Here is a 128259-nt window from a genome sequence, read left to right as displayed (position 1 = left end):
TCTGCAAAACCTAATGAAATTCTAACTATGTTTGGTTTAGACCATACTTACTTTGTCAATAAATCACAGCATTACTTTAACTGGTGGACCTGTTTATTGGGCCTAAGATTGGGTTTTTCCAACCCAAATCTCACTGGTTTGGCTGCATTAAATTGACCGTCCTCAATATATTGGCTTATAAAAGATATTCCAACAGCAGCCATTTCATGCCAGATTGTATATGATACACATCAAGGAGCTCATCAAATTAAGTAGTAGATAAATGGTTAGATCTCTGGACTGAGGTTTCCAATTGTTATGTCAATAGATGATCCCTTGAATCTTTGCAACCTAAATATTCCTGTTTTGAGAAATAGGGCAGGAAAATGCTAGCCGAAGTACCAATCCCAAAAAGTTTTGACAATCAGCTTCTTTTTTATTTTTAAATTTTTATGAGCAATACTTAAACATCATTTTGAAATGATGAGACCTTGACTGGCAAATTACATCAACATTCAAAGAACAGTTGGCCTGCCTGAGCTCCGGAGCCTGCGGCGCACCTTTATAAAGTTAGCAGGACAGGCCAGTCTCAGTGGACCTCCTCCACCATCAGATGCAGAATGTACAAAGAGAATGTTTATAGACTACTTGAATAGGGAAATTGGAGCTGCGTAGATGCAGATTTACTGCTTTTACCTTGTGATTTCCAATTTATGGCAATAATATTGTGACAAATTTTTTTGTTTTGTGGTGGTAGTCGCTCGGATTGTTGGATTGATCAGCTAGTGAAAAATACTGGGGAAGTATATTAAAGAATGTTTAAACTTTCTTACAATGTATTGAAATTTTATTGCTGATTGATTCTCTGTATTTTCTTATTCTTTTCTATTCAGCAAAGCTATGTTTATTTTTATTTATAATTAATGTATCATATGAAATTTTAAAATAACTATTTGTTTGGTGGGGATTATCACTGCATAAGGTATGAGACGTGTTAATTGTGGAAGAAAAATTTGTTGGCATTGAGAGCACAAGGATGGATGGTTAAATGCTGTATGCCCACAGGTTCTAGGATAAAAACTAGGTTTTCATTTGTTTGCCCAACCATGTCACTCTCTAGAAGTTCATTTAACCATGTGATCTTCATATCTTTAATTTCAAAATATGATTTCGGTTCATGGATGACTTAAGATATGGGTGCCTGTCACATAGATTCTCTCAACCGGAATCAAATTTATGATCAGAATGGCAATGCTTTGGTTCGCAGCAACAATCCATCCGGTGGTTGGAGAAGTTTGAGAACTCTGTTAAAGACCTCTAGTTGCATGACAACACGTTTTACAAAGTAAATAAATAAATACAAAACTAATGCCACCCTATGTTTGAATATTGGAACGTCTCCCCTCCGTTTGCATTTATGCGGAACACCCTTGTATGCGGCTACAGTAGATTAGTGGAGAAAAACCTGCGAGACTTTTCTCCAGCCTGGTGACACACGGATGAGTTACCACACCATAACTCTTGCCCTGGTGACCGAACAAAGTCATATCGGGCGGGCACTATAAAATATCATATGGGATGGCTTCCATAATATGCTATATTTCTCTTAATAGTGGATACAGTTACTTTAAGATCTATGCAAGCATCTTCCCCTTTGAATTGCCCTTCTCTTCTTCCTCTACCTCCTTGTTTCCAGCAACCAATGGAGAGCACACATGGTAGCACTAGTGAGCCTCTTGCGGCAGTACCAATTCACCTCTCCCTATCAACATTGGTGACTTGCTCTCTTCTCCCCAAAATCTAGGATTCCTTACCCTTCCAAATCCTAATTTCCTTCCAATTTCCTCTAATCTCTTGATCACTATCTTCGAATTTCGCCCTAATGATCTTTGGTGCAGTGCAGTTTTGACTTCTCTGGCAACTCTGATCCATTCTCACCCACCAAACCTCGATCTCTCGAGCTTGAATCATGGGAGTAGTCGGTGTCAATGGTGGTCAAAGGTGGAGGAAAAGCCCTCCCTTATCTCCTTATTTACATGAATTTAGGTTATTCACTCGGCTTTGACATTTATGTAGATAGATGAGCAATCTAGGCTTTGAGATCTATGCAAGTAGATGAATAATCTTGGTCATCCATTGATTGCTTGGAGATTTATGCAGACGGACGAATAATCCAGATCATCTATACGATTATTTTGAGATTTATGTAAGTGGATGAATGATATAGATCATGCATTATTTGATTTGATATCTATGTAGGTGAATGGATGATCATGGTCTAAATGCATGAACAAAGGAGCTTGGAGTACTTTGATATCTATGGATGGATGATCCAACGGTGGGTTCACATGAAGAAAGGTGAGCCTTGGCACCTTTATGTGATGGATGATCTTTTTATGATATAAAAGGCATTTTGGTCATAATATAATTTTATGTTGCTATGTGAGAGTTACATGACACCACTTTGTTAATTAAGATGAACAATATATAGGACCGATTTGGAATAGTTTGCAAACTTGAGGAATCCATTTGAGATTATTTAAACTTGATGAGGTGTCCTGTAATTTATCCAATTAATTTTTAGTTATATAATATAATTATGACATAGTAAATGTTAACTAATGAAAAGTTATAAAAATAGTTATTCTTTACATATTACTTGGTAAACATAATGTTATTTGATCCATTATATAAAAAATAATGAGATTCTAGAATAAGTAATTATAGTTTTAGAAAATAAAATTAAATGATTAATAATGAATATTATATAATATATTGTATAGTTCATAACCTACTGAAATAAATTGTATCACTATTATGTCATACATGGCCCAAGATACCGTATATCATCTTTTAATATCACATTATCCTATATAAACATCAATTCACACTTAGTAATATAATATGATATATATTTTAATTGAATTTGATAATGTAAAAAAAAAAATATTTCTTATGCAGTAAATTATAGACTATTGGCCCATTATGCAATCCATGTAATGCTTTTAATACAGTTTATAGCTATGTAGATATTATGATAATATGATAAGATATGTTATTATAATTCAACAATGCTTAATAATGTTAAAATAATTCATCACCTCAAAAAGTTCTCCCAACGCATTCACCAATGGAATAAACCTGGAATAATGAGCATTGGGAGGACAAACTTGTCCAGCGTCTAGAAAGATCACGGTATCCCCAGAAACCATCCAAATATCATTTTGTTATCCCCCGTCTGAAACCAAAGGATTAATACAATCTTTTTATGGGATAACTCCCTTTCTCCCCAAACAAGATCCACACCCACTAAACCCGGTGTATACCACACCACACCAGTGATAGCTTTCCCTGTCCTTGTTTTGCGGCCCAAGAGTTAGGCCCCTGCTTTGCCATTTGTATTATACTGTTAGCTGTTGTACTTCATTCCCTGAGTTTATTCCATGTTTATGTGCGTCAAGGGTGAGTTTACTGATTGTGATTTGAAGATAATGCTTTCATTTTACATTATATGCCTTTCTTCTGCTCTTAATGTTTCCAATGTAGTTTTCTCACTCAGTTTACACATATATTACCTCAGACCTTTCATGGAATGAGAAGTTCTTTCTGAGATGTGATGGAAGCCACAGTTCAAATACTTTAATGTGATCTGATTTTCTTCTCCCTTGGGTGGTGGGGAGGGTTGTCTGGCCTCTATAATTGCTGGCAAGAAGGCTGCAACACCCTACTTGGATGATCAATTATATGCTGATTCAATGTCCCATTCAGTAGACATACAGCTCAAAGAAATGTACTCCTGTACTTGTTTGACTGGGATGTTAATGTTGCACTGCAGTCTTCTTTGTCTGTGTCTGGAGTGGGACATCCATTCTAATATCAAACACACAATCCTGCCCACCTCTTCTTTTAAATGCTCAACCATTATCATCATGTTCACTATGGGCTCCACAAAACTAAAATTCTGGAGTGCCAGTCTTCGGCTTTGCACCAGATGTGTACGACTGCTACAGAAACTCTCTGTCCATTTTGTGACCCTAAGATCTAGTATGAATAATTTCAAAGTGCCTTGCAGCACCTATTATTATCCTTTGCAACCAATTCAACTTCCCATGATCTAAGCAGCAAATACCCATGCCTGACTTGTCATTTTTCTTCTTTTTTGGATGAAGGGGAGGCAAAGTCTTAATGCATGTATTTATAATAAGTACATACAAAAGCTTTGGCTGTAACAACTAAGGCTAAGTACTGAGCAGGTAAAATATCACCAACCAGTTAGCTGGTGCAATGTTGGGTTTTTGTTCATAATTCGATGCACCAGATGCGCATGATTCCATCGATGAACAGATCTTTTTTTGGTTAATTTTTTTGGATTGAAGACGCCTTGAAAATTATTGTGATGGTGTGTTGGTTTTTTGTTAATGTATATTTGGTTATGAGATTGTGCTTCGAGTTTTCTTAGTGCTATGCCAGGCTTAAATTGACCTTTTGTTGCACTTCCCTGAAGTGATGGTTGATGATGGGTTAGTATCTTGTTAATGTGCTCCAATATGTGTGCTTGTGCTGTATCCTTGGTGCTATGCCATGTGATAACCCGGCTTGATGGGCCAAAAGCCCACTAAACCCATTAAACAAAAAAAAAAATAAAACAAAAATAAAACAAAAAAAAAAGGGAGGAAGACTCCCGATTGGAGTCTTCCTCTTCTCCGGTTCCGATCAAGAATCGGAGTCCTAGGGCCATTAAAAGATCCTAGGACGAGCTCTATAAGAACCCCCCTCCTCTCCTCTAAGAGTAGACCCATCAGTCACCGACGATCGCCGGAGTTCTTCTCCGATTTTTCTGATTGAAGCCGCGGCCCCTCGACCTGTGCTCGCCACGATTTCATGCCGGTGGGGGTCATCGGAGGCTGTGGTAAGGCCTCCTTCCTCTTTCTCTCTTCTCTCTCTTCTTTTCCGTGCCTGTGGGCACGATTGCCGGTGACAGGTGTCGCCGGATTTTGTCGGAAAAGAAAACTCCTATCCGGTCTCTTCTTTTCTCTGATTTTCCGGCACCGACGGTCACCACCGACTGCCGGTTCTGGCCCCTCCGAACTCGGGGGAAGGTCATACCTTGCCCGGCGACTGTGGCAAGGTGCGGCCGTGAACGGCCGGTTTAAGGAACGGGGACCTCTAGGTCCCCTGTTTCAGCCAAAGAAGGCCGCGGGAAGAAAAGGAAAAAAGAAAAGAAAAGGAAAAAAAGAAAAGAAAAGGAAAAAGAAAAGAAAAGAAAAGAAAAGAAAAAAAAGAAAAAGAAAAGAAAAGAAAAATATATATTTATATAATAATAATAATAATAATAATAATAATAATAATAATAATAATAATAATAATAATAAGAAAAGAAAAGAAGTAAAAGAAAAGAAAATATATATATATATTTATATAATAATAATAATAAAAATAATAATACACATGAAAGGAAGTTTTTCTCATCCCTCTCTAGAATTGGATTCGTTCTCTCTCTACTTTCTCTCTCTACTTTCTATCTCTACTTTCTCTCTCTAAAAAAAATTCTCTCTCCAAGAAGTCCTATGAATCCCCTATTAGACTATCTTCTCCACTCCTAAGGACCTATGACCTTAAATCGGTTTAGAGCCGAAGGGAGAGATTTATTGGACTGATCATCAAATCGATCATTTCTTTATATTATGTAATTTTATTAAATATATAAAATAAAATTTATTGATGATTTAATATTTTAAATAGGACTGTCCGATTCTTTTAAGGAAGATTAAAAGGTCCAGGACGATCGAGGTAAGTGAATTTTATGCTCCTTATTTATTTTTTAAATGATCATGCTTTTATGTAAAGAATTGCTATTGATAAAATCATAATTTTTCATAAAATAAGGATCAACATATGTGATATGAAAAAGTATATTTTATTATGAGCATTGATTTCATGAATATGTTTTATGAAAATAGCATGATTATGAAGCATGAATTTCATGATTTTTCCATCTATGTATATGTATGCTTTAAGAAAAAGATAAAATATTTTCAAAGGCTCTCAGATGGCTATGAATGAATCCCTTCGAGAAGGTCGACATCCGGAGCTAGCATCCATACGAAACATGGCCCTGCCAGCGGATATAAAGTTGGCATATGAATTAAGAACTCTGTCGATTAAGAAACATGGCCCTGTCACAGGTATAATAGTGACCTTAGCACGAATGTCTGTGAGCAATATTTTGAAACATGACATGAATACATGATGAAAATTATTTACGATTCATAATTGTGAAATATACATGATTTATGCATGCATGATGAGCTTATAACTTGTTTTATTATATGCTCTATGAAATATTTATTTTTACAATAATTATTATTTGCTAAATGATGCATTATCATAAAAAACTTATGCTTGATCCGGTAAGGAAGCGAAAGTCTACTTACTGAGCTAGTGTAGCTCATATTCTTTTTATTTTCTTTTTCATGTATAGAGAAGGCTAGGATTGATGGAAAGAGAATCCAGGCTTGGGGATCAGCAAAGCAAGCTTGGAAATTTTGCACTATGAATTCAGTTTATGTTTATGAATTATAGTCATTATGAATTTTAAGACTTGGATTATTTCATCTTTGGATTTAGATGCTCTGAACCAGTTTTGGTTTAATTAAATATTTGAATTGAACTTTATTATTATATTTATTTGTGATACACTTGTTATTATATTTAAGAAGATGAATTTTGGCTTCGTGTTATCGTAGGTCCATCCCTTGGTAGCATGGCCGTGTTATGTCCCGGATTTGGGGCGTGATATTTTATGGTATCAGAGCGATAGGTTTAATCAATGGTAGAACTTAAAACCTAACAGTGGGTAGTTAGGTTACGCATAGTTAGACTCTGACTTAAATTATTAACTGTACTGTAACTCTGTTATAAAATAATGTAATAATGTTGGTATTTGAATAGGAAGCGATGAGCGATAGGGAGGGCGAGACTTTGGCAAATATGGCTGCTAGGATAAGAGGAGCAAGAGGAGCAAGATTGACGTCGCGGAGAGCTGCCAATCAACCAGTTGAGCGGGCTCCTGACGCACCAGCCACTCAGACGGACATTGCTGGTGTATGTCAAGTGGTGGCTCAGCTTATCCAGCAGCAGGCACAGACTGCTCCTCGACCGACATTATCTATGAAATCATACTACGAGAGATTCAGAAGACTCAACCTATCTCTATTTGAGGGTGGATGTGATCCTATGGCTGCAGAGACATGGATTCGAGAGATGGAAAAGATGTTTGATGCCCTGCAATACCCTGAGAATGTGAAGGTCCGATTAGCTGTTTCTATGTTAAAAGGGAATGCCGAGTTTTGGTGGACTGCAATAAAACCTGCCTATGGGAACAATGATGATCAGCTCACTTGGGAAGAATTCAAAGAGATATTTTATGATCAGTACTTTCCGGAGACAATGAGATTGGTAAAAAAAAATGAGTTTCTAGCCTTAAAGCAAAAGGATGATATGACGGTGTTAGAATATGCTAACAAATTTAATGAGCTAGGCCGCTTCTGCCTCCAGCTTATGGAATTCGAAAGGAGTAAAGCTAACAGATTCGAACAAGATCTAAGATCTGAAATTCGATCCCGTCTGTCTTCTCATATTTTCAATAACTACAAGGACGTACTGGAGTGAGCTTTGAAAGTGGAGTCTGAATTGAAAAGAGCAGATCTAGAAAGAGGAGATAAGAAGAGACCGAGATCCACAAGAAATCTAAAGGATCAGCAGAAAAATTTTAAAAATAATAACTCTGATAAGAAGAAAGAATCTTCATCCTGCTCCTACTGTGAAAAAATCATAATGGACCTTGTCTCAAGAGGATTGGAGCATGCTTCTTATGTGGTGAGAAAGGACATATGGCTCGTGATTGCCCAAATAAGAAAAGAGATGACTCTAGACCTAACAAACCAGTTGATCAAAAATAAAAAGAAAATGCACGAGTGTTTACTTTAAACCAGCAGGAGGCCAATACAAATGATCAAGTGGTGACATGTATTATCCCAGTCAATTCTATTCATGCTCGTGTGTTATTCGATTCTGGCTTTTCACACTCTTTTATATCTCTCAAGTTTGCTATTTCTTCGAATTGTGTGCCTGAAAAACTAAATGAACCATTATATGTTAGCACACCTTTTAAAAATATTGTTGTTGCTAACATTATTTTCAAGAATTACATAATCCAAATAGAAAAAAAGAATTAGCAGCAGATTTGATTCAGCTAAATATGTATGATTTTGACGTTATTCTTGGGATGAACTGGTTATCTTCATACCATACACATATTGATTGTTTTGGAAAAAGAGTGGTATTTCAAATTTCGGATGAACCGCAATTCTTCTTTCAAGACAAAGTTCATAATACGGAACCCAAACAATCTTTGGGTATTATCTCAATCATGAACACAAAAAAAGCTTTAAGGAAAGGATGCAGAGCATTTTTGGCCCATGTAATAGACGTTGAGAAGGAAAAGATAAAGTTGGATGATATCCCAATTGTCAAGAAATTTTTGATATTTTTTCAGATGAACTACCCGGACTGCCCCCAGAGCGTGAGATTGAATTTAAAATTGATATCACCTCAGAACCGGACCTATTTCAAAACCTCCTTATCGGATGGCTCCCATAGAATTACGAGAATTAAAGGATCAACTGCAAGAACTTTTGAATAAAAATTTGTCCGACCAAGTACATCACCTTGGGGAGCTCCTGTGTTATTTGTGAAAAAGAAAGATGGGAGCATGCATTTATGCATTGACTATCGAGAGTTGAACAAGGTAATCATAAAGAATAAATATCCTCTTCCTCGAATAGATGATTATTTGATCAACTTCAGGGTGCTCAAGTTTTCTCCAAAATTGACTTACGATCAGGCTATCATCAACTAAGAATTAAGATGAAGATGTACCTAAGACTGCATTTAGAACCAGATATGGCCATTATGAATTTTTAGTAATGCCTTTTGGACTAACCAATGCACCGGCTGCTTTTATGGATATGATGAACAGGATTTTAAGCCGTATCTGGATCAATTATTGTTGTTTTTATTGATGATATCCTAGTGTATTCTAAAAATATAGAGGAACATGAGAGACATTTGAGGATCGTGTTTCAGACTTGAAAAAAGAGAAGCTCTTCGCCAAGCTTAGCAAGTGTGAATTCTGGTTGGATAGTGTTGTCTTCCTCGGTCATGTAATATCTAAGGAAGGAATCTCAGTCGGTCCAAAGAAGATAGAAGCCTGGTGAATTGGCCTCGTCCGACTAATGTGACGGAAGTTAGAAGCTTCTTAGGTTGGCTGGTTATTATAGAAGATTCGTCGAGAATTTTCTCAAATTGCAATTGCTCTGACTCACTTAACTCAGAAACGAATAAAATTTGAATGGAGCAGTGAATGTGAGCAGAATTTTTAAGATCTGAAGCAACGATTGATATCTGCCCCAGTTCTTACCTTACCATCTAATAAGGAGGATTTGTCATTTATAGTGATGCTTCCAAGAAGGATTAGGTTGTATGTTGATGTAGAACGATAAGGTCATAGCTTATGCTTCTCGACAACTAAAAGCCTATGAGCAGAATTATCCGACACATGATTTGGAGTTGCAGCTATTATTTTTGCTTTGAAGATTTGGCGACACTATTTATATGGTGAATCATGTGAAATCTTTACTGATCATAAAAGCTTAAAATACTTATTTACTCAAAAAGAGCTGAACATGAGGCAAAGAAGGTGGCTTGAACTATTAAAAGATTATGATCTAAATATTAAATATCACCCTGGAAAAAGCCAATGCGGTGGCAGATGCACTTAGTAGGAAGTCTTCAGCAAATGTGATGACTCTGCTATCCTTTCAGCAACAAATTCTGAGGGATCTTGAAGATTTACAAATTGAAGTGACTTGTACTGATGTTAAGAATGTGTTAGCAAATTTAATGGTACAACCAGCATTGATCGAACAGATAAAAACGGCCCAACAAAGTGATATTCATTTATGTTAGTTTAAGAAGGACATGGAGAAAGGGCTACGAACTGAGTTTAGGCTACATACAGATGGAACTCTTTATTTTGGGAACAGATTATGTATACTAGGAGATCCTGAACTAAAAAAGAAAATTTTGGAAGAAGCTCATAAATTCCATTTCTCCTTTCATCCCGGTAGTACAAAGATGTATAGAGATTTAAAACAATTCTTCTGGTGGAATGGAATGAAGCAGGAGATAGCTCAGTTTGTATCTCAATGCTTGGTATGCCAGCAAGTGAAAGCCGAACATCAAAGACCTGCTGGTTTGCTAAGGCCATTAGAGATACCAGAATGGAAATGGGAGCATATCACGATGGATTTCGTTACTGGACTTCCAAGGACAACAAGAAAAAATGATGCAGTGTGGATGATTGTTGATCGGCTTACTAAATCAGCCCACTTTCTACCTTTTCGAGTTGGCACTCCACTTGATAAGTTAGCCCAGATGTATATTGATGGAATTGTACACTTGCACGGTGTTCCAATAAGTATTGTGTCTGATCGAGATCCACGATTCGTATCTAGATTTTGAAAAATTTTCAAGATGCTTTGGGGACAGAATTGAGGCTTTGTACTGCATTCCATCTCCAGATCGATGGCCAATCTGAAAGGACAATTCAAACTCTTGAGGATATGTTAAGAGCTTGTGCTTTTGACTTCGGAGGACATTGGGATAATCATGTGATATTGATTGAATTTGCATATAACAACAGTTTTCATTCTAGTATCCGGATGGCACCCTATGAAGTCCTATATGGAAGAAAGTGTAGATCCTCTCTGTATTGGGATGAAGTAGGTGAAAAGAAATTAATAGGTCCCGAGTTAGTTCAAGATGCTAGAGACAAAATTTATCTAATCAAGAAACGACTCAAGGCAGCACAGGATAGACAGAAGAGTTGGGCAGATAGAAAAAGAAGAGAATTAGAATTTCAGATCGGTGATCATGTTTTTCTAAAAGTATCACCTACTAAGGGTGTCACGAGGTTTGGGAGACATGGCAAGCTGAATCCGTGATATATTGGACCTTTTGAAATTTTAAATCGAGTAGGAGATGTTGTTTACAAACTAGTCTTACCATCAGATTTATCCAAAGTGCACAATGTCTTTCATGTTTTACTACTAAGAAAGTTTGTACCTGATCCAAACAGTGTGATAAAGTATGAGCCATTGCAAGTTCATGAAGATCTAACCTATGAAGAATTTCTCCTCCGAATTATTGATCGAAAAGAGCAAGTTCTAAGACGGCGTATCATTCCGTATGTAAAGATTCATTGGAGTAATAATGAAGAGAGAGAGGCCACTTGAGAGCTTGAAGATGATATGAAGACGAGATATCCAAACTTATTTGAAAATGAAGGTATGTTAAATTTCGAGGATGAAATTTTTTTTTAAGGGGGGTAGAATGTGATAACTCGGTCCGATGGGCCAAAAGCCCACTAAGCCCATTAAACAAAAAAAAAAACAGGGAGGAAGACTCCCGATCGGAGTCTTCCTCTTCTCCGGTTCCGATCAGGAATCGAAGTCCTAGGGCCATTAAAAGACCCTAGGACAAGCTCTATAAGAACCCCCCTCTTCTCCTCTAAGAGTAGACCCATCAATCACCGACGATCGCTGGAGTTCCTCTCCGATTTTCTCGATTGAAGCCGCGGCCCCTCGACTCATGCTCGCCGCGATTTCACGTCGGTGGGGGTCATCGGAGGTTGTGGTAAGGCCTCCTTCTTCTTCCTCTCTTCTCTCCCTTCTTTTTCGTGCCTGTGGGCACGATTGCCGGTGACAGGTGTCGTCAGATTTTGTCGGAAAAGAAAATCTCTGTTCGGCCTCTTCTTTTCCCTGATTTTTCGGCACCGACGGTCACCACCGACCGTCGGGCTTGGCCCCTCCAAATTCGAAAAGCTCTCCCCTCGCTGTCGGCCACCATCATGATCGGGGGTGGCTACGAACAGTCGGTCAAAGGGTACGGGGACCTCTAGGTCCCCTGTTTCGGCCAAAGAAGGCCATGAGAAGAAAAGGAAAAAAAAAAAGAAAAGGAAAAAGAAAAGGAAAGGAAAAAGAAAAGAAGAAAAGAAAAAGGGAAAAGAAAAAAGAAAAGAAAAGAAATATATATATATATTTATATAATAATAATAATAATAATAATAATAATAATAAAAAGAAAAGAAAAGAAAAATATATATTTATATAATAATAATAATAATAATAATAATAATAATAAAATATAATAATAATAATACACATGAAAGGAAGTTTCTCTCATCCCTCTCTAAAGTCTTTCTCTCTCTAAAATTGGACTCTTTCTCTCTCTAAGAAGCCCTATGAATCCCCTATTAAGCCACCTTCTCCACTTCTAGGGACCTATGACCTTAAATCGGTTTAGAGCCGAAGGGAGAGATTTATTGGATAGATCATCATATCGGTCATTTCTTTATATTATGAAATTTTATTAAATATATGAAATAAAATTTATTGATGAATTAATATTTTAAATAGGACTGTCCGATTCTTTTAAGGAAGATTAAAAGGTCCAGGATAATCGAGGTAAGTAGATCCTGTGCTCCTTATTTATTTTTTAAATGATCATGTTTTTATGCAAAGAATTGCTATTGATGAAATCATAATTTTTCATAAAATAAGAATCGGCATATGTGACATGAAAAAGCATGTTTTATTATGAGCATTGATTTCATGAATATGTCTTATGAAAATAGCATGATTATGAAGCATGAATTTCATTATTTTTTTATCTATGTATATGTATGCTTTAAAGATATAATGATTTCAAAGGCTCTTAGATAGCTATGAATGAATCCCTTCAGGAAGGTCGACATCCGGAGCTAGTATCCATACGAAACATGGCCCTGCCAGCGGGTATAAAGTTGGCACATGAATTAAGAACTCTGTCGATTAAGAAATATGGCCCTGTCACGGGTATAATAGTGACCTTAGCACGAATGTCTGTGAGCAATGTTTTGAAACATGACATGAATACATGATGAAAATGATTTACGATTCATAATTGTGAAATATACATGATTTATGCATGCATGATGAGCTTATAACTTGTTTTATTATATGGTCTATGAAATGTTTATTTTTACAATAATTGTTATTTGTTAAATGATGTATTATCATAGAAAACTTATGCTTGATCCGGTAAGGAAGCGGAAGTCTACTTACTGAGCTGGTGTAGCTCATATTCTTTTTATTTTTTTTTTCATGTACAGAGAAATAAGGCTAGGACTGATGGAAAGGGAATCTAGGCTTGGGGATCAGCAAAGCAAGTTTGGAAATTTTACACTAGGAATTCAGTTTATGTTTATGGATTGTAGTTATTATGAATTTTAAGACTTGGATTATTTCATCTTTGGATTTAGATGCTCTGAACCAGTTTTGGTTTAATTAAATATTTGAATTGAATTTTATTATTACATTTATTTGTGATACACCTGTTATTATATTTAAGAAGATGAATTTTGGTTTCATGTTATCGTGAGTCCATCCCTCGATAGCATGGTCATGTTATGTCTCGAGTTTGGGGCGTAATAAAATCTGATCAAGACACTTCCAAATCTGTTTCAGAAAAGACTACATTATCTACGCGGGATGGACAGACTGCAGAAAAAGGCAAAATGTCCTCTTGGAAGGAGCCAATGAGAAGGGGATCTACGGTTTAGAAAACTGTCTCAGTCAAAACAAATTCTGTAAAAATTACCAAAATCAAATCAAAAAAGAGTGCTGCAGTTAATAACAGCAATTGTGGCCAGCCTTCAAACTCCAAACCCAAAAAGAAGGGTAAAAAAGATGGCTAAAATGATGAAAAAAGCTAGCCAGTCTGGTCAAGAAGACAAGTGTGAAAAAGGCTGCTAAGTCTGCATCAAATGTTTCCACCAGGGGAAAAGGTACGTTTTATACAAAATAAACTTTTATTTGTTTTGCTTTCTTGAATAGAAGCAGATGTTATTATATTTTTTCCATTTGTGATAACATTTTGATCTTGAAAAAATAATTTGGCTGAACGTTATCAAAGTATATGGCTGCTAATTAACTAATTTAATTAGAGGAAATTGATTTTTTTTTCCTTTTTCTTTTCTTACTTTCTTATTTTCTTTTCTTTAAACATGATGTTATAGTAAAGAGCTGCCATTTGACTCTAAGTCTTCAATCTTGTATTCTGGTAACATGAGTCCATTCTTGTTATGATGCTTTTCATCGATTAAATGATAGATATTAAGTTATTGACTTGACTGCCTTGTAGACTATTAAGTTATTGACTTGACCACCTTGTAGACTATGTAACTGACTTGACTGCGTGTACACTATGCAAGTATCGAATAAAATTATAGCATCTTAGATTCAGATGCTTCTTGTCTTAGTTTATCTAATCTTATGCTTAAACTGTACGAAGCTGCATTGAATAAACTAATGTAGATCCATTTCTCTATTGGAGATGATTACTTTCAATAGAATGTTCAGAAACAAGATGATCCTGTAATGCACAGTCTCCATCTAAAAATAGGGTCTTCAATAAGTGGGTACGCAGTGCAGCACCTGGGTACACAGACTTGGACCCATTAAGTGGGCCAAACTCAGGACCCCATCAGCGCCATGGAGAGGGGCACGCATCGCTACTAGGGCTGATCATGGGCCTGGCTTAGGCATAGAAAATCTAGATAGATCTTGCCCAAAGCCCGACTAAAAATAAATATAGTTTGAAGCCGAGGCTTGACTCATGATCGGCTCTTCTTGCGACCCTCTTCCCATTTCCTTGTACATGAGGGATAGCGAGGGTGGCATGGCACCTGTCCGACCAACCTTGAAGAGGGGAAGGGCATGAAGGCTGTCCTTTGCTTATGCCTCCCCACTCCTTCGCGGTGGCTGTGGTTGGGCCACAACCTAGCAGCCGAGGGCCTCGACCCTCTATTCTTCTCCCTCTGGTCCTCCCTTCCTCCTCTAATTCCCCCCCCTTTCTTCTCTGTGGTTTAAGTGGACGGTCTAGGGCCCTCCCACATTGTCCATTGGTGGCCAAGGGGAGCCCATCGGCCTTCCCCTCTCCCTCATTCTCTCTTCCACTCTCTCTCACCTCTCTCCCTCTCCTTGCATGTGGTGAGCCCTGAGCTTCGCCTTGTCTCATAGATCATGGGATGTGAGATTAGGATTTGCACAGGATGCCCCCTTGTTGAGGAGAGAATCCTCAGCCCGAGGTAAGCATCAATCCTGGTAAAGTAACATAAAATAAATTTCTTGGTCAAGGGAGATAGGAAGGATCATTGGAGGATGGCTAGACACAGGGAGGTAGAACTAGTTCTGGACACCACCAGTCAGGGGAAGAACCACCAGGTCCAAATCTAGCTATGCCATCCTTATTCGGAAGGATCCTAGGTGATATAGCCCTAAGTTGGTTTTGCTGCCAAGTGAAGCCTTCCATTAATAATTGATTATTTTGTATTAGGTCGTGTGTAGCCCTAACGGGAAGAGTTTCTGGACCACACCAATCTTGATTTGTAAGTTATCTCTACACCCGTGTTTTATCATGCATTCCATATGAAGAGATTTAAAATATACATTACTTAATTTCGTACCTGCATAGGAAAATAATCTAAATATTTGAAATTAAAATTATGAAAATTATTTGTGTTTGTATTTAAATTAAATATTGTATATACTCTGCATTCAAATGAATTTTAAAATATTATATCAAGCATGAAAAAATTCATTTGGACATGAACTGAATTTTGATCCATCGAAATACATGTTGATTTAATTGGACAAGATTAAATCATAAGTTAACAAGTTATCAAACCTTGTCTATAAAATTAATATACTTTCACGTGAAGGAGGAAATTGGTTGAGATGGATATGATGTTTGCTCTCTTATTTGAGGATAATTATTCGGGTTCAGGATCTAGTATCTTTTTGGACCATCAATGAGCGATCATCGGCATATGTTGATTTATGGTATGTTATAGTCAGGAGCTAGCTTTCTTTTGAGCCTAACTAGTTGAGGCAATCATTGGAACATGTTGATAGGGGATATATTTTTTATGTGCTTTTAGAGCTAGTTATCTTTATTGGTCCAGTCTTCTTCTAGACTTTCAGTGGGCAATTATTGGTACATGTTGATTGTTGGCATGTTATAGCCAGAAACTAGTCTTCTTTTGGATCCAACTAATTCATGATGAAATGCTGGTAGATGTGGATTGATGGGATGCTATAGTGTTTAGAAGTAAATCGATTTTAGGCCTTGCCACGAGGCATTTATGGCTGTAGTTGCAAATATCGAAAGATGACATAAACTCATTATTACTTTTACTAAGAGTTTCTTAGAAGAGTAATCTTTGTGCACCACATGCAGTGCAGTAAAAATACACCAACCCATTTTATTGGGCCATGTAACTGCCACTTTTCAATGCATATTTAATGTATGTAATTTTGTTTTTTCGTTTGAAATTTGAATGATGAAAATTTTTTTTCTTTTGAAAAAATTATAACATCCTGCGACCATATTATGACATTCTGTACAACAGAAAGTCATAAAGAGAAGGATATTTTCTTTATTAAAAATTTATAAAATTTTTAAATGATGAAAATATCCTTCTTCATAATATTCTGTAGTTAAATTATGACTTACTATTGTGTACGAAATCATAATTTGACTATAGGATGTCATAATATGGTCATAGGATGTTATAATATTTTTAAAAGATGAGAGGTATTTTTGTCATTCAAAATTTTAAAGGAAAAAATAGAACTACAAGTATTAAATGCATATTGAAAATTGATGACTATGTGGCTTAATAAGGTTGGATGGTGCAAGACTTTCTCTTCTCAGAAATTATTTTCTCCATGAGATGTATGTAAAACTAGTCTTTATTCTAGCATTTTGAAAGGTGAAATTTCTAAATTGTTAAAAGCTTTGTTGGCTGGTTATGAATTGCCTTTCTGAATGATTACCATATTAGTTTCTGTCACAATCTATTATGATATTTGATACTTTCTGAACGTCATTTTGTTTATATATTGTTGGAGAATACCCACCAACCGACCGACCGATGGCCGGAGGGACCAACCGATCGATTGACGGTCGGACCGACCGACCGATTGACGATCGGACCGACCGACCGATTGACGGTCGGACCGACCGACTGACGCCATCACCGGCCAATCATCGGCTCACGACCGACTAAGGATATGTCGGGCGCACCTTTCCCGACCGACTGAACCGGGAGGTCTGATGGCCGACTCACGTAAAACTCGCCGACCAACGGTGGAGCCCGACGCCACTCAGCTGGCCACCGATCTAGGGCCGGTCGACTCCTCTGATCGCCGTACAGCCGCCAGACCTTGTCAGTTCTGACAGCAACATGCGGCACGGCCATCTGGAGGCATTGTCCCACTGAGGGCGTTGTCAACCCTGGTGATTTGACAGCCCCACGGCGACGTGATACTTTCACGGCGACTCTGACAATCTACAGTGAGTTGACAATTCCTCACTTGTCTGCGCCATTAATGACGGCGCCATACCATGCTCCACTATATAAATCGGGGAAGGCGACAGTGCAAGGGATCCGCTCCCCCCACTTCTCGACTCCAAAATCACAGGCTCGCTCCTCTCTCCCTCGATCGAGCTCTCTGTCTTCATTTCACTGTTGCCCAGTCACCTCTCTGACTTGACCGTCGGAGGGTCCCCGCCGGAGCCGCCTCCGGTCAGTGTGGACTTCTCGTTTTTGCGGATGCACGTTCCCCGGTGATCAGACGACGAGGTGATTGGCCGCAACATATATATATATATATATATATATATATATATATATATATATATATATATATATATATATATATATATATATATATATATATATGGCTAGTTATGGATTGGCTTTCTGAATGATTACTTTATTAGTTTCTGTCATAATCTATTATGATATTTGATACTTTCTGAATGTTATTTTGTTTATATATATATATATATATATATATATATATATATATTCAAAAAGTACCAAATATCATAATAAATTATGATAGAAATTAATCATAATTTATTATGATATTTGGTACTTTCTAAAAATTTATTTATATATATATATATATATATATATATATATATGTATGTATGTATATAAGTATGTACGTATATATGTATATATATGTATGTTGATATGTATATATATGTACGTACCTATATACGTACGTACGTACATATGTACATATAGGATTGATCAACTAGGGATGTAACGTATCTTACTGGGTTGTCAGCTCACTTTTCCCTGTGTTTGCTTCTTTTCAGATGCCAAGAGGTAGCGCAAACTGGGTGACGGGATGTGTGCAGGAGAGTTAGGATCAAGCATTTATTTTGGAAAAGCAATGGAATCTGAACCTTGAAATATCTCACAATAGTTTTGCCTTATAGGATTTAATGCTGGATATTTTTTCTCCCTAAAAAGTGGACAGGCTCCAATGATACAGCTGCCTGTTCATGATTTCTTGGTGAGTTTTTTTGTCTTGAATTTGTCTTGAATCTTTTCTGCTGCCACTACCTCTATGTTTTATCATGCCCGTAGAGTTTCCTACATAAGTGCATCATGTGTGGCTATCTCATATTTAGGCTGGATTGCATCATGCGTCTGGGCTTCAAGATTGCTGCTCCAAGGTCTTTCCATTCAACTTGGGCTAAATTTTTCTTGTTAGGGATATCTTGAACTAGGCCATCTAAAAAAGGAGCTAAGTGGGCTATGGGCTGGTCAAGCCCAATGTGCATCCTTAGCATGTGAGCTAGAGATGGCAATTTACTCCACCCTAACAAGCATCTGACTTGACCTGATCTTAATGGGGTGGGTTTTGCCTGACCTGCAGTAGATCCGGGGCGAGAATGGATAATGATAAAATTCACCTCGATATATATACACACACACACATACTCTTCAAAAATCTCTTTTTGAGGTAATATAAAAATAATTTTTGTCGCTTTATCTGATTAATTTGTTCAACCCCCCTACCCTATCTCATTTAAGGTAAATATGGGAGGATATAGATAAATGATCTATCTAATCCGTACCTGACCCGTTGCCATCCCTGGTGGGAGGCAAGGAATGAGCATTACAATTGTATAAAAGTTGCCCATAAGGACAAAGTAGATGGCAAGTGAAAGGGGGCATTCGTTGAGTTAATATGATATGAAACTAAGGGAAGGAAATCTACAATGATGATCTTCGAACCATACATAGCATGATTTTCAAGAATGAAGAATCCTCTTTTTTTAGTGGAAAAAAAAAACTTCTTTTTAGAGAAGAAAATTTGCAAATCACGATGTGATTGTGGCAAAAGTTTTTAGAGGTCAAAGCAGAGTGCTTTTCCTAATTAATGTACAAAAAATTATTTACATAAATAACTTAATTTTTAACATATTTATCAGATTCATATAAGAATGATAAAACATCATTTTGAATAGTATTTTATCATCGCTACGTCACCCTCCATTTTTCACGTAGACGATGCCAAAAAAAAAAAATAATAAAATCACCAAATAATATGGCATTTTTAAAAATACCATATTATTTGGCGATTTTAATTTTTTTCTCAAAAAAAAGAGAAAAAAGATAAAAAATAAAAAAAATAAAAATAAAAATTTTAAATTTTTTAAAAATAAAAATTATAATTTTGATAAAAATAAAAATTATCATTTAAAATTAGTATCTCTATTTCAAATTATCTTTTTAAAAAAATATTTGAAAAAAATTGATGTAAAAAAAAATAAAAATATCATAAAAAAAGAATTGAAAAGAAATAGAAATTATAATTTTAAATTTTAAGAAAATAAAAATTTTAATTTTAATTCAAATAAAAATCATCATTTCAAATTACAATCTCCTTTTCAAATTAATTTTTTTAAAAAAATATCATAAAAGAAGAAAAAAATGAGAAAAAAATAAAAATTATAATTTTGAATGAATTTTAAAGAATAATAATTCTAATTTTAATTCAAATAAAAAAGATAATTTTAAATTATTTTATCCATTTAAAATTAATTTTTTAAAAAAATATCTCAAAAAGAAATCTTAAAAAATTTAAAAAATAAAAAATATCATAAAAAAAGAAAAAAATAAAAAGAAATGAGAAAAAATAAAAATTATAATTTTAATTTTAAAAAAATAAAAATAAAAATTTTAATTCAAATAAAAACCATCATTTCAAATTACTTTACCCATTTCAAATTAAATTTTTAAAAAAAATATGTCAAAAAAATAAAAAAATTAATAAAAATGTACATAAAAAAGTAAAATATTTAAAAAAATAAGAAAAAAATTGTTGCTCCTTAGATTGATTTTGATGATTACAAAGCAGTTGAAGGGGTACCAATGATTTTCACTTGAAAAAGATTTATTGCTCTTCATGGGCAAAATTGTAATTTTACCAAAATTCTGATTTGATAGTATCAAATGATAGAACAAAAGATTTGTGATCCAATGGTGAAAATTTTATTGATTTTGGACTTGTATTTTGAAAGATATGCATGATTGAAAATCATGAGTCGACCCATGAGTCGACTCATGGCACATGAGATGACTGGCACGCTGAATTTTCTGGCCGGCACAGACTTGGCACACCCTGTGAGTCGACCCATGAGTCGACCCCCAAGGCATGAGTCGACTCATGAGTCGACCTCTGCGGGTCTTTTTGCCAGTTTTACAGAACCATGGATCCCGTTCACTTCTGTGACGATTTTCCACAGAGGTCGACCCATGAGTCGACCCCCAGGCATGAGTCGACTCATGAGTCGACCCCTGTGACGGGATTTTTTCGCAACGGCTAGTTTTTAACCCGTTTTAAATACTTTTAATGCTCATTTAATGCAGTCTAACGGCTCTTTTTCCAGTCTAGAATGATTTCCTCTATTTCTTAAAGCTATAAAAGGAACAAAAAGGTGAGAATCAAAGAGGATTCAAGAAGAGAGATTTTGAAAAAGAGATTTCAAGCCAACTTTTCAGTCCTAAGCAAGAGCTCATTCAAAGCTTTCAAGAAGCCTTTAATCCAAGCTCACCAACTCCTCAAGTACACATTCAAATCTCCATCCACCTTGAGGAAATCCAAAAAGGGTTTTCTTCTCTTGAGTAAAGTGTATTTAAATTTATATTCGCTCATTGAAGGAGCTTTCTTTGTACTTATTTGTGCTATAAATTGTTATACTCAGTTTGAGTGATTGGTTTTATTTTGGAGGGGTTCCAAAACAAGAGAAGGTTGATCCGAACCTAGAATCGGAGTGTATTGGGTTGGCTTGTATCCGAAAAATAAGTGGACTAGCTTGGAATAGCTAGAGTCGGAGTTTCCGACGTTTGTATTCGGGTTGAATACAAGATTAGTGGATTGAAATTCTCAAGTAGGAGCTTGGGGAGTGGATGTAGGTGCAAGGTTGGCACCGAACCACTATAAATCCTTTTGTTTGGTGTGTGTCTAATTGCTTTTCTTTATCTCTTCATTATTCTCTTGCATTCTTGCTTTTGCTATTAGCCTTGAATTAATTCTACTCATTCTATCTATTTAGCTTTGTCAAACATTTCTCATAAGTCATAAGTTAAGCTTAAAATTTTTAGAAACCCAATTCACCCCCCCTCTTGGGTTGCATAGCTGGACAACAAGTGGTATCAGAGCCCGGTGCTTTAGCCCTTCTTTGATCTAAACAATCAAAGAGCCAAAGATCTATGACAACTCATGTCGGCACTTCTCTAGCCGAGGGGCAATCCACCAACCGACCTCCACTTTTCAATGGGTCTAATTACACCTATTGGAAAGCTCAGATGAAAATATTCATTCAAACACTCGACTATGATATATGGAGTATCATAGTGAACGGTCCTCACACACCCACTAAAATTATAGATGGTGAGGAATCAACCAAAACCGAGAAAGAATGGGATGAGGTTGATAAGAAGATGGCCCAATTAAATGCTAAAGCAATGAATGTTCTTTATTGTGCTCTTGATGCTAATGAATTTAATCGCATTTCTACTTGCTCATCTGCTAAAAAAATATGGGATAGGTTAGAAGTAACCCATGAGGGAACCAATCAAGTAAAGGAGTCTAAAATCAACATGCTTGTGCATAAATATGAATTGTTTAAAATGGAGCATGATGAGTCCATAACTGGAATGTTTACTCGCTTTACTGATATTATTAATGGTTTAAAGAGTCTTGGCAAGTCCTATACTAACAGTGAGCTTGTAAGAAAGATTCTCAGGTCCTTATCAAGAACTTGGGAAGCCAAAGTGACTGCCATTCAAGAAGCTAAGGACTTGAACATTCTACCCTTGGAAGAGCTTCTTGGATCATTGATGACTCATGAGCTGAGCATGAAGCAACATCAAGAGGAAGAAGTCAAAAAGAAAAGAACAATTGCCCTTAAATCTACAGCTCCACCAGATGAAGAAACTGATGACATTGAAGACGAAGAACAGGATGAAGAGATGGCACTCATTACCCGAAGATTCAAAAAATTTTTGAGAAAAAGGAAACAGGGGATGAGGAAGAGGCCATTCACAAAAGGAGAACAGAGCAAAGAAAAAGAGAAAGACCAACCCCTTATCTGCTACGAATGCAAGAAGCCGGGACACTTCAAATCCGAATGCCCTCAGCTGAAGAAAGGTCCCAAGAAGTACAAGAAGAAGGCCATGATGGCCACTTGGAGTGCGTGTGATGACTCAAGCTCCGACGAGGAAAACTCAACCGAACAAGCCAACCTGTGCCTTATGGCACACGAAAAAGAGGTAATTTCTGAAACTCCTAGTGACTTTACATTTGAAGAATTACATGAAGCATTCTATGATTTAGTTGATGAATTAAAGAAACTAGGGATGAAGAACAAAGATCTAAAATTGAAAAATCAATCTTTATTGAAACAAACTGAAAACATTTCAATTGAAAAATCCACCCTGCTTCAAGAAAATCAAAGCTTAAAGAATGAAATTGCCAAGCTAAAACCAATAGTAGAAAAGTTCACCTTGAGTTCAAATAAACTCAATATGATTCTTGATAATCAAAAAGCCGTGTATGATAAGGCTGGACTTGGCTATAACCCCTTGAAGAAACAAAAATATCTGAAAAATATTTATGTAAACTCTTTAAGTAACAAGTCTTCTAATATTACTTGCTTCAAATGTGGTAGAGTATGACATAAGTCATACACTTGCTTCTCTAACAAGTCTGCAAACTCAACTATAAAGAAAAAATGGATTCCAAAAGGAACCATTATGACTAACCAAAAAGGACCCAAGAAAGCTTGGGTACCTAAAATAAAAACTTGACTTTTGCTTGCAGGTGTGTCTAGCATCCCAAGGAGGAAACAGAAAATGGTATCTTGACAGTGGATGCTCGAGACACATGACTGGTGATGAATCTCAATTCATCACTCTTGATGCTAAGGATGGAGGGATGGTCACCTTTGGAGACAATGGCAAAGGAAAGATCATCGGTATAGGTAACATTGGTATCACTCCCTCCGAATACATTGAAAATGTTTTGTTAGTAGATGGTTTAAAGCATAATTTACTAAGCATTAGTTAATTTTGTGATAAAGGATATAAAGTTGTTTTTGAATCGTCTGTTTGCATTGTAACTAGTCCTATTAATGATGGCATTAAATTTATTGGACATAGACATGGTAATATTTATATGGTAGATTTAAATGATTTAGCCAAAATAAACATGCAATGCCTAGTATCCTTGAATGCTAAAATTAATGAGACTAGTTGGCTTTGGTATCGTAGACTTGCACACATTAGCATGCATTCTCTTTCAAAATTAATTAAGAAAGAATTAGTTCTTGGTTTGCCAAAACTGAATTTTGAAAAGGATAGAATTTATGATGCATGCCAACTAGAGAAACAAACAAGAGTTTCATTTAAATCCAAAAATATTGTTTCAACCTCTAGACCTTTAGAGCTTTTGCATATGGACTTATTTGGACCTACTAGAACCACTAGTCTAGGAGGAAAACGATATGATTTTGTAATTATAGATGATTACTCTCGTTTTACTTCGGTTTTCTTTTTAGCACACAAAGATGAAACTTTTCATGTTTTCACTAAATTTTATCGAAAAGTCACTAATGAGAAAGGATTTTCAATTTAAAATATTCGAAGCGATCATGGAACTGAATTTGAAAATCAAGACTTTGAAAACTTTTATGATGAAAAGGGAATTGGCCATAACTTCTCTGTTCCTAGGACACCCCAACAAAATGGGGTAGTAGAAAGGAAAAACAGAACCTTAGAAGAAATGGCCCGTACCATGCTTTGTGAAAGCAACCTTCCAAGATATTTTTGGGCGGAAGCAATCAACACAGCATGTTACATTTTAAATTGTGCTTTGATTAGATAAATTTTAAAGAAAATCTCCTATGAGCTTTGGAAAGAAAGAAAACCTAATATTGCTTATTTTCATATTTTTGGTTGTCGATGTTTTGTGTTAAATAATGGTAAAGAAAGACTTGGAAAATTTGATACAAAATCAGATGAAGCAATCTTTCTTGGTTACTCCTCCACTAGTAAAGCTTTTAGAGTTTTTAACAAAAGAACTTTAGTAGTAGAGGAGTCCATACAAGTTGTCTTTGATGAATCTAACGATCTTCCTTCAAGGAAGAATGAAGGTGTTGATGATGCAGATTCTCTTATAGAAGGAATGAAGGAGATCACTCTGAAAGATTCAACAGTTCAAGATGACAAGGAACATGAAGACAAACAGGATGAGGGAGGTGAAGAACATCAAGAACAACCTCAAGGTACAAATAACCTACCCAAAGAATGGAGGTATGTTCACAATCACCCTAAGGAGCTAATTATTGGTGATCCTATGCATGGGGTAAAAACTCGTTCTTCACTTAGAGATATATTTAATCATTGTGCTTTTGTATCTCATCTTGAACCAAAAACTATTGAAGAAGCTGAAAATGATTATAATTGGATTAATGCAATGCAAGAGGAACTTAATCAATTTGAAAGAAATAATGTATGGACTTTAGTATCAAGACCTAAAAATTATTTAATAATTGGCACAAAATGGGTCTTTAGGAACAAATTAGATGAACATGAAAATGTAATAAGAAATAAAGCAAGATTGGTTGCTAAAGGTTATAATCAAGAAGAAAGAATTAATTTTGATGAGATCTTTGCACCTGTTGCTAAATTAGAGGCCATTAGACTTGTACTTGCATATGCTTGCTTTATGAAATTCAAATTATTTCAAATGGATGTCAAAAGTGCATTTTTGAATGGATATATTGCTGAAGAAGTTTATGTAGAACAACCCCCAGGATTTGAAAATCATGCTTTTCCTAATTATGTTTTTAAATTAAATAAAGCTCTATATGGATTAAAACAAGCACCTAGGGCTTGGTATGATAGGCTAAGCAAATTCTTACTAAATAATGGTTTTTCAAGAGGTAATGTAGACACAACCTTCTTTATTAAAAGAAATCAAAATGATATGTTAGTTATACAAATTTATGTTGATGACATAATTTTTGGGTCTACTAATGAATCTCTTTGTCAAGACTTTGCTAAGCTCATGCAGGGGGAGTTCGAGATGAGCATGATGGGAGAACTTACTTTCTTCCTCAGACTCCAAATCAAACAAACAAAAGAAGGAATCTCCATCACCCAAAGCAAGTACACTAAGGAATTACTCAAAAGATTTGGAATGAAGAACTCCAAAGCAATTGGCACACCCATGAGCCCCTCATGTAAGCTTGACAAGGATGAAGAAGGTAAATGCGTAGACTTAAAATACTATAGAGGTATGATTGGCTCTCTATTATATTTAACTGCAAATAGGCCTGATATCATGTTTAGTGTTTGTTTATGTGCTAGATTTCAATCTAATCCTAAAGAATCTCACTTGAATGCTGTTAAAAGAATCCTTAGATATTTAAATGGTACTCAAACTCTAGGATTATGGTACTCTAAGGACTCACTAATTGATTTATTAAGATATTCAGATGTTGATTTTGCTGGATGTAGATTAGACAGAAAGAGCACTAGTGGAACTTGCCAATTTCTTGGAGTTAACCTAATCTCCTGGTTTAGCAAGAAACAAAATTCGGTAGCACTGTCTACGACTGAGGCCGAATACATTGCAGTCGAAAGTTGTTGTGCTCAAATCTTGTGGATTAAGCAACAACTCGAAGACTTTGGTATCAAACTTAATGAAACACCCATAAGATGTGATAACACTAGTGCCATAAATCTAACTAAAAATCCAATTCAACATTCAAGGTCTAAACATATTGAAATAAGACATCATTTTATAAGAGAACATGTTCAAAACAAAAATATAATTCTTGAATATGTTTGCACTGAAAATCAATTAGCTGATATCTTTACAAAGGCCCTTAGTGAGGATAGATTCTGTGAAATTAGGAGAAATCTAGGAATTCTTGATCCTTTTGCCTAAATATTTCTCCAATTCCAAGAAATCGATGTCAAAATTTCTTTGAGCTCAATTTTCATCATCTCTCTTGGACCTAAAAGCTCAAGATTATCATTCTCACAACTTGTCATTGAGCAAAATTTCTTCTCCCAAAATTTTAAATTTTTTCGAAATATATTCATATTTTTTCTGAAATTTTGTGATTCATGAGTCGACCCTCTAGGGTCGACCCAATGGCATACTTGAAATTCTTTGCCAACTTCCCACGGGTTCTTTTCTTTTTAACTTAAAGCCCGTTCATGAGCCGACCCCTTCTTCTTCTTCATCTTCCTCCCTCCAAGACTCTTCGTCTTCATCTTCGTTCTCTCCAAAACCAAGGATTTAGCCCAAAGATCATTCTCCCTTCACATCTCCACCTCAAATCACCCCTTGGGAAAGGAGCTTCTCGCATCTTTCTCCCTTGATTGAAGCGGTTGGAGCGTGCCCTAGCTTCCACCGTTCTTCTCAAAATCATCATTTCTCTCCGCCAAAATCTCTTTCCATCCTCTAGTAACCTTCCTTCTCCTCACCCATTTGATCTTTCGAGTCTCCCTGTCTGCTCTTGTGGTGAGAATGGCCCCAAAGATGAAACTCCCTCAAAGAAGGAAATCAGTCCGTGCGCTGGAAGAAGGCGTCCGCAGAAAAAGGCAAGCTTCTCAGACCTCCTCTGCTCCCATTCCAGCTTCAGCGTCTGCACCAGATCCCTCTCAGTCTTCTCTTAGCCCTAGCAAAATCCCTCTCTCTGACAGAAAGGTAGAAACCGGCAAGAATGTGGACTTCAGGTTTTTTGAAAAACAGGGTTTCTCCTTTGGTTCAAAGATAAAAAATCAGGGTTGGAGATTTTACTGTTCTCTCAAGGAAGTTACATATGTAGACTTGGTTAGAGAGTTTTATCTAAATCTGCACTATGGCAATGGAACAGTAACTTCTACTGTTAAGGGAATTGATATCTGCTTAGATCCTATTATTTTGGGAGAGATTCTACATTTGCCCTGTGAAGGATATTCATACATGGAACTCCCAGTGAAGGAAGAGGGGATCAATGTAATTTTAGGAGGAACCTACTCGGAAAGTCTAAATAAATTAGAAGCCAAAATCTTGTCAATTGAAATGAGAATTCTACATCAATTAGTGACAAAGCTTTTCTTTCCGAGGAGTGGTAGGCATGACCTCCTTTCTGGTCGAGATATTTGTATAATGTTTCATGTGATCACTCAAACCCCCTTAAACCTCCCTGCTTTAATGATTGAGGCCATGAGAGAAACACTGAATAGATCCAAGGCACATCTGCCTTTTGGTATGGCCCTCACACTGGTTTTCAGGAGGTTTGGAGTCAGTTTTGAGGGGGAGGCATCTGCTAAGCTTTCTCACGCAGACACCATCAACCAACACACTCTGCACCGCATGAGATTCACTAGAATTGATGATGGTTGGATCAAGGGTACAGAATAAAGAGCTGAGGAGAGAGCTGAGGATAGAGTTGAGGACAGAGCTGAGGAAGAAGGTCCCTCATCACCTCTTCATGACTTCAGGGCAGCATCTTCAGATATCCAGTTTGTTTCAGATCCAGAGGCTGGCCCTTCAGAGTCTACTAGAAGGTACACACCAGTTCAGCAGCCAGACAGCAGAGCACCTCCTTCAGAGTTCAGATTGGCTGATGATCAGATTGAGCAGATTTCTCAGCGTGTGGCTTCCTTGCTTTCTCGTCAGTGGAGCACTTCTGTATTTGCACCGGGATCCACATCATTAGATACATCTGATCAGACCTTGATCCCCCATATCTCCATTGTATTTCAGTTGATCTCAGATCAGTCTGTTCGGATTCAGCAGCTCGAGGATTGCATTTTGAGACTGACTGGGAGAGTACTTGACTTGCAGGGGCAAGTCTTAGCTTTGGCCCATTCTCAGCCACAGGAGTGTACTATTGAGGTCACAGACCTTACTGCGGAGGCTGGCAGGCTCAGAGGTGTATTGGAGGGTGGTTATGAGTTCTTGAGGAGAGAGATCAGAGGCTCTAGTGAGCGTGCTTCTACACAGTTCACTGCACTACTTCAGTCTGTTTCAAGAGCTCTGAACGTTCTTGATTCCATCAGGCTCTCTCTTGCAGTCCAGTCTTTGACCTCTGAACGTTCTCAGCCTTCAGGATCATCTCGCCCACCTACTCGTGCCAGCACCTCCACTCGTGGCAGAAGCAGACGGGGTAGAGGACGAGCTCTTGGTCGTGATCCATCATCTCCCCACCCCATCTCTGATACATCTGATTCTGATCCATAGAGTCATGTGTTCTACTAGATCCTTGTTGTTCTTTCTAGGATCTATCTTTTGGGCCATGTAATGATGTTAACTAGTTGACTTTTATATTATGGAATATGTATTGAAACAACTATGGTATCAATCATCTTTTAATTATATATCTACTCTTTGTAATGGTATCAATCATCTTTTGATTATATATCTTCTCTTTGTTGCTAATTCATATCTATGGTACTCAATGGCATATTTTGTTTAATGATTGCTGTATTCAGGGGGAGCAAACATTAATGATTAGCACAAGAAGTTTGAAGAAATACTAAAGAGAAAATGTATTCAAAAAAAGAGGGAGAGTTAACAATGTTTGATGATGTCAAAAAGGGGGAGAAATTAATGAAAAATATCAAAAGCAAGATTATTAAATGACTTAAAAATACAATGAGTGAATTGCTAAGCAAAAGTATCAAAAAAGAGATAAATACAAAACTTAATAATAAAATGAGTGAATTGGGAGAAATTAACAAGATTGCTAACAAAATGAATGAATTGCTAAGAAAGTAAATGAGCAACCTTTAAAATTAGACATGCTCTGATACATCTTAAAAATTTGACATGCTCTGACATGCTTTAAAATTAATTCTTAGACATGCATTGATACACTTAATTGTTAAACATGCTCTGATACTAAAATTAAATAATCAAATGAGAATGAGCGAATTTTCAAGATGCTAAGAAATTTGAAAAACAAGCAAATGAGCAAATGAGATATTTTCAAACACGTAATTTTCAAATCCTAATATAAATTCTGCTTTGCTCTGATAACAAAAATAAATTTTCTACTCTGATACCAAAATCACATAATCAAATGAGCAAATTTTCAAATCATTAAGCAATAGGCAAATTATCTATGCAAATGGGTACATGTATTACATACCAAAAGAATCAATCTTTTTTTCAAGCAAATGCACTTATAAGTTGGTTGTAAATTTTCTATTTATCTTCAAACTACCTATAATGCATTTCATTCCTTTGAAATTCATGATCATTGATTCATATATGAATGCTTTTGTTCAAGTATTTTGTCATCATCAAAAAGGGAGAGATTGTTGCTCCTTAGATTGATTTTGATGATTACAAAGCAGTTGAAGGGGTACCAATGATTTTCACTTGAAAAAGACTTATTGCTCTTCAGGGGCAAAATTATAATTTTACCAAAATCCTGATTTGATAGTATCAAATGATAGAACAAAAGATTTGTGATCCAATGATGAAAATTTTATTGATTTTGGACTTATATTTTAAAAGATATGCATGATTGAAAATCATGAGTCGACCCATGAGTCGACTCATGGCACATGAGATGACTGGCACGTTGAATTTTCTGGCCGGCACAGACTTGGCACACCCTATGAGTTGACCCATGAGTCGACCCCCAAGGCATGAGTCAACTCATGAGTCGATCTCTGCGGGTCTTTTTGCCAGTTTTACAGAACTATGGATCCCGTTCACTTCTGTGACGATTTTCCACAGAGGTCGACCCATGAGTCGACCCCCAAGCATGAGTCGACTCATGAGTCGATCCCTATGACGAGATTTTTTTGCAACGGCTAGTTTTTAACCCGTTTTAAATGCTTTTAATGCTCATTTAATGCAGTCTAACGGCTCTTTTTCCAGTCTAGAATGATTTTCTCTATTTCTTAAAGCTATAAAAGGAACAAAAAGGTGGGAATCAAAGAGGATTCAAGAAGAGAGATTTTGAAAAAGGGATTTCAAGCCAATTTTTCAGCCCTAAGCAAGAGCTCATTCAAAGCTTTCAAGAAGCCTTTAATCCAAGCTCACCAACTCCTCAAGTGCATATTCAAGTCTCCATCCACCTTGAGGAAATCCAAAAAGGGTCTTCTTCTCTTGAGTAAAGTGTATTTAAAGTTATATTCGCTCATTGAAGGAGCTTTCTTTGTACTTATTTGTGCTATAAATTGTTATACTCAGTTTGAGTGATTGGTTTTATTTTGGAGGGGTTCCAAAATAAAGGAAGGTTGATCCGAACCTAGAATCGGAGTGATTGGGTTGGTTTGTACCCGAAAAACAAGTGGACTAGCTTGGAATAGCTGGAGTCGGAGTTTCCGACGTTTGTATTCGGGTTGAATACAAGATTAGTGGATTGAAATTTCCAAGTAGGAGCTTGGGGAGTGGATGTAGGTGCAAGGTTGGCATCGAACCACTATAAATCCTTTTGTTTGGTGTGTGTCTAATTGCTCTTCTTTATCTCTTCATTATTCTCTTGCATTCTTGCTCTTGCTATTAGCCTTGAATTAATTCTACTCACTCTATCTATTTAGCTTTGTCAAACATTTCTCATAAGTCATAAGTTAAGCTTAAAATTTTTAGAAACCCAATTCACCCCCCCTCTTGGGTTGCATAGCTGGGCAACAAAAATAAAAATTATAATTTTTAATATAAAAAAATAAAATTTTTAATTTTAATTAAAATAAAAAATACCATTTCAAATTACTTTTTTCATTTCAAATTATTTTTTAAAAAATATTCCAAACAAAGAAGTAAAAAATGAAAAAAAAGAGAAAAAATAAAAATTATAATTTTAAATTTTAAAAAATAAAAATTAAATATTAATTCAAATAAAAAATATAAATTTAAATTATTTTCTCCATTTAAAATTAATTTTTTTAAAAAAATATCCCAAAAAAATCATAAAAAATTAAAAAAATAAAAAATACAATAATTAGAATTAAAATTTCTAATTATAATTCAAAATTATAATTATAATATTTTAAATTCAAAATTATAATTTTATTTTTGAATTAGAATTAGAATTTCTATTTTTTTCAATTCAATTCTTTTCCCTTTTTTCTTTTTTTATGGTATTTTTTTATTTTTTTTACATCAATTTTTTTTCAGATATTTGTTTAAAAAAATAATTTGAAATGATATTTTTATTTGAATTAAATTTAAATTTTTAATTTTTTATAAATTTTAATTTACAAATTTTATTTTTTTTCACATTTTTTCCCTTTTTTTCATTTTTTTATGCCATTTTTTTTATTTTATTTTTCTTGAATTCAAATTCAAATTTTAATTTTTTTTAATTTAAAATTATAATTATAATTTTTTTTTATTTTTACCATTTTTTTCTGTTTTTATCAAATTTTTTTAGATATTTTTTTTATTTGTTTGAAATATTTTGTAAATAAATTAATTTGAAATGGGGAAAGTAATTTGAAATGATGTCTTTTATTTTAATTAAAATTAAAAATTTTATTATTTTTAAATTAAAAATTATAATTTTTATTTTTTTCTATTTTTTAAAATTTTTAACTTTTTTATGGCACTTTTTATTTTTTTAATTTTTTTTATTTTTTTGAACATCTTTTTTAAAAAAAATTAATTTGAAATGGGGAAAGTAATTTGAAATGATGTTTTTTATTTGAATTAAAATTAAAAATTTTATTTTTTTAAATTTAAAATTATAATTTTTTATTTTTTTTATTTTTTAATGGTATTTTTTATTTTTTAAATTTTTAAAGATTTTTTTAGATATTTTTAAAAAAATTAATTTTAAATGGAGAAAATAATTTAAAATTATCTTTTTTATTTGAATTAAAATTTGAATTTTTATTTTTTAAAATTTATTCAAAATTATAATTTTTATTTTTTTCTCATTTTTTTTCTTTTATGATATTTTTTTAAAAAAATAATTTGAAAAGGAGATTGTAATTTGAAATGATGATTTTTATTTGAATTAAAATTAAAATTTTTATTTTTTTAAAATTTAAAATTATAATTTCTATTTCTTTTCAATTCTTTTTTTATGATATTTTTTTTTTACAACAATTTTTTTCAGATATTTTTTTAAAAAGATAATTTGAAATGGGGATACTAATTTGAAATGATAATTTTTATTTTTATCAAAATTATAATTTTTATTTTTTTATAAATTTAAAATTATAATTTTTATAATTTTATTTTTTTTCATTTTTTTTGAAGAAAAATTAAAATCGTCAAATAATATGGCGTTTTTAAAAACCCCATTTGGAATGGCATTTTTAAAAATACCATTTTTAATGACGTTTTTAAAAATATCATTTCAAATGGCATTTTTTAATTTTTGTTGAGGTCGTCTACGTGAAAAATGGAGAAAAAGGTGGGTGATGTGGCGATGATAAAACGCCATTCAAAATGACGTTTCATCCTTTTTGCATCAATCCGGTAAATAAGTTAAATATTAGATTATTTTTATAAATAATTTTTTTTTTAAATTAATTAGGTAAAGCACTCGGTCAAAGCATCTAGACTTATACTACTCTCTATTCTCTCTTCGATCGCCATCTTTTAGACTGGTTTGAGATTGGTAGCATATTTGAGATTGGTAGCATATTTGCGCACATATCATGGCCCTGCCATCTGACTTATGCCTAACAGGTTCTCTGGTGTACCCATTTCCTTAGGCATTAGAGAGAGACTCTACTGTAGCAAATAACTGCCAATATTTTAAGAATATGAAAGTGGTTCATCAAAATACAGGGTCATCCATTGCTTGGTGAAAGAAGTTAAACAACAAAAAAGAATAAATGATAAAAAAGAGGAAAGGGAAGGAGGACCATGATGGAAAGTTCTGCAGTAACCTAACTTTTTCTGTGTCCTAATTTGGTAGAATTGGTGCCTATGAGGGTGTCGGAAAGCACATCCCTATCTGCATCTCGTCCTGTCCTAGTGCTGAATGTGGCGACCCTCACATTTTTGGGGAGAGCTTATGGACATCTTTGTTGTCAAGCATAGAAGAGTCAGTTAACATGGAGCAATGAATGGAAAAGAGTTGGGACAAGGCGGCAAGCAAGTCATCTTTTTTAAGTTGCTTCATATAACATCAAGTGAGTGTTAGGCATTGCAGAATCTTTATGCTTTGTGGTTATAATACTAGAATCGCATAAATGCAATGTTTGTGGATGTGCTTCAAGTCAGGTTGTAGTTTGTTGGTGTGATAGTGGAGTGGATGACTGGGCTCCCTTATAGAAACGGAGGAAATGGCAGTTGGGGAGGCTTGTTTGGATGAAAGCAATCTCACCATGCTGGTGTAGGTGCTAGCTGTTTCTAAATCGAGATAGAAACATGACTGATGCTTGGGAGTCATTTGGCCAAATCATGGATGCTTGTTATGTGAATAAGGTTACAATGTTGCATTTTGTGTCCATGCTGTCCAGAAAGTAATGCAAGATATGCCAATTTAACTGCTTTAAATTGCTTTTTTTATCGTTGGCTTGGCTATAAATCTTAACATCATTGCTCTTTTCTAATATCCGTCCTGATTACCTTTCGGAGCGTGGATTTTGTAGTTTTTAGTAATTTATGATTCAAAACATAGAGAAGCATTGTACTACTATAGGTACACTGTAGAATTAAGCTGAGAATATAGTAAGAATTATAGAGGTAAGAATACTATGTTTACACATTACTGGCACTATCATACATTTGCTTAGTGATATTGGAGGCTCATATATTCATAATATCACTCTGGTATTGTCTTTTGTACCCTGTGCACTCTATTATTGTGGACGGGAAATATTGTCTCGTTCAAGTATCGGAAAACCTACTACATAAGGTTGTTCTGGAGTGGTGATGGAAACGCTTTGCTTTTTTTTTTTTTCTGGGCATCTATTGGCCATAGAATGTCTATCACACAATTGATGGGAGTAAATGTATATCTGACTTTGATCATGATGCGTAGAAGAATGAACCATAGGCTGAGAAAAATATTGTTTGTGTAAAAATGATGCTGATATATGGTAATGGAGAGAGAACTTTCTCTTTTTCTGGTTTGATAGGTTTTTAGTCACTCATAGGCCTGCCCCACAAGTCTCCATGATCTCAACATAATTTTTAGTGGAAATTAAGATCCTGGATTTTGGATCTTGATTAATTCATATTCGGATTCAAGAAAAGTGATCTAAAAGCTTTTCATTATATTGGACCTATGATTCAGTGTAGAGCTATTATTCTGCGTTGTCAAAATGTCTAACTTGTGGATTAAGTCCTTTAAAAAGGAAAAAGAAAAAGAAAATTGACAGGAAGACTTTTAGACCCAACTAAATGCTATTTGGGATGGTTTGAGAATGGGGTTAAAAGGGAGATTATGGTATGAACTGTTTATATCACACCTTAAATCCGGCATATGATATGACTATGCTATCGTGGGATACCGCTCTCGATAATATAAAGTCAATATTTATAATCTGCTAAAATTCATCATAAATAAAATATAATAAAATATTTAATTCTATTGTTTATTAAATAAATAAAATAAGATTGATTCAGAGCATCTAAATCTATAATCAAATAATAAATTTCTATCTCAAAATTTATAAAAGTAATTGACTATGGTTCGTAACAATCCAATAAATTAGATTCAGCTATAAAATTCTCAAACTTGCTATGCAGACTCTAAGTTTGGATTCTCTATCATTCCTAATCTTATTTCTCTATAAAAAAAAAAAAAAAAAAAACTAAAGAGATATGAGCTACACTAACTTAATAAGTAAAATTTACGTTTTTTTATCGAATCAAGTATAAATTTTTTCACGATAATATAATATTTAAAAAATAATAGATAATATAAAATAAAATATTTTATAGAGTATATCATAAAATAAGTTATAAAAATAGTCATGAATACATAAATCATGAACATTTCGTAAACATGATTCATAAGTCATTTTAGTTAGGTATTCGTGTCATGTTTCAAAATATTATTCACAAATATTCATGCTATAGTCACTTTATATCCGTGGTAGAGCTATATTTCTTAATTGATAAAATTTTTATTTCGTATGCCAATTTCGTATCCATTGGTGGGGTCATATTTCTTGTAGATGCTAGCTCTGGATGTCGACTTTCTTAATTTTAGAGATTTGTTCATAGTTATCTGAAAGTCTTTAAAATTTTTATATTTTTTTCTTAAAACATACGTATAAGTAGGTAAGAAAACAATAAAATTCATATTTCATAAACATGCTATTTTCATAAAATATATTTATAAAATCAATGATCATAATAAAATATATTTTTTTATATCTCATATGTCGATCTTTTTTTTATAAAAAATATAATTTCATCAGCAATAAATTATTTACATAAAAAATATAATAATTTAAAAATAAATAAAGAGTGTAAGATTTACTTATCTTAGTTGCCCTAGATCTTTAAATTTCGTTAGAAAAATCATTTAATCCTATTTAAAATAATAAATTATAATCAATTTTTATTTGATAAATTCAATAAAATTAAATAATCATAAAAGAAGGCGATTGACTAGATAATTGATCCGATTGACCATCCAGATACCAAATCGATTTGGGGTCATCTTTTTGGAGTCAATGCGGATCCCTAAAAGAAAAAGAGATGGTCTGATACTAAAATTTCTAGATCTTCTTAGGGAGAGAAAGTGGAGAGAGAGAAAATGACTCTTTTTATTTCTTTCATTTAGGAAAGAGAAAGAGAAAGGGTAGAGAAAGGCATGGGAGAGAGGAGAGAGACACTAGAGAGATGTGATTGAGAGAGAGAGAAAATCCTAGAGAGACACAAGAGAGAGAGAGATAACTTCTCTCTCTCTTTTTCTTCTTTTTTTCTTTTCTTTCTTTCTTTTTCGTTTCCTTTCTTCTCCTTTTTTTAGCTGAATAGGACAGAAATGTGGCAGTAGGCGGCAACATAGGTGGCCAATGGTGGTGGAGCAAGAGATGGTTGGCGACAAATGATCGGCTAATAAAAAATGAGAAAAGAGGATGGAAAGCAGGGGGCGATCCCTTTCTTTCTTTCTTTTTTGCCGGTCATTCATCAATCATCGGTGGTCAAGTCCTCCAGGATAGGCAGCAGATAGGTGGGGTGTCATGACCTAGAGTGCCGCACCATGGGCGAGGGCGGCGATGGCCAGAAAAACGAAAAAAAAATTGGCTAAAAACAAAGGGAAAATAAGATATTATTTTTGGTGGATTTTTCAAGGAATCCAACAGCCGACGGTCATGCGCAAAAATATGGGAAGGAGGGGAACAAGGAGAGGAAGAAGGGTTGAAGCTTATCTTGTACTTCAGTGATGTCTCTAGCAACGATTTTAGGCGGGCATGAGGATGGTAGGCCATGGCTTCAATGGGAGAAATGAGGGAGAAAGAAGAAAGAGGAGGGCCGGGTTGTTCATGGATTACCTTGGAGGGGGGAGGGTAAGATTTATAAAGAATTTTTTAGGATTTTTTGCAGTCTTAGGAGATCGATTCTTAGCCAAACACGGTGGAGAAGAAGACCCCCATTGGGAGTCTTCATTCTTTTTTTTCATACAGGCTAAGTTTGGGCTAGCTTATGGTGGGCTGGTCCAATTGGACTAGATTATTACATTCTACTTCTCTTAAAAAAATATTATCCTCCAAACTTGGCATACCTTCATTTTCAAATAAGTGAGGATACTTGATCTTTATATCATTTTTAGCATTCTTTAGATCAATTTCCATTGGTTTCCTAGAGGTAGCAACCCAAAAGAGAAGGTGAATTAGATTTCTTAAAAAATTAACTTTAAATAATTTGTGCCCAAAGACAATCTTTGAAGTGTTTGTGAAGTGCTCAATAAATAATAAATAAAGGTAGCAGAATTAACAAAGTAAGCAAGATAAAATAGTTGCAAACATAAAAGATTTTATAGTGATTCTGTCACGCTTCAAATCTGGGACATAACATGACCATGCTACCAAGGGATGGAGCCTACGATAATATGAAGTCAATCAATCATAATCAGCTAAAATTTATCAAATAAAAGATTCATTTTCATTATTCATCAAATAATTAAACCAATATTGATTCAGAGCATCTAAATCCAAAAAAAAATATCAACCCAAGTCTCAAGATTCATAATTAAATAACTACAAATTTATGATCATAAAATAAACTAAACTTTCGTTACTAAATTTTTAAACTTGTTACGCATATCCCCAAGTTTAAATCCTTCATCAGTCTTAACTTTTTTTCTCTGTAAAAGAAAAAAATAAAAAGAGCTATACTAGCTCAGTAAGTAGAACCGACACTTTTTTATCGGATCAAGCATAAATTTTTTCATGATAATGCAATATTTAAAAAATAACAGATAATGCAAAATAAAGTATTTCATAGAACATATAATAAAATAAGTCATAAACTAATCATACATGCATAAATTATGAATATTTCATAAACATATTTCATAAATCATTTTTGTCATGTGTCCATATCATATTTTTAAATCTTGCTCACAGATATTCATGCTATGATTATTTTATATCCGTAACAGGGCCAGTGTTCTTAATGGACAAGTTCATGTTTCATATGCCAACTTTATATCCACTGACAGGGTCTGTGTTCTTATGGATATTAGCTCCGAATGTCGATCTTTCCTTAGGGATTCATTCATAGTTATCTGAGAGCCTTTAAAATCTTTATATCTTTTTCTTAAAACATACATATACATAGATAAAAAAATAATAAAATTCATACCTCATAATTATGCTATTTTCATAAAATATCTGTTGAATCAATGCTCATAATAAAACATATTTTTTCATATTACATCTGTTGATCTTTATTTTATGAAAATATGATTTTATCAACAATAATTTTTTACATAAAAAATATGATTATTTAAAAATAAATAAGGAGTGTAAGATTTACTTATCTCGATCATTCTAGATCTTTAGTCTTCTTTAAATGAATCAGATAACTCTATTTAAAATATTAATCATGATTAATTTTTCATTCTATATATTCACTAAAATTAAATAATAAAAAAAATGGTTGATGTTGGATATATACCCTAAAAGTCAATTTTGACTGACGCATATCATATTACTAGGATATGATTTTGTACTTAAAAGGTATTTATATTACCATTCATGTTTTATGTGTCCATGAATTATCCAAGAGATTAACAAGATGATGACATATATTCTTAAAGAGTTGAAAATTTGAGATATATGTCATTGATGGTTAATTTCTAAATTGCTCCTGATCATAGGATCATCATGGGGATGGTGATTGATCCAAATAGATCAGTGCACAGATCACCTCCTTCGGACAGATGAGTCTCGAGTCTGCAGTGTAGTGACACTGGAGCGAGAGTGCAGGTGGTTGTTAGAGAAGAACTAGCATTGAGCGTGACCAACACAAAAAGTCATATGGATATCTGCTCACTCATTAGTGACTTTCTCAATGCTGCAGTAGTGTGACTGGTCCTTTGATCTACGGTGCTACAGCTACTCGCAGTGAAGCTGCTGGAGTTTGACTACACATAAACATTGACTCAATGAGTCTTTATAGTAGATGTTGGCGATAGTTGATCTATTGTAAGAGTAGGGTGCGCACCTAGATGGATCTATCGTCCTTAGCAGAAAGAAATAGTCTTATTAGATTTAAGAAGCTGAGTCCTTAAATCTTTGGCCATAGCAGTGTGATTAATAGAAAAGAGTTTTCATGAGAATCATACTTGGACTTGAGCTAATTGAATCTATCATATGATCGATGATGAGGTTTGACGATTTATCCATGACCTGCCATCTGGTCGGAACTCACGATAGAGAAATTGTATCATACGTTAACTGCACTTAGAGGTTCATCACCTTTTATTCTACTGGATTGCCACTACATACTGCTAGGTGTCGCTGATGGATTGTGAGATCCACGAGTATCATCTCGATGATCGATGATCTCTGATGGATAGAGTTGGAATAGTTTCAATCCATTGAAAGAAGTTTTAATGATATTATAATAGGAATCACAATATATCTAACTACCAGATAGAATAGAATCTATGGGATCATACACAAAAATTTTTGACTGATCAGATGGTTGAACTACGATTATGAATCATGATATGATTTAATTATCAATTTGATTGATGATTAATCCAATACAAAAGTTATAATTAAGTAACTCGCTAAAGAGTTAGTGAGTTATAGGAGGATTAATTAGCAATTGAATTGCTAATTGGCTCAATTTGATTGAGCAATAGGGCCTGCATCAAGTCTAATTAAATTAGATTTAATTTGACTTGACATGGGTTTGATTTGATCAAGCCTAATTGGGTTATAAGATAACTAAATTACATGGAAGAATAATTCCTTGTTTGATTAGGATTTGGGTTTGACTTAATTCCTAATTAAATTAGGATATAATTAAAGAGAGTTTGGGTTTCTATTTGGACTAGGAGTTCTCCTCTTTATGGGTGCATTAAATCCTAATTAGATTAGGATTAAATCGAGTTTGACTCAAGCATAAAAAAAGAGTCCAAAAAGATTAGGACTCTTCTTTTAATTAGATGACATCTAATTCCTAATTGAATTAGGTTTTAATCTAAATAGTTTGGACTTCTAATTAGATTAAGATTCTAATCTATTTGAGTCTAATCAATTTCTGATATGATTAGAATTGATTAGAATTTTAATTAGTTTAAATCAGCCACCTAAAGAGGAGTCTAAAAGTGTTAGAACTCTCCCTCTCCATGCACCATAAGGAGTCCCACGCCTCACTTTGGTTTCGTGCCTGTTTATTCTCCATAACCATGAGGCTTTGTGCGTGTAAGCGTTCACGTTGAACTCCCTTCTCTGTGAGATATTGTGGGTGCAAAAGAAAGAAAGGGTGGGCGGCACAAATTAAGAGTCTAAAGAAGTTTGGACTCTAACCTAAAACCTTATCTCCTTCTCCTATTTAAACATGGGATCTTATGAGGCATTAGAGGACTTGATATGGATTAGTTTTTGGATGCCTAAAGGAGAGGTTTGTGCATGAAAAATTCCTAAGGGAGAAAAGAGGCACGGCATGAAGTCATGGCGTGAGATTAGTTGGTTCACATCCCTTCTTTCTTACCAACAACCAAAGGTTGGTTGTTAGGACCATGTCTCTCTCTCTCTTGTTCTAGTTTGGATATGGATTTTTCTCTCCTCTTTGTTTAAGAGTTGGACATAAGTTCTTACATCTGTAGCGTAGAGATTTGGTGCATTAGTTTTAGAAAAAAAAAAAGAAGAAAGTGTTCTTCTCACGATCTCTAGTGTGGAGATCATCATCCTCCTATTTTTTCTTCTTCTCTAAGAGTGTCTTGAGAAAAAAAAAATTTTTTTCAACCGTCAAGATGCGATCTCTGTAAGGGAGCTAGTATCTTGAAGAGATTAAGAAGCTTCTGATCAAATCGAAGTCTCGTGTGGATACCCGTAGAGGTCAGACACTTGTGCGATTTTAAGGGACCTTCGGAAGACATCCACAATCATCAGTTCACGGTGTAGATCGACTCGTACCAAGGTATGAAGATTGGATCTTCTCTATTTATTTTTTTTATTTGATTTCTAAATCTGAATCCTATCTCACATATGTCGATCTTATTTTATGATTTTAAGATTTAATCTTATGCATGCTTAGATTAAATTAGATTTAATCTGAATTTTAAAATTTTTGCTGCATACTTGTTTCAAAATTTTTGTATGCATAAAATCATGAAATTTTATTAAAATTAAATTTAATTTTTTATTCTATATATTCAATAAAATTAAATAATAAAAGAAAGTGATTGACTGGGTGATCAGTTCGATAGACCACTCAAACACTAAATCGATTAGGAGTCATCTCACTGAGGTTAACATGGGTCCCAAAAAGAGGAAAGGATGGCCTGATACAAGATTTATAGATCTTTCTTAGAGAGAAAAAGGAGGAGAAAGAAATTTTAGAGAGAGAAAAAAGAGAGAATCTTAGAGAAACTTTAAGAGAGAGAGAAAATCCTCTCTTTTTTTTCTTTTTTTTCTTCTCTTCTCTTCTTTCAAAAGTTCAATCTCTTGGTTCTCTCTATGAGTCCATATTTATTGGCTCAAAAAGGACTGCAATAATACCCCAGCCGCTGGAAGTTTGAAAATAGCTGTTGGAATGAATTTAGACATGTTTTGAAATTTTTGAAAAACTAGCCACTATTCTTGTCAGAATTCTGTGAGTTGGCTCACCTAGGCTCTTAGTCGGCTAACCTTCAACTTTGAGTCAGCTAAGTAAAACTTTAAGACAACTCAACAACATATGCCAAAAATTCAATGTTCTATCTTATTCTGTCTATCTGAGACTGGATCAGTTTAGAAGATTTATTGATTTATTTGACTTTTTATGTTCATCTTCTTCTGAGACTGAGCCGGCTATCCTTCTTTTTGAGTCAGCTAAGCTCCAGACTTGATCGGCTACCTCATTCATATGGTCGGCTTAGGAAAATGCTTTTGAATCTTTTACTTTCTGTCTTTAAGCCTGAGTTTGAGATTTGATCGGTTATCCAAAAGCTTGAGTCGGCGAAGATATTGTCTTGATCGATTAAGATGAAAATCTGGTTGGCTAAGGGACTTATTTTGATTTTTCATGATTTCTGTCTTTTCTTTAGATTGATACTGGGTCGACTTAGTTCCTGCCAAGCATGCCAAAAGATATTTTCGATAGATTTTCTTGACCAACTTTATTCTAGGTTAGACTTGTATTCTTAAAATTAATTTATACAAGTGTAGGCTTGTTGTGAGGTATTTCTAGACTAGACATTTCCTTCAAAACTTTAATTTCTTTGCTTTTGATCTAAAGGTCCTAAATTTGGGAACTAAAATTTTTTGAGAGGATCACATCCTTTTGAGTAAAATAATTGAGTATATATTGAGGAATCCTACAATCACTCTAAAATATATTATTAGTAAACATGATTTGTACTTAAATATCTTTGACATCATAAAAATCAATTTTAGGGCTAACACCGTCAACCCTAGCTTCTTCATGTAAAAATAATGCAATTCTTAAACAAGACATTGTCATGCCCGAATTGTCATGCCCCAAATTCGGGACATAACACGACCATGCTACCGAGGGATAGAACTCATAATAACACGAAGCCAATCCATCATAATCATCTAAAATCCGTCAAATAAAAAGATTCAATTCTATTATTCATCAAATAATCGAACTAATATTGGTTCAGAGCATCTAAATCCAAAAGCAAGTACTAACTCGAATCTCAACATTCATAAATAACTACAAATTCATGATTATAAAATAAATTAAACTTCTGCTGTCAAATTTTCAAGTTTGCTATGCCGATCTTCAAGCTTGGATTCTTTTTGCCGATCTAACCTTATTTCTCTGTTCAAACAAAAAGAAAACAAAAAGAATATAAGCTACACTAGCCCAGTAAGTAGAACTTACGCTTCTTTATCGGATCAAGCATAAGTTTTTCATGATAATGCAATATTTAGAAAATAACAGATAATACAAAATAAAGCATTTCATAGAGCATATAACAAAACAAGTTATAAACTCATCATTCATGCATAAATCATGTATATTTTACAATCATGAATCGTAAATCATTTTCATCATATATTCATGTCATATTTCAAAATATTGCTCACAGATATTCGTGCTAAGGTCACTATTATATCCATGACAGGGCCATGTTTCTTAATCGACAGAGTTCTTAATTCATGTGCCAACTTTATACCCGCTGGTAGGGCCATATTTCGTGTGGATGCTAGCTCCGGATGTCGACCTTCCCGAAGGGATTCATTCATAGCCATCTGAGAGCCTTTGAAATCATTATATCTTTTTCTTAAAGCATACATATACATAGATAAAAAAATAATAAAATTCATGCTTCATAATCATGCTATTTTCATAAGACATATTCATGAAATCAATGCTCATAATAAAACATGCTTTTTCATATCACATATGTCGATCCTTATTTTATGAAAAATTATGATTTCATCAATAGCAATTTTTTACATAAAAATATGATCATTTAAAAATAAATAAGGAGCATAAGATCCACTTACCTCGTTCATCTTAGATCTTCAGACTTCGTTAGAAGAATCAGCTAATCCTATTTAAAATATCAAATCATTATCAAATTCTATTCCATAAATATAACAAGGTTAAATCATAAGGAAAGAGGACTGTTGTCCGGATGTGTTGGACCATCCAGATACCAGAGCAATTCAGGATCTCTGATCTGAGGATCAGATTTAAGTGACTTGATCAAGAAATCGTGAAGCACAGATCGAATTAAGGTCAAGATTAATCAATAAGATTCTTTAATAATGAGTTTGAAAAATACTTGATATGGCCAAATGAAGTTGACATACAGCACGGATATCAAAGCAACTTCAGATCATCTTATTAGAGTCAATATGAGCTTCTAAAAGATGAAGGCATGACTCGATACAGGATTCATAGACCTTTTTTAGAGAGAGAAAGTCGATCATGAGAGAGAAAGTAGAGAGAAAAAGTGAAGAGAGAATCTTCGTATTCTTCAAAAGTGACAATCATGATTGAGATCATTAGAGGTTATATCAAGGTGACATAATATGGATTAACCATGATTGATGTTATCAATTTCAAAGAAAGATCGGATCAGGATCCGATCTACTTGCATGAATTTCGGAGCAGTCGCAGATCATCATATTTTCATCTCAAGTTTATCCTAGGGTCTGTGATGCAATCAGAGAGAGAATAACCCTAGAGAGACAAAATCCATAAAAAGAGATAAAAGGGTCTAGAGAGAAATTAGGAAGAAAATCTAGAGAGAGAAAATATAGAGAGAAGGTAGAGAGAGGAGAGAGAAAGACTTAAGAGAGAGATGAGAGAAACTTTCTCTCACATGTATTTATTATTATTATTATTATTATTATATATATATATTTTCCTTTCTTTTTCTTTTTCTTTTTAGAGAGAGAAAATAGAGAGAGAAAGAGAGAGAAGAGAGAGAAAGAGGGAGAAAGAGGGGAGAGAGGAAATTTTTCTCTTATTTTATTTTATTTTTTTCTATTTTCTTTTTTATTTTTCTATTTTGCATTTTCTTTTCTTTTCTTTTTCTTTTTCCTTTTTCTTTTCTTTTTCTTTTTCCTTCTTCCCGCGGCCTTCTTGGGCCGAAACAGGGGACCTAGAGGTCCCCGTACCCTTTGACCGACCGTTCACGGTCGCACCTTGCCCGACGATGGCCGGCGGCAAGGGACGACCTTCCTCCGAGTTCGGAGGGCCAGAGCCGGCGATCGACGTGACCGTCGGTGCCTTAAAAATCAGAAAAAGGGAGAGGCCGAATAGGGCTTCCCTTTTTCGATGAAATCCAGCGACTCCTGTCGCCGACAGTCATGCCCACCGGCACAGGAAGGAAGGGAGAGAAGGGAGGAAGAGGAGGAGGGACTTACCACAGCCTCCGATAACCTCCACCGGCGTGAAATCACGGCGAGCACAAGTCGAGGGGCCGCGGCTTCAATCGAAAAAATCGGAGAAAAACTCCGGCAATCGTCGGTGACTGATGGGTCTACTCTTAGAGGAGAGGAGGGGGATTCTTATAGAGCTCGTCCTAGGGTCTTTTAATGGCCCTAGGACTCCGATTCTTGATCGGAATCGGGGAAGAGGAAGACTCCGATCGGGAGTCTTCCTCCCTGTTTTTTTTTTTTTTAATGGGCTTAGTGGGCTTTTGGCCCATCGGGCCGAGTTATCACATTCTACCCCCCTTAAAAAAAAATTTTATCCTCAAAATTTAACATACCTTCATTTTCAAATAAGTGTGGATATCTCATCTTCATATCATCTTCAAGCTCTCAAGTAGCCTCTCTCTCTTCATGATTACTCCAGTGAATCTTCACACATATGGAATGATGCGCCATCTTAGAACTTACTCTTTTCGATCAATAATTCGGAGGAAAAATTCTTCATAGGTTAAATCTTCATGAACTTGCAATGGCTCATACTTTATCACACTGTTTGGATCAGGTACAAACTTTCTCAGTAGTGAAACATGAAAGACATTGTGTACTTTGGATAAATCTGGTGGTAAGGCTAGTTCGTAAGCAACATCTCCTACTCGATTTAAAATTTCAAAAGGTCCAATATATCGCGGACTCAGCTTGCCATGTCTCCCAAACCTCATGACACCCTTAGTAGGTGATACTTTTAGAAAAACATGATCACCGACCTGAAATTCTAATTCTCTTCTTTTTCTATCTGCCCAACTCTTCTGTCTATTCTGTGCTGCTTTGAGTCTTTCCTTGATCAGATAGATTTTTCTCTCTAGCATCCATTTATTATCAGTAAAATCCTTCCTTATTTATAACTAACGTATTTCATAATATCTTTTGATTTAAAGGATTAATATTTCTAATCAATTCAGACCATCACACTTTTGCTGCGTACTCTGATCTCAACTTACCAAATTATCTAAATCTATGAAAAATAAAAATATCTTTGTATATTAAATCAATCAAAGATAGATCCAACTTTCATATTTCATATACAATTTAGGGTAAAATTTAAGATTTTCTTGTTATTACTATCTCTTAGGCATAGCACATCAAAATTAAATCTTCATCCACCTTCTATGTTTGAACTTATTACATAAGCTTCATCACTCCTCAAGAATCCAATATGTCTAAAATTAATTTGAGTTAACCTTTGACTTATCTTACAACCATTTAGACAACTTCCAAACCAATTTTTCTTTGCAAAGAAATTAACATCAAAATCAGCAAAGTTATCATGTCCTTTATCCATATAGGTTTAGCATTCTAATGTCATCAAATATACCTAACATAATATATCAATACCTCCCACTTCATTCTAGGGTCAACACTTCTCGTACTCAGATCAACCTTGCTAATTGAAATCTAAGATATAACTCGTCAATTCTATTATAGACATCATATGCCACTTATGCATAAATTTCATCATAATACCTATTAATTTGAAATCAAATTATTGAATCCTTTCTTTTATATCTATCATGTTCCTCATGATCTTAGCCTCAAGTTCAAATATCACTAAAGTCACAATCCCGAATAATGATAACCTTAAGTTCAAATACCACTTAAGTCATATTCTCTAGTGATCATAACCTAACTTTATATCATTCTTATCATGTCCTTAATGATCATAATCTTGAACTCTGATATTATCCATTATACTCCACTCGGTCACATCCTATTGATCATACATAAAGTTTTGATATCACTTTATAATCTCAATGATCTTAAACCTAAGCTCTGATATTATTCTATTATATCCTAATCATTTATATCATTTATATCATAATCTCCAATGATTATAACCTAAGCTCTGATACCATAAAATATCATGCCCCAAATCCGGGACATAACACGACTATGCTACCGAGGGATAGAACCCACGATAACATGAAGTCAATCCATCATAATCATCTAAAATCCGTCAAATAAAAAGATTCAATTCTATTATTCATCAAATAATCGAACCAATATTGGTTCAGAGCATCTAAATCCAAAAGCAAGTACTAATCCAAATCTCAACATTCATAAATAACTACAAATTCATGATTATAAAATAAATTAAACTTCTGCTGCCAAATTTTCAAGTTTGCTATGCCGATCTTCAAGCTTGGATTTCTTTTGCCAATCCTAACCTTATTTCTCTGTTCAAACAAAAAGAAAACAAAAAGAATATGAGCTACACTAGCCCAGTAAGTAGAACTTGCGCTTCCATATTGGATCAAGTATAAGTTTTTCATGATAATGCAATATTTAGAAAATAACAGATAATACAAAATAAAGTATTTCATAGAGCATATAACAAAATAAGTTATAAACTCATCATGCATGCATAAATCATGTATATTTCACAATCATGAATCGTAAATCATTTTTATCATATATTCATATCATGTTTCAAAACATTGCTCACAGATATTTGTGCTAAGGTCACTATTATACCCGTGACAGGACCATGTTTCTTAATCGACAGAGTTTTTAATTCATGTGCCAACTTTATACCCACTGGCAGGGCCATGTTTCATGTGGATGCTAGCTCCGGATGTCGACCTTCCCAAAGGGATTCATTCATAGCCATCTGAGAGCCTTTGAAATCATTATATCTTTTTCTTAAAGCATACATATACATAGATAAAAAAGTAATAAAATTCATGCTTCATAATCATGCTATTTTCATAAGACATATTCATGAAATCAATGCTCATAATAAAACATGCTTTTTCATATCACATATGCCGATCCTTATTTTATGAAAAATTATGATTTCATCAATAGCAATTCTTTACATAAAAATATGATTATTTAAAAATAAATAAGGAGCATAAGATCCACTTACCTCGTTCATCTTAGATCTTCAGACTTCGTTAGAAGAATCAGCTAATCCTATTTAAAATATCAAATCATTATCAAATTCTATTCCATAAATATAACAAGGTTAAATCATAAGGAAAGATGACTGTTGTCTGGATGTGTTGGACCATCCAGATACCAGAGCAATTCAGGATCTCTGATCTGAGGGTCAGATTTAAGTGACTTGATCAAGAAATCGTGAAGCACAGATCGAATTAAGGTCAAAATCAATCAATCGGGTTCTTTAATAATGGATTTGAAAAATACTTGATATGGCCAAATGAAGTTGACATACAGCACGGATGTCAAAGCAACTTCAGATCACCTTGTTAGAGTCAATATGAGCTTCTAAAAGATGAAGGCATGACTCGATACAGGATTCATAGATCTTTTTTAGAGAGAAAAAGTCGGTCATGAGAGAGAAAGTAGAGAGAGAAAGTGGAGAGAGAATCTTCGTATCCTTCAAAAATGACAATCATGATTGAGATCATTAGAGGTTATATCAAGGTGACATAATATGGATTAACCATGATTGATGTTATCAATTTCGAAGAAAGATCGGATCGGGATCCGATCTACTTGCACGAATTTCGGAGCAGTCGCAGATCATCATATTTTCATCTCAAGTTTATCCTAGGGTCTGTGATGCAATCAGAGAGAGAATAACCCTAGAGAGATAAAATCCATAAAAAGAGATAAAAGGGTCTATAAAGAGAAAATAGGAAGAAAATCTAGAGAGAGAAAATATAGAGAGAAGGTAGAGAGAGGAGAGAGAAAGACTTAAGAGAGAGATGAGAGAAACTTTCTCTCACATGTATTTATTATTATTATTATAATTATATATATATTTTTCCTTTCTTTTTTTTTCTTTTTAGAGAGAGAAAATAGAGAGAGAAAGAGAGAGAAGAGAGAGAAAGAGGGAGAAAGAGGGGAGAGAGGAAATTTTTCTCTTATTTTATTTTATTTTTTTCTATTTTTTTTTTATTTTTCTATTTTACATTTTCTTTTCTTTTTCTTTTTCCTTTTTCTTTTCTTTTTCTTTTTCCTTCTTCCCGCAGCCTTCCTGGGCCGAAACAGGGGACCTAGAGGTCCCCGTGCCCTTTGACCGGCCGTTCATGACCGCACCTTGCCCGACGGTGGCCGGTGGCAAGGGATGACCTTCCCCCGAGTTCGGAGGGCCAGAGCCGGCGGTCGACGTGACCGTCGGTGCCTTAAAAACCAAGAAAAGGGAGAGGCTGAACAGGACTTCCCTTTTCTGACGAAATCTGGCGACTCCTGTCGCCGGCAGTCATGCCCACCGGTACAGGAAGGAAGGGAGAGAAGGGAGGAAGAGGAGGAGGGACTCACCACAGCTTCCGATGACCTCCACCGGCGTGAAATCGCGGCGAGCACAAGTCGAGGGGCCACGGCTTCAATCGGAAAAATCGGAGAAGAACTCCGACGATCGTCGGTGACTGATGGGTCTACTCTTAGAGGAGAGGAGGGGGATTCTTATAGAGCTCGTCCTAGGATCTTTTAATGGCCCTAGGACTCCGATTCCTGATCGAAACCGGGGAATAGGAAGACTCCGATCGAGAGTCTTCCTCCCTTTTTTTTTTTTCTTTTTTTAATGGGCTTAGTGGGCTTTTGGCCCATCGGGCCGGGTTATCACAGACATTGGTGAGAATAATTTTCTTAAGAGAAGAGATAATATATAGTAACTTATTCAATTCTTTAAATATATAGTTAAACTTGAAAAATAATAAGGAATACGGAGAATCATAATCTAATAGCGCATGAACATCCATGGGGTGACTAGAATGGTATCTATAACTACTTGATTACTTGTATTAGCATCTTATTGGATCAAAGCAAATGCTCATGCATTCCTTTTTTGTTTTTGATCAGCTAATTTGTCAGGCTTTGAGCCATCTTTTTTATTATTTGGACAATCATGAGCTATACATCCTATCTCATTGCATAAGAAGCATGATCCTAGCTTTTTCAGATAAGGTTCATAACGATTTTTATCATAGTATTCATGGATAGCTGCTTTTTATTCTTATATGAGTTATTGGTTGAATTTTCTGCTAGTCATTCAGATTTTTCTACTGTTCTCCATCTCTTTTTGTTACTCCTTTTCTGTTTCGATCTTTTTATCTTGGATTCCATTTTCAAAATCTGTTTTAGTACATCTTTATAATCATTAAAAAGATGAGAAGACAAACGAGACTGTATCTTATATCTTAAACCTTGCTCGAATTTGTTAGCTTTGCTCTTTCGAAATTCTATGAGCTGGAAGCAAAATGGCCTAACTTGTTAAATTTATTTGCATACTCTAATATAGTTATGTCATCTTTTTGCCTTAATAACTCATTCTTTTTTATTAATCTCTTTGGCTCGAGAAAATATTGATCATAAAATATTTTCTTGAACTCCTCCCATTTCAGCTGATTATTGGCATTCTCATATGCAGCTTTAATTGCAGACCATAAAACTTAGCATTTTCTTTTATTGTTTTTCATAATGGTTTATGCATAGTGTTCTTTACACCTCCATTATTCGGAAAGCTATAAAAGGAATCAAGTCTTAGGTACGTAATTCAACACAATTGATAATCCATTCCATTCAATATGTTCCTGCTGACTGAACAGTCTTCTTAGAGGCAATTTCCAAGAGCTCCTGTGGTTCCAACAATATAAAATCTAATTCATAGTTTGCTGGCATGCTGAATAATGCACTGGAAAATAGATATTAGGGCCCCTACTTGAACAGGATCCCTTTTTGCCTCAAAGTCATGAGGCTTTTTTCTGCGACTGCAGTGAACTTTTTTTTTTTTTTTTTTTTACTCTCTTAATAAATTGTGTGGTGTTTAACCTACCCTTCAAAAAATAATGTGTACGTTCATAACTTTTATTACGTTGCATAAGCATGCACCTTTTCCTTTAATGTTTTGGTATGACATCAGGAAAAGTGAAAGTTAGCCGAACACCTCCTCTGGAACCCACAAAAGAAGAGATGTGTTCAGTCCTCAGCGATATTGTGGAGAAGTGGAACTTTTCAAGGTGAGTATTCTCCAACTCTATGTTATTGCTTGCTGCCATTGTCGAGTATTACTTATGGGAACTTAGTTGTTTGGAATAACAGAACTGTCTAGAATACAGGTTACCTTGGATAACGACACCAAGCAATTAGGTATATCATATGGTACTCCTGGAGCTTTTAGTGAGAGTCTTTTTCACGAGAAACTATTAGATAGATCTATTCTACCACGTAGGATGCAGACAAAACTAATAAAAATCCTATACATCAGCTAATTTTTCATTAATGACTAACTATAGTTAACTATCGTTTAGCAAAACCATTAATGACTCGAAAGTTTTTATTGGGGTGAAGAGCAGAATCATATTTTGAATAAAACAAGAAATGGGGCCCTTTCCATGGTTTAGTAGAACCATTAATGGCTTAAAAATTTTTATTGGCTCTGAGGCCCAGAGGTGAATCATATTTTGAATAAAAAAGAGGTGGGGTCCATTGTAAGAAAAAAACTTTCTCATCCACTTGGAAGTTTTTTTCCTACAGTACTGGATCCCACCTTTTCACCTCTTCTCACTCATGACCAATGGAAGTTTTATTCAAAACATGATGAGCCCTACTTATTTTTATTGAAATCATGGTTCACCTCTTTACCTCATGATCAATAAAAACTTTCAAGCCATTAATGTTTCCTTCCTAAATCATGATTAACTATGGTTAGCCATTAATGAGAAATCAGCTGACGTGTGAAAGTTTTGTTGTTTTGCCAGTATCCTACGTGATAGAATTAGTCTACCTAATAATTTCTCCATTTTTCCATAGCTTATAACGAGAATTTTATGTTGGCTCCCTTTCTGCATCTCTCTCTATCTCTCTGTGGGCCAACACCCCCAATCTCCAACAAAACATTAGGTTGATTATCATATTTACCCTAGTATTAGGTATTCACTGGCCAAAGTCGACAGATCGAGCTCCCTAATGAAGATTTCTTTGTATAGAATTCTAAGTCTTAAATTTTTGATGTTGCAAAGATATATTTATCTACTTCAAAAAGGACCTAGAGCATAGAAAGACAGAGGTAGATCAGATACTTCAAGAATTATTAAGCTATAAGAAAGATCATGAAGGGGATGACCAAGATGGTGGTGCAGGAAGAGAAGATGCAGTGTAAAGGTCCTAACGATGATGATATCTTCAAAACTAAAACTTTTAGCCCCACTTATAAAGATTATTTCTTTGTACTCTCTTTCGATCATTTTAATGCTATAGGACCAGGAGAACACATCTTCTTAGATGTTGTTGCTGAGAAGTGTTTATACAATGAGTTAAAAAGTGTGCATGGGTCTTTTGAAGAGGATGGAGAGTATGATCCAAAATTTAATGAAGAAATGGATATGACAAATCCAAAATTATAGTTGGGGATGAAGTTTACAAATACCACAATCTTTAGAGCTATGTTGAAAGAATATTCAGTAAGAAGATCCATTGACTTGAAGCTTAAGTTAAATGAAGGTCACAAGATATCAATTGTACGAAAGAATGAGTGTGAGTGGTGGATTTATGCTTCCAAGATTAGGGGTGAACTTACATTTTAGACTAAAATATTCTACTAAGCTTGTGTTTATGGAGAATATTTTCTAACTCTCAAGTAAAATCTTGATACCTGGCTAAGAAATACTTGGATGAGTTTAGGACAAATGCTAAATAGGAAGTATCAGCTATACAAACTCATGTTGGAAAAGATAATGCTGTAGATGTTAGTAGAAGCCAGGTGTACATAGCCAAAAAGAAAGCCAGAAAGATTATTAAAGGAGATGAAAGGCTATAGTACAGAAAGCTGAGGAATTATGTGAAAATGATTAAGACAAACATTTGAAGTCATGTTATTTTGCATTATAAAGCGTCTGATGAGGACCAGCAATCTATTTTCAAGAGCATGTATATCTGATATCATACCTACAAGGTGGGCTTTTTATCTGGATGCAGACCTATAATAGGTCTAGATAGATACTTTCTTAAGAAAAGATTAGAAAGATAGCTGCTCTAAGCTATAGGAAGAGATGGGAATAGTAATATCTTTCCTGTGACAATAGCTATTGTCAAGCAAGAAAATAAAGACTTATGGAGTTGGTTTTTTCGGATCTTTGGAGAGAGCATAGGCAAGCCTGATGATATTGGTCTAATATTTATTTTAAATAGACAAGAGATATATATTGCTAGGATATTGTCTTTTTTATATTCTACTTTATTTTCTGTTTTACTTACATATAAAAGTATTCTCATTTCAGGGTTTGGTCTCTACAATTGAGGAGCTATTTCCTGAGGTGGAGCATAGGTATTTGCATGAGATATATGTATAGCAATTTTATGACATCTTTTAAGGGAAAGGAGTTGAAAAGATGCAATACGAAAAGTAGTCTATGCAACCACCTCTAAGAGTTTGAAAGGAGAATGACATATATTGAACAATTAATGAGAAAGCTTGAGGGTGGCTTAAGAAGATCCTCCCACCCCAATGGTCCAAGGATTTGTTTAGTAATAGAGTCAAGACTGATTGTCTCCTCAACAGTCTTAATGAATCGTTCAATGCCATAATCTTGGAGGCCAGAAACTTACCCTATACTATCAATATTGGAGTGGATCAAATTTTGGTTGATGAAGATATTCAATATCAAAAGACTAAGTATGAAGTATGGTGGACCTATTTGTTCAAACATATAGGATAAACTAGAGGTCCTAAAACTAGAATCTCAGAACTTTTGTGCCACACCTGTAGGTAGATTGAATTATAAAGTCAAAAATAGATATGAAAGATATGCAGTTGATTTGACTATAAGATCTTGCTCCCATTGGATTTGGGAGCTCACAGGAATCCCATATAAGCATGGTATGGCAGTAATTATTAAGAATTTATAGTAGATAGAGAACTTTATCCATTCATGTTATACCAAGGATGTTTATTTGACCATTTATTAGGAGATAATTCATCCAATGTTAGGCCAAGATGAGTGGACTGAAATTGGACTCCTTGCTCTAACCCCTTTAGTTGTACATAGGCCTCTTAGGAGGTCCAAAAAATTCAGAAGAAAAGATCTAAAGAAGCCAAGGAATCTTCACAGGATATCAAAAATGAATGAGAGTGTAAGATGTGGAAAGAACTATAAAGAAGGTACAACTCAAAAAAATGTAAAGCAAGTGTGACCAGAGAAACTGCTTGGCAAAGGAGGATGAGGATGCCAAAAACAAAGAATGTAATACACCCCAAATTTTGATTATAAAAATTGGACGCACTTATATTAAGTACAAGTTCACTTATAATATTATGTCTTGTAGGTATAAGCTCACTCATATTATGTTGTCATTTTACATAACAAGGTGTACCCAGTGCATAAGACCCTAGCCCCTCTCAAGTCAATAAGCACCTCATAATCCAGTAGAGGCAAAGCCATAGCACCTTTTAGAAGATAATCATGGTTATATCTTTAATAATAGCTAAACTCTATCATCCTATTAACTTGATCAATGACAATGCCCTAACCAATATTGTGATTAATCTTATAGTCTTCAAGGACATATGGAATAGCAGCTTGGTTTAGATCACATTGTAGTGCAAGGAGCTCACATGAACTTCATTTAGCAATGTCACTTGTATTATCCTATAACTTATATTAATGTCGATCTTGCATAACTATAATGCAGGCCGATGCAACTGTTGGTAGGGGAACAGCTGCTGAAGATGTTTTGAGTGGCAGGGCAAAAGGATCTGAAAAAGGTGGTGGTTGAGGTACTTCAACGGCATAGGTTTAGGGACAACAAGAGGCACAACTTCTGCAAGTGGTTCTTCAAGTAGAGGTTCATCTAGAAGAGGTTCATAAAGAAGAGGCTTTTTAAGGAGAGGTTCTATGTAAATGGGACCTAGCATAGGTTTAGGGAGAGAAGCAGGCACTTCTGTGGATGGAACTGTTAAAGAAAAAAATCTGATTCAGCTCAGATCACCAGGGAAGATTGAACAGATTTCTATTTTAAAATTTTTATAACCTTTATGATTATCTGATTTGTAGCGGATATTGTATCAAGAGATACTGAGGTTTCTTGAGCTCGATGTCTCGCGAGATCTGGATGTACAGATCCTCTACTTCGCATGCATGTCAGGCACCATAGAAAAGAGGGATGACCCTCAAGATGTCGCTTCTTCAGAAGGATAGCAAAAGGAGTCCGTTGAGATCCAATCTCATGGTTGGGAGGATGTCTTCGTGCCAAGAGGAAGAAGACACCCAAGAACTCCACACACAAATAGGAAAGATGCTCTCCCTATTTTTTTGTTGCACAAAACCTCTCTAATCTCACTCATGTTTTTTTTTTCTTTTCTTTCTTTTGTTTCGTCGCACAAATAAAATCTGATCTCATTGGAGGTATGAGTCTCTTGCTTCTTATAGTTAATGCCCAAGGTATCTGATCAAGTACCCAATTTGGTTAGGACTCTAATTCAAGTCTGATTTGAATTAGATCCTATCCTTATCAAATAAGAAAACCCAAGGAGAAAAGATGCCAACCATGCGCACGTCCGTACTTTTCATGCGCAAACAAAAATTAGATGCAATTTTTAGCGCTCCACTTCTTCTCTTGGTCGGTCAATCATAAGAGAGAGTCTCAAGATTTTGGGACTTTATGGATCTAATCTAATTTGGTTCAAATTTGGCTTAATTCGAATTCAATTCGAATATGATTCGATCCAAAATCGAAGTGTCAATTCTAATCTAATTAAGATTCATATCCAAGTCTAACTTTGATTATTAATCCAATCAAATCTAATTAAATCAGATCTAATCTGAAATAATTAAGACTCAAATTCAATCTGACAAAAATTTTTTGAATCACTGATCCGATCAAATTTATTTTCGAAATTAAATCTGCATCTCATGTTCAGTGCTAGCTAGACATAGTCAACTATTTAATTCTGTATAACCTCTAACTTAATTCTCAATTAAGCTAATTTATTTGTTCAATCAAGTTACATACTTTCAAATTGAATATATAGATATTAGGTCAATTCTTTCCTACGTTGCTTGACTTTGTGCATGACTCTATAGATTCGAATACTAAGCTGGTAGTATAAGAACTATTTTCTGTATTAATCGAAGTTACCATCTGACAATGATTTTCGACATCCGGATAGGTCGAATGTTGGCAAGACAACATTCAAGAATCTTAAAATATGGTTACCACATAATTCATCCATTTGATCCTGAATGCTCAAGACAACCTAAGGTTAAATTGTCAACCCTGAATGAGTCATCCACATTGTATTTTAATCTTTCAAATCTATCATATAGATTATCCTGATCAAGATTTTACTAAATTGAAATACAGTGATGTATTAACTCTTATAATTTCAAGGGATTAATCCTATCTTGATCCACACACAGACTTTGCAAGTACTTGACTGTACCCAATTATCTTCTGTCACTGTATTAAAAATATAGATAGTTCAGCACCAAAGCACAGTGAATTGCTTGCAAGTCACCATGGTGATCTCAGATCGGAGGGACACATACCCATATCCTTCACGAGCTGCTCTTGACAGCAGAGTACTCCACAGGTGAGTCATCGTTTAGTGACGATGTATTCATACATCTCATCTGTATACCATATCAGTATCTCCATACTCCTTGATTATGAGGACAACCAACCTATATGGCACACAACGACCTACACTCGATAAATATCATCATTTTTTTAATGACGTATCATTTGATCGTGAACATATTTAAAAACTATTCGATAAATCCTCCTTTATCGTGAACATATTTCATTGAAGACTGAGATGTAACACATGACTCTATGATGAATTTATTTAAGACTATATGTGCTGCTAAAAGTATATATATTTTGCCATATATCAGGAAAAGGGTTCAATTTATGTGTTATGGAATGATAAGCCATGTATTAGTGAAAGAAAATCTATTGTGCTAAATGGTTCCAACATAGTTTCAAGAAGAGTGAATTGCAACACGTCATATACCATTATGATTTTATATTATGCCAAATGAAAATGTATTATGCCCAATGGTTCCAACAGAGGTTCAGGAAGTGGACTGTGGCACATACTGTTTGTCAAATGGAAATGCATTGTGCCCAATGGTTCCAACACAGGTTCAGAAGTTTTTGAATCATAGTACATATGACTGTAATTTAATATGAAACTGTATATAACCGTGGCATGTCAATAATAAATTGTCATTACATCTCAATTGTCATCGTAGCATCTCAAAGAGTGGATTGTCATTACACAAGGTCGTTGTAGGATGTCATTCATTATAAATTATTTTTTGATATCATTATATTATGTCATTACTAATTATCATAGCAAATTACAATGTCATTATGGAATTTTTGGGATATCATTCGATGAAGATGAGTCTAAGTTGGAAGATGAGTTTGAGGCAGCAACTCCTACCGGTTATGTTGGGTACCAGAAGTCCAGTTTGACTCGAAATCCACCCTCGAGCAAATGGTAAAAAGATAGAATATTCAGCTTCAGCATTACAAATAGAAATCGAAATTATATGCATCGCATCTCCAAGGATCGCATTTATGGAGTGAGAGATGTCGTTTAAATTTTCACAAAAGGTTACAACTTCAAAGATAGTAGGATCTCTACCACGTAGCATTCTGGGGTTTATTTAATTGAGCTGTGCAAAACTAAAAATAATCTTCCTAATAGATTCAGTATCCCAAGTATGAGGTGGCATATCGTACAAATATAGCAGCACATAAACTTACAAATGATGAGAACTAGCACCATCTTGGTAGGACCAAGATCGAACAAAGTAAAATATTTATGATGCATGGTGCCATGTCAGATGGCCTGCATTGAAGTGATTCAAGATAGAAAGGTGACTAAGTATTATGACTTAGCTTAATTGGATCCCAATCAAACCCTACTGGTCCAAGGCATGTGAGGGCTTATGCTACCGGAAATGCATTGAGAAGATGGTCCCCTTCTCTTGCAGAACGGACGTAGACCACCCTAATACTATGGAGTTCTTAATAGCAGTGCAAATGAACATCTTGAATTGATAAGAAAATTTTGAAATTTTCTAGCATGTCTTTAACAACAAACTCTCTCAGATTATCCATGTTCTCTTAATCCTACAATGCAATGAAACCCCCTCCAGTACCAGGATATTTATAATGTTCTGCGGCCATCCATTGGAAATAGGTGGAGGCCTTTCTGTATTATGGTTGCATCCCTGCAAAGATGGCATCCATAGGAAAGAAAGCAATGCTTCATCATGCCTCCAGCGATGACTATCATAGGATGGCCATTACAGCTGCTTTCATGGTGGGTTTTGGAATGACTTATCCCATAACGGTCAAGAAAACTTTAAACACCAAATTAAATAACAACCTTTAAATGAAAAACAGACATCATTGACCATCATACAATCAGTGAAGTGGATCAAATGAAAATTTATTAACTTGAAGTGTTTGTGTGCATGGTCGAATACACCATTCAAAAGTAGAAAAACTAGAAACCAACCAAATAAAATAAACTAAGGCAAACATTTGTCCAAAATTTTAGAAGCAAATTCAGTCTCACATCTGTATATACAAAGGTCAAGCTACTCAAAGTGCTGGCAATGCTTATCAGTCTACCAAGCAATTAACCAATAAATCATATTACTTCTTTCATCTACCTAGTAAAATATGAAAATCAACAAAAAATAAAAGAACTTGCACTGCATTTGGAGGAACCACGGAACCATCTTTCGAAATTTTCCACCGTTCATAGTGTTCTAACCATGGATCATTCCCCATAATAACAAGAAATTGGTCCACTATTGATATTGCTTAAGGAAGATGATAGCAACATACTTTCAATGCGGTGCAAACAGCTTGGATTCGGATGACTAGTCATCTGATCAAGTGCTTTGGAGAAGAACAAGACAACAATCATGGTGAAAAGAAACCCTAAAATTCATTTTACGTCGTAGGTGGGTAACAGAGCAATACTGAATCTGACGAATATGACCTCAAGTAGATTAAGTGCTACTTTTCAAACCATAGGAGCTTAATAAAATCGGATCTAACTTTAGGTGGGTAAAGCGTAATTAACCCTTATTTATTCATCTATATAGATCTCAAAATAACCATGGATGATTCAAATATACATCCAACTAGACAGATCTCAAAACAATCATAGATGATTCAAATATTCATCCATCTGCATGGATCTTAAAGTGATTAGTGGATAATCAGGATTATTTATTGCCTGCATAGATCTCAAAGCAATTATGGAGGATCTAGATATTTCATCTACTTGCACAAATCTCAAAGCAACTACAAATGAATATATTTTGAGAGCATGTCTCACTTGAGAAGGGGGTGCTAAGCTTGACGAGGTCAATTGATTACTCAACAAAAACATTCTCAAACTCCATGATGCAGGGTAGAATCTCCGCTGCAATTAATATATTTCTATTCTGTAATTAATATATTTCTATTCTGTAAAGATGAATTTTATGAGCTAGGGGAAAACATAGCTGGTGTATGTTTCATGTTTAGATTCGACGAAAACCAGTTATGTAGCAATAGACCAGGATTAGTAAAGATGAATTGCATGATCCAAGGTAGAAGATAGCTGGTGCGAGATTCATATTTAAATTGACATCAGTTTTTTTTATCTAATGTGCAGGTGCAAAGTCTTCTGGCCTTCAATCCTTTGCACACAAGCGAGGGCTGTGCATGAGGCTTTGCAAGTCAGCATAAATATGAATATTATAGTCAATTCCATGGTTGAAGTTGCTGTCTCATAGTCACGTCTGTGATTGAAAGGGAACTTCTCAAATGGTAGTATTTGGTTGGATAATTTCGGATGGAATGAAGGCTTATTCCACCTTATTCCTCCAAACAGGTGAAAAAGTAGTGATGGGCTACTCTGATTTAGCAATTCCGGTCAATCCTTCCTAATTCTAGAATACCAATTCCATGGAGGACCATAGAATTGGTAATTCTAGATCTCCTTATTCCCAGCACCCCAGGGGTATTCAGTGTCATTAGCCAAAAAATAAATAGGGGGCGGTGAAACCCTATCTACCTCCCTGTTTTTATCTCTTCGTCTTCACGCCGCAACCGCTGCTCACACCCTCTTGTCTTCTCGATGGCTTGAAATCCTCCACAAATCTCCTCCCCTCCATCCCCTCTGTCGCTCTAGTATCTTCTTTCATTCGATTTGGATTTCATGACCACTGATCACCACTGCACTCGCCTCACACCCTCTCAAACTCTTTGCAAGTAGGTCATCTTCTTCCTCATGCGCACGATTGTCATCTTTTCTGTTGGCTCCTGTAATGTGCGTTGCTGCATCCCTTGCTGTCTCTATCCTTCTCTCTTCGTCTTCACATCGTGGCCATCGCTCACACCCTCTCGCCTTCTTGGTGGCTTGAAATTCTTTGCAAACCTCTCCCCTCCACCACTCTAGTGTCCTCCTTCGATTGATTTGATTTTCAAGGCCACCGATCGCTGCTGCACTCACCTCATACCTTCTCGATCTCTCTACAAGTAGGTCTCCCATAGTGGCTAAGGGAATTTTAATTTGGTAGCCTTTTGATTGTGCAGCTTTTTCGTTATGATCAATGTTAAGGGGATTTTATTGTCTTGTGGTGTCGTTTGTGGATGCTGCCTTAAATCTGTGAATGATACCTATGAATATTGCCTTATGTCCATGGATTATCCTATTTATTTCATATAATTTTGATTTTTTTTTTGTTTCTAATTTCTTCTTGACTTTAAACTTTTGTGTTATGTACCTATTTTGTATCTATATTAAATTTTATGTTATTTTTTTATTTTGTTTTGGTAACGATGATGAGCTGTCTTATGATTAAGCATGGCCGAGAGATAAATGTTTAACTATATAATTAGTTTTCATATCTTGTAGTCGTGATGCTCCACTAACTTTAACTTCGTATGTCCTGAACCACCTTCCAATATATTTTGTATTTGTCTTCTTCTTATTGGATATGATTTATATTTTTTTAATGCCCTTTTATCCTTGCCATAGATTGGCTTCTTGCAATTGATTATCTCATAATTTGTCGGTATTGAACATTTTTGTGTAGAATGTAAATTGTTATCATATGTTTTATATAGATGTCGTTGGATTTTGTATGCAAGATTAGGCAGCCCTAAATTACAATCAATTGTGCCTTATTCTTATATTTACAAAGTTTGCGTTCATATAGCTAACATGTCGAGAGCCCATACAACCGATGATTTTGAACGTGCAAGGGTAGGATCATCATGTAAGAGGGCACTGAATTGGACTGATGCCCTTGATCTGATTATACTTGCCTTGATGAGATAAGAAAATGATCAAAATAATTATCAAAATGGTACCTTCTCCCAAGAAACCCGAAAGAAGATGATGAATATATTTAACGAGCAAACTAAGAAGATATAGAAACCTCAAGAATTGATTGAAGGTCCTGAAGAAGAACTTTAACATGTATTTTAACTTAGCAAGTCGATCCGAATGGGATGGGACCCTGTGCTCAAAGTTCTTATCCCTAGGGTTGAACAAATATGGGAGGAGATTATCTGGGTGAGTGTTGGATGGTTGTTAATATCATAGCTAGCAAGCATATCGACATTTGACTATACTTGTTTATTTGTTCTCATAATAGGTAAACAAGGAGCATGCTTGCATTAAGGGTAAGCCCTTCCCTACCTTTGATGACATTGACATCTTTTTCTCAAAGAACATAGCCACTAGTAGGCATGGGGACACATCTACTCTTCCTGAGGAGATTTTTGATAATGATATCTTTGATAACAAGGTAGATCGGATCGACTTAGAGGATTTGAATCTTAGCGTTGGGCAACTTTCACAATCTAGTAGTCGAGTCTCTGTCTCATCTTCTGGTCCTTTTGAATCTTTTGAATAGAGTATGTCCGATGTACCCCCCAGCAGCCCAACTTCCTATGCTCCGACACTACCCATCAAGTGTTTTCCAAATGCATGTCCGTCCTCCTCTATTAGAAAGAGATCTAGGTCAAGCTCTATGACTCCTACAGCACGTAGGAGTAGGATGAATATTGATGTAACTGATGCTCTCCCAGATTTGGTAGATCAAGAGAGAAGGAGATTAGAAATTATCTCCGAGATTCTTAGGAGGGACAAGCTTGCTAGACTTACGCTGTATTCCATTGATGAATGCATGTCGAAGTTGGAGAGATTTCTCGGTGGTACGTATGAATGCATCCTTGCTGCAAGAGAGATTTAAACATGAGATGAATCGATGGTTTTTCATGCATTATGAGAGGCCACTTTTGGAAGCTTCACTTAAGAGACAAAATAGCTGACTTCTACTATGTCCCACCTCTCGTGGCAGCCTTTTTCAGATCAAATGTACTTTTTGGAAGTGTCCCTATATTTTCATGCCTCTTCTCATGCATGGTGTGAATCAAGGTGGCTTTAATCCTTTCATGAAATAATCTTTCAGGATTAGCACTTATGGTAGCTCAACTGCATCTCCAACCCAGTCTGATGATTTTTTCAAGCATGGTTGATGTTATTTTTTTATGTTTAGGCAGTCCGTTTGAAAGCACATTTGATGTACTTGAAATCTATGCTTTATATGCTTCTTGTTTTGGGATCTATACTTTATATTTAATCTCCATAAAAGAGATATGTTTTGAGGTAGCCCTTTGTTTTGATGTGCATATGAATACATTTGTACAATTATTTGGATATGCCTGTGTACCTTTTGGATGAAACAATTTATATTATGCTATAATGAGAAACTATTATCTTTTTTTGTTTAGACGGACACCTTGCATGAGCTAATAGACTTTTTGATTGATGAGGACAATTATTGGCAAGATGTGATAACCACACTCATAAGTAATAGAATCATTCATGTCAAGGATTGTAGTATGATTTTGAAGATACCTTATCGAACCCATCCATTCTCTGATCATGACCTCCTTACAAACATGCTGAGTAGCCATCTAGATAGGAGTTACGATTACTTTAGAATGATGAACATAATGTTCTTACAATAAGAGCAGTTGCTTGTGTCACATGGCCTAATAGCTAGCACCCGCTGCGTGACTGCATAGGAGCAATTAACCTATTTTCTGTACTGCATAAGTCATGGTGTCACCAATCGAATTTTAGCTGAAACTTTCTAGCACTCAGAAAAGATGATATCTTGGCACTTTAACAATATTTTGAAAGCCGTTTGTTCATTGAAGTAGGAGTTTATAGTCAAACTTGGTGAGGATGTAGGTGTGCATCTTTAACTTGTGTTGTGTGCCTTATAATATTGGATGCCTTCTTTGCGAGCTTTTACTCAAAGTATTCTATACTTAATGATATTTTTGGATTTAACTTTTTGGTAGCCTGATGATGTATTTAGACTTTAACTTATTGGTAGCCCATTCTATATAACTTGTTGGCAACCCCTTCTATGTTATGTTTGGATGCCCAGATGCATTACAAGAAGGCATACCCATTGTGTGTCTCCATAGTTCATGTAATATTTGTTTTGGGCTATTTTCTACAAGTTGTTTTAGATTCAATTCCTTCTTGGCTTTTCCACTTTTGACAGCTTAACGAAGTATTTGGATTTAACTTGTTGGTAGCCAATTTTGTACTATGCTTAACTTGTTGGCAGCCCCTTTCATGCTATATTTGGACAGCTTTATGTTGTATTTGGACTACTTTCATCATTCATGTATAATGCTGCCTCATTCCGTGGTTGCTGTTTTTGGTTATGGGGCTTTTCCAAAGCTGTAGTTGTCTTATACTAATATTGCCTATTGTAGAGGTGTTTGCAATGATGAAAAGGCAACATATTGAAGGCCAGATGCATTATTTAAAGGCATGCCTATTGTATGTCTCCATAGTTTAATGTAATGCTATAAAAAATTTCGAAGCTTACAGCCTCTTCGAAGTTCATATTATTATCTGTTTTGGGTTTTCATCCTTAACTCTTACTAATTGTACAGGTTCTTATTTTCTGCAAATTATTTTGGATTCAATTTCTTCTTGACTTTCAACTTTTGATTTAACTTGTTGGTAGCCCTTTTTGTGCTATGTTTAACTTGTTACCAGCCCCTTCTATGCTATTTTTGGTTTTGGATTTTCATCCTTTACTCTTACTAATTGTACATGCTCTTATTTTATGCAAGTTATTTTGGGTTCAATTAGAAGTTCATATTTTTATTTGCTGCCTCATACTTTACTCTTACCAATTGTATACATTTAATTTTGTTTAGCAAATGCCAAGAGATTTACATGTCTTTTTCGCAGATTTGATGCATCAAGAATTGGTAACGGTGATGATCCAACAACTATATATTTCTCACAATACTTAGCCAAAAAATCAACTTTCTATGCAGACTTGATGCATCAAGAATTGGTAATGGTGATGATCCAACAACTATATATTTCTCACAATACTTAGCCAGAAAATCAATTCTCTGTACGCTAAACTTAGCCAAAGAAATTCTTAAATTTTTTGAAAAATTTATCCTCTATTTCTCATGGAATAGAGACTTATTTCTATATCAACCAAACAGTAGCTGGAATAACATTGCATTAATTGCACCAGAATAAAAGTGGAATACCAGATTTTTAACCAAATATAAATCTGAAATAACAAGAGTGAATAGCTATTCATCGGGAATTCGTATCCCTATTTCAAAAATAAAATTTGAACATCCAAACAATACCAAAGACAATTTCTTGAATGCTTATTGGTGAAGACCTTCATTTATTTCCTTGTCTAATACTCAAGGAATCAAAATCATGAAAGTAGAATGCAAAAAGATTTGATAAGTGAATAGTGGATATTCAATACAGATAAAATGAAAGAAAGTTGTTAAAGCATGGAGATAATTTTGTAAACTACACAAGTTGAATATGAAAGATTTGGCACTTGCCCAGTGAATGTTTAATATAAATAATGAAAACAAGAGTTTTGATTGTACTTCAAAAAAAAAAAAAAAAGATAAATGTAATGAATATTATAAACTTACACAAGAATGGTAATAAAAACTATTAGTAAAACATTTCTTTAAAAAAAAATCATACTGAAAGATTCAGAATTATAAAACTAGAATATAAAAGATTGCTAAGTCCATGGTGGATATATGAGGCTGATAGATTGAGAAAAATGAAAGTTACTAAAGTATAAAAATTATTAATAAACTACGTAAGTATCACCATCAGAGTGATAAAAGATTATCAAGCATCCTTTTACTTTTAATAGTAGTATTCATAATAGACTAGCATATTTAGAAGTTGGCTTGCTATCACGAAATCCATCCCAAACAACCCTGTTTCTCGGGGACCAGTTTGACGCTCCTCTATTATTTCTTTTACATCTTTTGGAATTTTCAAAGATTGAAGAGGTCCTATGATTGATGCAAAATCATCATTCTACAATAGGGCTAGACACATAAATCTTTAACTTTTAGATTTTCTTAAACTGTCATACTACACCCTTTCTTTCTCGCTATAAGTTGGAAAGCAACAAATAATACACCAATCTATCAGGTTCCCTGCAAGTCCCTCAGGGCATGGAGCCTATTCCGGAAGGCCTTCAATGGTACGAGGCACAATGATATTAGCCTCCTAAGTCAAGTTAGGGGCATGTATCAAAGGACCAATTCAGCTTGGTGCTAAAATCTTGTCATCTTCAATACAATTGTCTCGTAGTTCTTCAAAGCTGTAATTATTTGCATACATCCCGAAGCATTTCAGAACCCACCCACTATACAATGCCATGAACATGAAAGATCAAAAAGATATTGCAACCCAAGCACCTAATGCATGTAGATCTATTAAATAGATCATGTCCTTTTGAGACCGCAAGAAATTTAGCGGCTGCAATAGAAAAAATGCTGAAAGAAAAAAGTTTTTTTACATATATAATTATATTTAATGTCATCTTTCAATAGGAACTAAGCTGCTCACAACCCTCGAAACAGCATGTTTTTTTTTCCCACTTTATAATTCACTTCACAAGTATATCAAGAAATTATATAAATTTATCCATCTTGTTAAAAAATTTAAAAAAAAAAAATCTATATGCCTGCAAAATTTCAAGTGTCCGAATTATCACATGTAGAGAACTATCCTTCTGAAAGCATATGTGGCTGTGAATAAAAGAAAGATGGCTCAATGTTGCAACCTTGAAGGCGGTTGGGAATCATATAGAAGGCCAAAACTGAAATGAAGAGATTAACTAGCAGTGCTGCGGGTTCTTGTAAGAACACTGAAAGACGGCAGCTTCCATCCAGACCTGCTGGAACCCGACGCACTACTGCTTGGTTCCTCAACAGATGGAGTTCCACTAGAAGCCTCAGAAGTAGCTATCTTTATCGAATTTGATTTTGGTATTCCTATTTTAACCGTATTTGAGAACCCCTGCAACTCCTGAAGGAAAAACAAAAAACAAGAGGAAAAAAAAAAAAAAAGATTCCATGTCATGAGCAATATCTAAAATGAAAATGGCTGCTGTATCGACGTTCAGAACGTAGGCTAAGGCTGATGTGGCCTGCCTTTCTAACAGCAGTTCAATCTCTTGATGAGACAGAAATCAGACAAAACAACTAAATTGGAAGGGAAGACATTTTCTGCATCGGAGCAACGAGTATACAGCATTACTTTAATAGTGCCATTATAGATATATATAAGGGCCATGGCATTATCATCCATCATTATACCATCACAAAGAACCACTATTTGGATATTTGAAGAACTAAGAAGGTTTTGTTTTAGTTTTTCTAATTATCATGTCATAATAATCATTAATAGCCATTCCAACAGGAAATAATGGTTGACAATGACTATAACATTTATGAATATTTTATACACATACATAACACTATTTCTTATACAAACCGTAATATTATAAAATATATGATAAAAATATCGTAATATTTGGAAGACACTGATAAGGATATATACCAGCTGTTATAACCATTACAGGATACTGCTATAATGATTTGATGACCATTATCAAAATCCTCGTGTATGAATTACTGAATCTAACATTTGACAGATATCCCTATGTAGATGAAATAAATGCCTAATACTTGATAGTATAGTTTTTGAGATAAATCAGATTCAGATATTCCATTTACATCCGCAAATGAAATGATAATCCATTTAAATGATGGAATTCAGTATCCTGAATTTACAGAATTAGCCGCCTGTCCATTCCCCCCAACTTCTATTAAAATCCTGGCGTATGAATTCTTGAATCTGATATCTAACAGATATCCCTAAATGGATGCAATAAATGGCTATGATTGGATAATAACAGTTTTTGAGCTAATTTAGATATTCCATTAACATCCCCAAATGAAACGATAGTTCATTTGAATGATGAATTTCAGCATCATGAATATACTGGAATTACAGAATTAAAAGCCTATCCAGCCCCTCCAACTTCTCCCTTCCTCTGCATCCTCTTAACACCCATTCCAATTTTGAATATGGTCAGGCCAATCAAGTTTCAGTTTTGGCACTTCTAGAAGTTTTGGTCAAGTGCATTAGCTTTAACCAAACCCTAAAACTTCACTGTGAAGGATATTACATAAATCAATCAACAGGACTTGAATAACCAAACCCTAAAAATTCACTGTGAAGGATATTACATAAATCAATCAACAGGACTTGAACATCAATTGGAAGTTCACTGTTGAAACTGAAGAAAAAGTTTGTACAAATTAGGTCTACAACTTGGCAATATAATAGCATTCTTTGTGCATACTCACAAACCTTATCAATAATAATTTTCTATATTAATATTCCTGTGCAACATGTTGTATATAGTTCCTTTAAAATTATTTCACAACTGCTATGGTGGCATAACTAGCTGAGCCTGAGATGAGAAGATGAAAAGTACCTTAAAATTTAGCTTAATGATATGATTAGGATCTCACAGGATACGATTCTTTTATGTTTGGTTCGTTCAAACTGAAATGTATGCTTTTAAAAAAATTCTTGACAGGAATCGGGATCTGATGAGTTTCATATGAGACCAAAGACATTAATCTTACTAAACAAACATAAGCTTTAACTCTCTTGATCTTCTATTTTCCAGACAAGTATGCTGAGGATGGAGGTTTTAGGATGAAGCACCATGCGATAGTCATCCAATCACAGTACCCAGTCAGAAATCGTGTGGGCCTTCTTCTCAGGCCTGTCATTGCCTTATCATGTAAAGGGTGTCTGCTTCATAAGATAGCAACTAAAATGGGAATAAATGGGTATCATATACTGGCATCAGATAGACATCATGCAGCCCTTCAGTAAGAGAAACCCAGCATGCAGGGGAAAAAGTCTTTCTCGGCCAGACGATAATAAATCCGAATCAACTGCATTATGATTTACAGTTGGAAGAAAAACTGCATAGATTAAATTAAAATAGTTTTATTTTTTATGAATTATATAATTGTAGGTTCTAACTTAAAAGTATTAAGATTTGTTCAATTAAACTTCTAAATGCAGCTTTAAATTTTTTGAGCTCTCACTGAACATGTTTAAAGAGAAATAAAGAGGGTGGAAAACAGGCTAACCTTTAGGCCTGAAGCTGAAACAGCCGTTGATGATCGCAGAATCTGCAAGATATAAAGTTGATTAGGTGGTAAAGAAAGCACTTATAAAAGATCAAAGTTGTTTCCTCAATATGCGAAGTCTGAACCTTGGGAGTCTCGATAGCAGCTGATGGTGATGCTGATGCTGATGGTGATGCCGATGCTGAAGGGGAATCTAGTGTCGTAGGTGGGAGCGAGATATTCTGTTGCATGAAATGAAAATCGACCAACAAGTTTGGGGGAATGATGGATATAAACAATGTCAGATACTAAAGAGAGATAAAAAAAAGGCTTGATTCTTACCCTTGTGACAGGTGTAGTTTGTGGAGGTTCAATAGCAAGCCTAGAACTGGATGGCAAGACCTGAATATAGAAGGTTGATTTAGACTTATTAACTATTGGACATGATGCTTCAAATAAGTACAGAGAAAAAATGCTGTCTGTTTAAGAGGGATTGATGGTGACAAAACTTAGTTAAATACTAATTGTAAAATAGCAGTCAGAATAAGTACACTGAAACAATTTGCCCAATAAAATAACATGCTCTGTCAATAATTTGCTTTTTTCATTTTACATGCCACGATGTAGATTTAGAAGATATTACTTAGTTTAAAATTTTGAGCAGTTGAGTACAAAATAAATCTAGTTAAATGAAACAAACAGCTAGCAATCAAGATAAATGTTAATTTGCAAAGAAAATGTAAACTTAGTGGACGCCAATAATCATATATTACAGTCCATATAGTATAAAGTCCAATATATGCATGAAGAAAACATGGTATGGATGATAAGCATTCACTTGCCTGAGTAGGTTCTGCATCTCTCCTATTCTCCATGCTATCAACGAACATGCACAGGCTATAAAGTCCCCGTGTTGTAATGTCCTAATACAGATTTTTGTGAACATTAACTATGACCACAAAGAAAATAAAAATAGCAGAAAGATAAAATTGGACTTCAGTATAATTTTTTTTAAATATACCTGACTTTCTTCTATTCGACTAATCTTGGTCCCCTGAGGCACAACAAATATGAGAATCAGCAGACATCTTTGCAGAGTTTTTCTTCTCCTATTTCCTTCTTCTAAGAAAAGGATGGTAATTTATCCAGCTTTCATCAATGGAGTGACAAATAAAATAAGAAAATGACTTTGCTGAAATCAATATGTATTACTTTTATTTTTTTTGATGAAAATAATAAGTATTACTTTTATTTTTTTGATGAAAATAATATGTATTACTTTTAATTTAAGAGAGATGCAGGTGTTCATGGGTTTTGTTTCTTTTTCTCTTTTTCTTCTCTATTTCTTTGGAAAGGGGGAGGGGAATTTCAGAAATTAGGAATATAACGTGCAAATAACTTAATAATTCAAATAAATCACCAGAGTCTGGATGAAGCGATGAACAGATTCAACGTCCTGATGGATCCCACTTAGTTCTCCATTTAGTCTTGAAACCTATAAGTTAATTCACAAAAGTCATAATCTGCAAATAATATAAAGCATTAACATGGAAAAGAAGAGTTTAGCAAAGTAGCTATCCCACCTCGCCTTTGGTGGCATTAGTAAGATCCCTACACTCATCTAGGTTAATATCTACACGATCGATCCTTGAAGATAAATGTCGCCTGGCATCCTGCAAATCATAAGAACTTTGATAGTAAATGTATAAGAGAAACAAATACAGGGGTACAACAAACCAGCTAAGAAGGCAACAGATATCATACTCTAATTTGAAAAACTTATGAATCTTAAAAAAATAATTAGATCAGATTCTAGACGTAATACATTATAGAGTCCAATTCTGACTGGCATTTTTCTTTAATATCTGTTCTCCATTTGGGGGTAATTATGGACAGCTCAACCAGTCTCTAGATTGGCTTCTTTGACTTAATAGGCCAAGTTAATATCTATATATGAAAGCTTTGTTTTGATTATCAATCCTTCGGTAACTATAGCATAACCAAGGAGTTAAAGTTCTATTTATGCTGGTTCTAGATCGTACTAGAAATAGATAACATTTTTAGGCTTTTTTCCTGTGGAGGATGGATTTAGAGAAACTTATGAGTTATATCAAACAAACTATTTTCCTTCCTCGTACATTCCATAGTCCTCTTTTATACCCTCCTCTTCTTTCCCTTTTTTTGTTCACTATCTCCCATTCATTAACAGTAAAGTTTAGAGCTCATCATGCCTTACAGGCTCCTACCAGTCTGCATTAAGCTGATTTCAAATATTATCTCATCTTAAAAAAGGAATGATGACAAATGTATGTTAGCGATATCTTGCTTGTCTTGATAAGTGTTAGCAATCAAACAAAACAGACGGAAGTACTAGCAAGCTGGATGTCGTGACTGAAATTACCATGAAGATGACCATCATGATGGAGCATACAGACCGTTAATTGATCAGTTTTCAACAATTCAAACTCAAGTCTGCCTCACCTCAACCACCAACTCTATGGTTGAAAGAGTAGCGCCAACTTGATGCATGTGCCAATGAACAAAATATTTTTTTATGCAAAATTTAGTTGCTTTGACTACAAGATCTGAAGCATCCAAACTCAAGCAGCTTTAAAAACCTAGATCTTGGCCGACCTTGTCTATGGGAATTCAAGCACAGCAATATCAAGAGATTAATCATAGCAGAATGAAATAAGCTTGGATGTGATGATTTTCTTTTCTTTTCCTTTTTCTCCCAATAATATGGAATCTGAATGCTGTCCAAATTGGACCACTATTCTTCACAATTTCTTTCAATTGGAACTAATTGATGGAAGGACAAAAAGTCTAATATGTCCATGTTAAATACAAGGAAATTACATAAATCCAGGGGCATCAACTAATGAAACAAATAGGTCTTCAAGGGTCTTGTCAAAGCATGGGCAAAGATGAACCAAGCTTTTAATCCACAATAAGAAAACCCATGGATCATAGCATGAGAGTTTCTATTATTTCATAATATGACAAATATCAAGTCCGAACATGCACTCATTTTAAATCATATTCAAACTTGACGGATCATTATAGAAAAAATTTTGCACCACTATAGAGAGATTTTACTATGTAGCATTATAAATGATAGAATACATATAGAATACCACAGTAGTTAAAGGAAGCTTGAGAAAATTAATTACTGGTGAGTTTGGAGAGTAGATGATCTTCATGTACTGAAGCATATAAACGAGGGGCTTGCAAAATGTTTCCAATCAATTACTAGTCTTACACCTAGAACCTCAAGATAAGCACTAGAAGTTGACAACTAAATGCTCCAGTCCAAGCACAAATAGGTTAATTTTAAAGTATCTTCTTGTCAAAGAAACAGGCAAATTTCATGACATAATATGCTTAGAATAAAACTTAAAGGCTATGAAAATGGAATATTTATTATCAGAATCTGAAAAGTATAGAATGTGAATCCTTTATTATGAAAAAGAGCTTGCTTGGAGAAAATTTTCAAGGAAAACCATGTTAGAGGAACACTAATTCCAATAAACTTAGAATGCATATCTGGGCCATTACAAATGGTATCAATGCAGACTCAAACCATTTATGTTGACTAGGGGGCACTAAAGCATGGATCCTTTCATAGCTGATCACAAGCTAATCATGTTGATCGTGATTGAATCATTGGACCCTTATCCTAACAAGCTTGGATGAGGAGTGTGTCAGGACCTGTGCAAGCTTGTTTAGTTCTATATTGGTTGTCTACTAGGTAGATCTTGGATATTTACTAGACTCATTCATGGGCTCGGCGACCTGCTCGAGTCCAAAGCCTTTTGGGCAAGCTCAGGCCAAAGGTTTAGGCCCGATGGACTAGGCCCAAAAATTGGGCCTACTTAATGAACGAGTCAAGCTTGAGCTTGAAAAATAACCTAAGCTCGAGTCAGGCTTAACCTTCTTTTTTTGTGCTATTTATTTATGTTTGATGTACTAGTAGACTCAGTTAATGATGGTTGTTGATATGTGAACTTAACGAGATAATAGATATGTTGCAAATTATTGGCAATATTTAATTATTCATATTTAGCTGTTTTTATAATATTTTAATCATTTTTTAGTATTTTTAGTTTTTAAAAAAAAATAAATAAGGGTCATAAAGCCCAAGGCTCAGCCTGAAACTCTAAGCTCAAATAAGAGTCAGGCTCGAGCCAAGAATATCGGCCCGAAGACTAGGCCAAGCCAGGCCTAAGAAAGTTTTGACCTTTGGACAAAGCTTGACCTAACCCAACATATGAATAGGTCTAATACTTACATAATGCCAAGGAACCAAAGTAATACATTTCACCTAGCCTTTTGGATGAGTTTAGTTTCAGAGTACTTGCAATACATGTATTAATGTCACAACATGGATAATCTAGCCTCAATAGAGCTTTTGCATAAATCTATTTGTTTTAGGAAATTTTGCTTTAAAGAGACATAGCAAGCTGGCAAGCCTTAGGAATTTTATTAGTAGTTTTTAATAAAATATATTAGAAGTGAATACATCTCTTTACACAATTTCCTCTCATTTCCTTCTCTCTTTTCTCTCTCACTGCATACCATCTGCCACTTTAGATGTTCCGTGCTCATCCCGCTTTACAAGTAATGACTGTTTGATGGTGTGAATTAAAATTATGCAATTTTGTCAACAAAAGAATACTCTATAAATATGCAGCTCCCCTTAAAGTTGCTGAACAAAGTATTGGTCCCTAGAGAAGCAGTTCTATCAACTAACAAAAAAAAAAAAAAAAGCAATAATAGGCATACTTTGAACAAGAAAGTAATAGAGACTGACTAGGGTAAAGTATTTAGCTCTTCAGGACCTTTTATAATTTAACATTAGTACAAAACTTGAAATCCTAAACATGCTGAATTCAAAGTTTGGACTATAGGGTAGTTATCATAACAAGATATGATAATAAAGATAAGAATCATCTAAATGATTATATCTGTCCAATAAGAAGCCAGATATTTTAACTCTATCGAGGAAAAAGTAGAACTTAGTGCATGTGTTATATCATAAATAAACATTATGCTCAAATCACTAAGAAGAGGAAATGTATGATAAAAAACACAGATCAAGAATTGATGAAAACAAAAGGGATCGAATGATTGGAAGAAAGTCTGCAACAATCCCAATATACTGCCAACACCAAATGATAATCAATATCTAAATGGTCTACTACTATCATATACACATACATGGATTAAAACCACTATCTTAGTCAGTGATGCATTATAGTGCAAGCATCAGGCCGCAGAACAGGATTCTTGCTTGAAGTTGAAAAGCCTAGCTAAATCTGTGCTTTGGAAACCTTAAACACAGTGTGAACCATTAAACAGATATTTAATTGTTGACTAACTTCTAGCAACTGTGCACTATTTGAGCAGGCACTATTCCCACAAAAAATAAAATGCAGGTGATTTTAACATGCTGGTTATTGAAAATGTATTGGAAACAAAATGATAACACATCCTTGAGTGGCTACATTTACGTTGGCAAATGGTGTTGATTTGAGTGAATGACAACACCAACTTGTGATCTGATAATCATCTGTTTTTGCATTCTGACAAAATCAGAAAAATAAGCACATGTATGATTTTCTATGGTCATCCAGCCCAAAAGGTTATACAATTTGCATTAATTAGTTGAAACTGGCAGAATGAGTAGATACATCGACAAGCAAGCAGCATAAACATCCAGTGTACATTTTAATATGAAAAAGTACAGCAAAATGTCCCCTTCATCCAGATTAATAGCATGCAGTTTTATTGGCATGTCATGAAGCAGCACAAAAAGATGATCTTTTTAACTTGATCTTGACATGTCACAGTTGATTCTCTCTTATATGTTGGTCGCAAGACTCCCAAGCTCTAACTTAGATTCAGATCTACTAACAGAGAGAAAAAACAATGCTTGAAAGCATTCTGTTGAGGTAAAAAGAAAACAAAGTGGACTAAGCAGTTAACTTACAGCAATAGATGATGAAACTAGCTCGAGTTTTTTGCCTACTGCAGTACAGGCATCAGATAAACCACGTCGTGTCACAAACATCATATCAGAAAGCTTCCAGCCCTGTCAAATGCAAAAAGTAGCCTCTGATTAGATCTCAATAGATCTGAAGCCAACTAAAAGAGCAACTGCTTGAGAATGTTCACATGGGCATAAAATCTAAGCAGTAGACAAAAATATGAGGCTATTAATTTCGCTTCAACTGTTCATGAGAACCCAAGGCACCTTGCTGTTGTCTCAATATTTCTGACATAGAGAAACAGGCCAGCCATCACGTATAAATGAAAGAGGTAAGTGTTAATTACCTTCCACCAGACATACCCATAACCAACAACTCCTATAACAATTACAGCTGTTACACCATAAGTACCAGAACCTGCAAATGAAATGTGAAGGAAAAGATGTGATGATGCCATTACCTAAAAAACACTAGGCAAGTTTAAGATAGCTTATTATGTTGGAAGAAAGAAAAGTTTCATCTGTTGCATCGGAAAGAAACATCCTCAGACATGATGGTCAAACGACTTCAATAAAAAAAAAAAAAAGCGTTGGATAAAAAGGTCCTGACAATCAATTAAGTGCTAAAAAATTTTTTGCTCTGTTTTTTTATACATTTAAGCACACAAATTATTGAATCTACAGCATTTTTCAGCCATAAATTTGCACTTGCCTTGTTATCTTGCTAACATCATTTAATTTCATAGTTTCCGCATTTATTATATCAAATAAATTTAAGAATATGCTTTAAGGAGTTACTTATCTAAAAGTAAAGCATCATAAAAAGCAAACTAGAGAGAAAAAAAAACCAGCACCAAATTGGTGTTGGGGCCAGTTCTAGCACCATAAACGAAATCATGGACTCCTCAGTTAATAACCCTCAGCAAACATTTTTTTTTCCAAAAAAATAAAAAATAAAAAGCCAAACAAAAACACAAGCATCAAAAACAAATTGAAAAATAAACCAAAAAGGAAAAGATTGAGGACCTGGTATGGTACTAGGATAACATAACATATTGTGTGCCAGTATGTGGATGTTCAATACCCTATCAACCCAGTCCCCAATAGATGCAGGCACCAGGACATGATTTAACCTTGTTCAAAAATTTGATACACAGTCATTTTGAGAGATAGCTATGTCTTGTTTATCTCCCATAAAAGTAAGAAATGAATTATGTGAGGACATATTTAATTAAAGATGTGGTAACTTTTACTGGTGTAGATATGTGGAGACTAACACATGAATGTTTGAGAGTTTTGATCTAGGGTAGAAAGATGATGCAAAAGTAGAACAAATTTCCGGTTCTTTTCTATCAAAGATATTGTCTCAAAAGAACCACTTCTTGGTAATTAGGTGACAGCGTGGCATTCAGGAAAAGTCAAGAAAACAGCAGGTTCCCCTATTAGAAAACTTATTGATAATTTGAACACGCAAATTTCTTCTGTTAAAGATCAGAAGTAACTTAAATAATGAGTAAATATAACAACTAGGAATGTTGTTCTCTTGCAGCAACAACTAATCTAACAAATAACAGGAGTGCACAATATTGTTTTTTCTTTACTAATCTTGAAATGACTCAGTAAGATGCCAAAGAATGTCATGCTCATATATATCTTAATATCCAACACTCATATTAGCATCAACTCTGAATCTTGCAAACAAAATACAGATTAATTACATATCAACAAGCAACATCTAAAAAAGAGGGAGGTGTTTATCCCAATCTCTAACCTGCACTTGTACCAGTTACAATTGTAACTGATCTGGATGAGGCCAAAACTTGCAGCTCCTGTCTTAGATTATTAACCTGAAAAAGCACAAGATGACATCAACATAAAATTAGTTTCCCTCTAAAAGGTTTAGATAACTGAAAGATTAACAACAGAAGTATATTACACAGAATGAACAGATATCTTGATCAACATATCACACAAAATGTTCTAGAGGGATTGCCACATTTAATTAATTGCTTAATCCCAGAGTTGACAAAGAGTGGGAAGTGTTGTTTTAAAAGAAGTCTGCAAATGTGTGCGCCAAGGGACCACATGGTGCATATGCAGTATATGGGCTGCATACGCAGGTGCATATATAATTATTATTCTTTAAGTATTTAAAAATAAAAATAATATATTGAATACAATAGTAATGATAATGCAAGTAATTTTCTTAATGATAGCAATATTAATAACAACATAACTAACAACTAGTTCTTATTACTAGGTACGCAATGCCTTCTTTTTGGAGATTAAGAGGGGTTAAACCAAGGTTTAACGGACCGGTAATAAGGGTCGTACCAGCTGGCAACAGGTCTAGTATTCGTACGATAGCTGTATGCACTGTACCAATACTACATGGATCAAACCTAGGAGAGGGAGGAGGAAAGGGAGGAAGAGTGAGAAGAGAAAGGAGGGGGGCATGGAGGTGGGGAGAGGAAGAGGCAATGGAAGGAAGGGAGAGAAAACCCTAAGCCTAATCCTAGGAGGAGAACCAGGGGTGGGGAAAGAAGATGAAGGGGAGAAAGAGGGAACGGGAGAAGGGAAAAGAGGAGGGGGAGGGAGAAAGAGAGGCATATCGGGCATCAGTGGCGATCAAGGAAGTTGGAGTTAGTATCAGCATCAATTGAGGGCATCAATATCGGTGTTGGTGTCAATCGATCATGGTGGCATCAACATTGGGTATCGATGGAGCTTTCAGCATCAAATATCGGTGGAGGTTCAAAACTTTGATCATGGGGGGAGGGGGGGAAGAGGATGATGGATTTGGAGGCTTGGGGGTTTTTAAGGCCCGAACCATCCTAGTTCTTGCCTATTTTGATTCGACATGGCCCAAACCGCCCAGTTTAGGATAGTTCAGTGAAACCTATGCTAAAACTTCCCTGTTTTCCACCTTATACCCACTCCACTCCCCGAGGATTGATTGCAACAAAGTCGAACCCCCACCCCATTGCCCAAAGTGGCAAGGGGTGATACCACAAGTGTTGGGCAAGACCTGATACCAATACCTAATTGCAATAACTGTAACATAATTGATATTTTAACACTATTGTAACCATATCAGGCCCCTTGAAACCCACATCAAACCTAACCATCAACTTCAACCCACTTCATCAGTAGGTCTAAATGAGAGTTGATTGTATATGCGGCTCCGACATGCTTAGACTATCCAATATTTCATGATACCATCACCTTAAATTTAGTCCCTCTAAAAAATTTATATAGGTGAATGATTAGCTATGGAAGGGTTTAAATCCTAGTATCAAGGCCCATCTTGACTTGGATAGCTCAATACGATAGTAGAATAGACTGAAATGATCATTCATAACAAGTATGGACAAAAAAGTTAAAAACAAGATTATTTCCTAAGACATTAGGTTGTCCCAAGTGTCAGGACACAATTGTCTCAAGCATTGAAACACAATCGTCCCGACCAATCGGTACCAAAAAAGATAGTCAGAAAATCCCAATACATAAGAGAACTAATGTCCCAATAGCATCTAAGGACCCAATCTCTCATCGATCCAATCGACACTACCGAAACAAAAGGGGCATCACGATTGTAATGTTTGACAAAGACGTATATTTTAGAATATGGATGGGCATTTTGATCAACATATGATATCAAATCATGTAATGAAGTTTTTAAATCAATTAATTGCCAAATGATAGGGGTGGCAAAGTGAAGGATAGGTGTAGATTATCATTCCTTGCAATTTTTTGTCAAAAAAAAAAATCAAGTCCAATATTTTCAAAAAAATCAAATCACAGTATTGAATTTGTTATTCTAAAGCAGTGTGCATGTTGCCACATTAAACAAGGAGATGATGATTTGATAGCTTGGTATCTTCCAAGTAAACATAACAAAAACCATAGGGAAATCATGCATCATCTTTCCATAATTTGCAATAGACGTTCCATTGGTAACTTCTGACATACATGTTGTTATTGTCCTAGCTACATTGCACCACACAAACATAAATACCAAATAATAAAAGATGACTGACCAAGAATTGCACTAATCTTTCCACTCTGATGAAACATACCATAATGACTAAACAACCATGCAGCACAAAATTTTATAAGGCCCCAAATTGCTGGCAAAGGATTACCAGATGACAGAAAGGCTGATATCCAAACCTGAGCTAATAGAGAATCGGTTTGTGGTTTTCCACTAGATCGAGAGCTATCTTTATCTTGTTGAAGGTGCTTTGTGACGATCTGCAGTACAGGTAAGTCAATAATAAGAATAGTGCATAGTTTGAATTGAACTTTTATATCATGATTTAGACAACGTAATGGAAGAGATTCACCAGTTTTGCTTATCCCTATCAAACAATATAAATTGATTGTAGACAATATACCTTCAGAGCACCAGAAAATATGTCCGTTATATCAGATAAGCGCCCTTCCTTTGAGAGAGCGGACCCAACTAAACCTGAAATACAATCACCAGTAAATCAATATTAGACAGCTGTACAATTCAAAAGCCAAAAATTCTTTCTTTTAGAGATTATCCTTTGACATTTCCTTTTCTACTTTCAACAACAATGACAACAAAAAGGAATATATCAATTTGATGGTAAATGCAGAACAGAACAATCTCTCAGCTAATCTTCCCAGATGGTAAAAGATTAATTAGTATGCTTGCCTCACTTCATGATGAAATATGAAGGCCCGAAAATATTGCAGCTCAGGGCAGATTCAGATATCTTAATATGATCTATTATGTAAGAACATAAACTAGCAATTTTCCATTTCCTTGTACATTCATCCATACTCAATTTAGAGCTTATGAAAATCCTCTGGAATCAGAAGGTAAGCTCCGAATTTAACCTTGGTTACATCAATGCGGCATCGGATATGAAACATCCATGTGTTCAGTTTTCTTCACTTATAACCACAAGGAAAAGTTTAGGTTCTCATACTGACAATTCAAAGTTTCAAAGACTTGAGCAGCATGAGAAAGGAACGGCTGACACATCAAAGGACTTTGGCCACCATCTTTTAAAGCATTGTAGCACATACAATCATAAGCATAAACTGACAGTCAATAAGAGAAGATCTACAAGGATTTAGGATAGGACAGGTACAAAGGGTTGCTGCAAATTTGGATTAGACCTGAGTTTCAATAAATTTCAATGATGAACAATCGAATTTCAATGCAAAATTTATATTAAATGCTAAGACGAATCCAACTAATATGAATTTAGGGCCCAAATAAGGAAATGAAGAGAACTTGAATGTGCTTAGGGATAGATTGAACACCTTGCTGTCCACCAGAAATCAGATCTGGGCTCCTTATCAATTAGCTAGCATGGTAAGCTGTGTGGAGGAAAAAGAATCCAACATAAGGATTTGGGTTTTAGGGTCCAAGTGATGTGGACTATGATCTATTTGAGAGGGGCTGGTAGACGGCTAATAAGTGCAGCAGGTTGGTTGTTTAGGTATCAAGGAGGCAATATAGGGTCAATAGAAAACAAGAAAACATAGAAATAATATGAAAAAAAGAAAAAAGGAGGACAAATAACTGAACGAATGCACCAATTATAGTGAAAAGGACAAAGAGATAGAAGATGATATTGGACTCACTCCAGGACCTAGGAATCTCACCTAGGTGCTGGTCTCAAACTGGATCCATTGTGGAATCACCCACGTGAGAAGAAACACCAAAGAAGCATTCTTTTATTTATATTCTGCAATAAACCTGAATACAAAACCAACTTCGTATTTAAAGAATAAAAGACCCAAACAGAACTTTCAAGATCCCTATAGTGCCATTCATAATGGGCCAGTTACTGTTCACAGTTACCATAGTGTGAATAATACTGTGAACAGCAATCACTACAGTAATTGAGCCTGTTAAGACATCAAATAAAATCTAAGATATTTTAATCTCAGACTATGATTACAAATAGACCCACTGAAACTTAAAGTAACAAGGAAACAAGCAGAGAATATAGAAAATCAATAACTAAAATAAGATCTAATGGAATTTCTAAGCCATAGCACTAGGATGCATTATGGGATGAACTTGGATCTCCACCACAAGCCTTACCAAATTTAGATTATATGTCATATCAAGCTTCACAAGTTCTTTTCTCTAACAACCTTTATCTATGTTATAAAAGATTTCTCCTAGTTTATCAAACTAATGACATAACAAGCCCCTTTCTTGCAGAGTATTTACCATAACTATTATTTTTTGCTGTACATTGTCATACAATGTTTTATGATTTTCCAATACATATCCAATGCGATTCTCCCATGGCCCTCATTTGAGGCATGGAAAACCAGATTAGAAAACATTTTCATAAAGATGGAATTTCATTTACACAAACCAGACATGCAACCTCATCAAGTGCACTCCACAATTAGCAATGTGCCAGATTTGTCCAAGCAAAATGCTACAAAACCAAACTTCATCATTAACAATTTGCCAGATACATCATCAAGGAAAATGGCATAAAATCCGATCTATCGTGACAATAAAGTCCCAGCCTTGAATTAGTTTTTTTTTTTTTTTTAAATAACACCAACCTAATGTATTTCCTTAGAGTGAATCATGTAAAGCTATTCCACTGAATATGAAGACCCTGAAACGGACAACATGCTTAGCAGTCATATTAAGCATACAATTAAAATCCTAAGGCTCTTAAACCTTGTCATTATGTGGGTGCTAATCCAATATGGTCTAATCAAGGACATATTGTTCATGAGCAAATCCATGAATTGAATGTTTCCACTAAAGATGAAGTTCATGTTATTGTTTCTAAACACACAGAAATACAAGCCCATAACAAATTCCTTTTTTCAGTTGGCTAGCTAGTTCTGCAAGTTTTTTGACTGTTCTTCCTTTTTTAATTTGTTTCAATCTGCACCCAACACTTCAAGCAAATGCCTTGGAAAGACCAGGTCACATTGATTAAGCAAAAGAATAATGCAGAATGAGGGCTTACGCAAGACACAGGTTAAATGACAACAATTATAAAGACCGGAACAAGACAAGCCTGCAAGCAACAAGCAGTCATTTCATCACAAACTTTCAAAAGAATTACCAAAAGAGTACATAGACCAAGTCTTTAATAACAGATTGACCTATTCAGTAACACTGTGGTGCTTGCATTATCCTTTACAATGAAAATCTTAAGCCCAAGCTATGGGAACCAACAGGATGTAGCACAAACAACGTATTCACTTGGACATCCTAACTGAAAGTGCTTGATTATAGTCCTAAAAAATGTCAGATGGTAATAATGGGATGTTAACTTCATTTTAACTAAGGGAAATGGATCACTTTGCTAGAGGTCGACTCACATGGAAGGTGATGCACCATAATATGAATAACATTGGGGAAATAAAATAGCCAATAAGAAATGGAAAGAGGGCTGATGCATTATATTAGTAAAAGCACTATCTATCCAGCATCTTAGAACAGGAAGAACAAATTTAGTGCCATAGCACAAATTAGAAATGCTTCATTGCAAAATAGGCTGGTCATAAACGGACAAAAGTAAAATAATGTTTGATATTTCACCCGAAACTAATGTGAAACAAAAAATAGATAATTCATTGCTACAGAGATGAACAAGGCATCAAAATTCACCCCCAAGAAAGGAAGAAAAGGGCATCCAAGAACCCTGAATGAGTTTTTAAACAACTTTATTTCAATATCAATGTGATAAGATGAGAAAGAAAGCGAAAAAGATATTTCCTAGTCTTCATTTAGGGAAAAAAAATAGAATGGCAGTCCCTCTTAAAAGAGGCAAGAAGGCACGGGACAACACTATGGGAGTTGGAGAAGAACTAGAACTTGAAAGATAGAAGACAAAGGCAAAAAAGGAAAGGTGGGGGAAAGAGAGAATCATCTGTTGTGACTTACACCATCCATTTCCTTGCCATGATCTACAATAAGTATATATGAAGAAAGCCAAAAAAACTCAGCATTTGAAACATCTCATTCTTAATGAAAGTAATTGCTTTCTACTAAAAACGATACTCTAATGACTCTTTAATGGGCATGACCTTGGAAACTAAACATGTTGGAGTTGATCCAATTAACCTCCATGACCCTCTTAAATATCAGTTAATAGCATAAAAGAAAATAAGACAAGGACTGGAGTGCAGAAGCCAATGAGTTACTGCACATGCCTAATGGCATGCACCTCATGCCATGCCAAAATAAAATACAAATAACATAAATTCTTAAAAATATTTTAAAGATAAAGCAATGTCATGCCAACTACATATGCCTTGCTATACCATCTTGACACCCGTATCACACAATGCCAAAATAAAAATTACTTAATACCTCTCTTTTTGTTAAAACTTAAAAAAAAAAAAAGAACTAATAGGTTTTGCATCAACTCATACCAAGTGTTGGTATTAACTGAAATCAGACACATCCATCAGCACAAGCTGCACTTGTAACCTTGCATTAAGATGTTCTACATGGTAATTATTCATGACTCAAAAAATTCCACCGCTTTGATTTTATGATCATACTAGTGCATACTATGACCAAGGATTTAGGTTCCAATTTTTGCCAACCATGTCATGCCATCCTAGGCTGATGCTGATCCTGGGCACTTATGTATCCTGAGATACTCTACTATTGTAGGGTATTGACCCATGTCAGTCCATATTGATTTGGCATGAATAGATACTCCAAGGAAAAAATCTTTTCACCATTTTCTTGAGAGGTTTCAGCATGGTAGTACCCATGTCCACCATGCCCACCAACATTAGCGCTTGATCCTTGGCCACAAAATTACACCAAAGATGCCAAAACCCCAATATTTCAGATTCAAGCTAATCCAATACTAGGGTCAGTTTTAGAAATACAACCAAAACAACTTATAAGGTCAAAAAATATACTAGTTTTCTGCCATTTCTTGATTTCACTTGAAGAAATAAGTAATATTCTAGACCAACCATAGATTTTATGATTTTTTACAAATTTTTTTAAAAAAAATGCAACACTAGGCGGCAAAAAGATTCAAAGTTCTTCTGGACAAAAGGTTTAGTTATCCTAGAGTTCAAACTATATATAAAATTTTGATTGTCCTGATTCCAGTCATCATACAGAAAGATAATATTCTACACACGAATTTTTTTCCTAAAATTCAATTTTTTTTAATGTAGTTTGAAATCACCGACAAAATTTGCTCAAAGGTCCAAACAATGTAATATAATTTAAGAACAATGGCTAATTTATTTTCCAGACATTCTATTTTGTTTTTTATGCCTGAAATTGCCAAAATTATTGCCAAAACTATTGAAACTGAAATTTGTTGTTCCAGATGAAAACAGAATTGAAAGTCTTGAACTTTGAGTAAATGTCACTATGAGTTTGTAAAGGTTAACTAGAAATATGATATGAAGATAGCATCCCTATAGGCTAAAATGGTTCAATAATACATGTGAAGTTGCTTGGTTATGTTGACAACCTCCTCTTGTTGCGTCAGTTTCTGAAATTTGAATTGGTGTCATTACTCAAAGACAGTGGGCCAAAGCACTTCCACTGACATGGTTTCAAGTTCCAATTCAACCTATGCAATGATATTTTAATAAAACATTTTAGATGCATACATTGTTATTCACTAATATATGAAACCTTTATGAATTATATGACAGCAAATTCAACTTTTCTTCCATAGGTACTCATGTTAATAGAAAAGGCCTTCTAGGTTCACAGTCAATCCGGAAATATTTTTAGTACATCTTTCTATGGAATCCACATAAATCAACTTTGACCCTTTATTCACATGTAGATATAATTTTATTGTATACTAACAATGTTGCGTGGATGAAACGTTCATAATGTTGTTTCAGTGTTCCCAGCAAATTACAGTTGTGCCTTCACACATGCTTGGTTGAAGTTATGGTACTTATCTAGTCAAGCCTAACAAGATGGCAGATGCTCTGAACAAATCCATGATTGGATAGGAAAATTTTGAGGAACACTCTATCCTTTTAAGGAGGGAGTCACATCCAATCCCAGATTAAGTAGGCTCTTCTTCCTTCTAGTAACTACTCATTTTCCTAGTTGGTGTCTCCTGACAAATGTGATAAAAAATGATCATCAAACCGAATTTAACCCATTAAGTTTCTCCTAATCTTTGTCTGTAGCTGACTATTCTTCACTCACTATTTTCTTCAATATGTTGAAATACTAGTGTTCATCCCCTATTCAGCAATTTGTCTTCCAATCTTTAAAATTTTGATATGCAATTGCAAGACAGCAAATCCAAATTCCCATTATGTATATTACCATATCATTTGATACCTTCAAATACTATGAACCATAACATTCTTGATCCAAAATTAAATTTTAAAAAAATATATAAATTGTTATATGAAAGTTGAACTCATAGGTGAAACGATAGAGCATCTTGGCACAAAATGAATATTTAGAATTTTCTCCATAGCCTTCTCACGTAACAAAAGTCCACAAGGACACCATATGATTCTTTCAGATGAGTATAAATTGATCTTGTGAGATTGACTTTGGAGCTGATCAACAAAGCTTAAGAAACAGCTAACTGAAACATCCATGACAAGCCTAAAGGCGAATTGGGAGTCTTCCAAATAAATCAGCTCATCACCAATATTCCCCCATTTTTTCCATGCAAGACAAAGAAATCTTGACTTCATTGTCCAACGATTATCCCAAAGTCCACAATGCAGACAAATCCTGGTTCACCTTTTAATCACAGTTATATTTCTAACATTCACAAGTGTCCTGCTACTACTAAAGGCATGCAGATTAGTCAATACCAACCATCAGAAAATCCCCACTATCTCTATGCTATATATTGACGATTATCTTAGAAGCCAATGAAATAGGCTTCTGATTCAAATCTTTCAAGTCAAAAGCTCCTACTTACAAAATATAGCAAATCCTCTCAGAGAGCCTTTTATCTTAATAATCTTCTAAATTTCCCAGAACATTTTCTTAGGATCCCCTAAACTGTGGAAAGAAGAAGATTTGGAAGAAATCCGGTCTCATGAGACTCCTCCCCATAAATATTAAACACCACTTAACCTCCCAGACCTCAAAATCCTATCAATCCCTCTCCCTCAATCCACATGCACTCCCTCAAATTCCAAACTTCCAAGCTCCAGTCTTCAACCCAGACCAGAGAGGCATACTTGAAACTGAACAACATCCCTAAGATTTAAGTGAAAACTGAAAATCAAATTACTTCGATGACAAAAGGCACCGTCATGCCCTATCAAATTCTTCCACGTAAATTCCCAATATTTATCTCATTGAGTAGCATAAAAGGTTTATTAGAGAAAAGAAACAAAAATTCTACACTAAATCACTCTATATGATGACCAAAATACTCAGTTTCACTAATTAACTTGCTTCCCACGACTCAAAATTTACAATATTTCAACGCCAAACCAGTGCCACCGAATTAATCTAAGTTAATAAGACCTCAAAATCCAACTCACGGAGTAAAATTGCACCAGATAACAAGGTTCAGAATTAGTTCGCAAAAATAAATATAGATCAATTTCCACTCTTGAGGGGAAAAAAAATCAAAGAAACCAAATAACCAAACCAGAACTGAAACCTTGGAAGAAAATACTGGAAACAGCCCAAGATTCTTCGGAGAGGAAGGGTGGGGGAGAGAGACGTACCCGCTCCAATGACGATGGCGAGCTTCCCAAGAGACATGACCGATCGGAAAACCCTACAAAACAACGAAGAAACCCTCCAACATCGCCTGCTTCGATCCCCAATCGAAGAATCGAGTCGCGGGTACAGCTCGGGGACTAGGGTTTTTCTACTCCATCTCTCTTGGGTTAAAACAGCCCCCTGCGACGCCGTAAGGAAGCCAAACCTGGAGCTTCCCATAAACACCCCAATTTGCTCCGAGAATCACGGAACAGCCCCTGGCCTAATTCGCGTCGGAGCCCAACAATCGTCGAGCGGTAATCTCAGCCGTTAGATTATTCCTCTCATCCAGATATGGAACGGTCAGTAGTGCCCCAATCCGCCATCAGATGTAACGCCTAAAAATTAAAATGCTGAAGGCAAAATTATTGTACCAAAATCGTTCATGCCACATGGCATGAACCTATTGGTCAAAATTAGTGACCTGTGGTTCTAGTATCCAATTAACTGTTGAAACGTGGTAGTGGAACATTGTTTTCTTCGTGTTGGGCTCCAATGAATTTAGCAGGAGTTTACACGAAGTCCCTAAATAATTATTTCGCGCGTCGCCAACATGTTAACCAGCGCATAAAAGTTTTACGCGAATTAATATGAGTCGTCGGCTTTTCTCATCGAATACATCCTATCCGTTTAAAAGCAGGGCGTCAACTTTTGCGTATCTTACGACACGCTTGCTGATTCGCTTCGCAAATAAATCTGTATGCGGGTATCCTGAATATGGAGTCAAGGTACACGACGGAATCCTGTATCGGGATCGGACGAATAGGAAGCCTGGACATTGAGAGATTTTGCTTGGCCCACGATTTCTCTGGTTTTTGTGGAGATATTAAAAAGGGCGTGGCCATTTCTGGAGCTTTCCCTCAATATAGACTTTCTTCTGTACCCAAAAAAAAAAATCTTGGGGAGAAGGAATATCCTTGGCAATATTTGGTACAGTAAAGACGGAACAACGGTCGGAGCAGACGGTTTGCATAACGGCGTTATTAATACATGGGCTGGTTAGAACGTTAATGGGCTTTGGCATCTTTAATATTATAAAATAAGATAAGATTCGGGTTGTATTTTTGGATGATGCTTTACGTGGCTTTCAAAACACAACGAGCTTCTTCCATCCGTCTGCAACATGAAACTAGACACTAACATTATACTTTGAAAGCTATATAAAATACAATTCAATAATTGATATCGTGAGAAAAAATTGATCATTCTTTCATCAAAAAGATACAATCTGAATCCTTACAAAATATTAATAGGCTACATAATAGACTATCTCCATCATACCTTTGACAGTAGTGTTTGGCACATGCAAGTTGCATGGCACAGCATGAACCCTAAGATAGTAGCCTCAAATCCTAACATTGTTTGAGCTTAGCAACCAAGTGATTTGTTTGATTGTATTGAAACCCTAGCAAGTTGGTTTGGACCTAACCCAAAGGCATGAAATTTATTTCTGAGCCTTGATTTTTTTTTTTTTCTTGCTGCCAACTTGACTTACTCCCCTCCATTCGAGAAATAAGGTATCAAATGGATGGTTATGATTCTATTATTGAACGAAATATTTATATGCTTTTGCCCATAATATTAATATTTTTCTATTGATGATATGAATTGATGGCATCTTTATTATTATCGAATATACCTTTTTAAAAAATATCTCTAAGAAACCAAATTGAAAGAGAATGCAATGGAAGTGTACTAATAGAAGCTCTGCTTGCATGAGTATATACATTATCTAGAATAGTGGAAATATATCAGGGATATATGCATAATGATTGTTACCTTTGTTTTATGACCATTAGAACAACATTAAGGGTCACAACACTATTTAATGTAAGCATTATCTTAAAATTTTAATGCTTGCTTTTGTAACAGTTTTCTAAAAGTAGATAATACAATTGTTGAAATATAATAGAATTATTTGTTTAAGCATAACATATCTTTAGTGTCATTATTTTACTATTATAAATGCTTTTATAATGGATAATTTATTTTGAAACCAAAATCAAATCCACTAAATTCCTTGTTGAGTAATGTTTTATCATAATTGTTAGTATAAAGTCATAATATTTTTCAAAAGTGGTTGGCGCATGCCACATAACTAATTCTTTTCTTGGGTTGAAACAAGTATGTCTTCTTCCCCATGAAACTTTGAAGAATTAGATTACAAATAAGCAATCAAAAGTATCAGAATATAAAATTTCATTGAGCTCTCTAGAGTGGTGATATTGTAATCCCAATGAACTTAGACCATGTATGTAATATGCTATGGAGGACATAATTTATTCAATAGTATTATTTTTTGATAAGTATGGATCAAAGTTTGCCATCTCAGTACTATCTTATTATAGTATCAATATATACTATAATAATTATGATTTTTGACGATAAATTACTTATAGTATTTATTATTATATGTCAATAAATTTTTTTTATATATTTTGATAAAAATACCACTATCTTTCAATAAATTTCTTTTTATTAGTAGTACTTTATTATAAATACTGCCATAAATTTTTATTTTACGATATATAACTTGAAGTGCTAGAAATCAAAACTGCTATTATGGTATTTAACTAATATGTTGGTAAATAATATCATAATTTATTAAATTTTAAAAAATTATCATTAAATCTTAAATTATTAATTTTATATAGAGCTTGATTTAGTCATATTAATCTCATAAAATAATATATATATATATATTCTTAATATTACTTATTTAATGACATGAACGAATATTAATAAGTTAAATAAATTATTTTTATATGTTAATAATATAAGTTGTAGTTCGATGGTTAAGAACTTATCATCAAATCCTTTTTTTGTTTTAATTTTAGGATATATAATTTATTTTTTAATAATTTTTATCAGTATATAAAAAATACTGATATTAAAATTTTAAAGATATTTATATATGATAGAATTAAAATTTTAAAGATACTTATAAATACCACTAAAATAAAAATTTTTATCGATATTTTTTTAAAAATACTGATAATTAATTGCGAACACCATCTCATAAGAAATTACTACAAAAATATCGATAAAAATATTTACACATTCTTTATAACCTTTAGCAATATTTAAAAAATTTGCTAATGACCATTTTTGTTGCAATGATATTGGTATGATACGAGATAGTGAAGTATATCAAGTATTGATATGGTATGAGACTGCATATCGATTTAATGTTGGTACAATATGATATATTTGCTATGATATTCTGTTGATCGATACGATGAATTTTGGTGTGGATAGTTTAGAACTACCTAGTTACATTCTCAAAGTCCAAATATATTGAGTAGATATCAAAATAATTAGCTGCTATGAGACCTAAGATCCAATTAGCATCATTGTCAAGTCTATACAGAGCCTGCAAAATCTCAATGACACAAATGAGTCCCTTCCAAATAAGTTGTTGCCCAGCTATGCAATCTAAGAGAGGGGGTGAATTGGGTTTCTAAAAATTTAAACTTAACTTGCAACTTATGAAGAATATTTAACTATAGCAAGATAAGTAAGAAGAGTGTAATTGATGCAAGGGTAATGGTTGGATGCAAGAATGTAAGAGAATAAAGAAGTTTAAAAGGAGAGCAATTAAGCACAACACAAACAAGAGGATTTATAGTGGTTCGGTGCCAACCTTGTACCTACATCCACTCCTCAAGCTCCTACTTGAGAATTTCAATCCAATAAACTATATTCAACCTGAATACACTAATCGAAACCTCCGACTCTAGCTACCCCAAGCTAGACCATTTATTTTTCAGGTACAAGCAAATCCAATACAATCCGATTCAAAGTTCGGATCAATTTTTCCACGTTTTGGAACCCTTCTAAAACAAACACAATAACTCAAAAAGAGTATTAGAGTTAATTACACAGAAATACAGATGAAGCTCCTTTAATGAGCGAATAAAGCTTTAAATACACTTTACACAATTAGAAGGAAGCTCTTCTTGATTTTCTCAAGGTAGTTGGAGACTTTAATGAACTTTTGAGGAGTTGGTGAACTTGAAATAAAAGCTTCTTGAACTCTTTTTGTGGGCTCTTGCTTAGGGTTGACAAGAATGCTTGAAGAATTTTTTTTCAAATATTTTTCTCTCTCTTTGATTCCCTCCTTTAAGTCCCTTTATATAGCTTCAAATAATGGTGGAGAGTAATCTGAACTGAAATAGAGCCGTTAGAGCACATTAAATGAGCATTAAATGCAATTGAAACGAGTTAAAAACTAACCGTTGTAGAATTTTTCCGTCACAAGGGTCGACTCATAGGGTCGACTCATGCTCATGGGTCGACTCATAGGGTCGACTTCTGTGGAACAGAATAGAAAATGACTGTTCTGTAATTTTGGCCTGCAAAGCAGCAGAGGTCGACTCATAGGGTCGACTCATGCCAAGGGATTGACCCTTGGAGTCGACTCACAGAGAGTGCCAGCCAAAATTTCAGCGTACCGTTCAGCCCTTTAAGCCATGAGTCGACTCATGGGATCGACTCAAAAATAAAAATCTGATTTTCTTACAAAATATACTTCCAAAAATATTGAAATTTCCTCCAATGGATTGTGCGTCTTTAGTTCTTACTCTTGAGGCTTCTGAATCAGGTCTTGATAAAATTACGATTTTGCCTTTGAAATGCAATAAGTCTTTTTCCAAGCCAAAATCATTAGTAATCTCCTCAAATGCTTTGTAATCATCAAAATCAATTCAAGGAGCAATATAAGTACTTTAAACAAAAATTATATTTAAATCTAATTTTATCCAAGGAATGTTAAGCTATAGCTCATTTAACCACAAAATTCTCAAGCATTGTGTTTATTATATAGGTTAACTAGACCAAGTTAGCTTTGATATCACAAGTTACTTCTAACAATAACTATTTACAAATATTACCACTATATGATAGAAAGATGATAATATTTTTACATGTTATGAATTTTTATAAATAAATTGGGCATATTTATTTATTTCAAAGTTGTTCTTACTAAGCATGATAAGAGCCATACATTTGATTATTAACTTGAAAGCAACATGACTATATATTTTTTTAATTATTGTGTTTTTGAAAAGATGAAAATTGTATTATTTTTATAATAAAATTAGATGGCATTGCAAAAGTTTTGATTTAAATAAAGAAAAAAATCATAAAGTTTACTTCTTCTATAGCCAAGTAGATAGATGTAGTATATAAAGTATGATTATATCAAATTATTCTATCAAATATAATATATACTACATTAGAAATCTTCTATGTGATGAATAAATTCACTTGATAATTTATTTTGATAATTTATTAGATTATTCTTTAAGATCCAATTAAGTCTCTATAAAAGCTATTAACTAAATTAGAGGCAACATAACAATAAGTTAGAAATAAGAAAAAAAACTAATTTACGGTTATGCATTTTAATTTATAATGCATATTATATACCAAGCCAATGCACAAATTAATATCAATAGTTGTAAACATCTTAATTTGTTTGGATATTATATACCAACAATAGTACATAAAAAACTTAATTTTAGATAAATTAAGTTTTGGTTTATTGTGATACTTGTTTTTCTATTTATTTGAAAAGGTTATAAATAAATTAGACCTACTCATGGATTGGACAGGTCGGGCTTTGTCCAAAAGCCAATACAATACACTTTTAAGCCTATTTTCCAAGCTTAAGCTAGGCCCTTACTTGAGCTTCAAATTTCGAGTTTGACCTTGGACTTCATGACTATTTTTCTTAAAAATAATCAAGAATAATAAAAATATTTTAAAAATATTTTAAAAGATTGTTGAATATGAATGATAATTATTAAAAACAACTTATGATACATCTATTATTCCGTTAAGTTCACATATCACCCGCATTATTAATTAGAAGTATAAATGTATCAAACATAAATAAAAAGAAAAATAAAAAATTTTAAGCTAGCCCACACTGGGCTTTAATCTAAACCTTGGGCCTAGTTTGCTTGTTACATAGGCTTATTTTCTAGGTCCGATCTTATCTATTGGCCTAAAATCTTTGGCTCGAGCATGCCAAAAGTCTTTAGACTCGGGCAAGCTAGGTGGACTACCCAACCCTTGAATAGATCTAGTATAAATCTATATTTTTTCTCTTAATTTATTTTGAAAAAAAATATTAGTAGTTCATTTTGTTGAAATTCTAACATATAATGCAATATGCATATTATACCATATGCTATAAGCTATAGAAAATATGTATCTATATTATTTTTTTAAACATTAAACTCCAATATCATAATAAATAGTAATGAAAGATTTGATACATAAGAAAAAGTAAATTCCAGTAAGAAAACAAAATTGCTAATTGCTAATAGATTTGTGACGTTCCATTATATATTCTTTTTTAAAAAAAAATAACAAACGTTAGTCAAGAGTGAATTATTGCAATTGTAAAATGAATTAAAATATTAATATAAAAAGATCGAACTTGGATATGGATCCATAAATGCACCTGAAAACTATCAAGTGTAGAATAAGATTTCTTTAGATTGTTATTTTTCTTGTTCCAAGTTTCAAATAATTTTTACCAAAATCTCATTTTTTAAATAATTCAATATGATTTAGACTATTCAAGCATTGGCTGTATATCAACCTTTGATTTCATTTTTTAAAAAAAAAATTCCCATATAACTTTTAGGTGAGATCAAAGTTCATTTATATCATCTGCCATTGATTCTAAGAATTAAAATAACATAAATTAGTATCCCACTATGAATTATCTAATTTTTAATTATATAGGTTATTCAATTGATTTGAATTAAATTACATCTTAGGACTCAATTAAGAAATAATAGACTATATAATGAGAATTAAATAAGGCTAATATTTGCAAGTTGTCATAATATAATTAGTTTTGATATATCTATGAAAAATACTTCAATTTGTTGGTCTTCCTCATGGGATAAAGAGCATACTAATGAATACAATGTAGGAATGTTATATTTTTAAAATAAACTTACAACTTTATTTTGTCCAGTTGTATAAATGAGTTATTATTTCAAGTAAAGATTATTTCATATTATTTCTGGTTCTTCAAAAAGGAAAACAAGAAAAAATAGTTGACCAGAGATACTTTCTTCCTTTTTGTGAACCAACCTAATTTATCTTTAACTTGAACATTTTTATGCTAATCTTGTTCAAAGTGTAGGATCTGGTGTGGAGCTCCAAAGCCTTAGATGGTCAAGAAAAAAGCTAAGGTCCATGACCTATGAGGCATTTATGAGAGTTCTAAGGTTGGTTTGGGCCCTAGGGTTAGCCTTCATAGTTTTGAGGTCCAAAAGATTTGGACCTTAAGGGGCTAACTTGTATTGGGATAGATTTGAGTCCAAAAGAGATAAGATTAGGTCAAAATCATAGATGTAAATGGGCTTGGATGAGTACAATCTTATATTGGGTTAGCTATGGGAGTTTTTGGATTGAGTCACATTGATCCTGTATAAATATACATTGTATTTAGTTTCAGGTTGAGCCAAGGTTAATTCAAATTATTTTCTCCCTTACTTTCTCTCTCCTCATCTCTCTTTGGTTGCCGCCCCCCTTGGTGTGAAAAACCCTAGCTGCCATCTAGGGTTCAAGGGAGGATGCCCAAATCCTAGCGCCCTTCACCAAGAAACCCTAGCGCCAAGCCTTAGTTGGCGCCCCCTTGTGGCCGCCATATCCTCTGGTTGGATGCCTCTTTTTGAATGATTGCTGCTGATTCCAGATCTCCACAGGTTCTGAAAAAATATTCCAACAGTTAGTATTAGAGCAGGGTTCGTATGAAAAGCAGGAAGAAGCCAGGAGCAGCAAGATCTTCAAAGGTTGAAATTTCAGCAACATCCTGTCAAGGTATTTCTCAAATCTCTTTATGGTTTGCTATGTTTGTGGTTTGGATTCAATCATAGAAAGTAGTATAAAAGTAGATTTTGAGAAGTTTGATGAGAAGGAGAGCTTTTTTATGTAGAAAGTTCGGATAAAAGATTTGTTGATTCAGCATGAGTTGGATCTGGCATTGGAGGAGAGGCCTGAAGGGATGACAGATAGGCAGTGGATATTCTTAGAGAAAAATGCATGTTCAACGATTAGAGGATATTTGGCGGACTCAATATTGTATTCGGTGTTGGAAGAGAGAACTCCCAAAGGATTATGGTTGAAGTTGCACACCCTGTACATGGAGAAGAACATATGCAACAAATTGATGCTGAAGAAGCAACTGTATAGCCTTCGAATGCAGAAATATGGAGATGTCATGGTACACATCCAAAAATTCGATCAAATCAGCAATGATTTGCTGAATATTGGAATGAAGATAGAGGAGAAAGATAAATTATTGCTTTTGCTATGCTCGCTGCACCTTTTCTATGATCCATTGATGACGACACTGCTCTACGGAAAGATATTCCCTAAGAGAGTTTGACCGTGGGGGAGAGATCAGGAATAAAAAAGAAAAGAAGCAAGCAAAGAGAATGGTCAAAGTCCCGAAAGGACAAGAAGGAAGTCAAGTACTTCAAATGCAATGAAATTGGACACTTTAAGCGGGATTGTCTGTTTTGGAAGAAGAAGTAGGGAGAAAAGGGAGGATCTGATTTGCTGAGTATAGTGGCTGATCTCGAGATAGAGGATGACCTTTCGATGGTGTTGGATGGTCATAGGAATAGCACAGAAGTATAGATCCTAGATTCAGCCTGTTCCCATCATTACACCTCGAATTGGTCTTGATTCTCTACATACACCAAGATAGATGAGGAAAGTGTGACACTCGAAAATGATCACCTATGCAAGGTCGCCGGTATAGGGACCATTAGGGTGAAGATGTTTGATGCGATAATACGGACTCTTACAAATATGAAGCATGTCCTGAAACTGAAGAAGAATCTTGTATCACTGGGCTATCTGGAGTGGAGCGGCTACAGCTTCAGCAGTCATGCCAGGAGTAGACTGTTGAACATCTCAAGTGGAGCCATGGTGGTGATGAGGAGAAGAAGATTGGAGAACAATCTATGCAGAATGGAGGGACCTATGGTGATCGAAGAATCTGACGTAGCAACTGCAGTGCAGGATCAGCAAGGGGCTTATCAGTTGTGGCACTTCCACCTGGGCCATATGAGAGACCGAGAAATGAAGATGCTGAGCAAGAATGGGTTGATCCTAGATCTGGATGGTGATGTTTCATAGGTGTGTGAGCCATGCAAGATGGCAAACAGAAGAGAGTCCAATTTGCCATTAGCACTTCTCGCAGTGCAGCCCCACTGGAGCTAGTTCACACTGACGTATGGGGATCAGCCTCAAGTTTAGCAAGAAATGGGGCGAGATGCTTCCTCAACCTGATAGATGATTTCTCGAAGAAGCTTTGGGTTTATTTTATGAAGAAAAAAATTAGAAGACTTCATAAGATTCAAGGTCTAAAAAGCTGAAGTGGAGAAAGAATAGGACTGTAGTGTGAAGTGTCTGCAGTCAAATAATGGTGGAGAATACACCAGCAAGGAGTTTCAAATTTTTTGTGAATATGGCATCAAAAGATACTTCTTGGTGAGGAGGACTCCTCAGTAAAATGGAGTAGTCGAAAGGATGAACAGAATCCTTTTGGAGAAAGCAAGGTGTATGAGGCTGCAAGTAGGGTTTACTAAGGCATTTTGGGTAGATATAGTTGATGTAGCCTATTATCTAGTAAATTGATTACCTCACACCCAATTAAATGGTAAAATTTCAGAGGAGAAATGGTCTGAAAAGAAGGTGGAGCTAAACCATCTAAGGGTGTTTGGGTGCACGGCCTGTATGCATGTGGGTGCTGGTGAGCGGAGCAAGTTGGATGTCAAGTCAAAGAAGATGGTGCTCCTTAGTTATCCATGAGGTGTTAAGGGATACCGGCTATGGGATCCCTTGGAGAAGAAAGCTGTCATTAGTAGAGATATGGTCTTTGATGAAAATTCAGTTTTTCAAAGATGAAAAGGTATGAGAAACAGCGGGAGCAGTAGGAGGTCCAGTCGGACAGCGGTGGACAGCTAATTTCCTATACTATTTTGCTTTTTGCAAGTGCATCTGGAGGACTCGATATTCGGGTGGAGCACTCTCCAAAAGTATCTCCACAGGTGGAGAGGGCTGAGATGGGAGGTAGAAGTTGAGAGGCTCAACATGAATGAGTGGGATCCAGAATAGACATCGGGGTTGCACTGCACAAGCCAAACATGAGGCAACCGGATCGATATTGTTGGAGCACGATCCTGGCTCCTCCCACGGACCTTGGGTGCAGCGGAACCAGCAACGAATAAATCTGGAGACTTCTGGACTTGATCGAAGGCCCTTGACGAAATCAGCCTGGTTGCTGTCTTCTTCGTCAGCCTTTCGTTCCAGATGAAGAACACCTCTAAGATCACCTCTAAAAAATTCAAGATCTGGTACTCAATCAGATCAGGCCTGGATCGAGGTCTTTCAATTTGTAGATCTCAAATCAGGATATTCTAGATAAGAAAGAAGGTAGATAGAATCAGACCTTACAGATCTGTCCTACTGCAGCCTTTTCTGTAGATCTGTTGATGGAGATCTCATCCGTGCCTCAAACGACCTCAGATCAACTCCAGATCTGAGAGAAACTTGTACCAACCTCATAGCAAGAGATTTCAAATCCTGGACCTGATGTTTGGGTGGCTGTAAGAGAGGGAGAGGCAATATGGTTGGCGGCACAAAGGGGGAGGGGCTCAAAACCCTAGCGCCTCCCCTGCTTTTTCTGCCTTCTTTGGATCTGGCGGCAAGAAACCCTAGGGTTTCTTGCTCCTGGGGCATGGAGAATAGCTGAAAAGAGAGGGAGAAGAGAGAGAGAGACTTGGGAGAAAGGGTTTTCATATTCCTTGGCTTAATCAAACCTATACAGTGCATGTATATATAAACACAGGGTCAAGTGACTCAAACCCAAAACTCCCTTGACCAATTCTATGGAAGATTAGGTTAACCCAAGCCTATGTACATCCATGACTCGACCTAATCTCACCTATCCTGGGCCCAGACCTGGCCCATAAAAAGTTGATTCCTTGAGGCCCACATAACCTAGACCTCAAGAACTCGAAAGGCCCACAGCCTTTCAACCTAGGGCCCAACTAGTCCTAGAGCCTCCATGAAGCCCTCATGAATGATGGATCTTGGCCTTAGCCTTGGTCCCCTGGGTATTGGGCACACCACCTGGATCACAACAATCTCCACCTTGGTGTCCCAAGGCCTCAACCAGCTCCACTCTGTCCATCAGCCGAATCAGCTCAACACATCTCTGAAAGCTGTCCCGTGGAAGTACCTTCGTAAGTGCATCAGCTGGATTCTCCTTAGTGTGTACCTTTACCAGCTCCACCTCGCCATCCTCCACAAGCTCCTTGATCCGATGATACCGAATATTGATGTGCTTTGTCCTTGCATGATAGACTGAGTTCTGTGCTAATAGAAATGCACTCTGACTGTCACAGTGCACTTTAATGGCCTCCTGAGTAAGGTCCATCTCCGTCAACAAATCCTTCAGCCAAATTGCCTCCTTAGCTACTTTTGTCAGCTTGATGTACTCTACCTCTGTAGCGATAGGGCCGTGATAGGCTGCAGACTCGATCTCCAAGAAATAGGACCTCCATACAGGCTAAAGATGAAGCCTGTCGTAGACCTCCAGGTATCCACATCTCCACCGAAGTCTGCATCTACCTAACCGTCAATCAGACCTTGAGCCTCCCTAGACATGTCAGAGTATCCCACTGCACCTCCTCGCTATTCGTAGCAGATGCCAACTCCAACTGAACCCGCCAAGTATCTGAATATCCACTTCAGAGCTCTCCAGTGCTCCCTGCCAGGCTGCGCCATGAACCTGCTAACCTGACTCACTGCATGAGCGATGTCTGGCCTACAACAGACCATCGCATACATCAAGCTCCCAACTCCTGAAGCATAAGGAACCATCTCCATCTCCTGAGCCTCCACCTCAGTCTGTGGCGCCATGGTCTTCGAGAGTCTGAAGTGACCGGCAAGTGGTAGCTCCACCGACTTTGCTCCCTTCATCCCGAACCTCTCTAAGACCTTCTGTATGTAGCCCCCCTGAGATAGATGCAGCACCCTCAGGATCGGTCTCTGAAAATCTTCATGTCTAGGATCTTCCTTGCAGGGCCCAAATCCTTCATCTCAAACTCCCGAGATAAGGATGCCTTCAGATCCTGCACAACCTTCCTACTCTTGCATGCTATAAGCATGTCATCCACATACAAGAGTAGGAACACCCTAGAACCATCCTCAAGAGACTGAACATAAACATAGGGATCAAACTCGCACCTGAAAAGTCCAATGCTGCGCACATAGAAATCGAACCGCTTGTACCATTGCCTCGACGACTGCTTCAACCCGTACAGCGACTTCTGCAACAAACAAACCTTTTCCTCTGATCCTGGATCCCTGAAACCGGGTGGCTGCTCCATGTAAATCCTCTCTTCTAAATGCCCATGGAGGAACGCCGTCTTGACATCCATCTGCTCCAGCTCTAAATCCTGAGCTGCTACAATGCTCAGCAGTACTCTGATGGAAGTATGTCTGACGATGGGAGAGAAGACCTCGCTGAAGTCGATGCCTTCCTTCTGGGAGTATCCCTTGGCCACTAACCTCGCCTTAAATTTGATACCTCCCTGCTCTGAAGGCCCTTCCTTGCGATTGTAGACCCATTTGCAGCCAATGGGCCTCTTCCCCTGTGGCAACTGCACCAATCGCCAAGTCTGGTTCTGGTGGAGAGACTGCATCTCCTCGGACATCGCCTGGACCCACCGCTCTCTGTCCTGACTCTCAATAGCCTCCTGATACATATATGGGTCTCCATTCACTGTCACCAGGGCATATGACAGCGTCTCCTCGAAGCCATATCGGTCCGGTTGCTTGATGGTCCTCTTGGGCTTGTGTAGGGCAACACCGATATCAGTCCTCGGTCCAGCTCGCTCCTGCTGGACCTCTTCGCCTCGATCATCCGTCCGAGTCCTCTCCACTTGTGGAGACACCTTAGGTAGGTTCTCCACCTGAATGTCATGTCCTCCAGTAGTACCTGCAAGAGGCAAAATCAAAAAGGTAAGCTGTCCAGCAGCGCCCTGCTGGACCTCCTCCTACTCCTGCTGCTCCTCCATGCCTGCTTGCCTCCGTAGGATTGAATCCTCATCAAAAGTCACATTCCGACTAATGATGACCTTCTTTTTCAAGGGATCCCATAGTCTGTATCCCTTAACTCCTCGTGGATAGCCTAGAAACACCGTCTTGCGTAATCTGACGTCTAGCTTGCTCCGCTCACCAGCTCCAATGTGCACATAGGTCGTGCACCCAAATACCCGTAGATGGCCCAGCCCAACTGTCCTCCCAGACCACACCTCCTCTGAAAGCCTACCATCCAACCTGGTGTGAGGTGATCGATTGATCAAGTAACCCGCTACGTCAACTGTGTCAACCCAGAATGCCTTTGGAAGCCCTGCCTGCAGCCTCATGCATCGTGCCTTTTTCAGAAGTATTCTGTTCATTCTCTCGGCCATCCCATTCTGCTGTGGAGTCTCCTTAACTGAGAAGTGTCTCCTGATCCCACACTCCTCACAGTAGTCCTGGAACTCTCTGCTGGTGTACTCCCCGCCATTGTCTGACCTCAGACACTTCACGCTCCTCCCCTGCTCCTTCTCCACCTCAGCTCTCCAGATCTTGAACTTGGTGAAGACCTCTGACTTCTCTCTCATGAAGTAAATCCAGAATTTTCTTGAGAAATCATCAATCAGGGTCATGAAGTATCTGGCCCCATTTCTAGCTAAAACTGGGGCTGGTCCCCACACATCCGTGTGTACTAACTCCAGAGGGGCTGCACTGCGGGTTGTACTGATGTTGAACTGAACTCTCCTCTGCTTTCCCATCTGGCAAGACTCACAGATCTCTCCTGTAGCACCATCCTCCAGATCAGAGATGAGTCCTCTCCTGCTCAACTCCGTCAGCCCCTTGTCACCCATGTGGCCTAGGCGGTAGTGCCACATCCTGTAAGCCCCCTGCTGGTCCTGTGCTGCAGCTGCTGCATCAGACTCTTCGATCACCACAGATCCCTCCATGCAATAGAGATTATTGTCCAACCTCCTGCCTCTCATCACCACCATAGCTCCATTGGAGATGTTTAATACTCCACTTCTAGCCCTACTACTGAAGCTGTATCCACTGCGCTCCTAGTAGCCTAGTGACACCAGATTCTTTTCTAGCTCCGGGACGTGCTTTACATTTATCAATGTTCTCACAATCCCATCAAACATCCTCACCCTGACTGTCCCTATCCCAGCCACCTTGCAAGGATGATTGTCGCCTAGAGTCACTGATCCTTCATCTGTCTTGGTATATGTCGCAAACCAAGACCTGTGTGGTGTGTAGTGATGTGAGCATGCAGAGTCTAGTGTCCACTCCTCTGTGTAATGCCTGTGACCATCTGATACCACAAGTAGATCATCCTCCACCTGCTGCCCAGCAACTGCACTCACTGATTCTGAGCCACTTCTTTCTCCCTTCTTGCTCTTCCATAGTGGACATTCTTGCTTGAAGTGCCCGAACTCGTTGCACTTAAAGCATTTCATCTCTTTCTTTACCTTCCTGGACTTGGACCGCCCCTTGGACTTGCTTCTGCCTCTGCCTCTACCTGTCCTCTCCCCTACTGCCAAACCCTCCTGGGGAGCCCGATCTCTGGTCAACTTTTCTCTTTGCTCATTAGACCTCAGCATCGAGACCATGTCCTCATATTCCAGAGTCTCCTTGCCGTAGAGCAGTGTAGTCACCAAAGAGTCATATGATCCTGGCAGCGAACACAAAAGCCACAGGGACTTGTCCTCTTCATCCAGCTTCATCCCGATATTCATCAACTCTGTGCACAACTAGTCGAGCCTCTGAATGTGGCCAATCACATCAGATCCCTCTTGCATCTGAAGACTTTACAACCTCTTCTTCAGTATTAGCTTGTTGCACATATTCTTCCCCATATATATGGTGTGCAACTTCGACCAAAGGTCCTTCGGGGTCTTTTCTTCCAGCACCGAATACAACGCCGCATCCGTCAAACATCCTCTGATCATCGAGCATGCTTTCTTCTCCAATGATGCCCACTGTCTATCTGTCATTCCCTCAGGCTTCTCATCCAAAGCCTGATCCAGATCTGCTTGCACCAGAAGATCCTCCACCCAGATTTTTCACATGAAAAAATTTTTTTTGCCATCAAACTTCTCGAAATCGACCTTCATATTACTGCCCATGACTGGATTCAAGCCAAACAAGCAATATAAAATCAAGAAGTGTAGAATATACCTTGATGGTACCTTGCTGAAAATTTTCAGCACTTGGGATCTTTAACTTCTCGTGCTTAGAACCGCTTTCTCACCACCATGGCTCTAATACCAACTATTGAAGCACGATCCTGGCTCCTCCCACAAACCTTGGGTGTAGCAGAACCAGCAACGAATAAATCTGGAGACTTCTAGACTTGATCGAAGGCCCTTGACGAAATCAGCCTGGTTGCTGTCTTCTTCGTCAGCCTTTCGTTCCAGATGAAGAACGCCTCTAAGATCACCTCTAAAAAATTCAAGATCTGGTACCCAACCAGATCAGGCCTGGACCGAGGTCTTTTAATTCATAGATCTTGAATCGGGGCATTCTAGATAGGAAAGAAGGTAGATAGAACCAGACCTTACAGATCTATCCTACTGCAGCCTTTCCTGTAGATCTGTTGATGGAGATCTCACCCGTGCCTCAAACGACCTTAGATCAACTTCAGATCTGAGAGAAACTTGTACCAACCTTGTAGTAAGAGATTCTAAGTCCTGGACCTGATATTTGGATGGCTGCAAGAGAGGGAGAGGCAATATGGTTGGCGGCATAAAGGGGGAGGGGCTCAAAACCCTAGCACCTCCCCTACTTTTTCTGCCTTCTATGGACCTGGCGGCAAGAAACCCTAGGGTTTCTTGCTCCTGGAGCGTGGAGAATAGCTGAAGAGAGAGAGAGAAGAGAGAGAGAGACTTGGGAGAAAGAGTTTTCGTATTTTTTGGCTTAATCAAACCTATACAGTGCATGTATATATAAACACAGGGTCAAGTGACCCAAATTCAAAACTCCCTTGACCAACTCTATGCGAGATTAGGTTAACCCAAGCCCATGTACACCCAAGACTCGAATCTAATCTCACCTATCCTGGGGCCAGACCTGGCCCATAAAGAGTTGGTCCCTTGAGGCCCACATAACCTAGACCTCAAGAACCCGAAAGGCCCACAGCCTTTCAACCTAGGGCCCAACTAGCCCTAGAGCCTCCATGAAGCCCTCATGAATAATGGACCTTGGCCTTAGCCTTGGTTCCCTGGGCCTTGGGCACACCACCTGGATCACAACAGATATGGCTTTAAAGAATCGATGTCATATGTCCTGGTGATAGCGAGTGGGGACTCCTACACCTACAAAGAGTCGGTGGAAAGCTATGACAAAGATAGGTGGGTCCAGGTGATGTCTAAAGAAATACAGTCCCTCCACAAGAATTAGATTTGGTGGTTGGTGTAGCTGCCACAGTGGAAAAAATCCATTGGTCGCAAATGAGTTTTTCAATGCAAAAGACCTTCAGAGTAGGGAGGTATCAGATACAAAGTAAGATTTGTAGCTAAGGAATACTCTCAGAAGAAAGACATCGATTTCAATGATGTCTTGTACATGTATCTTTTACTAATTTTCTTCTTCTGATATGGGATTCATGCGGATTCCCACGGACCGACGGATGGTGGGCAAAAAGAAATGGTCGCCAAGTAGAAGCACACCATGACGACTTTCGTTCTCCTTTTTGGACATGTTTATAATTATTATTAAAAAAATAATTAATTTTTTATTAGTTAATTTATTTATATTTTTATATTTTTTAAGATAGAAAAGTTATTTTTCATGATAGCATATATCCATTAAATGAAAAAAATCTTATCCATTTAAGAGTGACTAAATAATTTTTCCATCAACCAATAAAGTAGGTATTTAATTTTATTACTAAAATATCCAATCCTTATTTTCAATGCCTTCATCATTTAATGTTCAATAATTCAATCATCTTTTTTTTTAAACTAAAAAATATAAAAAATATTATAAAAAATATGGATAAATTTTAGTAATTTATCCAAAAAAAGTAATAGAAAAGAACATGAGTAATATATTTTGGAGTAATTTTTTATATAAAAAATATGAATAAATTATTTTTTATTTAAATATTTTTAAAAATTATTTATCAAAGAAAATAAAATTTTCAGATAAACTTTTCACCCATAAAAAAATAGATTTGGGTGTCTTCGTAGTGATTCATGTTTTTAAAAAAAATTATTAAGGAGCTTGGTAACCTTCATGTGGAGAGGTTTCAAAACCAACTTCAGAAAAAGAAGGCAATGGAGATGGCACTTGTTAGAGATACCGTATGAGAGCCTCAACATGGACATGAGTTTGTGTTTTAATTTTTTTTGGTAATAGTATACAAGGCTTTATATATGACAGATGAAGTTGTATCAATAGAAATTTGGGCTTCTCTAGAAAAGGCTTTTGTTTTTCTCATAACAATTTGTCTTTGTCAGCTGGTCATTAGACAAGAATAAAAGGGCTTCATCAAATCTGATATTTTGAAGATCATTTTCTAGAAAAATCATAATAAAAATAAATAATGATAAGTTGGTGACTTCTTAAAACCTGCTTGGTAAGCTAATGGGAATTCGGCTCCTTGGCATGAACTATAGCTCCGGTGTTGTACAATATAGTAGGATCATCACCGAAGGATGCCACTCCTAGCTTGCCAATGAATCTATACAATCGCATAGCTTCCTTGTAAGCATCGAATACTGCAATACATTCTGCCTCGCCATTTAAATTTGGTTATATTTTTCTGTTTGGAACCTTTCCAGCAAATTACTCCATTATTTAAGGTAAGGATGTATTCTGACACGTTCTTGCTATTATTATGTCCAACTGAAAACTGAAGTCATACTCCATAAGTTTTAAGTCATATTCTTCGTAACTGAGTCACTGATCTTTAGTATTTCTCAAATACTTAAGGATGACCTTCCAGTGATTCCATCCAGATCTTGTAAGTATCCACTCACTATCCTAGTGAGTATACTATATCCGATCTTATACATGATGTAATGATAGAATAAATTCTACTCATAAACACCCCATGTATGTTGGACTGAAAAAATTCAAGCAACCTCTTAGATCTATCTCTATAGATCTTCATCACTAGAATGAGAGATGCTTTTCTCAAAGTCTTTTATGGAGAACAATAATAATAGTGAAACATTTATTTTCTGTAATGTGAGGAATGTCATTCTCGATTAAGAAGATTTCATTTATATATAAAATAAGAAATACACTCATAGAACTATTAACCTATTTGTATTTGTAGGATTCTTCTTTGTTCTCAATGAAGCTATTGTTAACCAGCTATGCAACCCAAGAGGGGGGGTGAATTGGATTTTTGAAAAATTTAAACTTAACTTACAACTATGAAGAATATTTAACAATGAGCAAGATAAGTATGGAGAGTGTAATTTATGCAAGGTGTAGAAGTTGGATGCAAGAATGCAAGAGGATAAAGAAATTTAAAAAGAGAGTAAGTAAGCACAACATAAACAAGAAGATTTATAGTGGTTCAGTGCCAACCTTGCACCTACATCCACTCCCCAAGCTCCAATTTGGGAATTCAAATTCACTAAACTGTATTCAACCCGAATACAACGTTGGAACCTCCGACTCTAGCTATTCCAAGCTAGAACACTTATTTTTCGGATACAAACCAACCCAATACAATCCGATTCAAGGTTCGGATCAATTTTTTCACATTTTGAAATCCTTCCAAAACAAAAATAACAACTCAAAAGGAGTATGACAGTTAATTGCACAGAAATACAGATGTAGCTCCTTTAATGAGCGAATAAAGCTTTAAATACACTTTACACAATAAGAAGCAAGCTCTTCTGATTTTTCTCAAGGTGGTTGAAAACTTGAGTGAGCTCTTGAGAGGTTGGTGAACTTGAAATAAAAGCTTCTTTAACTTCAAGAGGACTCTTTTGTTAGGGCTGAAATGAATGCTTGAAGAATCTTTTTAAAAATCTCTCTCTTATTGTTGATTCCCTCCTTTAAGTACCTTTTATAACTTTAAATGATGGTAGAGAGTAATCTGAACTAAAATAGAGCCGTTAGAACACATTAAATGGGCATTAAATGCAGCTAGAACAAGCAAAAAACTAGCCGTTGCAGAGTTTTTCCGTCACAGGGGTCGACTCACAAGGTTGACTCATGCACATGAGTCGACTCATGGGGTCGACTTCTGTGGCACAGAACAAAAAATGACTTCTGTAAATTTGGCTTATACTGCAGCAGAGGTCGACTCATAGGGTCGACTCATGCACAGGAGTCGACTCATAGGGTCGATCTCTGTGGCACAGAACAGAAAATGACTGTTCTGTAAGTTTGGCTTACGCTGCTACAGAGGTCGACTCATGCACAGGGATCGACTCATGGGGTCAACTCATAGGATGTGCCAGTCAAAAATTCAGCGTGCCGTTCAGCCCCTTTTTCCATGAGTCGACTTATGGGGTCGACTCAAATTTATAAACATGATTTTCTTTCAAAATACACATCCAAAAATATTGAAATTACCTCTAATAGATTACAAATCTTATGTTCTTGCTCTTGAGGCTTCCGAATCAGAACTTGATAAAATTATGATTTTGCCCTTGAAATATAATGAATCTTTTTTCAAGTCAAAATCATTAGTAACCCCTTCAAATACTTTGTAATCATCAAAATCAATTCAAGGAGCAACAATCTCTCTCTTTTTGATGATGACAAAATACTTGAGCAAAAGCATATATAAAGTATTGAACATGAATTTCAAATTTATGAAGATGCATCATTTCAATATCATAGCCAAGTATTTGAATGAAATGCATCATAAGCAGTTTGAAGATCAATTTGAAATTTGCTTATAAGTTCATTTGCTTTGAAAAATTAGATAAAAAAAAAGATCTGACGATTTTAGTTCTTTGACACATTTGCTTAACAATTTTGCTTATTACTAATTTCTTTATTGTTTATTGCTCAAATTCGATTTTGATTCTCTAATTCGATTTTGATTCTCTACTCTCTCTTTTTGACAGCATCAATTAAGATTCTCTACTCCTCCTTTTAAGGGATCTTGAAAGGACAAAATTTTTTTACTCCTCCTTTTTGATACCATATTTTACTTCTTTAGCCTCTTTCTTTGATTGCTTATTTCTCTACTCCCCCTCAACATAGCAAATAAAAAGGATATATCAATTTGCTCATCTAAAAGATATTGTAATTCATAGTATTTCTCAGTACTAATATGAGTTATTTTCATATCTCATAATTAAAATAATTCAATTTGATCACATTCATAAACATTCATTGAAAGTCAAAGTGCGCGCGCGCACACACACACACACATATATATATATATATATTCAAAAGTGACTGAATACAAAAAGTATCTCAATACATATGAGTCAACTCAAAATACGAAAGTCATAGATAGAAACTATCCAAGAGTTAATTAGCTAACAAATACAAGGCCCATAAGATAGATCCTAGACATAGGAGACAAACTAATCTAGATCTAATAGATGTCATGGCTAGAGAGATCAGAATCTGAAGAATCAGAGATAGGGTGAGGAGATGTAGGATTAAGTCCATGGGCACGACCTCGACCATGTCTGCCTCGGCCACGGGTAGAGGTACCAGCACGGATAGAGGGGTGAGAAGATTTTGGAGCCTGAGAAGCTACGGACTGTGCAATAAGGGAAAGTCTGACGGTGTCCAAAAGATTCAAGGCTCTCGAAACAGACTGCATCAGGGTATTGAACTGAGTAGAAGTATTCTCACTGGATCCTCTGATCTCTCTCCTCAAGAAGTCAAAACCACTCTCTAAGACTTCTCGAAGTCTAGCCACCTTTTGCAGATAGGTCTGAGACCTCTGTGATGTTCTCATGCGGTTGGAGATGGGCTAAAGCTAATACTTGTCCCTGTAAATTCAAAACTCTGCCTGTCAATCTCAGAATACATCCCTCAAGCTGCTCAATACGTACTGACTGATCAGTGAGCATCTAAAAAATAGTAGCAATATGAGGGATTAGAGTCTGATCTGAGTCAATCTGGGATGTCGATCTCTGTGCAAAGACTGAAGTGGCAAACTGCTGAGATAGAATGGAGGCTACACGCTGGGACATCATCTCAATCTGATCATCTGTTAATCTAAGCTCTGAAGGATGTGCCCTGCTCTCTGACTGTGGAGTTGAAGTATACCTCCTATCAGACTCTGAAGGGCCAATCTCGTGATCAGGTACAAACTGAATATCTGAAGATGCTGCTCTGTGATCATGAAGAGGTGAGGATGGTCCTTCCTCCTCTGCTCCATCCTCAGCTCTCTCTTCCACACCTTTTGTCCAACCGCTATCAGTGTTAGAAAATCCTATGTGATGCAGTGTGTGGCGGTTGATAGTGTCAGAGTGAGATAGTCTAGCAACTGTCTTTCCCTCAAAACTAACTCCAAACCTCCTAAAAACTAATGTGAGAGCCATACCAAAAGGCAAGTGTGCCTTGGACCTGTTCAGGGTTTCCCTCATGGCCTCAAACATCAATGCTGGAAGGTTCAGGGGGGTTTGGATGATCACATGGTACATAATGCAAATGTCCCTACCAGATAGAAGGTCGTGTCTACCACTCCTAGGGACAAACAGTTTGGTTACCAAGTGATGTAACAGCCTCATCTCAATAGCAAGAATCTTTGCCTCTAATTTATTCAGACTTTCAATAAAGGTTCTCCCTAAGATAACATTGATTCCTTTTTCTTTAATAGGGAGTTCCATGTTGGTATACCCTTCACAAGGCAAATGTAGGATCTGTCCCAAAAGCACTAGATCTAGGCTAATATCTACACCCTTTACTGTAGATTTCACTGTTTCATTGCTATACCCCAAATTTTGATAAAATTCTCTGACTAGATCAACATATGTATTTTCCTTTAAAGAACAGTAAAATTTTCATCCTTGGTCCTTAATCTTTGATCCAATAGTGAACCCTTCTTTTTCAAAAAACTTGAAATCAATATTTTTTTCGGATTCCACTTTCCTATCAGAGAGGGGTACTTTACTTGGGCTGATTGGTGACTAAGTTGAAGCTAAAACTGTACCAGGAGTAGAGATTGAAGCAGGAGAGGGTTCGGCTGCTAATCTCTTTCTGCGCACACTCTCTTCCAACCCGCGAATGGATTTTCTCCTCTGTGGAAGCTTCATTTTGGGAGCCATTAGATCAAGAGAGACTTGAAAGGAGCTTAGGAGACTAAATGTGAGGTAGAGAGGAAAGAATTTTGGAAGGAAAAAGGCAAGGATTTGAGGAGTTAAATCATCGGTTTGGAGAAGAGGGGATGATTCTAGGGCAAGCTCGAACCGCCCCAAATGAGGAAGGGAGAGGAGAGGAACTTGATTCCTAAACGGGCGATTTGAAGAGTGAAAATTGGTGGGAGGAGATATTTGAGAGAAATCTTTGGTTTAAGGGAGAAGAGATGGAGAGCTTTTGGTTCGGTGGGAGGAAGAAGACGAAGGGCTGAGTCGGCTCAAGAAAAAATTTCCAATAAGAAGAGAGCACCCAAAGGATTTTGACAAAATTGCAAGTTTACCTTAGGATCGATCCTGGGGGTCGACTCATGGCACAGAAAAATTCAAAAGAATGATGGGACAATTTCGAAAAAATTTGAAACTCTGAGAGAATGATGTTTACTCAAATATTGATCATGTGAATGATAGTTTTGAGCTTTTGAGCTCTTAAGAAAAATAAAAATTAAGCTCAATAGATTTGGTTCAATGAATTTTTGAAATTTAGAATTTAGAATCAGAGAGATACTTAAGCTGATGGATCAAAGATTTTTAGTTCTCTCCTAATTTCATAAAATCTATCTTCACTTAAGGTCTTGGTAAAGATGTCAGCCAATTATTTTTCAGTACCAACATAATCAAGAATTATATCTTTATTTTGGATATGTTCTCTTATGAAATGATGCCTAATTTCAATATATTTTGATCTAAAATGCTGAATTAGATTTTTAGTTAGATTTATAGCTAACCAAGTTGATTCCAATAAGAGAGAATCCTATTCTCTTCTAGATATATCAAAAATTCATCGGAAGGATATTCTCCTCTTTGGTCTGACCAAAAGATTTTAATGCTTTTTCAATTTATTTCTTTACCTTATTATGAAATTATTTGAATATTTTAAATAATCTAAATTTATGGCAAACATATTCATAGATCCAATATATCAGTATGTATCAGATTCAGAACATCATTAGCTCGTTCACCTTTTCCAGCAAAAAGTAACTTGATCATCTTACTAAAGAGATAAGATTGACAGGTTGACAATGATTCATAATCATTGACCTCAAAAATTATCGTCTATTGATCCTATTCTTATTTATATGACCGAGCCAAAATTGCCAAAGATAGGCTTTCATGACATTATCTACTTCAGGGAGTTTGTTTGATTATGTACAATACACTAACAGGCTATGACTGTTCATAAATATCATTTCTTAATTGTCCACATGATTTTAACACCATTCATAATAAAATTATAAAAATTATTAGACAATAGTGACAATTACTAAAATGATATTGTTAGAATTAAAAATAAGCTTGAGAATTCTTAAAATCAGGATTGGAACATAACTTCCAACTCCAATGTTCAGAAATCTCTTGCAGTTTTCAATCTTTCTACTAACCTGAAGTCGTTGCAACAATTTGCATAGACTTTTAAAATCCAATATCTAGATAGTAGTGTCACAGATAGAGAAATCACAAGGTGTTATTATATAAATATCTTGTTCAGCAATCTTTTGTTGATTTTTTAGCCTGTTCGGATCAAGGGACTCTGCCAGACTAGGTTAATCTTAGACTTTTTTGTTAATTCGGACCCATTAGCCCAAGCATGACTCTTTGCACCTTTTTTATCTTTTTTTTTTCAAAAAATTATTACCACACTAAAGATACATCTTCAGAGGTGTGAAAGAACTCCTTCAATATTTGAAGAATTTTCTTTCACTGAGCATCATCAAATTTACAACTAAATTCATATTCTTTGCTGTCATCAATAACACCACATGGTGATATGATCATGTGGCCACTTCTGATAAATACCTTTGATCGTATCACATGTGTTAGATGTGGAAACTTCAGTTATTGGATCCATAATCATATTTAGGATTTATTCATACTCTAGAACTATTTGCAACTTTCGATACCAATTATTGAAGTTGGATCCTATAAATTAGTCACTGTCAAACAGTGAATAGAGCAAAGGACATCTAGCCATAACTGAAAAAAAATACAAGACCTCTATGTTTATGAAGTGATTAAGCCTAAAGACTTGGACTTTAGTCTAAAAGTTCTCTCACTATTTTAGTCGAATTGGTAGCCTCTACCTTCAATCCGGAGAATTATCTTAATTCCTTAGCGGGTACTAGAATCCACACAGACTGCATACAAGTTCGAGGATGGCTTAGTCAACTCATATGCATCTATGGATAGATTTTCAATCAATTATTTTTTTAAATAATTTTTAGTACTTAATTTTGCCCCATATTTCATTTCAGTAGGCGATGGACCTCTACTGAAAGTTTTGATTAGGTCAAACCATTAACATGAACCTACTCGGTGTTTCTAACTAATGAATGATCAGATCCAAGGATGGCTCGTTCAATCTAACCATCATCAGATAGTACAAAAGAGTCATCATATGATGAATGATAATTTCATCATTTAGAGAGAACATCAGATGGATGGCGTCTACAATGTAAATCAGAAATAATGGATCCATTATCATTCATCTTAATAGGAGGCTATGATCTAGTTATCCCCATAACTAGCTCATTTTAGAGACCTAATAATTTAAAAAATTTAATTTATGAGTTAAGAGAAGAGAAGAAATCAATCAGTAAACCACAATCCTCCCACTGACTTCATCGAGTCATTAAATTAGATTAAGGTCATGCTAGTTGAACTAGCACCTAGATCAGTCACACTGATCAATCTTAATGGCATGGATTAACTCGAATTATTTAGCGGTCTAATCAAGACATAATTCACTAAATTAGCCAGGTAAGTGAGATCGATGGGAGGGTCTGCTAAGCTTGTCTTAGATACTATCAAAATGGTCAGATAAGCCGCTCCCAATTAAAAACCACCGATTGAAATATCAAACTTATCTTAGACACCAATTGGTTAATTAGTTTTGATTTGACCAACCTAATGATTCGGGTTCAACTACTGAACTACATTCAAGGTCCATTTGGTTTAATCAAAGACATGGACTTGACCATCTACAACTATTGTATTGATTCTAGAAAAATTCTGATTTAATCTAATTCAATATTTGGTTAGATTTAATCAATTTCTCTAGTTAGTCCATTAACTCTTTGATTCTAACCTTAGGTCTAACCCAATTAAAAGGACCTGATTTGAGCTAACTCATGCCCCTATATTTTATGCGAATGATATTAGATCTTTAATTCACAATTCTTGATCTAATCGATTCTACACTTAATTCTCAATTAAGTTTAGCATCAACATGGGTTTAGGTTATAGTTTGAAATAATTTTAATCTTTTATTTTGTAAATAATTTAGAATAAATATTATGTAAAGATTTTTTATTCTGAAACTAGTTTGACTTAATTAATATTGAGCCAGCTACATAAGGAAACTGGGTCAATTAAGTTCAAAACTAGATCAGCTCAGTAATTGTACGAGTACAATTCAAGGAGTTTCAGATCTAAAAATTCTTACATAATACTAAAATAAAATCAATCATAAACACCTTTTAGATCATATCTAAAATCCTTTATGATTCAAGATTTTATTTTTTTCATGATTAAAATAATTTTAATCATATAGATTAGATGTCTTACATTTCATACAACTTTATATCACATACAACAAACTTAGGATTTCAAGATCTAGGATTTTGCAAGAAAGTAAGTTTTTTCTTTCATATTTTTTTTATGAGATCTAATCACATGACATCCCTACACATCATAAGAGTACCCTATCGAATAAAAAAAGAGGGCCTTTAAATCCTTCTTGCTCCTATGATCGGATGGTCTGGTGATCAACCCAATACAAGTACTTGCTAATCGGATCATCTAATCTAATCACATAGCATATATGCATGAATTTAGATCTAATCTAAATTATATTAAATCTGATTACAATCTTAGATCATATCTAAATTAGATTATAAATATCACATGCATGACATAAAATCAGATTTTATCAACGATTAGTACAAACTAAGATAACCTTTTCACTGTAAGAGGTAAACCCTACAGCAGGACAAACCTTATATTAGTTTGTGTGATCAACTATTAATTAAATTTAGATCTAAGATATCACATATCAGATCTAAATAAAATTAAATTTTAGATTTAATATGCACATATAATATGTCATAATGAACCTAGGCTCTGATACCACTGTTGGTGAACGTAGGCGATTTCATGCATGTATTTCAATTTTTTTTGAAAAAATTAGAGCGAAAGATCATTAGATTAATTAAATTAATCTAATATGCATATGATCTAATCATCAAATCAATCTACTCTAGGATCTATGACATGATATGTTGCATATAAAATCTAAAAATACTGAAGATAAAATCAGCATACATGTATGTGAGCAGTAGATCACATCTACTTCTAATCTGAGTTCAGAACTTGATATCTGAGTATGGATCGATGATCACTATTGTTAAAAAGATGGTAGAGATGATTTTTACTGATTGCTCGCAGCCACACATGCATCCAACCTCTACGAAAAATCCACTCGAAGCTCCGATCTGATCGATTTTCTTGGGAGTGCTAGTTCGTGCGAAGACCTTCTTCTTGACTGATCAAGATTCTTTCTTCAAATCTTTGGAATATTTTCAAAGATTGAAGATGAACTTCTGGAGAAGATAAAGAGGTAGAAGAAAGATGGAGAAAAAATAATTTTTTTCTAATTTATTCTCTCTTTCCAAACCCTTAGAATAAAAAATTTGAAATTCAGATTTTTGTGCATACTCCAAGAGAGAGGACCCTTCTTTCGATTTTTCACATCATGAACCATGCCCAAACTTTTTTTACATGAAGATCTCTCTTCTGGTATCTTACATGCATAAAAGAAATCATAAAAATCTCTTTTATAGGCATGTAAGGAGGTGGGATGCAGAGTCCTAGTGATCCTGAACTCTTACAGGATTTTGCCTCCCTTCACAATTTCACATTTCAAAATATGCTAAAAAATATGGGATATCTTTTTTCTTAATTTTTTATGATAAGTTAATTCTCCAACTGATCTTTCACAAAAAATCTCCTCAAAATGTCACACATATAAGGAGAAAAAAATTTATTGACGTGGAGAGGTTGATCTGAATGAGAATAGATTCTCTTGATAAGAAATATTTTGAAATTTAATTTCAAAACTAAATTAAATTTGGATATAAGATAGAGAAGGAAAAGCACTCTTTGGTGTGAAAAAATTTTACACAAAATAATTTTGTACGTGAAGATATATGATGTGCAAACTGGGTTGGCATAAGGGAGAAGAGTCCTATTCCAATAAGGACTCTTAATTTCTTTATTTGAATCCAAACCAAATCATATCTGGTTTAGCCTAAATAAAATATATAAAATTTAATCTAATTAGGTTCATAAATTCTTAATCAAATCTTGATCAAATTAAAAATTGATTGAACCAAAGTCTTAATCAAATCAGGGATAATTCTTTCTTAGCGATTAGGTCATCTCATAACCAATCGGATCAAACCTAATTGAATCTAATTCAATTAGATTTTATTTAATTCTTTTTGCTCAATCAAATTGAGCTAATCAGTAATTTAATTGCTAATTAATCTTTCATTAATTCACTAACACTTGATGAATTAATTTATTGTAACTTTTGCATTAGGTTAACCATCAATCGAATTGATGATTAAGCTCTTGAATGATTCTCAATCATTGATCAGCCACATGATCAGTCAGAAATTTTTTTTGAGTGTGATCCTATAGGTTCGAATCTAAGTCGGTAGTACAAAAATATCTTCTTGAACCTATCGATGTAACCATCTAGCAATGATGATCTGATGTTCGGATAGGTCAAATGAAGGCGAAGCAACATTCAAGAACCTATTGGTGTATGGTTACCGTATAATTCATCCTTTTGATCCTAATGCTCGAGGACGACCTAGGATTTAACTGTCAATCCTAGATAAGTCATCCACATTGTATTTTAATCTTTTTCAAATCTATCACATGGATTATTCGGGCTCAGATTTTGCTAAATTGAAATACACTGATGCATATTCCTACTAATTTGGAGGGGTCAATCTCATCTTGACTTACGTACTGACTTGATAAGTCTTGACTGCACCCAGAAATCTTCCATCACTGAATTAAAAACTCAGTTAGTCTGGCATCAAAGTACAGTGAGTTGCTTACAAGTCACCGTGGTGATCTTAGATCGGAGGGACACTTATATCTATACCCTTCACAAGCTATCCTTGACAGTAGAGTGCTTCGCAGTTGATCACGTTCAGTAATGACGTATCCCTACATCTCACCTGTATGCCATACTAGTATCTCCATACCATTTAGTTACCAAGACAACCAATGCATATAGCAGACAATGACCTATACTTGATATCGCTATCGTCCTACTAATAGCGTATTGTTTGATCACAAACCAATTTAAGGACTACACGATAAATCCTTCTTTATCGATCAAAGTAGTCCAAAAGATTTTATCACAACATAGAAGTTCGTTAGAAGATGTAACATTATGATGAAAAATATTAAATAACTTTTATTATTTATCAATTCATATACATTTATAATTAGTGCAATCATCAAACTCACAGTGCAGTCCCATTGGAGCCAGTTCACACTGACGTATGGGGATAGACCTCGATTTTAGTCAGAAATGGGACGAGATGCTTCCTCACCCTGATAGATGATTTCTCGAGGAAGGCTTGGGTTTATTTTATGAAGAAAAAACTAGAAGTCTTCACAAGATTCAAGGTCTGAAAGCTGAAGTGGAGAAAGAATAGGATTGCAGTGTGAAATGTCTGCGGTCAAACAATGACGGAGAATACATCAGCAAGCAGTTTCAAGTTTTTTATGAGTGTGGCATCAAAAGATACTTCTCGATGAGGAAGATTCCTCTGCAAAATGGGATGGCCAAGAGGATGAACAGAATCCTTTTGAAGAAAGCAAGGTGTATGAGGCTATAAGCAAGACTTCCTAAGGCATTTTGGATAGATACAGTTTGATGCAGCTTGTTATCTAGTAAATTGATTATCTTACTAAATTAGATGGTGAAATTTTAGAGGAGAAATGGTCTGAAAAGAAGATAGAGCTGAACCATCTAAGGATGTTTAGGTGCACGGCCTATATACACGTGAGTGCCGGTGAGCGGAGCAAGTTAGACGTCAGGTCAAAGAAGATGGTGCTCCTTGGTTATCTGCAAGATGTTAAGGGATACCAACTGTGGGATTCCTTGGAGAAGAAGGCTGTCATCAGTAGAGATATGATCTTTGATGAAAATTCAGTTCTCCAAAGGTGAAGAGACATGGACAAATAGCAAAAGCAGCAGGAGGTCGAGTCGAGCAGCGGTGGACAGCTAATTTTCTATACTATTTTGCTTTTTGCAGGTGCATCTGGAGGACTCGATATTCAGGTGGAGCACTCTCCAAAAGTGTGTTCACAGGTGGAGAGGGTTGAGATGGGAGATAGAAGTCAAGAGGTTCAATAAAAATGAGTGGGATCCAGAACAGACATCGGGATTGCACTGCACAAGTCAAAGCAAAATATGAGGCAACTGGATCGATATGGCTTTAAAGAATCGGTGTCATATGCCCCGGTGACAGCGAGTGGGGACTCCTACACCTATGAGGAGACAGTGAAAAGGTATGACAGAGATAGGTGGGTCCAGGTGATGTCTAAAGAAATACTGTCCCTCCACAAGAATCAAATTTGGTGGTTGGTGCAACTGTCACAGAGAAAGAAATCCATTGGTTGCAAATGGGTTTTTCAATGCAAGAAAGGACCTTTAGAGTAGGAAGGTATTAGGTACAAAACACGATTAATAGCCAAGAGATACTCTCAGAAAGAAGGCATCGATTTTCATGATGTGTTCTCTCCGATCATCAGGCACACATCCATACGCGTATCGTTGAGCATCATAGCAGCACAGGATCTGAAACTGGAGCAGATGGATGTGAAGATGGCCTTCCTCTATGGTTATCTAGAGGAGAGCATATACATGGAGCAGCCACAGGGGTTTAGAGAATCGAGATTTGAAGAGAAGGTCTGCCTGCTACAGAAGTCACTGTACGGATTGAAGCAGTCGTTGAGACAGTGGTACAAGTACTTTGACTCTTATATGAGGAGCATTGGATTTTTCAGGTGCGAGTTCGATCCTTGTGTATTTGTGAAGACTCTAGAGGATGAGTCTAGATTATACCTACTCTTGTATGTAGATGACATGCTGGTAGCATGTAAGAGTAGGAGGATTGTGCAGGAACTGAAAGCAGCCTTATCTTGAGAGTTTGAGATGAAGAATTTGATGCTTGCAGAGAAGATCCTAGGCATGGAGATCCTAAAAAAGAGAGTCAAAGGGCTGCTGCATTTATTTCAAGGAGGCTACATTCGAAAGATCTTGAAGAAGTTCGGGATGAAGGAAGGCAAACCGGTAGCACTACCACTTGCTGGGCACATTAGTCTTTTGAAGACCATGTCGCCACAGACTGAGGTGGAGGCTCAGGAGATGGAGAGAGTACCATATTCTTTGGGAGTGAAAAGCCTAATGTATACAATGGCATATTCTAGGTCGGATCTTGTACATGTAGTAAGTCAGGTCAGCAGGTTCATGGTGTAGCTGGACAGGGAGCACTGATGAGTACTGAATGGGATCTTTAGATACTTGGTGGATTTAGTTGGAGTCAGTATCTACTACGGATAGTGAGAAGGTATTGAGGGATGCTCCAACATGTCCCAAGAGATTCGAGGGCAGATGGAAAGATTCGTGGATGTGGATTTTGGTAGAGATGTGGACACCAGGCGTTCAACAATAAGATTTTTGTTCAGCTTGAATAGGGGTCTCGCTTCATGAAGATCTTGCTTGCAGCCCATCACGACCTTATCCACTATTGAAGTGGAGTACATTAACATCACGGAGGCAGTGAAGGAGGCATTATGGCTGAAGGGGCTGGCGTTGGAAATGGGCTTCCTACAGAAAGTTGTCAGGGTGCACTACACAGTCAGAGTGCACTACATAGTTAGAGCACACTGCTGTTGGCACAGAACTTTATCTATAATGCGAAGATGAAGTACATCGATATCAAGTATCATCGGATCAGAGAGCTCATGAAAGAAGGTGAGGTGGAGCTGGTGAAGGTTCACACAAAAGAGAATCCAGCTGACACACTTATGAAGACTCTTCTTGGGGATAGCTTTCGTAGATGTATAGCACTGATAGGGCATGATCGACAAGATGGAGTTTGCTGAGGCCTTGGGGCACCAAGGTGGAGATTGTAGGATCCGGTGTGGTGCTCCAAAGCCTCAAGTGACCAAGAAAAAGGCCAAGATCCTGGGCCCATGAGGCATTTATGGGGGTTCTAGGGCTAGTTTGGGTCCTAGGGTGAAAGACTGTCAACTTTCACAGTTTTAAGGTCTAGAAGATTTAGGTCTTGAGGGGCTAATTTGCATTAGGTTAGGTTTGAATCCAAAGAAGATGAGATTGAGTTAAGTTATGGGTATATATGGGCTTGGATGAATGCAATTTTATATTAGGTTAGCCATAGAAGTTTTTGAATTCGATTACATTGATCCTGTATAAATATATATTATATTTAGTTTTAGATTGACCCAAGATTAATACAAATCATTTTCTCCATCACATTCTCTCTCTTCATCTCTCTCTGATTGCCGTCCTCCTTGGTGTGAAAAACCTTAGCCGCCATCTAGAGTTCTAGGGAGGATGCTCAAACCCTAGCACCCTTCACCAAGAAACCCTAGCGGCAAGCCCTAGTTGGCGCCCCCCTCTTGTGGCTGCCATATCCTCCAGTTGGATGCCCCTTTTTGGGTGATTGCTGCTGGTTTCAGGTCTCCACAGGTCCTGGGAAGGTATTTCAACACAAAGTATGACACTATATCAACTTTTAATTAGATTCATATAGCAATATTTTATTTAAATATTTTTTTCTCATTTTCTCTCATTCATGCATGACCATCTAATGATGCATCAATAATTCTAAAATAATATTTTAGACTAATTCTTTTGTGTAGATCTTAAAGTCTGTTAACTTAATTGATTGATATTTGACATTAACTAATTTTCTACAACTTAGTTTATAATGATTTATTTCAATAAATTCGAGTTGATTTCAGAGCAAATGTAGTGTACATAAAAAAGTAGCATAACTCAACATAAATTATTGTGTTTGAACAATCATACAAGTGCTTTTCTTTACAAATGATTTAATTTTCATTTTCAAACTCCAAAGGTAGAGTAAATTTGCATTTGGTTCAATATATGTTCAAAGTTGTCATTGGATTTCTCTATCGCGTGAGTATGCATTCCCTCATAAGTGGTAACCACAATTCCTTCATCTTTTGATAGGCGTTGAACTTGCTTTTTGACATTGCAACCTTGATGAGTGCATCGATAATAACTTCTGCAAAAAAAATATTAAATTAATAGCAAGACACATACTCAATGGTATTTATTTTAGTTTTCTAATTTAAGTTGGTTAGTTTTATCAATCAGTTTTACTTCCTTTCTTGTTGGTACATAATTTATGATATATTTTTAAATTATTTCTAACTAGTATATCTTTATATGTTAAAGATTTGGATCTCTTGAACAAAATCAAGAACATTGTCATTTTAAAGCGCATAGCTGTTTTAATGATGACATACCAACATCAAGATTTAGTTTATTATTTTAAAATATATCCATAATATTACTTTCTCCAATCACTAGGCATGCATACAAGTAATTTGTTTGCCTTTACAACTTCTCAATATCTTGTCCTAGTAGCTTTCTACTACTCTACCCGATAAGATAATAAGAAATATATATTACTTTTCATCACTATTACTATCAAATTTTAGGAATACATAGAACAATTTCTCGAGGCACTCTCAAAATAAAAAATATAATTGATAATATTTAACTATTTCAATGATATGGTTAGTAAACATATTCATTAACAATTTTATAGTAATTAATTTGATCTCCTTAGAAGTATGATCATTTGAATTTGTAAATAAAAATTATCATCATCATCATACAGAGTATACGCAAAAAAAGGAAAAAGAGAAAAGAAAGTAAAACAGAAAAATACATTCTCTCAAATGAGGAAGAAATATTCTTTTTTTAATCAAAAAAAGAATACTTTTATTGTAATGTCTGTTTATATGTCTCAAAGGATTCTATAAGTAGAGCTAAAAATACTAAGAAAGATGGCATGATATGCTTAGTGCACTAAGAGGTTTCTATAAGTAGGAGTATCGAGGATCATATGAGGTTTAACTCTCCATGGAATATCAAGGCCTTCTCTTGGTTGCAATCGAACTAATCATTTCTCCCCAACAAGACAAGAGAAGGAGAAAAAGATAGAGGAAGGAGAGATATAAGAGAAGAAAAATTATTTTCTCTTGAAATTTTATCTTGGTCTCAATATCTCAGTAGTGTCTTAGTAATGTGCTTCTCTTGTGTGTTAGATTTCTCAACAAGATCTCTTCTTGTATTTATGTTGTATTTTGTGTGGATTGGTTTCTCTTGGTGAACTTGTAAAACTATTTTATATTTTTTAATATTATAGTGGACTCTTACCCCTGGCTTGGATTTTGAATGAACCACGTTAACTGATATATCATATTAGTTTTATTATATATTTTTTATTATTTTATTTAGCTATTTCTAGGATTGTAACCATGGTATCAAAGCTTAATGCTGAGATAGAAAATAATGGATTGTTTGTAATTATGGGTGGTTCAACCAAATTTAAAATTTCAAAATTTAATGTCACTAACTTTGTGTTCTAAAGTTAAAGATGTAGGTCATATTAGTAAAAGATGGATGTAATATGGTGCTTGAAGGTAAAGCAAAGAAATCTACTATGATGGCTGATGAAGAGTTTGCCAATTGGGACGATATGGTAATAGTTAATTTTCATCCAATGCTTGATGTATCGGTCCTATTTTTAATATTTCTTTAGACATCATTGCTAAATGATTGTTAGAAAAGTTAAGGAACATGTATAAAAAAAAAATCTAAGCCAAATAAGATTTTCTTTACGAATAATCATACACCTTGAGAATGTAGAAGTGCATTTTGTTGCAAGAGCGCTTGAATCAGTTTAATACATTGACTTGTTAGTTAGTAGCAGTAGAGGTAAAGATTGATAAAAAGAAGAAAATAACTATATTCATTAGCTCGATGTCTGATTCATAGTCTAATTGATCCAATCAGGGAGAAAATTTTTTTTTTTGAACTTGCTCGACTCAAATCTCTCAAAAGAAAAAAAAAAGATAATAAAAGAATTATGAAAGTAGAGCCCAAGTGCCTCTTTCTTTCTTTAATTACTTCATCATTATTTTTTTTTCTTTTAAGAGATTTGAGTTGAGTTAATTAAAAAAAAAATCTTTCTTTTCTCTAATCGGATCAAGTTGATATTAGAGCTTTGGTTCTCTACAACTATAGAAGATCTAGATGAAGAAATTTTAGCCTGATCACTGTAGGCACCATCTTCTTAACAAAGTAGCATCACGATGAGTAGATCTTGAAAACTATCTAATTTTTTTTAAAAAAAATCATCAAAATCGAATATCATGTGACCAAATTATGGTATCTGAAAGTTTAGCATACAATTCAATTAATTTTTAAATATGACAAATCTTGTTTCTAGATTCTGTTCAGCTCTACTTGTAAAGACCAATGTGATCCATATCGAGTTTTCATAGTGATTAAAATAATCCACATTGAGTTTGATGATCCTTTTGGATATTTATAATGATTAAAATAGTCTACATCAAAGCTGATGATCTATCTGAATCACTAATGATGAACTTTAGTGGTGTAAGAGTTATCAACATGAACTTAGCAGCATCGATATTGTTTACCAAGGAGGCTAGACAGAAGAGTAATCAGATTAGCTCTTCAAGTAGTATGATAGTGAGAGAAAGACCACAAGATAAAGGATTTGATGGTGCATGATTCAGATACAAATCCAGAGGTAAGGGCATGGTGCAATTTTATCACAGTAGTATGACCATGTTAGGCAATTGTGCCACAACATGGACAAAAGCAGAAAAAAAAAAAAGGTGGTTCTTTGGATGCGGCAATAGCATATGAGCATATTGATGATGATATTGGAGAGGTTCTTATAGTCTTTGAAGATATGGGTATTTCTAATGGTGTTTGGATTTTGGTAATTGTTATCATGTTTGCTTGAGGAGGGATTGGTTCAACTCCATTGAGATAAAAGAGGGTACTAATTAATTGGTCAATTATTCAATTTATGAGGGCGACGCATGGTGTTGAGTTAGTCAAGATCTAGATGTTTGATGGAGCAATGTGTGTATTGAGTGGGTTGTGATAAATCCAAAAGATGCGCAGAAATCTGATTTCGCTTGGTGCACTAGACTCAAGCTGTGGATATTTAGTGCAAAGTATAGTTCTTTAGACGGGGATAGCATAGAGTTGATGGAGGGTAAGAAGTATTGCAACATATATCACTCGATCGAACAAATAGTTTTAGATGAAGTTTCGATGGTGTATATGACATAGGGGAGACATGATACTCAAGATGATGTAGTTTCAAAATATATGACAAGGATCACTTTTGCCATGGTGACATGTGTAGGTATTTCGAGAGATTTTTGTAAATAAAGTTGTAAGTGTCATAATGAGTGACTTGAGCCATGCCTGGGTGCATGAGAAGCTATGAGATGAGCTAGTTGTTTTCTACGAAGGGGGGTGGTGTTGTTTGAGAGATGGTAGATAGAAAGCTTCTATCAGATCTCTTGGTTGGTTTGGCAAGGAAAGTCAAGGTAAAGAATGTTAGGATTATGGCTTTATTGCTGTGTATAGAATAAAAGCCAAGAGGAACTTAGATATATATTATTGCTTAATTTGATTCCTATTATGAAAAGAAAGAGCTTAGCAACCTCTAATGTTTAATAGAGGGATGAGAAAAGAAAAAAGAAAGAGAAAAAGAGAGGAAAAAGAAGAGAAGAAAGAGTGAGAGAAGAAGAAAGTCATTTTTCTAGAATTTTGTTTTGATCTCAGTATGTCAACAATCTTTCAGTGACATACTTTTTTGATGTAAGATTTATCGGTAAGATCTCTTCTTATATTGATTTTTCTTATATTTCCTTCATGGGTTAATGTCTCTTCTAAAAGGGTTCTGTATTTTGTGAATATTATAGTGAAGCCCTCAATCCTTGACGAACGTAGCTCTAATTTTGGATGAACTATGTTAAATTTTGATGTGTCCCAGCGCTTTTATTTTCTATTATTTTTTTATTAGTTATTCAACTGTTGATGGGCTAGAGAGATAGATAGAGAGAGAGAGAGAGGAGGAGGAGGAGGAGGACTGGTGGAGGAGGAATCTGTTCCCTTAATCGTACAACGTGGCATTCTCTGCTACCATGCAAGCCCAGATGGTACAAGGGCACTTATCATGGTAACTAAAAAGATTAGCCTCACATAAGTTAGGCAACATCTTCACGTTGCACCGGCACCTAGCTCCTATTACAAGAATTGTACAGTATTTTTAAGCCATTAAATCAAGGCAGCATTGAGAAAACACATGTAGCTCATTCAATGGAGCTTAAAGAAAAATAATTTTGGATTGCAATGTTTTAGCAATCAGATGTGGCATTCTGTAAAAATGTGGTGATTTTGGAACATTGGTGAAAAATACCAGAATTATTTAAAAGCAATAAAGATCCTTTCGTAATCAAAATTTGGATGCATCCAAAGTTACTTTTACCAAGGTAGATGGATACCTATTGCTCTAATTCAGATTGGCACATAAAATGATGAAGCAAAGCGAAGTAAAATGGTTAAGTAAATTAACAGAGTTAGAAGGGGAAGAGTGTAGCAGAAAGGGAAAAACAGCGACGCACACAAATGGAACAATAAAGGCCCAAACTAGCCTTCTTCTTTGGTGGGAATTAAAAAGATAAAATAAAGCTTTTCTAGAAGCCTATATTAAAAAGGAACAAGCTTAAACTATTCCTAGTCAAAAATTTGACCACCGGGTCATTATTCCTTGAGTGATGGATACAAGAAGATGTGATTTAGTCCATGTCATCTAAATATGAATGAGGTGGTAACAAAACGATATAAGCAACCCACAATATATGGTTGAAAACTTGTCCAAATTATGCTGTAGATCACAATTAAAAAAAGTAGCTTGTACCCAAAAAAGCAAGCTAAAAAGTTGCCTGTTAATCTCTTGAAGCTTCCACAACAGCGACAAAAGGTGCAACAAGGAAAAGCACCACAAAACCATCAAAGATGAAGGATTTTTGATCTCCAAGAGTTCCACCACAACCTTCTGCCTCATTTCAGGTTTGCACCATAACTAATCTTTCCATATGGTGCTCAGTATGAAATTTAAAGTGGGATTCTAAATCTTCCCATGGTCATGGTTAATTAAATGATAGCAATAACAGTGCATGAACACCATGTTAGCTAGCAGAGTTGGTGATCCTACCATGCACCAGTTATCTTGAGAATAGGTTAGAGAGAAGGAGGGATAAAGGAAGAGTAACTTGAAACAAACCTTGGGAATTTGTTATTCTTCACTGCCTTCTGCCCATACTTCCTCCATCGGTACCCGTCGTCGAGGATGTCGACTTGGCTTCTGGTTTGGAAGGCAAAACGAGGTCTCCTGACCTTCTTCTCGCCCTTCTTCCTACCAGTCTTCACCTCGTTCTCTACCCCTCCAAAGGACTCCATTTGAGGAGCTCCAGGACCTTCTAAAGATGAAACCTTGGCATCTTCCCTGAGCCCCAAAAGTCCACTTGAATTGTTATGATGGAGACTGCCAAAGACTTGGTTGTTACTCAACATATTGGATGGCAAGTGGGTGAGATGGGAAGAGTAAGAAGAAGAAGAGGAAGAAGGTTGTGGAGGGAATAGTATAGGATAGTGCTCCATATATATCAGATGTGTGTGTGTGTGTGAGAGAGAGAGAGAGAGAGCGAGAGAGGGGGGAAAGGAGGAAGGAGGGGGGATGAAGGGAATATAAGAGATAGGAGGAGGGCGTGTTTTGTGGGGTCTTCATGTGATGGAGAGTTGATGGCGGCTTTTGAGAGGGCAACGGTCTGGTGATGTGATTAATATCAGCTCATAGCCATCTAAGTGGAGGTAAAAGAGGAAGAGTCGTAAACGGCACGTAAATATATTGGGTGATCAGGAAGCCAATATTCATATGTTTTGGGTGGTATGTCTTCACTTTGATAAAAGGTGTTGTGTGGGGAATAAAATGGACGGGAACAAGTGGCGGCCACATCTGTCTTCATCCGCATCTGTGACACATATTGTTCATGTACATGATCTAGATTTGTCTCTTGTGGGTGTGGGAACCACTAACATGGGCATATCCATAGTGGATCTCAAGCATTATCAAAAGATATTATTCTTTTTCTACCAAAAAAAAAGATATTATTTTTTAATTCCTTAATTTTGCCATGTGTGAGTTCTTCTACACAATCAGTGTCAATTACCTGGTTTTTGCATCCATTTTAAAATTTGCTAAATTAGAGTTTTATTTCTTAAGAAAAGAGAATCCTAACATGGTGGATCCCAAGCATTATCGCAAGATATTTTTTTTTTTTTAATTTCTGTACTTTGCCATGTGTGAATTCTTCTATACTTGCATGTATTTATGAACTATGATCCATGCATGGTCATATATAGTATAGGCCTCATGCTCTTTTGTTTTAGATAATTAACTTTTCTCTCAAACAAATACAAATTCCATCAAACAATCAGTGTCAATTACCTGGCTTTTACATCCATTTTAAAATTTGCTACATCAGAGTTTTATTTCTTCAGATAAGGGAATCCTATAGAAAGTTAATGTGGGCCAATGATATAGAAGTAATACCATTTACATGGACGTTAGGCTTACATCAAAGACAATGAAATAATTTGGATCATGAGGACATAAGGTGGTTAGAGTACATATGCTATCCACTCAATCCATCCAGACGTGTTTTAGCCATACAATTAATCAAAATGGATGGATGTACTCTTGATAGCAAAAACAAACCTCATTGGAAAATTTTAGCTTAATCCAATTGGTTCTCACTTGATTTCCAATCTTTAAAAGCTACAGGGATGACCATCATTTGACATTATTCACCATTATATTCATCATCGACGTAGCACAAATATGGTCCACATGATTTGCCCAACCACTTGTGAATTGCACCAACTCCTCTTAATTATTCCAATCTTTTCCTACCCCATCAGATGGTGCACATGGTGGAGCTTTTCCAACAGTACTTTGGCCACATGTTTGTAATTAAGGCTTAATTAAAGACCCATTCTACCCCCAAGATAAATAAAAGAAGGTGGTTCCACGTACTAAAGATGAGCTCATCAACAGGCCTCATGAATTGTGCATGTGATCTCTCTTTGTCAGAAAAATTATTGGTTATATCAAGCCCACCACTAAGTTGGTAGACTAGTTTAATCAAAAATAAAAATAAAAAATAGATTATATATATATATATATATATTTATGTATATTAATTCGTGATCAGGAGAAATGATAATTTTAATCAATTTACTTATATTAAATCTAATCTAATTTAAATGAGATGGATTTTATTTGATTCGGTTAAAATTTAAAATGAACATAAATTTTAAAAAAATAATATTTGAGTCTGATATGGATAATAATATATTCTATTCCGAATCCGATCTGATATAATTTTAATTAAAATATTTTTTTAAAATTATAATTATATTATATATTTATATCATATATTTTTTTAATTTAATTTAATTTTTTATATTTATTTGACTCATTTTGATTTGAAATAAATAAATAAAATATATAAATATAAAATTTTTAATTATGAGATAGATAAAGATTGATCGATCTGATACATATCCGTTCTATTACTGTCCTTGACGATGGGAATGGACGGATGATTTGGTTCAACTAAAAATCTCATCTATTAGATTGCAAGGACTGAAATCCAGGCAATTTATGAGTTTTTTTTGTTTGGGGCCAATGCTAGCTGGGTGTACGGGTTGGCGTTAGTAGCTTGGGCTTGTGCACCGAAGCCTCATGGGTTCACTATTTTTCAATCGGACTCCATGTCACCTTGGTGGGTGTGCATATGGAGCGTCCGTACCGCTAGGGTACTAAAAACACAGTGCTTCAATCTTCGTGCTGAGTAGATGACGCCACCTCTTTAATATACTTTATTCGAAGCGGCCTGTTAAGTTTTGGAACCATTGGAGTAATCTATGTGCTACCAAACAATGGAATCTGGTTTAGATGGCACGTGGTCATTGTGTGGTAGGTGTCCAACACCTTTTTTTTCTTCATGTCGTGCAACCAGGGGTGGTTTTGGTGCCCAATTTAGTGGAATGATTGCGTGCAGAAAGAGTAATGGTAAAAATTAAATAGAACCGCTTTTACCAATATATGTAGGACTCAGTTTGATCTGTAGGAGAGGACAAAAGATATGGTAAAACTATTTCATGTTTCGTTGAAGTTTTCAATAAAAAATTAAAAAAAAAAATTATTAAAATAAAATTTTTATATTTAACAGAAAAAAATCCATATACAATATAAACAAATTACTTTCTCATGAATTAAAAATTAAAATTATTTTTTTTCAAAAATATTTTCAACTTCTAAATAGCAAATGATAAAACATTTCAGTTTACTAAGAGCATAACTGATTTTTCTTTTCAAGTTGATCCAGTAAATATAAGCTACTCTAAAGTATATTATTTTTTTATAACCAATTAAACATGCAAAAATCATACCATATATTCAGATTTTAATTTTTTTAAAAAATATTTTGATAAAAAAAAATTCTTTCTACGAACCAAATAAATTTATATAATTTAGTTATTAGATAGTGCTTGTCCAATCCTATTAGGTTGTTTGTATTTACAATAATACCATACTAATGTTTGTTGTATATTAAACCATGATTGTTAGATGGAGTATGATTGGTTCAAGTTCTAGATAGTTAGTTGTGTATTGTTTGTTTGGTCTAATCATTCCTCACTAGAACAAACATATATTTTCATAATTACTAATTTGCTAAATCACTAAAGATGCGTTTGGTTAGCCAATAAAAAAATATATTTTTTTATTTTTTAATTTTTAAAAAATAAAAATAAAAAAATGATGTTTGATAATATTATAAAAATTAAAAAATTAAAATTAAAATAATTACTTTATAAACAAAGTAAAAATTTTTTACTTTTTGAAACTTGCTTTTCTGCATTTTTTTACTTCCGCACCTCTAAAATACCAAATCAAAATGTAAAAAGTCTGAATCCTTCTCTCTCGTCGAGCTCTTCATCTCTCCACCCTCTTCTCCCTTCCTTTCTGAACCCTTCTTCCTCGTCGAACTCTTCACCTATAATTCACAAACGTTATTTTTTATTTTATAATAATATAGTTACCAAACATATTTTTTATTTTTTTATTTTTACTCAATAATAAAAATAAAAAAAATAATTTTTTTAAAAAAAAATTAAAAATTAAAAATCAAACAACATAACCAAACGCATTCTAAATCTATGCCTACATCCTTGAAAGATCGGTGTCAAAAGAAAGCGGCTAGACATAACATTATAATATTTTTTTATTTTAACTAACATGGAAGGGATAACAACAGCAACAACAATATAATTACATGTGTGCATATCTTGATGCTGGTG

General features: G+C 35.4%; 2 protein-coding genes and 1 long non-coding RNA gene across 6 annotated transcripts; 1 reads left to right on the top strand and 2 right to left on the bottom strand.

Annotated features, from left to right (window-relative positions):
- Positions 1-14778: 14778 nt before the first annotated feature.
- On the top strand, positions 14779-55029 carry LOC140851710 (uncharacterized). 2 transcript variants are annotated; one of them, XR_012134449.1, is made up of 4 exons: positions 14779-15529; positions 18316-18515; positions 50850-50946; positions 54617-55029. It is a non-coding gene; the product is annotated as an uncharacterized lncRNA (long non-coding RNA). The 2 variants fall into 2 exon arrangements; XR_012134450.1 differs by having other exon boundaries at positions 14779-15229; positions 54617-55028.
- A 10860-nt stretch (positions 55030-65889) lies between these two features.
- On the bottom strand, positions 65890-86403 carry LOC105042139 (uncharacterized). 2 transcript variants are annotated; one of them, XM_010919245.3, is made up of 14 exons: positions 86172-86403; positions 78884-78957; positions 78660-78740; positions 76258-76333; positions 74834-74904; positions 74490-74591; positions 70081-70170; positions 69918-69992; positions 69519-69551; positions 69340-69420; positions 68840-68899; positions 68644-68739; positions 68519-68560; positions 65890-66368 (listed from the first exon to the last, which is right to left on the bottom strand). In XM_010919245.3, the coding sequence occupies exons 1-14, from the start codon at positions 86386-86388 to the stop codon at positions 66174-66176; spliced, it is 1293 nt and encodes a 430-aa protein (XP_010917547.2). In that variant the 5' UTR covers positions 86389-86403; the 3' UTR covers positions 65890-66173. The 2 variants fall into 2 exon arrangements, with proteins under 2 accessions (XP_010917547.2, XP_010917548.2); XM_010919246.4 differs by lacking the exon at positions 65890-66368 and adding an exon at positions 68197-68347.
- Positions 86404-118141: 31738 nt separating this feature from the next.
- LOC105042138 (probable WRKY transcription factor 75) lies at positions 118142-124579 on the bottom strand. Of its 2 annotated transcripts, none has more exons than XM_010919243.4 (2): positions 124118-124579; positions 118142-118434 (listed from the first exon to the last, which is right to left on the bottom strand). In XM_010919243.4, exons 1-2 carry the CDS (start codon positions 124492-124494, stop codon positions 118344-118346), a joined length of 468 nt encoding a protein of 155 aa, XP_010917545.3. In that variant the 5' UTR covers positions 124495-124579; the 3' UTR covers positions 118142-118343. The 2 variants fall into 2 exon arrangements, with proteins under 2 accessions (XP_010917545.3, XP_010917544.3); XM_010919242.4 differs by lacking the exon at positions 118142-118434 and adding an exon at positions 118720-118993 and having other exon boundaries at positions 124118-124571.
- Between the last annotated feature and the right edge of the window lie 3680 nt (positions 124580-128259).

This window comes from Elaeis guineensis, chromosome 9, assembly GCF_000442705.2.
Source record: "Elaeis guineensis isolate ETL-2024a chromosome 9, EG11, whole genome shotgun sequence".
Lineage (NCBI taxonomy): Eukaryota > Viridiplantae > Streptophyta > Magnoliopsida > Arecales > Arecaceae > Elaeis > Elaeis guineensis.
The sequence above is the reverse complement of the archived record's forward strand: the minus strand, read 5'-3'. Positions and strand labels throughout refer to the sequence as shown.

What these genes read in the sequence shown, in the direction of transcription:
- LOC105042139 (XM_010919245.3), bottom strand. Translation starts at nt 86,388, where the DNA reads ATGGGAAGCTCCAGGTTTGGCTTCCTTACGGCGTCGCAGGGGGCTGTT. An exon ending in ATGGGTATGTCTGGTGGAAG is followed by an intron (nt 74,592 to 74,833) that starts GTAATTAACACT and finishes TGCATTTGACAG; the next exon opens with GGCTGGAAGCTTTCTGATAT. An exon ending in TAGTTTCATCATCTATTGCT is followed by an intron (nt 70,171 to 74,489) that starts GTAAGTTAACTG and finishes TATGATTTGCAG; the next exon opens with GATGCCAGGCGACATTTATC.
- LOC105042138 (XM_010919242.4), bottom strand. Translation starts at nt 124,494, where the DNA reads ATGGAGCACTATCCTATACTATTCCCTCCACAACCTTCTTCCTCTTCT. An exon ending in AAGAATAACAAATTCCCAAG is followed by an intron (nt 118,994 to 124,117) that starts GTTTGTTTCAAG and finishes TTTTTTTTGCAG; the next exon opens with AAGTTATTATCGATGCACTC.